Source organism: Lampris incognitus, chromosome 3 (assembly GCF_029633865.1).
Source record: "Lampris incognitus isolate fLamInc1 chromosome 3, fLamInc1.hap2, whole genome shotgun sequence".
Classification (NCBI taxonomy): Eukaryota; Metazoa; Chordata; class Actinopteri; order Lampriformes; family Lampridae; genus Lampris; species Lampris incognitus.
The window spans coordinates 97,772,345-97,887,702 of NC_079213.1; the positions used below are offsets into that span (position 1 = coordinate 97,772,345).

The window sequence follows — 115,358 nt, forward strand, 5'->3', positions numbered from 1 at the left end:
TTTGACACTCTGGAGATGAAGCTGCACCACTGGCATTTTGTTTTTGTTTTTTGTTTTTTATTATCATTTTTTTATGCAGGAGAGCATGGAAATTACTTTGTTTGAGTGTCTCTTGCTAAACAAGTGTGATGGGTCCTTATGGAAATGAACTCACCGGACAACACAAAATTCCATTTTGGGGTTTTTATTCTGAATGCTGCCTCACTTCAATAGGAGGACAGCGGTCGATAGGAGAATAGAAAGAAATAGATCACGACTGCCTGAAAATAAAATATACAAATTAAAATGTACCCAAATGAAATATATACAAATGAAATACAGTAGTGGGCTTCTGTAAATAAAACCACAATACAAAAGAAAACATTCAATGTTAATTACATTAACATTAAACAACAGTAGCATTAATGCATTTATGTGAAATAAAGTGCATACCGCCACTCACTTGCAGCCACGTTTCAAGATGGCCTCCTCAGCATGGCTGGCCAAGAACAGCTACAGCAAAACTGTCTACCCCGATGCAGACTGCTATGCATCTCTGTCCACCATGCTTCACCCTGTCCTCGCTCTGACTGACACTAGGCGTCGCGCGTGTGACGTTATAACCCTGCGTCGAGCTTAATCTCTTAAAGGGGCAGTACAGAATTACATTTCACTGCAGGAAGAAAGATCGGTTCTTTACCACCTGGCTACACTCTCCCCTGCTGAATGTCAACGCCCTCGGTGACTTAGTTTGAGTTCCTCACTTCCTTAACTGCTTCCTGGCAGAATACCTTCCCAAGGCTTGAAATGAGCTGTGTTAACACCTCAGGACTAAGTGACATTGCGTTGCAAGTTGACCTAGGTTCATTAAATGGGTTTGAGTGGATACCAGCAGTAGCTCTTTGGCTTCTTCTAGGAGCTGGGAAAGGTACCCTAACCTCTGATTCGGGCCCTCTAGGATGTATTCCCGCATCCACCATCTCTGGTTCACCTTCTGGCTCAGGAGAGTTGAACTCCTTCTGAACAGGCACCAGAACCACTTCTGACTCATTCCCCACGGGGTTATTATTTAACACTTTTACACCTTCAGATAGCAAGTCTGTGGGCTGTCTCAACTGGGGATAAGTTACCTCCTCAAGTACTACACCCTCTGGTTCAGCAAGCTCGGGATCAACTGGGTCAGAAACCAACTCCTTCACAGATTAAACACCAAGTGGGGAAGTTATTCATTTGTCTTCAGACAGAGGACCAGAATTAACACAACTGCACAAATCAACATGATTAACTCTCTTAGTAGGACCACTCTCTACTGGCCCCACGGTGTAGGTAGTCCCGTGCACCTCGATCACTTTATAACCAGTAGGGCCCCAAGAGTCCTGAATTTTGTTCCTCCCTAGAGGTCTGGAGCGCAAATAAACCAACTGACCCACATCAATGGACGGACAGTACACTTTTTCATTCAGAGGAGCAATCCTCTCAGCTGCTTTGCGCTCTCTCTCTCTATCCCAAAACTTCCCGAACTCACTGATTGTAGGGTCATTGGCTTGAAAGTTACAAAGTTCAACTTTTGTGTAACCAGGAAGAGTAGGCTTGTTTCCTTGAAATGTATTGGCCTCCCTAGCGACACCGGCTTCCATGACACGAATCTGCCTTACATTACAACAATTGACACCGGCCATCATTAATTCCGGGCCTAGAGCAGTCCCCTTGTGAACGAGGTTACAAATGGTCACACAGTTGTCAAACTCTTCATCCTCTGACTGATTAACAGGCTCCCCTGCTAACGGCTGTCGTGAGAGGGCATCGGCCGCTGCATTCCGTCGCCCTGGGCGATATCTCACTTCAAAATCAAAAACCGCCAACTGAGCTACCCATCTCTGCTCAATTGCTCCAAGCTTAGCCGTTTTTAGGTGGCACAGTAGTTCTAACTTCATGCTGCTATAATTTCTGTCATTCCGTTCAGCCTTGCGCAACCTCCTACTGGCATATGCTATGACCCTCTTATGTTCATCTTGCTGCTGGTAAAGGACCGCACCCAATCCCAAACTACTCGCATCTGTCTCCAAGATGAATGGAAGTGTAAAATCTGCGTAGCCTAGGATAGGGGCTGAAGTAAGTTTCTCCTTAAGGGACTCAAAAGACAATTGACACTCAGCTGACCATAATGATTCAAATTCCCGGTTGTTTCTAGCAGGGCTACCATCGTGAAGACACTGATTGACCAGATCATGCAAAGGACCAGCAATCTTTGAGAACCCCTCCATGAACCTTCTGTAATAACTGCAGAAGCCCAGAAAGGATCTCAATTCTTTCACTGTACTGGGGACCTTCCAATTCCTTACAGCTTCAGCTTTACGAGGGTCAGTACCAATTCCCTGTGCAGATATCTGATGACCTAGGAAACAGACCTCATCCTGCAGGAAATGACGCTTTTCAAGTTTTACCTTGAGACCGGTCTCTTTCAACCTTCGCAGGACAACTTCAAGTCTCTGTAGATGTTCCTCATAAGTCGGTGAGTACACCAAAATATCATCTAGATATACTAACATAATCTGGAAAATCAAATCATTCATGGTTGCCTGCATACAGCGTTGGAAGGTGGATGGCCCATTACAAACACCAAACGGCATGCGTGTGTATTGGTAAATTCCAAATGGAGTCGTAAACGCGGTTTTGTGTCGGTCGCTCTCCCGTACTGCCACCTGGTGATACCCACTGGCTAAATCAATAGATGAGAAGTACTTAGCCCCCTGGAGTGCATCAAAGCTCTCATCTATTCTTGGCAATGGGAAAGCGTCACGGTTAGTCTTGGCATTTAGCCTTCTGTAGTCAACACATAGCCTGAGGCTGTTGTCAGATTTCCTGACTACAACAATAGGTGAGGCGTAAGCAGACGTGCTTTCTTCTATCACACCCTTCTGTAGTAGTTTAGTGATATGCTCTCTAACCTCATTGTACTGAGTCAGGGGAATGTGTCTGTATGGCTGGGTCACCGGGATGTCATCTACTAAATTAATCTGGTGTTCAACTACACTCACTGGCCACTTTATTAGGTACACCTTGCTAGTACCGGGTTGGACCCCCTTTTGCCTTCAGAACTGCCTTAATCCTTCGTGGCATAGATTCAACAAGGTACTGGAAACATTCCTCAGAGAGTTTGGTCCATATTGACATGATAGCATCACGCAGTTGCTGCAGATTTGTCGGCTGCACATCCATGATGCGAATCTCCCGGTCCACCACATCCCAAAGGTGCTCTATTGGATTGAGATCTGGTGACTGTGGAGGCCATTTGAGTACGGTGAACTCATTGTCATGTTCAAGAAACCAGTCTGCGATGATTCGAGCTTTATGACATGGCGCGTTATCCTGCTGGAAGTAGCCATCAGAAGATGGGAACACTGTGGTCATAAAGGGATGGACATGGTCAGCAACAATACTCAGGTAGGCTGTGGCGTTGACACGATGCTCAATTGGTACTAAGGGGCCCAAAGTGTGCCAAGAAAATATCCCCCACACCATTACACCACCACCACCAGCCTGAACCGTTGATACAAGGCAGGATGGATCCATGCTTTCATGTTGTTGACGCCAAATTCTGACCCTACCATCCGAATGTCGCAGCAGAAATCGAGACTCATCAGACCAGGCAACGTTTTTCCAATCTTCTATTGTCCAATTTTGGTGAGCCTGTGTGAATTGTAGCCTCAATTTCCTGTTCTTAGCTGACAGGAGTGGCACCCGGTGTGGTCTTCTGCTGCTGTAGCCCATCTGCCTCAAGGTTCGACGTGTTGTGCGTTCAGAGATGCTCTTCTGCATACCTCGGTTGTAATGAGTGGTTATTTGAGTTACTGTTGCCTTTCTATCAGCTCGAACCAGTCTGGCCATTCTCCTCTGACCTCTGGCATCAACAAGGCATTTTCGCCCACAGAACTGCCGCTCACTGGATATTTTCTCTTTTTCGGGACCATTCTCTGTAAACCCTAGAGATAGTTGTGCGTGAAAATCCCAGTAGATCAGCAGTTTCTGAAATACTCAGACCAGCCCGTCTGGCACCAACAACCATGCCACGTTCAAAGTCACTTAAATCACCTTTCTTCCCCATTCTGATGCTCGGTTTGAACTGCAGCAGATCGTCTTGACCATGTCTACATGCCTAAATGCATTGAGTTGCTGCCATGTGATTGGCTGATTAGAAATTTGCGTTAACGAGCAGTTGCACAGGTGTGCCTAATAAAGTGGCCGGTGAGTGTATATCAGTGTAACCAAGGTCATCATCACTCATAGCAAAGATGTCTGAAAACCTCATCAGCAAATCACACAATGGTGCTTTCTGCTCAGGAGTACCATCTATGTCTAATTTATCCAGGATCTGCTGTGACCTGTCCTGAGTTGGCGGACCACTTTTCTCATCAACAGTGATCCGCTCAATGCTAGCAGAGATCCGCTGAAACTTGACCTCACAAGCCTGGTTAGTATGGACACACTCTACCTCTGACAAAGTACCTAACCGGGTTCTTGGTTGTAACCAGATATCTTCTGGTGAGAAATTCACCACCTGCACTGGGAAGGACTGGCCCTGTGACGACACAAGAGCAGGAACAACTATCATCCCATGAGGTAGCGGTGCGTTCATGGGTTCTAACAGCATGCTGCGGGCACCTTTCTCTGATCTAGGTGCTAACCCTTTTGCCATTATTGTAGCTACTGATGAGGCAGGTATGTGTACAGTGTCCTTTCCAGCTACTCTAGCGACGGTCATTTTGCCCACGATGGTAGCCCTTTGCATCTGCTGGAATGCCTCTCTCCAAATCTGACTGTAATTCTCCACCTAAGGTAGTTTCAAACTCACCCTGTACTAGCTGCCGACATCGACTAATAATATTCATTCCTATGAGGCCTGGCATATTTGGAGAATTTGGAGGTCCCTTTATCACCAAAAAACCGCATTCCGGGAGCATCACTCCCAGGGTTTCAACATCTAACTCCAGGTACCCTAGATATGGTATATCTAAACCATTAGCTGCCGTGATTTTAAGCCAACCGGAAGTAGAGAGCATATCCCCATCCTCCCTACACAGGTGTTCTCTAAAGAAACTCTCAGAAATAGTGCTCACTTGGCTTCCTGTATCTAATAAGCATGAGGCCACAACACCTCCAATCTTTAGTTGAACGACAGGGCATTTACCGACTGCGCGTTCAAGTAGTGTGGTGCGTGTAGGGTCATTGATTGAGCCTCTGGGCTGCCCCCACATTGCCTGGCTCACGGCAACCGAGGGCGGGAGTTTCCCTGAATAGCAGGCGTTGTAGGATGATTCACCAGGATGCGCTTTATGGCTCTGCACACACTTTCTAGCAATGTGCCCCACCCCATTGCACTTAAAACAAATTGGCTGGCCATCTTCCGTAAACCTAGGCTGTGTTCTAGGTCTAACAGCTGGTTGCTCGGTTTTACATCTGTCACCAGCGAGTTCCTTCACAGCCTTGGTCAACTCACCTATGGCCTTTCCCTGCTCAGCCACTATTTGAGGCACATCTTCTAAAGTAACAGTGCGCCTGGTTGGAACATTAACAGCAGAGCACTGGGTATCAGCTACAGCTTCCGATGTTACATGTCTATTCTTGACTAGCTTTACCACACCAGTTTTTGGATCCTCCAGTGACCAGTTAATAGCTTCCTCTCTCACCTCGACGAGAGTTGACCGGGGCTTTTCTCTCACAAGTTTACGAAGTTCCCTTCTAAGACTTATATCTCGAACACCTTCAATGAACTGATCTCTGATGACAACCTGTTCATTAGGAATTGCATTTGGTGACAACTTCCTTATACAACTCAGTATCTGTGACAGAGCATGCGAGTAGGTACGAAGGTATTCACCTTCAGCTTGCTTACGGCCATAGAATGTGTGTAATAACTGGGCAATACTTCGCTTTTCTCTAAATGCTTCTCTCAAGTAAGTGAATAAGTCTGCTGGTTGCCTGGGCTCAACCCCCATCCGAAACCTCACCTCTTCCAAGGCTGGCCCTCTTAAAAGAGATATTACATAGTCCAACTGTTCCGCTGGGGTTTGATTTCTAGCCCTTATCACCCTCTCTACCTCCTCCACGAACTCATCAACTTCTCTCCCATCTGTACTCACATGGCCACTAAATGAGTTAATGTGGCGTTCCCTGGGTACATACACATACGACCTAGTTGAATGACTACTCAGATCGGATATGGCTGCCATAGCCTCACTATGCTTCCTACCGAGGTCTTGTAGTTGCTGCCGAATCTCCTCCATACTATCGTCAGCATCACCCTCTCCCATTACAGAAACAGAAATGTCATCACCACCAACAGACATTGTGAATGTTCACGATAGGCACAGTTCAAAAAGTTCAAAGAGTTCAGTCTTTTATCAGTGCGCTATTCGTGCAGGAGGAAGGATACACAGTGGTTCAGCTGGACACAGTCTCTGGACGACAATAACTCAGCGCGGGGTTGACACTGGATGCAGCTGGGCTTGTGACTCTCCAAACCCCCCAAAATGCTGCTGTAGTGTGGTCCTCTGGTCCAGCAGGCTGATCCCCAACACTTCTCGTCAGTCTATCCAATGAACCTCCACGAAGCCAGGCAAACTCTCCGCAGAACCTGTCTTCACCACTACTGTATTTCATTCAAAATAAAAGTGAAACCAAACTCCTAACATTCAGACACCCCACTCCTGGTACCAAAATGTGATGGGTCCTTAGGGAAATGAACTCACCGGACAACACAAAATTCCATTTTGGGGTTTTTATTCTGAATGCTGCCTCACTTCAATAGGAGGACAGCGGTCGATAGGAGAATAGAAAGAAATAGATCACGACTGCCTGAAAATAAAATATACAAATGAAAATGTACCCAAATGAAATATATACAAATGAAATACAGTAGTGGGCTTCTGTAAATAAAACCACAATACAAAAGAAAACATTCAATGTTAATTACATTAACATTAAACAACAGTAGCATTAATGCATTTATGTGAAATAAAGTGCATACCGCCACTCACTTGCAGTCACGTTTCAAGATGGCCTCCTCAGCGTGGCTGGCCAAGAACAGCTACAGCAAAACTGTCTACCCCGATGCAGACTGCTATGCATCTCTGTCCACCATGCTTCACCCTGTCCTCGCTCTGACTGACACTAGGCGTCGCGCGTGTGACGTTATAACCCTGCGTCGAGCTTAATCTCTTAAAAGGGCAGTACAGAATTACATTTCACTGCAGGAAGAAAGATCGGTTCTTTACCACCCGGCTACACAAGAATGAGCTCATGGTCGTTATATAAAATCTGGATGACAAAAGTATCCAAATCTGTGGAAAATACCTCGGTCGATTTACACAGTATCTATACGTTTGGCCTAATCACAGGTAAGGCACCAACCCCAAAATGAGTTGTCTGATAATATCAGAATATTATATAGTCTCTGAATTTCTTTTTTTTTTTGCTTTGGATTTTAAATGGGAATTATACCTTGTGAATTTATATATTCATTGTTTACACAGAACAAACCTTTCAAACCCCCAAAACCCCACTACTTTCAGCAACATGAAGTCATATTTTCAAACACATAGCACAGACTATATTAGACTAGACTAGACAAGACTAGACTAGAAAAGAATAGAATAGAATAAGTCAGGTCAATTTTATTTGCATAACCCAATATCACAAATTATAATTTTTCCTCAGGGGCTTTACAGCACACACATCCTATTCCTTACATCCTCGTATCGGATAAGGAACAACTCCCTGGGAAAAAAAACTTTAACAGGGAGGAAAATAGGAAGAAACCTCAGGGAGAGCAACAGAGGAGGGATCTCTCTCCCAAGACAGACAGATGTGCAATGGATTTTGTGTGTACAGAATAAAGCACAATTTAAAAAATACAACATTGAAAGAGGATAACAGAATAACAATTGATTTATAAGCTGTATGAGGAATGTGATGAGGAAGATGCCAAGCAGTGTCCAGATACCACAGGAAAAGCCCAGGACCTGAGCCACACAACCACCATCATCATGTAGACCTGCCAGGAGAACAGACTTTACATGCACACAGGGGAGACTTGCAATCACACCATTCACATACGTGGGAGAAGAGACAAGAAAAGACATTAGTCACACATCGGAGTGAGAAAATGATACAACATTGAAACAAATCAACAAAATTATAGGGATTTATAAGATATATAAAAAATGTGATGAGGAGGATGCCAAGCAGTGTCCAGGTGGTGACCGCCATCACCATGGAGACCTGGGAGGAGGACAGACTACACGTGCACATGGGCGAGACTCACATCACACCATTCACAACATAGGAGAAGAGAAAGGAGAAGCCATTATTCACAGAGAGAGAAAAGACATGAGAAAAAAACAGAACAGTTGCAATAGTCAATAATCTATACCCCTTAATCCCATCGGCAGAACAGTACTTGATACATTTACTGAGACAGTAACTGACCCGCCATGCAGTACAGGTCATCAAGTACTCAATTTAAAGGCAGCTAATTGTAGATTAAGACAAAAAAGATGAGTTTTAAGTTTGGATTTAAAGGACTCAACAGACTCTTCATTGTCTGACGGCAGCAGGCAGGTTATTCCACAAGAACAGGGCTCAATAGGAAAAGGCCCTGCCACCAGTTGACTTCTTTTTAACTTTGGGTACACACAGGAGCCCTGTATTTTGAGAGTGGAGAGCTCGAGATGGAATGTACGGTTTAAGGAGATCAGACAGGTATGATGAGGCAAGCCCATTTAGGATTTTATAAGTCAGTAGAAGCACCTTGAAGTCTGATCTAACATGGGTAGGAAGCCAATGAAGGGAGGCAAGAATTGGTCTAATATGATCAAATTTTCTATTTTTAGTTAAGATTCTGGCTGCAGCTTTTTGAACCATCTGAGGACTTATAGCACTAGTATGTGGCAGACCTGAAAACAGAACCTTACAGTAATCAAGTCTGGATGAAACAAATGCATGTATTAGAGTCTCTGTGTCAAACATGGACAGGAAAGACTGAACTTTAGCAATGTTATGTAGGTGAAAAAATGCATTCTGGGTGATTTCTTTAATGTGTTTATCAAAGGAAAGGCTGGGATCAAATGTAACACAAAGACTTTTGGCTGCCACACTTTGTGAAATCACAGAGTTGTCTAGCATTACTGTTAATTGATCAAATTGGTGTCTGTGTCTAGCAGGGCCAACGACCAGCATCTCAGTTTTATCCGAATTTAAGAGTAGGAAATTTAGTGACATCCAGTTTTTCACAGCAGCAAAGCAGGCCTCATTTGAGTATGATCATCAGCCCTTATAGGCACAAATAGCCGACTATCATCCACATAGCAATGGAAATTTATTCCATTAGGTGAAATGTAAAGAGAGAAAAGTAGAGGGCCAAGAACCGAGCCCTGAGGTATGCCATTTTTAACATCAGAGAATTTTGATATAATATTATTATGTCACTGGTTTCTTCCAGATAAATAGGACTTAAGCCAAGAGAGAGATAAGCCAGAGAAACCAAAATTATAATTTATTCTGTCTAATAGTGTACAGTGATCATTGGTGTCAAAGACTGCACTGAGATCCAGTAGTAGAAACACAAAGGTGGAATCAGAGTCCATAGCAAGTAGGAGATCATTTACCGCTCTGGTCAGAGCAGTTTCAGTGGAGTGACAGGCCCCGAAAGCCAATTGAAAAGGTTCATATAAATAATTTTCTTCTATATGGGTCAAAAGTTTTTGATACACAACTCTATCTAGTACTTTAGAAAAGAATGGAAGATTAGAGACTGGCTGATAGTTATTAAGAGACCCTGGATCGAGATGCAGTTTCCTAAGCTGAGGTTTGGCCACAGCTGTCTTAAAACTGCTAGGACCAATGCCAGTAGTAAGTGATAAATTAACAATGTCTAGCATTTTAGGTTCCAGGAAAGGCCAGAGGTCTTTAAAACGATTTTCTGGTAAAGGGTAAAGAGGCCAGTTGTTGGTTTAGAAGCTGACACAACTTAGTCCAAAGTATCAAGAGAGATAGTCTCAAAGGCTGTAATAATGGGAACTATCAGTGACTTGTTGTATATATATGAATTTGGCAAGACAGGATCTGCAGGAGTAGCTGGAGTTGAAGAACTAATTTTGTTTATGATCTCATCAACCTTATTGCAGAAAAAGTCTGGAAACTAATGGGCTGTGAATTGTGAGCAGCTAACAGACAGCTGTTTTTTAGTAAATTTAGCTAGTGTCAAAGAGAAATCTGGGATTATGTTTATTAATATTAGGTGAGAGAGATATGCTGCTTTCGCAGCAGATAAAACACGCTTGTATTTCAATAAAGACTCATGCCAAGTTAAGTAAAACAAACTTCCAATTTTGATTTTTGCCATTTACGTTCCAGTCTCTCTGCAGGCCCGCTTAAAAGCACGTGTCTGATTGTTAAACCAGGGTGTAGGCTTCTTTAGTCACCTAGTTCTGGTAGTGAGAGGTGCAACTGAATCGAGGAGACTAGAGAGGGCCACATTTAAGTCACTAGTGAAATTTTCAACAGTCAGTCTCTGCAGTGAAAGGAGCCAAGACCTCAGGCAGCTGCTGGCCAAATGCAGCTACAGTGGATGGACCAATGTGGGGAGTGGCAATTACATCTGTGCCGACATTAACTGGACAGGCCAATGGTGCTTCAGATTTAATGAGAAAATGATCTGATACAGCAGATGTGGTTAGTAAGACAGATCAGAAACAGCTATCCCTTTAGATAAAACCAAATCAAGGGTGTTACCACTGCAAAGAGTCGACTCTTGAACAAACTGAGCGAACCCAAAAGTATCAACAAGTATCAGAATTGGAATCTCATCAGAATGAATAACAAGATCTGAGACAAATTCTCCAAATCCCCCCCCCCTTTTTTCTTCCCAACTGTATCTGACCAATTACCCCACTCTTCCGAGCCATCCCGGTCGCTGCTCCACACCCTCTGCTGATCCAGGAAGGGCTGCAGACTACCACATACCTTCTCCGATACATGTGGAGTCACCAGCTGCTTCTTTTCACCTGACAGTGAGGAGTTTCGCCAGGGGGATGTACAGCTCGGGAGGATCTCGACCAGGGGAGGCGCTAGTACAGCAACCAGGACACATACCCACAACCAGCTTCCCACCCACAGATATGGCCAATTGTGTTTGTAGGGATGCCCGATCAAGCCGGAGGTAACACAGGGATTTGCTCCGCTAATCTCTGTATTGGGAATTTAGATTCAAGTTTAGAAATTGAATTGAAAACAGACTTAAATATTAAGGCGACACTCCCAACTTGTTTCTTTGCCCAGGCTACATGGGCATAAGGAGCTATAGTCGGGTAGGGAAGTTTCATTCAAGGGAAGGAAAACATTTGGTTTCAGCCATGTTTCACATAACCTAATCGTATCGAAACGATGTTGAAGAATCAGATCATGTATTATCAAAGCTTTGGTAGACAGTGATCTGATAGTTATGAAACCAAATTTAAGCATCTCGTTGAAGTGATCAGTGGTAGGTAGAACTTTAGAGCTACCAATAGATGAAACATTAATTGGAATTAAACACCTTTTGTAATTAGATAATTTTGAAGACCCACATTTTGAACGATGTGTGCTCACACTTTGGATAACATTAGATGTTTGGTTCTGTAGATTATTAGGTGGTAGGAATTATCATTAGATTATTATGATTCACACATTTACAAGAGGAGAGCCAGGGAGCAATACAGCAGGGTGGGGGGACGGTCTCAATGCAAACTGTCAGTGTGATCTACACTACGGGAAATTCCCTGATTAGACGTATTAACTAAACTTGTTGACTCCATATCCGCACTAGATTTAAACCTAGCAGGCTCTCCAATCACCTGCGGCCTGCTGAATGACAAGTCCCTAAGTGTCAAACTGGGACAGAACAGAATAGCACGGCATATCTTTGTGTTGGTGACAAAGCCATCATAACATCATCATAAGTGGGTTGGTTATCATAGCAGTGAAATAGTTTGGAGAGGTACCAAGTGTGCTGTGTTTGTTTGTCGTCACAGTCTCTCAACTCATTGTGATTGTATCAGATTGGGGCTCACGCCAGGCCCGTGTAATAGAAACTCTGTGCTGTGTCTTGTTCAAGAGCTGCAATACATTAATGAACCTGGTTTTCCGCGCGTGTGTGTGTGTGTGTGTGTGCGCGCGCGCGTGTGCGTGTGAGTGAGTGCACACATGCAGCAGAGTGTTGGCATGGTTATAATTATAAACCCATTCTGTCATCTGAGTGGCCTTAGAAACCCAAGGGACACCAAATGAGGTAGCTCCAACACACTACTGCCATGCAAGCATCAAAGCCCTGTATGAGTTACTCTGTGTGCACATGCGTGCGTGCGTGCGTGCGCGTGCGTGTGCGTGCGTGTGTCTTCATCCCTCTTGGTGTTGCTCCTCCTCTCCTTTCCTCTCTTCACTTATGTTTTCTGTCTTTCTTCCTCCCTCTCTGCTCTCTTTCCACTCGCCCGCTCTTCCTTCGCCTTTGTCCCCAGCAGCTCTTTGTCCCCGGTATGTTCTGTTCCCCGATCCCTGCATCATCCTCTTTATTCACTCCGCTTGTCAAACTTGTCTCAGCAAATCAGAGGGGCTTTTTTTTCAGAATCCAAGTAAAAGTTGTGCTGTAGTGTAGTCCTTCAAAAATGTTCATGGTCTGTGATGAAAAGCTTTCCCCGCCCCCCACTAGAAATAATGAAAATTAAAACATTAGAAGCTGCCAAGATGACAGTTCAAATTGAAGTTTGGGGATCTCTGTGGGAAGTTGTGTGTCTGTCATCTCCTCTCTCACACACTCTCTCTCTCCCGCGCTCTCTCTCTCTAATGCTCTCTCTCTCTCTCTCTCTGACCCTGACACACACTCTCTCTCTCTGACTCCCTCTCTCTCTCTCGGCTGTTGTCGTGCCGGGTCCAATGGATTTCTGGGAAAAGGCAGAGAGAGAGGCTCAGTGAGTCGGCCGCCTGTCTGGGAAAAGGCACAAACACTGCTGTTTTAATGCTTCCTCCGTCCTCCGCTGCCAGCAGCGCATCTGACTGCTGCGCAGCGCCGCTGTTCTCGCGCTAGCCTACATTTCAGTCCGTGGCGAACCGGAGTAAAAACATACAACCAGTTTTGGCTCCGCGTGCCCGTTGATATGACAACGCAACATATTGCCGGTAATGGTCACACCCTGATGGAAAACTCACATGTGCACTCAACACATCAGGTTCTCTTTAAGCAAAAAAACGATTTTCATGCTCTGAAAATAAAGCTCAGAGCGACTACGGGGCGCACAGCGGGATTTAAACACGGCTAATGTATGTATATGGTTAATGTATGTATATGTGCGCAGGGCCGGGTTTTACTGCGTCAGTATCACGTGCTGTTTACCAGAGAGCGCCGCGCGCGGGGAGCGGGCCAGCTCAACTACCTTCAGGTTTTCTGTCTTCTCCCCTCACAGGGCCTCTCGAGCTCCCGCCCCCTGTTCTCTGAAACAAACACACGGAACCACGCGCGCGCGCGCACACACGCGCGCACACAGGAAGATGCGCGTAGCTTTGTGAGCAACGCGCAAGTGTAGGCAAACGCGCACGCGCGAAGGCACACAAAATAACACAAAAATGTAGACGTTCACATACCGACACACACACACTTACACGCGCACGCAGGAAGATGCGCGTAGCTTTGCGAGCAACGTGCAAGTGTAGGCACACACGGACACACGCGAAGGCACACGAAATAACACAAAAATGTAGACGTTCACATACCGATACGCGCGCGCGCACGCACGCGCACACACACACACACACACACACACACACACATTCCTCACCGCTCGGCTGAGACGGCATGTGGACAAACCGCAGGCAGGGAGAGGTAGAGAGGGCCAGGCCTCCACTCTTACTGATTACTGCAGGAGAAAAGAGGAGAGTCTGCTGCCAGCTTTCCTCACTGCATCCTGTGTACGCACACACTCGTATACGTACATAAAGACACGCACGCACACGCACACACACACACACACACACACACACACACAATAAAACTCATGGCTGCCAGTTACAGTATGTAGAAATGCAGACGTTAAATTAACGCATGATCACAAAACCAGAAGCTCGCTTACTTGCATGTTCCCTTCCTCACTTCCTCCCTTCTTCACTTATTCACTCGCTCTCATGTTCATTCACTCACTCGCTCAATCATGCGTTCTGTTGGAGGGGCACAATTGCCAGAACAGTAAGGAGATCGAGACACTTTCGTGTAGACCACACACACACACACACACACACACATATACACACACTCGCCCGGTCTTTAAACATACAGTGCGAGATACTTAAACGCTTTTATGGTTCCCCCTCTCTGACAAACATTTACACTGGCCGCCCCAACTTCCACACCTCCCCAACCCTTTTAAACTCCTGCTGCAACACCCCAATGTTTATGGAGCCACCTTTTCAGACACACACACGCCCCACTTTGACACGTAAACACACACACACACACACACACACACACACACACACACACGTTACACTCAAACATACATACGGTAAGTCCATTACACTACATCACCCCAGCTGCTGTAGGCTGTATGCTTATGTGTACACATGAGCACATGTACACACATGCACATATATATATATGGATGCATATATGCATGCATACACATAATTTAATATCAAGTTTGTTAATGAACACAAAGACTATGGGCCTGGCAGACTCAGTATGATGCATTTGTATAGCACCCTTGTCGCCCTCCTGTTACAAAACCTGCTGTTCCACTTCAGCCAGCGACCAGTGGAAAGCGTACATGGTCATGTTGGGGTCAGCTTGTTTGCAGGTTAGCACATTGCATGAAATAGGCCGCATCAAAACAATGGCTTTGTGATCGCTGACTCAGAATCTGTTTACTTTTTGGACAAAGGGACAGGAGCCAAGGTACACAGACACACACCCACACACACACACACACACACATCTGTGTTGGTGCTAGCCAAGTTTTCCGGAATAAAATGGACAGTAAAACGTCCTCTCATCTGTTCATATCTCCCAATAAAACATCTGCTCCAGACGGACCCCGCTCCGTCCAGGAGCTCAGTCTGGCTGATTAGCTCAGAACAGAGCTTCTTCTCATGGGGACTCGCATCTCCCCCTGGTTCCCTGGGTCCATTCAGGTGCTTCTCTGCCACCGTAAATACTACACGCCAAAACCACGGCCGGGTTCTGTCCATACCGGCTCGTACCGGTGACCTCTGCCAATTCGTTCCCTTCCCCCTCTTGGCAGCAAAAAAAACCAAAAAACACAAAAACCTGGTGTGTTGTCCATTAGAATAATACTCTGAGTGCATGACACAACATGAATAGAGATTTTTCCCCCTTTTATTTTATTCATTGTGGGGAGTTGTTCAAATTCTTATGCAAACTGGAAAACACTGACCGGGGAATGTTGAATCATGGAGTTTAATGTCCGATGTCAAGTGTGGTTCTCTATCCCACCTAATGATGGCTGCAGGTAGATTGGAGTTGGGTATCCTGCAGAGTAATGTGGCTCTAAAGTATATCTCCCATCGTACCCCGACCTATCATCCACGTATGCTGTTATTTGCATGTATATTGCAGATATATGATAAACAAGTGAGGTGAGGTGAGGGCGGCACGGTTGGCCCAGCGGTTAGCGCTGTTGCGTCACAGCAAGAAGGTCCTGGGTTCGAACCCCAGGCCGTCCCGGGTCCTTTCTGTGTGGATTTTGCACGTTCTCCGCGTGTCTGCGGTGGGTTTTCTGTGGGCGCTCCGGTTTCCTCCCACCATCAGCAAGACATACATGTTAGGCTTAATACTCCTGCCTGTGTCCCTGAGCAAGGCAATGGAAAGACGAACTGGAGTTGGTCCCCGGGCGCTGCAGCTGCCCGCTGCTCCTATACAATAGGATGGGTCAAATGCAGAGAACAAATTCGTTGTAAGAATATGACAAAATAAAGCGACTTAATTAATTACTTAATGAGGTGTCTAAACACTCCACCCTACCCACCTTCTCCTTTCCCCTCTCTTGTAAGCCTGTCTGTCTTTCTCTTTCTCCTCATCTAAACCACTCTCAAATCTTTCCACCATCTCAGAAGCCAGAATCTGGCTGCCAGTTCTTTTGATACTATTTCTTCTGTTTTGTCTGCAACATTTCTGCATCTCCTCTTCTTTCCCTCCCACTTTCCACTCCCCTCCTCTCCTATTTTATTGTGTCTTTTTATCAAATGTTTTCTGTTCTTTTTTATTAGCAGTCCGGCAAGCGTGACATCGACGTGAACTGCTTTTTGATTTTCACCTCCCCCGTTCCCTGTTGCCGAAGCTCACTGGGCCCTTTACCACCAGGGCTCCGCACAGGGTCAGTGCTGGCCCTCTCTCGTCATTCATAATTCTCATATTAGCCGACGATAAAACTTCATATCTGGCAGCGATCCCCGGCTCTCCGTAATATGAGGCGCTAGTCTAGGAAGCTGCATAGAAAGAAAACGTCTAGATCCAGATCAATAGCCTTCATTAAAGGAGCAGAAATAATGAAATATTCAGTTGAGCATTGTCTTGTGAAATATGGAAATGGGAAACTTGTCTTGGGTGAACGTATAAGTAACAGCGATGTTTGTTTGAACAAGTGCGTTTTAATTGGAGTATGAATGCATGCATGCATGGGATCACTCTTTCTCTCCGTCTCGCACACACCCACACCACATGCATACTTGCACACACCACAGTGAGGATGAGCATGCTGGAGCCTTTGTTGACCATAGAATGTTTCTCCCCCCACCGTCAAGTCTCCTCACGAGAGAAACCTGGAAATCTGTAGGTAGTTGCGCGTGCATTTTTCTGTTGTGTGTATGTGTGTGTGTATGTGTGTGTGTGTGTGTGTGTGTGTGTGAGAGAGAGAGGGAGAGAGTATATGCATGCATTAGCAGATGCAGCTTCCGACTGATCTGTTTAAAGGCACACCAGCCACCCTGATTACCGTCTCCATAGCCAGCCATAAATAATGAGATTTAGCTCAATTACGATCCTCTTGAGGTGTAAAACAAGTGGAGGGGCTACAGTTAGCCTCCAGTAATCCACACACCTCCTGCCTGGCCTACCAGTGGATTACAACCCTGGGCCACTGTTTATCCTTTACGTAAAGTCGCGGCTGTGCGCAGCGCTGGGGCTGCCAAGCGGAGCAGACACCTCCTGGACTGATAGCATCTGATCTCCTGGCTGCTTGATGAACAACAGGACACCCGGGCTTCCTCCTCTTGCAGCCGCAGCAGCAACACCGTACTTTTATGTCAGCCGTATTCCTATATGTATGTTTCATGATATCCTCGAGAGTTATCAGCGCTGAAATTTCGATCCGCTAGCGTACAGTAGGAAATGAAATATACCGCACTCTGGCGACGGCGGGTTACATAATGCCGCAGAAGAGAACGAGGCCTGTGAGAATACCATAGCAATGACAAGCATGAAACATGATGGAGATACAGGAGCGGTTTTTAACATTTCTCGGGTGATACGTGCTGAATCATCATCATGCAATTCCACAAATTGCCTGCCACTCAGTAGACCGTGCACTGCTGTCTGTCTCGAATGACTGGCAGCTACAAGTCTCTGCAGGTGAGAGCCCTGTAAACTTCAACCCAGAGGTCTGACAACACTGCCACAACTATGTCGAAGAAACCCCGGTTCGGGAGAGCGGGGAATGGAATGTCTCTCGGAGAGGTGTGGTCTGTCGGCCGGTCTGTCTTTTGGGTTTCCATTTTATGAAGTGTTGGTGAGGCTGACAGAGATACAGTTTCACTCCCCTTGGCACAGCCGGGCCGCGCTGCTGACAGCAGGTTTCATTTGATGTGGACGTCCCGTGTTTGGTTTCAGCGCTGGCTTCAACATATGATCTCCATTATGACCAGAGGAGGAAAGCATGCTGATGGATGGCTGGTGACTCTGGACAGACAGACGGAGGGGTGGGGATGGGGGTTGGGGTAGGTGGTGGTGGTGGTTGGGGTAAGGGACGGATTGATAGAGAGATCGGAGGCAAAAGTGAAGGTATGAGAACTAGTGTGGAGAGCGGGAAAAACACAGATGTAGAGGAAAAAGCGGGATTGTTAGATTAAGAGAAAAAGGAAAGAGGGGATAGCGTGCAGGAGAGGAATGGGATAAGAGAGGAAGGAGGGCGCACAAAGAATGGATGGAGGGGTAAACGAGCGATCAAACAACGTGAATGAGGTGCGGAATGATGGAGAGGTTGACGTCAGTGTTAACATACACTTTGGTTTGAGTGTATCGTCAGGTCCTGATTCCCCCAAACCCACCTATGGAGCAGGAAACCCACATCCTACATTACACATTACACACATGGAGCCAGCAACACTGACTATATGACGTGCCATATTTGCAGTATGGCATAGCAGCATTGCACTGCAGAGACATTTCACATGAGGAAGGACATCTGGCTGGTGTTTCTACAGTGGTCCCTGTTTCATTCATGCACTATGAATCCGTTGCTAATTACATTTAAAATAAATTTTTAAAAAAAGCTTAAGTGGATGTCTGATGTTTTTCCCCCTTAGGACACCAATGATGCACAAAACCACAGACTGGCTAGAAAATCCTACTGCAAGAAAAATCTACATCTCCCAAAACCGACATGCCATTCTGTTTCTATTGCTGTCCGTAACGCCCAAGGTTGTAAATGGTTTTTTTTTTTTGCAGTCATCGTTACGGTTTTGAACAGAATATCTCATCCGATATCACCGACGATGTCGGTGGAAAGACTCCGGCGCTCCAGAGATGTAACGCAGGGTAAAGCCATCTAAAGCTGGTTCACCCTCCTTTTTTGGTTGGGCAGAACTTTCTCACTGTGTTAAGCTAGAAAACCATCCCGGATCATCTCTATGATCCAAAATGATAGCAGATGTATAGTTTGAAGCATTAGGTGGATTTATGTCAAAATAAATAATGCTTTTTTCAAGGGAACTAAATCCTCAGACACATTATTTTGCCGTTTTACTGGTGACGGCCAGTCTTGCTGTGCTCACTAACCGGAGTGAAGACGTTACTCATCGTTGTTTTTGGATTGTGGATTGGGAAAGGAATCTGTGAATAAGTATTTTTCATAGTTTAGTCTGAGTTTTCTTTCGTCAGAATAGAAGGACTTAAACCTGGCCTATGAGCAATTGAAATGTGTAATTCTATGAGTCACATTCTGCATGGTTACATTAAAAATGGCATGAAAACAGCAAAGGCGTAAAGTCCATCCATCCATTATCTGAACTACTTATCCTGCTCTCAGGGTCGTGGAGATACTGGAGCCTATCCCAGCAGTCATTGGGCGGCAGGCGGGGAGACACCCTGGACAGGCTGCCAGGCCATCACACAGGGCCCACACACACACACACACACACACACACACACACACACACCCAGGGGCAATTTAGTACGGCCGATTCACCTGACCTACATGTCTTTGGACTGTGGGAGGAAACCAGAGCACTCGGAGGAAACCCACACAGACATGGGGAGAACATGCAAACTCCACACAGAGGACGACTCGGGATGACCCCCAAGGTTGGACTACCCCGGGGCTCGAACCCAGGACCTTCTTCCTGTGAGGTGACCGCGCTAACCACTGCGCCACCGTGCTGGTAAGGCGTAAAGTCATGAAATGAAATTATTGCTTAAACGTGCACACATCTGCCGACTACTATACAATATTTTGGTGGATAAAAGCTCATTAGACCTCCACGTTGCTCTAAAACCGCTGAACCTAAGGCCCTCAAACAGGATATTTTAAAATGTACAACAAGCTCGATACATAGGGATAGAAGGTCTGGGCAAACATTACGGCAGTGATAGAAACACTTGTTCAAAGTAAACGCTGTAATTCAGGGGGAATATTTCAACTAACATGATCATTTTCATGACGTGCCGGAAAAGGTCAAAAAGATTAGTGACTTAGCTGTGGCGAGGAGAGCAAATGTAGGCTTAAACTTTTTCTAGTCAGTGAGAAGGCTGATAAATGACTTAAGTAATGTGCATGCATTAATAAAGACTGCCAATCACTGTACTGTAAATTTGTTGCATATATAAAAATTAAATCACCATCACCTATCAAATTATTGCCAAACTCTTGGAAGTACAAGTGGAGGCAGCGGTGACGATAACTGTAGAAAAACAAACCAAGATGTTCAATAAAGAATGACAATAAGGTTTGTTGACAATCAGGGATCAAAATGTTACTGATTTTCTGTTTGACCTTCAGTTGGTTAAAAAAAATTTGTTTTTTTACACAAATGACCAAAAATGGTTTTGAATCCCAATGCTTACATTTTTATACCACGTTGGGAGGGGGAGGGGGGTTGGCTGCTGTTAACGTACACATGGAAGATGGTCTTGGTCATGTAATTCTCCAATAACGGGACAGAATTGCATATCTTTCACTGTGTTGATAATAACTTAACTTTAGCACGAATGTGTTCAATAATTTGATGGAGGAGGAAAAATCATATTTATTGGATTTAACTGTTTGGGACTGTTTCTCCGTTAAATTGAGACTGCACACTATTCTATAATTCCTCCTTATCAGCCAGAGGCTTTAGTTATTTACTTTAAAATGGACTAATTTCTTATTCCAGCGGAGGGGGTGACAGCCACTGACTTGAACAGCTGCTTCATGACCCAAAAAACTGTCAGTCTTTCCCTGGAATAAATTGTGGAATGTTCCATTTTCCACAGGAGGGGGAGTCGGCCGAGAGGTACGCGCTATACCGCGCCGAAAATACGCCAAAATATGATTCAGCCGTCTATTTCCACGAAGCGAACGCTTCATTTTTAACGGAAAGAAAACGGGTATCCCTTCGGTCGATGATTTACCGGCGATAAGTGTCGATTCGGATTTGGTATTTATAACGCCGAACCCGCTCCGGAAAGCAAGGATTCGTGTAGGCTCATAGTAGAATCAATTCACAGAGAGGGCAACTTGAAACCGTCCACTCATGCCTGTGCGCCGAGTTTGGAGAGTGGCGTGTCGGGCAGCTCGGAGTTTAATAGTCCGGGTAGCATCCGTGCTATGTACATGTCTGTCTGCCCATGCCCATGTGAATGTGCATGGCCGTACGGCTAAAATGTGCATGGAATTTTAATTCTTTTGAGTTTTCCTTTTTTCTTTTTATTTTTTGTTGAACCAATAGGTTTCATCTCTCTCTCTCTTTTTTTTTAATGCGGAGCGTCAGGGAGCCAGTCGTAGGTGACACTAGAAACTTTTCATAACTGACTCGACAATGATCCCATTCGTGAAGACGGTTGCAGAATTGAAATTGAGATAAAAGTTGCATCCGTTGGTGCAAATTTAGCAGAAAAAAAATCACATCCAGCCACACATCTCAGCTAACCAGAGATTCAACTATCGTGCTGTTGTATTTGGTGGAGGATTTGAATAGGCGGGGGGTTTCACTAGTTTCATGTACTTTTCGTGATGACCAAGTGTTATTCTAAAGATCATTTACACCCCCCCCCCTTTTTTTTGTATGGCAAACTACCGAGCAAGTCAGATTCGCACATATCCCCATTTGTAGGAACCTGGTGGTGTTTGGGCCACTTCAGTTTAACAACGCGTTACGAAGTGTAGATTTCCTACCCCCCCTACCCCCCCCCCCCCCCACTGTAGGTATATTTCCGAATTATATGAATGCAATTTTGACTGATAAATGCTTCTTCAAAAATACATAATATTCAGTTCTATCGAGGAAATCGTCTCTTCTCCCCTCCAACTCTCCATCTCTGACTGTCACTCCTGTCTCATTATTCTGTTCATTTCCACAGTCAGTCACATCCACCGGTGCCCTGTGGTCCATGTGTGTGCGTGTGCGTGTACTTGGGTGTATGTTTGCGCGCGTCCGCGGCGGCGGCTTGTTTAATGCACTGCAGGTTGGCTCCTGCAGCAGGTCTGGCCAGATAAGAGCAGCACAGCTTTCTGCTGGAAGGGAGGGAGGGAGAAAGAGAGAGAGAGAGAGAGAGGGGGGGGGGGAACATTGCCTCTTCAACCCCCAGGAATGATTAAACTATAACGCTTGGGCCACCGGCGCTGAAACCTAGATCCATAGCTCCCCCTATGGATGGTGGGCTGAGTTGCAAGCAAATTGCTGGAGGCGTGTGTGGAATGGGGGGGGGGGGGCTGCACTTGGTGTGTTGTATATCTGCACCCCACTGCCGAACGAGACACTTTTGACAATGATTTAAAGTTTAACTGGCTGAAAAGTTGAACAGTTTTTCCTTTTAAAATCTGATAGATGTCCGAAGAGGATCGTGTTCAAGGACAGTGAGCGAGAGACAGTGAGAGAGACCTCGATTGAGAGACAGAGTGAGAGAGAGAGACAGCGAGAGACAGAGTGAGAGAGAGACAGAGAGAGACAGAGTGAGAGAGAGACAGCGAGAGAGTGAGAGTGAACGAGACAGTGAGAGAAGGAGAGAGAGAGCGACCAAGTGAGAGAGAGAGCGAGAGAGAGACAGAGTGAGAGTGAGAGGCAGAGTGAGAGAGAGATACGACTAGGGTGAAGGTAGAGGTGATTAGTTTGACTCTCCTTGTAACAAAAAGACAAACATCACCTTTAGTATCTAAACGATTCCTCCCAGCAAGATTGCACACACTGGTGTGGGTTGGTTGGTGACCTGGATTTAAATCCCGGTGACTGAAGGCCGATTGTTTAATGTTCACCAATATTGTGTTTAAAACCACCAACAGGTCATAACAGGCGGCTTGTGTGGCATGTTGTGGGAGTCCGAGGCCATAAAGCCCATATAATCACCGTTTATCTTTCTCTGTGTCAACAGAGAGCGGACGATTCCCAGAGGTAGATAAAGAAAGAGGAAGCGCGGGAGAACAAGGTGCATAAAACGAGTGCACATCCCAGTATGAGACACACACTCGTCTCCTATTTCTTTTGTTTTTCCTCCCTTCTCCACATCTACGTAAAAATGGCCCGTCTATTTTTAGCTATATCAGATAGAGACAATGTGGTTTGACGCCTGCAAGACCATCTTTACTGTGAGCCATTGTCTCCTGTACTCTCTCTCTCGCTCTGTCTGCTTCTGCCTCTCTCTCTCTCTTGCTCTGTCTGCTTCTGCCTCTCTCTCTCTTGCTCCGTCTGCTTCTGCCTCTCTCTCTCTCTTTCACACTCTCTTGCTGTCTGCTTTTGCCTCTCTCTCTTGCGTTCTCTCTTGCTGTCTGCTTCTGCCTCTCTCTCTCTCTCTCTCTCTCTCTCTCTCTCTCTCTCTCAGTATGCCCCCCCTGCCCCTCTCTCTCTCCTCCCAAGTCTACTCATTGTTATCAATGGGAGCCCAGCAGCTGCCAACCTCATTCATGGCAGACAGAGAGCAGGCTAGCCTGGTCAAGTTATTGAAGTGGCACTACAGCATAATGTTCAGGCAATTTTTCTCTCCTTACCGAAAGCCTCCAAATGTATGGGAGGCAATCAGAGCTTGCTACTTGTATGGTGGGGTGAAAGGGAATACTGACATCACCCTTGTTCACACCCTCCACCTTTGAAATTTTGCTTGGCATTAGATGAAATAAAAAACACTGAGAATGAATGGATTCTTCCATCGAGATGGCGTGCCAACAATGGCTGCCATTCTGGTTCATCTTAGCTGTTGTTCTGTCTCAGGTTCTGTTCAAACAAGACTGAATTGATAATCCAGCAGGTACACCTAAACTTCCCTTGACTTCAGTTAGCTATGCCAATGTTGTCTGCCATTATCAGTGCTATCAGCCACCACCTACCTATCTGCATTCAATCCACTGTGAAGGGGGATGTCTAGGCTCTGTTAAGGAAAGCACTTTTGTGTGTGCTTTTGCTCTTTTTACCTTCGCAGATCTGTGTTGGCCACTGTTGAAAGCTCTGAAGTTTCTACATTGCTCTTTTAGAACATGCAAATCGTGATCACATATATCTGTGAAGAGATATCCAAAATATTATGAGCACTCACAGATGAAACGAATAATGTTGATCATCTCCAAACAAGGGCACATGTCAAGGTCTGCATAGGTTAGGCAACCAATCAGTTCTAAGTCAATGCGTTGGATGCAGGAGAAATGGGCAGGAGTAAAGACTTGAGCAATTTTGACATGGGCTAAATTGATATGGCCAGATGACTGGGTCAGAGCTTCTCTGAAACAACACGGCTTGTAGGGTGCTCCCGGTCAGCAGTGGTAAGTACCTACTGACAGAGGTCCAAGGAGGGACAAACCATAAACTAGTGACAGGGTGTTGGGTGCCCAAGGCTCATTGATGTGCGAGGGCAACGAAGGCTATCTCATCTGGTCCGAAGGTCTACTGTGGCACAAGTCACAGAAAATCTTAATCATGTTACGGGGAATATGTCACAACACACAGTGCACTGCATCTTGCTGTGTATGGGGCTGCATAGCCGCAGACCGGTCAGAGAGCACATGATGACCCCTGTCCACTGTTGAAAGTGCTTACAATGGGCACACGAGTGTCTGAACTGGACCTTGGAGCAGTGGAAGAAGATTGCCTGGTCCAATGAGTCTCGTTCTCTTTTAGATCACGTGGATGGCCTTGTTACATGTATGTCATTTACCTTGGGAAGTGATGGCACCAAGATGTACTGTGGGATGATCACAAGCCAGTGGAGAGAGTGTGATACTCTGGGTAATGTTGTGCTGGGAACCCTGGGTCCAGTCATACATGTGGAAATCAAATTGACACGTACCACCTACCTAAACATCGTTGTAGACCAGGTACACCCCTTCATGGCAAAGGTACTCTTTGATGGCAGTGGCCTCTCTCATCAGGATAATGGGCCCTGACACGCTGCAAAAATTGTTCAGGAATGGTTTGAGGAACATAACAAAGAGTTCAAGGTGTTGCCTTGGCCTCCAAATTCTCCAGATCGCCATCTGATCAAGCATCTATGGGATATGCTGGAAAAACATGGAGGCCCCACCTTGCAACTTACAGGACTTAAAGGATCTCCTGCTAACATCTTGGTGCCAGATACCAGAGGACACCTTCAGAGGTCTTGAACAGATAGCCTGAGTTTTTTTTTGTTTTTGTTTTTTTGCTTGGATAAAATTGTATTTTAATAAATTGTAAAATCTGCTACATCAATGACGTACAGTGGCTTGCAAAAGTATTCATACCCCTTGAACTTTTCCACATTTTGTCACGTTACGACCACAAACATAAATATATTTTATTGGAATTTTATGTGAAAGACCAACACAAAGTGGCACACAACTGTGAAGTACAAAGAAAATTACACATGATTTAAAAAAAAAAATACAAATAAAAAAATGAAAAGTGCAGTGTGCAAAAGTATTCAGCCCCCTTTTCTCTGAGTGCAACCAATTGCCTTCAGAAGTTGCCTGATGATTGCTGAATGATCGAATGTTGACCTAATGACTAAATAGAGTCAACCTGTGTGTAATCTAATCTCAGTACAAATACAGCTGTTCTGTGACGGCCTCAGAGGTTTGTTAAGAGAATATTGGGGAGCAAACAGCATCATGAAGTCCAAGGAACACACCAGATAGGTCAGGGATAAAGTCGTGGAGAAGTTTAAAGCAGGGTTAGGCTATAAAAAGATTTCCCAAGCTTTGAACATCTCACAGAGCACTGTTCAATCCATCATCCGGAAATGGAAAGAGTATGGCACAACTGCACACCTACCAAGACACGGCCGTCCACCTAAACTTACAGGCCAAACAAGGAGAGCACTGATCAGAGATGCAGCCAAGAAGCCCATGGTGACTCTGGACAAACTGCAGAGATCCACAGCTCAGGTGGGGGAATCTGTCCACAGGACAACTATTGGTCATGCACTGCACAAATCTGGCCTTTATGGAAGAGTGGCAAGAAGAAAGCCATTGTTAAAAGAAAACCATAAGAAGTCCCGTTTGCAGTTTGCCAGAAGCCACGTGGGGGACACAGAAAACATGTGGAAGAAGGTGCTCTGGTCAGATGAGACCAAAATTGAACTTTTTGGCCTAAATGCAAAACGCTATGTGTGGCGGAAAACTAACACTGCACATCACTCTGAACACACCATCATCCCCACTGTCAAACATGGTGGTGGCAGCATCATGCTCTGGGGGTGCTTCTCTTCAGCAAGGACAGGGAAGATCGTCAGAGTTGATGGGAAGGAGGATGGAGCCAAATACAGGGCAATCTTGGAAGAAAACCTGTTGGAGTCTGCAAAAGACTTGAGACTGGGGCGGAGGTTCACCTTCCAGCAGGACAACGACCCTAAACATAAAGCCAGGGCTACAATGGACGGGTTTAAAACAAAACATATTCATGTGTTAGAATGGCCCAGTCAAAGTCCAGACCTAAATCCAATTGAGAATCTGTGGCAAGATCTGAAAACTGCCGTTCACAAACGCTCTCCATCTAATCTGACTGAGCTTGAGCTGTTTTGCAAAGAAGAATGGGCAAAAATTTCAGTCTCTAGATGTGCAAAGCTGGTAGAGACATACCCCAAAAGACTTGCAGCTGTAATTGCGGCAAAAGGCGGTTCCACAAAGTATTGACTCAGGGGGGCTGAATACTTTTGCACACCGCACTTTTCAGTTTTTTATTTGTAAAATTTTTTTTAAATCATGTATAATTTTCTTTGTACTTCACAATTGTGTGCCACTTTGTGTTGGTCTTTTACATAAAATTCTAATAAAATATATTTATGTTTGTGGTCGAAACGTGACTAAATGTGGAAAAGTTCAAGGAGTATGAATACTTTTGCAAGCCACTGTAATAGATGATGAACTTTAGGTCATGTTTATCCCCCATAACAAGAATATTTAGTAGTATTTGTAGATAATGACATGTAGGTTATAGGGTTGGTCATCGTTTGGGTTTTAACAATTCTGATTCTGATACTGATTTTGCTTTTCGATTCCGGTTCTTAACGATTCCGGTTCTTTGAGAGGCGGGGTCAAAACAGGTCACATGCTTATTTCACAGAAGAAAAATTTATTTAAAAAAACTTTATACAAGCCATTCTGTTTTAAGAACGTATCATTCATGTGAATGTCTCATTCTTATATTTACATTTACAACAACTGTCTTCATACATGAAGATGAAGAAATAAAGACACAGTCACACCCTGGTCCGGACTACCAGGCATTAAGCTCCTTAAATTAGAAACAGTTCTTGTTCAGAAAAATGAGCATATCTGCCTTCTCAGGCTGTATACGCGGGCGTTCAGTGTTGTGTCCTGTAATGGTTTATCTTGTAAGGCCACTAGGAGGCATTGCCTGGTAATGAAATGTTTGTTCTATGTTAATATAGTAAGAAGAAGAGAATATAAGATGGTGGCTGGGATGTACCTGTTGAGCTTCTGTAACTATGACGTAGGATGTAGTAAAGTGTACACTGTCGTGCATTCAGTAAACGGAAACATGTTGAACTGCAAGCTAGCTGTATGTCTCGTCCTTACAAAACTATATTACATGGTGTTAGAAGAAACTTGGAATGGCACGGTTACAGCCACCATCGAGTCTTAGTCTAGAGGGGAATCTGGCCGAGAATTGGAAGGTTTGGATCCAAAAACTCGAGTTGTTCTTGGTCGCGAGTGGTATCACAGAAAAAGATGAAAAGGTACAGTGTGCAACATTCCTGCATGTCGCGGGGGAGGAGGCTATCAAGGTCTACAATACTTTTACTTTTGCGCAAGCTGAACGAGGAAAAATAGCTGCACTAAAGATGAAGTTTCAACAGTATTGTGAGCCAAGAAAAAACCTACCTTACATTCGCTGTGTACTTTTCACAAGGGCACAGGGTCAAACAGAAAGCATTGATGCCTACATCACTGATCTCAAGAACAAGGCCAAAGACCGCGAGTTCAGTGCGTTGTATGATTTCTTAGTGAGGGACAGAATAGTGTGCGGCATAAGAGACGATCAGCTGAGAGCTAGGTTGTTGAGAGAGGCGGACCTCACGTTGAGCAGAGCCGTAGAAGTCAGTTGCACCAGTGAAATCTCCTTTAACCAGCTAAAAGTGCTCAGTGAAGAAGTAGAAGTGCACAATATAAATGCAGTGAAAGATAAGAGAAGGTATGACAAGAGTAAAGCAAAAATTTAAGATGAACGAAAAATGGATGTGGACTGCAACAGATGTGGTTACAAACACGAACAAAGAAAATGCCAAGCTTATGGTCAAACATGCAAAGCATGTACAAAAAAAAAAAGAACCACTTTGAAAAAATGCGCAAAAGTACTCAAAGCCGCCCGAAAAAAGTCCACGTAGCTGAACAAGATGAAGAAAATTACAGTATGTTCATAGGCACAGTAGAGGTAGAAATGACTAGAAAACTGAAACAGATTAATGCGTTACTCAAAAAAGAGATGGATAGTGACAAAGAAAAATGGACTGAGAAACTGAAGATAAACAACAAAGATGTGACATTCAAACTAGTCACTGGTGCAGACTGTAACGTCATGTCAGCAAAAATCTTCAAAGCGCTTGAACTGAAAGAAAAGTTAACAAAACAATCCACCTGCAAACTACTTACCTATTCTGGCCACAAGATGTCACCGGTAGGTCAAAAGTCCATCACCTGTGTTTACAAAGGACAAAGACATAAGGTTGAGTTCCAGATCATTGATGAGGATGCTCCAGCAATGCTGGGTCGAACTGCATGTCAAACACTAGGCATGGTCAAGTCTATGAAGTCACAACAAAAGGGGATGAAATTTTGAAGGACTATGATGATCTGTTCAATGGCTTGGGTTGCATTCCAAGACAAAACCACATTAAAGTCGACGACACAGTCTCACCGGTCGTGCATGCTCCAAGGAAAGTTCCAGTTGCACTAAAGGACAAAATAGTCAAGGAACTCCACAGGATGGAACAAATGGGAGTGATAGCGAGACAAGAAAAACCGACAGACTGGGTCAGTAGCATGGTAACAGTGGTCAAGCCAAACAAAATCAGGATATGTATAGATCCACAAGACCTAAACAGAGCGATCAAGCGTGAGCACTATCCACTGCTCACAGTCGAAGACGTTGTACCAAACATGTCAAAAGCAAGGGTATTCTCTGTCCTTGACGCAAACCAAGGGTTCTGGCAGATAGAGCTAGACGACAGAAGCTCCAAGCTCTGCACGTTCAACACACCGGTAGGAAGGTACAGGTTCCTGCGTCTGCCCTTTAGCATCTCGTCTGCATCAGAAGTGTTCCAGACAGCTGTTGCTCAGATGATCAAAGGCCTGGATGGCGTGGTCAACGTCATTGATGATCTCTTGGTCTGGGGAGAAACAGTGGAAGAACATGATCAACGACTCGACAACCTGCTGCAGAGAGTGAGAAAGTACAATCTCAAACTGAAATTGAAGAAATGCAAGATCAGGACAACAGAGATAAAATACGTCGGTCACATATTGAGTGCAGACGGACTGAAACCAGATGAAGAAAACGTGAGAGCTGTGGTGCAGTATCCTCCACCTGAAGACAAAGCAGGACTGTTGAGGTTCATGGGCATGATCCAATACCTCGCCAAGTTCATTCCCAACCTACGAGGTCAGTGCTCCACTCAGAAAGCTACTAGAGGATAACACCGCGTGGCACTGGGAAGACAAACAAAAGGAAAGCTTCGAAAAGCTCAAAGGATTCCTAACAAATGTACCAACACTGAAGTTCTACGACATGAACGAGCCACTGACACTATCAGTAGATGCCAGCTCAGAAGGCATGGGTGCAGTCATACTTCAAGACAAGAGACTTGTGGCATATGGGTCGCGAGCCCTAACAGACTGTCAGCGTAGGTATGCACAAATTGAAAAGGAACTGCTAGCCATCGTCTATGGATGTGAAAAGTTCTATCAGTACATATATGGCAGAGAGGTACACGTCGAGAGTGATCACAAACCACTTGAGAACATATTCAAGAAACCGCTTCACCAAGCCCTGCCGAGGCTTCAGAGGATACTGTTGAGGCTTCAGATGTATAGTCTCACAGTCACATATAAGCCAGGCAAAGAGATGCACATCGCCGATGCACTGAGTCGTGCTTACCTCAACGAACAAAGCAAAGACCTACTGGGAGAGGAGTTGGAGGTCAACTAGATCACATCTCAGCTACCTATCTCAGAGGAAAAACTACAAACTTTCAGGAAAGCAACACTGGAGGATCCAGAAATGCAACTGCTGAGAGAGACCACAATGAAAGGATGGTCCAACGAGAGATCAGCTGTTGCGAAAGAAACCCAGGCATCTTGGTCATTCAATGAAGAGATCAGCTACTCATCAGGCTTACGGTTCAAAGCTGCAAAGCTGATAGTGCCAAGCCAACTGAGGCAAGAAATGTTGGGGAAAATCCACGAATCACACCTGGGACTCATCAAATGCAAAGAAAGAGCCAAGGACATTCTCTATTGGCCAGGTATGTCAACTCAAATAGAGGACATTGTATCTCAGTGTGCTGTCTGCAATGAGAACAAGAACAGCAACCCTAGAGAACCGTTAGTCTCACACTCACTACCAGGAAGACCTTGGGCTAAGATAGGAACGGATCTCTTCCGCTACAACGGCTCAGAGTACTTATGGTGTGTAGACTACTACTCCAAATACCCTGAGATCACAAAGCTGAATGACACTACACGCCGTGGCGTTATCACTGCAATGAAGTCCACATTCGCGAGACATGGCATCCCAGACGTGGTTATTTCTGATAATGGTCCACAATATGCTTGTGCTGAGTTCAAATATTTTGCCGACTGCTGGGAGTTTCAACACACCACGTCCAGTCCTGGGCACACTCAGTCAAATGAAAAGCGGAGAGAACTGTACAAACAATCAAGAGTCTCCTCAAGAAAGCACAAAGTGACCCGTACAACGCTCTTCTTGAGTACCGCAACACTCCGCTAGATGGTGTGGGTTTCCCTCTGGCTCAGCTGCTTATGGGTCGTCGACTGAAGTCAAAGCTGCCTACCCTCACCACACTGCTCACTCCTGAAAGCAAGATCAATGTACACGACAAACTGAAAGAAAGGCAACAACAACAGAAAAGCTACTTCGACAGACAGACAAAACAGCTACCAGAACTACAGACGGGTGAAAACATCAGGATTCAACGAGGAAAGATATGGCAACCAGCAGTTGTGCTGAACAGGCATGAACAGCCCAGATCCTATGTTGTTCGCACGCCCAATGGAGGAATATACAGGAGGAACAGAAAACATCTGCTGAAGACCTCAGAAAGAGCACACACAGCAGAAAGAGCTGACACAGAGACTCATGTTCCAGAGACTGTATTTGAGGCTGAGCAGTCAGCAGACGGGGCTGTTACTCACAGTCCAAAGCAGGTCATACCAGACAGACTTTATCCAAGGTCACAATGTCACGTCACACCACACGTTCTGGAAGGCAGATCAACCTACCTGCTAGGTACAAGGACTGAATATGCAAACATGTTTAGAGGCTGACTATATATATAGAAAAGTGTGTTTGAGAAAGCACTAGTTCATGTTTTTGGTGTTTAAAATGCAAAGCAAAGTGTTAGCCTACGTATCTGGCAAAAGTGTTTAACAGTTAAAATGTTTTATTTGTTTAGTGTTGTGACATAGAGATATAGAGAAAAGAAACACAATATACTGTTACATAGAGAGAGATTTTTTATTTTTATTGAGATATCTAAAGTTGAATGGTTGTTCTATGCAAAAGAAAACATCTTAAGGAGAGGGATGTGATGTATCTGTTGAGATTCCGTAGCTATGACGTAGGAAGTCGTAAAACGTACTGCCGTGCATTCCGTAAACGGACACATGTTGAACTGCAAGCTAGCTGTATGTCTCGTCATTACAGAACTATAAGCCATCTCAGTAAACCTTCTCTTAACATTACCTGCTGTCGTTACTGAAATCTACTACGATACCACAAATTGGCGACGAGGATCCCCAACGTTTTATTGCCGACTTGCCGACAAAATGTCATATTTCAGTATTTGCATACAGTTTATAGCAATTCGCTCATGTATAAGTTATTTGCTGTGTCGCTGTTGCGAATAAGACAAACGTTATTAATTTTCCCCTACCCAATTGCGACGAGGTGCTGCTTGTCCCGGGTTGGCCGAAGAGGACGCCGAGGCAGGGGATGGAGACCGGCGCAACGTGTCAAACACGGTACACTTGTTAATTTGTACGCCGTGTAGGCGAAGTTGTTTGCCCATATTTGCTGTGCATCCTCCCTTGCACGAAATAATTTTGCCACAGGCGTTGTGCCAACACTTTCGACCGCCGCTTGCTCTGGTCCACGATGGCGCGCGTTTAACTTGCGGAGGCGGAAACTACGGAAGCTGCATGCCGCCACCACGGAAACTGAAACGAACTTCAGCACCAGTGAAATTTAGTTAGGAACCGATAGGTAGAATCGGGTTGAACTTCTTAACGATTCCTTTGGAATCGGAATTTTGAAACCGGTCTCGATGCCCAGCCCTTGTAGGTTACATGGTTAGCAGGTTAATGGATGAGTTTGTAGGCAGGTAAGTAGGTAGGTGTGTTGGTGGTTACCTATTTAATAGGTCATTTCATTTTGTGAAACAATGCCCGTTTTGAGAAACGCCGTGATTTAGCAAAATAAATAAATAATAAAAGGAAACGGGCCATAGTTTAAGCAATTGGTTGTCTTTGGTTGGTATTTTCTCAAGCATTGTGAAACTCTTCTCTTTGATTTCTCCATCAAGGTATCATAGTATTAAGTGCAGTGGCCTGATATACGTCTCTACTGAACAGCCGACACTCGTCTTTGTCCCCAACTCAAGAGGACCTTCTCTCCTGAATGACTGTATCGATGTTCAAGTTCACTCAAACTCAAAGCGCCGAGTGCAGGCTACGGCTCAATATCCACGGAGGGTCAATTCCCATCAAGACCGACAACAAAAGCGTGCTCGACGGTACACCGAGTTGGGCAACGGCAGCGGGGGACCGGTCCCACAGCACTGTAACGGTGAGCCTCTACTGCCACCGTGTGGCGAGGCAGCGTTATCACCTTCAGGAAAGGAAGGGATGGGAGTGGGAGAGAAGTCAGTACAGTACACAGGCTGACACATGCCTGCACTGCTGCATAGATGCAAGTCCATGTGTATTTATATGGATATATATGTGTATGTGTTTCTGTCTCTCCCTATCTAGCTACCTGTTTCTGTCTGTCTACCGATCTGTTTGCCTATCCTATGTTTGTCTCTGTCTGTCCGACTGTCCCTATCCAAAATCATCAGTTTACTAAACGATCAATGTGGAGTCTCCCATGTTATTTACCATGAAAACACTTTATTTATCAATGAAGTATTTCACTGAGAATGGAAACAGACCAGTAAAAAGGAAACGGTACAGTTTGAAATTCCCTTTGTATTTCACATGGCATACCCAAATACCTCTCAGTTGAACTAAGCACTGATACCGGATGGCTTTTTTAATTACAACCTTTTGAGTTTTCTTCATTTTAAATCGTGTAAATCGTAAGGATATTAACATTCTTCTTTAATTGTTGCACAATTTATTCAACATTTACAGTAAATAGCAACACACGCGCACACACACACACACACACACACACGCAAAAAAAGAAGAAAAAAGAAAAAAACCACAATTCTACAGCAGATTTCTGTGGTATGGGTGATTAAGATAAACTGGTAGCGCGTCACTAGCATGCACAGTGTATTGTCTACAAAGCCGGGATTAAACGAGAGCATTACTGAACGTCAAAAACACAGAGGAAAAAAAATTATCTAAACTTGTGATAACAAAGGGCTATGCTAAAAGCCTTGCATTACACATCGTTGCATTATCCCCTCCGTATGTGCTCCTATGACATACAAAATAGCTATTGGAAAGCACATGGCACATTTAAGAGCTAAGAACTCTTGAGTGATGTAAGAGTAATAACATGTTCATAATAATACAGTAAAAGCATAACCCCCCCCACATGTCACTTTCCAATCCTGGTAAAAGTGGTGCAATGTATTTTACAAACGGCAATTACATTTGTATGATGACTTTTACTGTACATGGGACTTCAATGACATGGTTTAACAGGTAACTCATGTTGCAGATTCTGAATAAATACAGAAAAAAAAAAGTTTTCATCATCAGACAGAGCTTCAATTCTACTTTACTCCAGCCAAGTTTCATTTTCAGTTGATGAATCTCTTCTGCACAAATGTGCATAAATGCACACGCGCACGCACGCACGCGCGCACACGCACACACACAAAGAACAAGGTGCCCATAGGCATACTGTAGTTTTTCTGAGATGATAACACCTGGTGATGGATTGATTGATCAATCATGATCTTCAATCAATTTTATGGCCAACAGACACAAAAAGCTATAAATACAAAGCTCATCTGCGATTTATCTCATGCGGGGAGAGAAAAGAAAACCATCTATAATTTATAGACTATTCGTTTTTGTAGTGCTTCCGCTGGCAGGTGGAATATTTGAGTGGAAAATATTGCCAACAGTTCAGTTAACTGATGTGAAACATGCCATCAAAGGTGAGTGAGAGTTTCTATCTGCAGCAACCCTCAATAGTACTCTATTCTAGCATTCACTGTAGATATATTCAGTGTATTCTTTTTTTTCTCTCGTTCTACCTTTTTTTCTGCAAGTCACCAATGTCTTCACGCTGCAAAAAATGAACACATTTGAGCTCCTCTTCGAATTAAATCTTATTGTTTGCCCTCTTATCTGGACCGGATATGAAAAAATGGTTTAAAAGCCACTTTAATAGAATGTTCCTCACTCCCAAACAACATGGAGACATTTCAAGTAGTTATATTTAGTAGTCACATTGCCTGAGCAACTTGATTGATGAGCAACTTGATCTCTAATATTTATGTAGAGCTCAACAGCAGGTCTAACAAACATAATAAGAAAGACAAAACGAAAGCTGTTTAATGCAAGGACAACCATGACACGTGTAGCGGACTGGAAAACCCTTTAAATCAACTCAGACATTTGAGTAAGACGTTTAACAAGAGTACCTGTAATGATTAGATGGTTCCATGCTTTTTGCACATATATTCTAAAAAAAAGATCCAGATCTGGCGAGTGTGTGGGTCTTTTCGTGTGTGTTTTCTTGTTCGACCCCTTTTACCAAGGGGGCAGAGGTTTCTGACACGGTTACCATGGGAAACGAAAGAGACGCGCTCCCATTGGTCCCTTTTTTAAATACATGTCTTGTTGAGGTCGACCTTGACCGGCAGTGGTCCCGCCTCCTGGCTCTCTTCTGATTGGTTCACAGCAATGGCAATCACGGGAGTCAGGTACGGGCTGACTTTGTGTGCGTCATCCAGAAATTCTTTGTCTCCATTGATACTCAGCTAAAAAGACATAAAAGATACCAGCATGTAACATACAAAAGTTATTGCTGTACTGTCATAGTTTATAGTTATAGTTGACAGTACTTTTGTAATTTTATGTGAATATATACTTTATCATCCTTGATATCTAAATTGCCCAATGAGGATTAAGTGACAAGTAGAGGCACTGTGAGCAGCAAAAAAAGCTTCACTCAGTTACAAACACACTAAGTGCAACCACAGGCTTCTACTTTTGGCTGCCGATTAGACTTTCCGACCGAAGGATCAGCTGATCGCAAGCCCAGGCCTCCTCCCTGCCCCGCGGGGCCCACTGCTGCCCCGCTGTAACATGTGGGCGTTGAGCACGCACATCTATGCCCACGCGCGTTACCTGCGTCTTGACGTGCTGCTCTGGCGCGGTGACGAGGCTGGCACAGCTTAGCCACAGCATGACCATGATGGAGAGGAAGAGACAGGCCGCCAAAATCCAACGTGGAAGACCTGAACGCCTGAAGGTCACAAAAAAAAAAAGACATGGGATGAGGAGTAAGACAGAGACGGGGTGAGGTTGGAATGAGGAGGAGGTCATTTAGCAGATTTCCCTTGTAAAGGAGACCCTCGGTGACAGAAATGGATAGAATAGGGCATCTGGGTAGTATAGCGGTCTATTCCATTCCCTAGGAAGCCGGATGTGGGAAGCCGGATGTTGGTACGTGTCCTGGTCTCTGCACTAACGCCTACTCTGGTCGGTCAGGGCGCCTGTTTAAGGGGGAGGGGGAATTGGGGGTGAAGAGCATGATCCTCCCACGTGCTACATCCCCCTGGTGAAACTCCTCACTGTTAGGTTAAAAGAAGCAGCTCGCAACTCCACATGTATTGGAGGAGGCATGTGGTAGTCCGCAGCCCTCCCCAGATTGGCAGAGGGGGTGGAGCAGCGACTGGGACGGCTTGGAAGAGTGGGGTAATTGGCCGGATACAACCGGGGAGAAAAGGAGGGGGGGGGGGGGAACTCCACAAAAAAAAAAAAGAAGAGAGAAATGGACAGAATAAAATTTAAAAAGGCCCTGTTTTACTGCCGCTGAGTTTGTCTGGGATGCCACTGGGCATACACCGTCTCTTACTGATTGAAATGCTCCACCTGACTCACCTTGACATGCAGCCTAGGAAGTCGTGCTCAGCAGTAGGATCGTCTGTATGTTGCGCGGGGTGCTTCCCTTTGCCTCCTGACTTGGCCGGTCCTTTTTCCCCATGACCTCTCACACCTGCACATCAGCAGTGCAATAAAAAGTGGATTTTAATTAGTATCGGTACGAGTGACCTGACAGGGCCACGAAAAAAAAAAAAGTGAGAGTGAGAACAGCAGGATATAAATATGCTGTATGTTTGCCCTTGACTGTGTTATGTATGCAGCAGTATGAACTTTCACAAATACATACACACTGTCAAATATATGCCACACATATCTATGTGCCTGTATGTGAGGACATGTGTGTAATTCTGTATGTGTGTGTGTGTATGTGTGCACTTATGTGATTGCACACACACCATGTGTGTGTGTGTATGTGTGCATGAATATGTGCACTTACGTGACGGCACACACTGTGTGTGTGTATGTGTGTGCATGACATGTGCACTTATGTGACTGCAACCACAGTAACATACACTTATTGTATGTTAGTGGATGTTACTGGGTGTGTGTGTGTGTGTGTGTGTGTGTGTGTGTGTGTGTGCTCACCGTGGGGTCTCTGGGTGTGAGAGTGAACCTGTGGCCAGGGTTTGTCCGCCACGTTGGAGCGGGGTGCTTGCAGCTCAGGAAGAGAGTACTCCATCTCTGGCTGGCTCTGGTGGAGCGACAGCAAACATGCTCAGTGACAATTACACAACTATATTAATGATCCATATTAGTCACAGGCACAACTGAGCTGGACAACAGAGGAGCTCCAAAGAGTTAGACGGAAAAATCAAATGGCACAGAGAGAAATACATTTCAAAACATTGTTTTTTTTGGGGGGGGGGGCGATTCATTCCATTGCCGACCCAACACAGGGATCGCCAGTTCGAATCCCCGTGTTACCTCCGGCTTGGTCGGGCGTCCCTACAGACACAATTGGCCGTGTCTGCCGGTGGGAAACCGGGAGGGGTATGTGTCCAGCTCACTGCACTAGCGCCTCCTCTGGTCAGTTGGGGTGCCTGTTCAGGGGGGAGGGGGAACTGGGGGGAGTAGCGTGATCCTCCCACGTGCTACGCACCCCCCGGCGAAACTTCTCACTGTCAGGTGAAAAGAAGCGGCTGGTGACTCCACGTGTATCAGGAGGAGGCATGTGGCAGGCTGCGGCCCTTTCCAGATCGGCAGAGGGGGTGGAGCAGCGACCAGGACGGCCCGAATGAGTGAGGTAATTGGCTGGATACAATTGGGGAGAAAAAGGGGGAACCCCCCCCCCCCAAAAAAAAATGAGGCATCTTCAAACGAGGGTTAGGGTTAGGGACGAGGGAAAATTTTCTGTTCAGCTTAACATATCTTTGTGTCTCTCTCAAATATGATGATTTCATAGGCCAATAAGCCCAAGGTAAATGTGCCAGGACAAGTGGGTAATAATGACTCTCTCTCTCTCTCTCTCTCTCTCTCTCTCTCTCACACACACACACACACACACACACACGCCGTCTTTTTCTCTCTCTCAACCTAAATAAGAGTTAGTGAAAAGCCACTTGACCTGCAAAAAAAAAAAAAAGAAAGAAAAAAAAAAGACTGAAAGACCGCTGAAAAACAGCTATGATGTGCACTGTGTGAGAGAATACATATTAATGAGCATGATGGTGTAATGAGAGTGGGTACATCTCAATGTACACACACCCACACACACAAAGCCCGCTGTCATTTCTCTTTGCTGTTGTGTATTTCATTATGCACACCAGGTTTCTGGTTCCCCTGGAGAACTCATTAAAGTAGGATTTTTGGTTCCTTGCTGCTGACCCTCCTCCCTCTACTGCAACAGCAGCCATAGCCAGTAGTCACAATACTACTGCTAGCCTCAGCAACAGCAGCAGCAGCAGCAGCAGCAGCAGCAACAGCAACAACAACAACACACACACACTCTCTCTCTTCTTTAATATGTCCCACTACGGAGGTGTCAGCCTCTTCGTATCTTGTGATAGATTTTGACGGTGTGCTGGATCAAGAGCCTTTGTGCAGTCTTGCTCATGCTGCAATGCTGAATGAGCTAAATTCATCCATGTTTGGTGTCGTGCAGCTGACACCATTTGACTCCGGTGCATTTCTGAAATCCCCCTCTTTAAAACAAGCTAAGCGTTCTGCAAAAAAGGCTAAGGACGGATTTGAATCTTTAGAGTCGAGAACTGGACTCCATTCGCCACACTTAACATGAGACACCACAACATATGGTGGTCAAACATGGCTGGCTATTTTTTGTGCAACCAAAACATTTCACAACTGGTTTTATTACTGCCAGCTAGCTAGCAATGTTTTCTACAGAGTGCATTGAAACCAGATGCAGCCCTTGAGGGAAGGCCATGGGACAAGGGCACATCTGAGGGGGATAATTCTCATTGGCTGCAAAGTCGAAGAGATCTAGCCATCAGAACAAGTGGGGCCTGATCTACATCTGCCATGCATTATGACAGGGAGCGCCAAAAGTGCTCTGCATTTAGAGAAGGGGGGGGGCAGTGACAGACAGACAGGGAGAGAAGGAAGAATAGAAAGAAAGAGAGCAGCAAGGCACTAGTGAATACAAGTTGACAACATTTTTACTTGACTTATTTTGGTCACTTTGGGGACTGGATGGGCCCTCTTTTTGATTCTTTACTGATTTCTGATTTCGTTATTGCACTGAACCAGTACATAGCGGACTGCTTACTTCACTGACAATGAGATGAGACCCAAGGTAAAAAAAATCAACAACTTTCCAAGCACTCACCCTCCTCCTCCTCACACCAATCACGATTGAGGGCTCTCTCCCTGTGTCTTGACGCAGGCTCAATAATCCAGGTAAGGAAATCCCAGGAGGATGAATCAGTTCATCTGGATACAATGTTCAGTGGGAGAAACGCTTCATCACTCATCTATGTGACTGCAGGTATCCCTTTACCTGATAAACTGTGCAACTGTGCTGTTTATCAGGTAAAGGGATACCTGCAGTCAGTTGAGACTGATGAAGTCACTTAGATGAGTGATGAAACGTTTCTCCCACTAAATGTTGTGTCCAGATGAACTGAATCAACTTTCTGGGACCTCTTCCCTGTGTTTACAAGCTTTGTCCCAAAAGGAAATGGCTTGATTATCCCTGATTGCATCAGGCATTATGGGCCAGCAGTGTGTGAAGCAGCTAACACTTTGCAATCTGTGAGGATCTTATCCTCCAACCTCCAGCATCCTCTTTTCTTGAGCCATTCTGTCTCATCATGCACACGTGGTGTCGGAATAATAGGAAAAATTAGTTTCTGACTGGGAAGATTCACGTGAATGCCCTCTCAAGTCGGAACAACAACTCGGAAAGTCGGCGAAAATTTTGGTATGCGTCTTGCTGACTTTTGACGTCATATTTCGTTGATGGTGAGAAACTTTTTACTAATTCACGTATTGCATATCAATTTTTAGCTCACATATAATTTGTAAGGGGGCGGCACGGTGGCACAGTGGTTAGTGCAGTCGCCTCACAGCAAGAAGGTTCTGGGTTCGAGCCCTGGGGTAGTCCAACCTTGGGGGTCGTCCCGGGTCGTCCTCTGTGTGGAGTTTGCATGTTCTCCCCTTGTCTGCGTGGGTTTCCTCCGGGTGATCCGGTTTCCTCCCACAGTCCAAAGACTGGTGAATCGGCCATACTAAATTGCCCCTAGGTGTGTGTGTGTGTGTGTGTGTGTGTGTGTGGGCCCTGTGTGATGGGCTGGTGATCTGTCCAGGATGTCTCTCCGCCTGCCGGCCAATGACTGCTGGGATAGGCTCCAGTATCCCTGCGACCCTGAGAGCAGGATAAGCAGTTTGGATAATGGATGGATGGATGGACGTATTGCCTATCATTTTTAGCTCACACATAATTTGTAAGGTAAGCCATATGGTAATATGCTGTAACTGCATTGCTGTCCATGTAGAGTGACCTAGATTAGTTAGAAAGGTTATTTATTAGCACTAACCCTGATAACAAGTCAGGTAAAGCAATATTTTAGTGGTTTTAGGGAATGTACTGGTGCAGCAACAAGTCTGAGCAATAAAATACAACACATTGTCTTTATACCGTTCATGTTGTTCTATTTCATATAGGCTTCACCCTCTAAGGTTATCGCTAGTGGGTTTATCCCTTGCGCCCCCGTGCAGCACCGAAAAAAACTTTAGTCCACGCCCACCTAATTATGGACTCCAACTTATGGCGGCCGCAACTTGACTATATGCGAGGCTGTATAATCAGCTCCCATTTTTCTTCAGCTACCGTTACAAGCAGTGGAGAAGACTTCAGAAGAGAAGAAAAAGAAGAAAGCAAAGATGTCTTCAGATAAGTTTAACGGTGGTGTCCAATTGTATCCTGCTTGCAATACAGGATACATTATGGGCTTCGACCTACATTACCATTGCGAGGACTGCCTGGTTTAGAACACACTGGCCTTGTGCTCACTCCGCAAGCTATGTGCCCCTACTGTGCACATCATCTCAGGCAACAAAACAGCGGAGGGCGGACACCTTCACTGTTGTGGCTAAAGAATTTTGGCCGGTGCAAGACTTTTTCAGTGGACGATACCCTGGACCTGCTGGATCCGACAGATGAGCCGGAGTTGGACCACTCCACCCTCTCTACACAAAGATCACCATGCTGATCGCCCCTGGCCCCCCCCCCCCCCCAGGCGGAGAAGCCGAAGTCCGCTGGTGGTCCGCTGAATGAATGCCCAGGGGATCCTGGGGTCTCCTTCTCTGCCTCCACTGCCTGCCAGTGATGGGAGGCCCTGTCTGCGAGCTCCCAGGCATTATTAAGCGAGCGGTGGCCTACAAGGGCCTTGACGTGCCACCGGAGCAGGAGCCCGCTCCCCGGGATGACATGAGCAGGGTTTACCCTTTGGTGCAGGCGGCTAGATGTGAAACTGTCTGGCCTCATTTTCCGGCCATCAGGAGGTATCAGGAAGGGTGGGTGGCAGACCCCAGGAACCTGCAGGCCCCCATCTCCACCTACATACCCATCACCAAGGTGGAGGGCTTTCCCCCCCTTTTTTCTCCCCATGGCAGACCATGATTCATTGCAATATGGTTGCAGCAATCCTCCATCCTAGAGGCGTTGAGAAAAGAACTGATTGAGGCTCCTATCAGTCCCAACGGACTTCTCGGGGCGGGTTTTCAGAAAGTGGTGGACACCATGAAGTCGACTTTGGAGGAAACAGAGACCATCAGACAGCATGTTGCCTGGGCTCAACTGACCTCCTAATCTCTATGCTCTTCCGGTCAATGGCGGGACCGACATGTTCATTGGGAGTTTCGCCAGTGGCAGAGATGTGTCGTGGCATCTGCCGCGGCTCTGTCCTGTGCTACCATTCTTCCTCCACCTCTGCAGCCTCCACTGCAGCTGCTGCTGCCTAAGAAGGACTCCAAGTCCAGATAGGTGGCCTGCGCTTGTACCCCCCCCCCTCCTCGGAAGGAGAGCAAGAGATAATCGGGAGGGGATGTGTGTTTAAATCTTAATATACAGTGCATCCGGAAAGTATTCACACCCCTTCGCTTTCCCTACATTTTGTTATGTTACAGCCTTATTCCAAAATGGATTAAATTCCTTTTTTTCCCTCATCAATCTACACACAATACCCCAAAATGACAAAGTGAAAAAGGTTTTGTAGAAATTTTTGCAAATTTATTAAAACTAAAAAACTGAAATATTGAATGTACATAAGTATTCACACCCTTTGCTATGACACTCAAAATTGATCTCAGGTTCATCCTGTTTCCACTAATCATCCTTGAGATGTTTCCACATCTTGATTGGACTCCACCTGTAGTAAATTCAATCGATTTGACATGATTTGGAAAGGCACACACCTGTCTATATAAGGTCCCACTGTTGACAGTGCATGTTAGAGCAGAAACCAAGCCATGAAGTCAAAGAAATTGTCTGTGGACCGCCGAGACAGGATTGTATTGAGGCACAGATCTGGGGAAGGGTACAAAAAAATTTCTACAGCTTTGAAGGTCCCGAAGAGCACAGTGGTCTCCATCATTCATAAATGGAAGAAAATTGGATCCACCAGGACTCTTCCTAGAGCTGGCCACCCAGCCAAACTGAGCAATCGGGGGAGAAGGGCCTTGGTCGGGGAGGTGACCAAGAACCCAATGGTCACTCTGACAGAACTCCAGCGTTCCTCTGTGGAGATGGGAGAACCTTCCAGAAGGACAACCATCTCTGCAGCAATCCACCAATCAGGCCGTTATGGTAGAGTGGCCAGACGGAAGCCTCTGCTCAGTAAAAAGCACATGACAGCCCGCTTGGAGTTTGCCAGAAAGCACCTAAAGGACTCTAAGACCATGAGAAACAAGATTCTCTGGTCTGATGAAACCAAGATTGAACTCTTTGGCCTGAATGCCAAACGTCATGCCTGGAGGAAACCTGGCACCTCTCATCACCTTGCTAATACAATCCCTACAGTGAAGCATGGTGGTGGCAGCATCATGCTGTGGGGATGTTCTTCAGCGGCAGGAACTGGGAGACTAGTCAGAATCGAGGGAATATGAATGGAGCAAAATACAGAGAGATCCTTGATGAAAACCTGCTCCAGAGCGCTCAGGACCTCAGACTGGGGTTTACCTTACAACACGACAATGACCCTTAGCACACAGCCAATACAATGAAGGAGTGGCTTCGGGACAAGTCTGTGAATGTCCTTGAGTGGCCCAGCCAGAGCCCAGACTTGAACCCCATTGAACATCTCTTGAAAGACCTGAAAATAGCTGTGCAGCGACGCTCCCCATCTAACCTTACAGAGCTCGAGAGGATCTGCAGAGAAGAATGGGAGAAATACCCTAAATATAGGTGTGCCAAGCTTGTAGCTTCATACCCAAGAAGACCTGAGGCTGTAATTGCTGCCAAGGGTGCCTCAACCAAGTACTGAGTAAAGGGTGTGAATACTTATGTACTACATGCTATATTTCAGTTTTTTATTTTTAATAAATTTGCAAAAATTTCTACAAAACCTTTTTCGCTGTCATTATAGGGTATTGTATGTAGATTGATGAGAAAAAAAGGAATTTAATCCATTTTGGAATAAGGCTGTAACATAACAAAATGTGGGGAAAGTGAAGGGGTGTGAATACTTTCCGGATGCACTGTATTTGATTTTTTTTTTGATGTTTTGAATATAACACCTACTATTGTCTCAAAAAGAATTGTTATCCTGTCTAAAACAGTCTGCCTCTGAATTTTCCAACTTAGTGGTAGCTGTTGAATACACTTCCCCCACACCATATGAGCCGGCAGCCCTTAAGCCTTCGGTTGATGGTCAGCGTGGACTCACATCTCCTATGCAGCACATCTCATCCATTTCTCAAACGGAGTTTTCTTCCACACATTTTTCCACTGAAATGTGTGAGGATAAGTCCACAAGTGCAAACTATTCACCTCGTGCTGACAGCTCTCACGCGCTTTCATCTGTCAAGTGTCTCCTCCCAATCCCCTTCTGGATACTAGTATGACTGCTCCATTACATCACGTTTATGAGCAGGGGTGCACATAACTTTTTTGGTCTGGTTCTCAAGGGAGCACCGGGAGATGTTGCTTAGTACTCAGTCTTTACATGACATGGTTATCCTACAAGCTGTCGTCACCACTACCCCCCTGGCTGTTTTCCTCACTGTCTTCCTCTCTTTCAAGCATGGCAGATGAAGATGTAGGCCTACAGTTAGGTCCATAAGTATTTGGACAGTTACACAATATTTGTCATTTTGCCCCTGTACACCACCACATTGGATTTGACATGAAGTATTTGAGATGTGATTGAAGAGTAGACGTTCAGCTTTAATTTAAGGGGTTGGATAAAAATATGGCATTAACTGTTCAGGAATTACAGCCATGGAAATACAGGGTCACCCCATTTTCAGAGGCTCAAATGTAATTGGACAGACAAACATAACTATGATTATAACAATTATATTTAATGTTTGGTGGAAAATGCTTTGCAGTCAGTGACTGTCTGAAGTCTGGAACCCATCGACATCTTCAAATTCTGAGTTTGCTCCTTCGAAATGCGCTGCCAAGACTTAATGGCAGCTGCCTTCAGTTGCTGGTTGTTTGTGGGTCTTTTGGCCATTAGTTTGATCTTCAGCAAGTGAAAAGCATGCTCAATTGGGTTGAGGTCAGGTGACTGACTTGGTCACTGATTAATATTCCACTTTTCTGCCTTGAGAGACTCTTGGGTTGCTTTCTCAGCTGGTTTTGTGTCATTATCCATCTGCACTGTGAAGCGCCGTCCTCTCGGTTTTGTGACATTTAGCTAAATCTGAGTAAATAGTATATCCTTATAAACATCACGATCCATCCTGCTACTTCTGTCAGTAGTCACATCATCAATAAACACCAATGACCAAGTTCCACTGGCAACCATACATGCCCATTTCATAACACTACCTCCACCATGTCTGACAGATGATATGGTATGCTGAGAATCATGAGCTGTTCCTTTTGTTCTCCACACTTTTCCTCTTCCCATCCTTCTGGTACAAGTTAATCATGCTTCATCTGTCCAAAGAACCTTATTCCAGAACTGGGTAGGTTTTTAGATGTTTTTAAACACAGTCTAATCTGGCCTTCCTGTTCTTAAGTGACACCAGTGGTTTTCACCTTGTCATAAACCCTCTGTATTTATTTTCATGCAGGCGTCTCTTGATTGTAGACTTGGGCAATGATACCCCTACCTCTCAAGAGTGTTTCTGACTTCACTAGATGTTGTGAATGTGTTTGTCTTCACTAGGGAAAGAATTCTGCGATCATCCACTGTAGATGTGTTCCATGGTCTTCCATGCCTTTTGGTGTTGCTGAGTTTGCCAGTGCATTCTTTCTTTTTAAGAATGTACCAAAATGTTGGTTTGGCCACTCCTGAAGTGTTAACTATCCATCTGCTAGATTTCCTTTATTTTTTCAGCCTAATGATGGCCTCCATCACTTGTATTGACACCTCTATGGACTTCATGTTGAGAGTTCCGATGAACAGCTACCAAATGCAAATGTAAATACTTGGCATGAACTCCAGACCTTTTATCTGCTTAATTTGTCATGGAATAATGATGGAAAAGGTCTTAATTGCCCATGAAACCACGTGTTAGTCAAGTGTCCAATTACTTTTGAGCCTCTGAAAATGGGGTGACCATATATAAAAGTGGCTGTAATCCTAAACGGTTAATGCAATATTTTTGTCCAACCCCTTAAATTAAAGCTGAAAGTCCACACTTCAGTCACATATTGGTTACCTCATTTCAAATCCACTGTTGTGGTGTACAGGGGCAAAATTAACAAATATTGTGTCACTGTCCAAATAATTATGGACCTAACTGTACTTCTTTCTCCCTGGTTGAGACTGTGATTAGCTGTTTGCATCCATACGTCAACAGTTAGCTTCAGGTCAAACACCTTTGTCGTCTTCTTAGACAAGTGGATGTGCACCAGGGATGAAAGGCAAGAGTCTGACAGGCAGGATCTGTACTTGCTTTTTATTATACTGAGATGTGAAAATCCCCTCTCACATACAGCAATGCTCAATGGCAGTGTAAGGGACAACAGATGGACTTTATCAATGTTGGAGTAACTATCTGGATGACTTATCTTCACTGTGTTGACCAATTCATACACAGAGGAGGCTGCCAAATGTTTTCCTGCTTGCTTTAAATGCATCCATTCTCTTACAGTGAGAGTTTCTGTCAACAGACAAGCTGGCCTTATATTCTCATATTTCTGGAGGATGTTACTAAGTGTTGTGTTGCCAAAACTGTGGAGGTCTTGCATTTCTTGATGTCAAGTTGAAGGATCAAAAAATTAAAAATTGATCACACGATTTTAGGGGATTCATATCTGCTTTCAAACTCATGAATTGGACCTCTCAATACACCGGCCTTATCCGCCAGCATCAGCATTTGAAACAGCCTCTTTCCTGTACTTGCCTCCACTATCAAGCAATAGTGTCAGCTGTCCAGCAGCTACCATGAGCTAATCTTTGCATTCACCAATAGACAGTTTATCTTGCTGGAACCTGAGGGAGGTGAACTGTCAAATGTTTCCAGTGTCAAGCATGCTGGTTAAGAAACACTGAAAACGCTGTGTGCAGATATGTTTTAGGTCACTTGTCATTACTTGTAGTAACCAAGTCCAGAATCAACATCCTGTGCATCAATAGACTACTACCACAGTAATACCATCAGAATCATCACACTGTCATTCATCAAACTGCTCGTTTCTCTCATCATCTGACTCCCCAAGTTCAAAGTCCAGTTCTGGACCATCCTGCTGTTTTTGGTTACTGCAGGTCTGTAACCTGCACATGTCTGTGCATGGAAGTCCATTTGACAGGCACATGCAGCTTGGCATTTTGCATGAATGCACACACTTGCATGTTAGCATTTCCAAGACCACATCTGGTGCAGGTGGGGAGCGCATCCAGTAAATGGCCAGCTTGCCTTCATCGTCTGTCCATCCATACTCAGTAGGGCTTGGCACCACAGGGTTAGCCTGCAGACAGCACTTCCATATTGCTGCCTGATAGTTGGCTCGTTGAACATGCATAAAGAGACAGTCTCTACATGGTGGCAGCTGGCTGGACTCAACCTCTCCCCTTTTGGTGCAGAAGAGCTGGTAACGCAGTTTGTTCACCTCAGCAGTGCTGCTATTAGCAACATACATCCGACAGGTGAACTGCTCAATTTTCTGGAACAGCTCATCACTCACATTCCATGTCTGTCCCAGTTGACTAAAAGTCTCTTGGCAGGAAGTGTGCTTTCTCACTATCTTCAGGGCATTCAGCTTCCCTCGACCAGCGAATGCACTGACAGTGTCGCACGCAGCCTGTGAAGGCATGTAAGCCAATTAGGCTGTCACAGATGCTGTCTCCAAGTGAACTTGCCAGTTTGGTGATGTCGACAAACCGTGTGCGGTTCTGAGTCCCACACTTCTGGTAGATGGGACAGGTGATGTCCTTCTGGAAGCCAAGACAAAGCACCATGACATCAGTGTCCTCAGCTGTGATGATAACTGACTTTGAGCTGACTGCTCCTGCATGCAATGCATGCAGGAGCAGACGGGTGTCAGCTTCTTCATGTGTGGAGTGCAGTTCTGCTGCTTCCTCACACCCATCTTCTGTCAACTTGTAGCAGGTTTCCTCACAGGTCATGTACAACACCTTGCCATGCAGCATAGCTCTGTATCGTGGGAGTTTCCACTCTTCCACCACAAACTTGATGAGACTGGTCTTGTTGGAGGAACTGCACAGAAATTTTCTCCACTGCTGGACGTGGTGTCCCCCTGCAAGATTCTTGTACTGGAGAGTGATGTCTCCACCCCGGTTCAGTCGTTCAGCATCTTTGATCAAAGTCTGGTGATAGACATCAAAAACAACATCAATCCTCCCACTCTGTGCTCCCTCATGGAGGACCTGGGTCAAGGCTGACTCTGCCACCTGTGCAAAGGTTTTGTTGTTGCCATTCATTTTTTGGACCAGGCTCATCCCATCAATGATGGAAGTAGATGGGATTGGGAAGTCTTCTGCAGGAGATACATTCTTTTCAAGCACTCTGGCAAGTGCAGCCTTGTTTGTTTTTCGTAAGGACCCATCAGCATTTGCCAGTGCCCATGGTAGTGGGCCCAATGGGTAGGCAAGGACATCCTTCAGATTCACCTTCCTGCTTTCAGCCACCAGGATCATGTGACTGAAAAGGTTTCTATCTGCCTTCAGAACCACATCCTGTGCTTTCTTTCCATGAGCTTGTTTTGTGCTGACATTGGAGAATGTTTTCAGACTTTGCTTGGTCATCTTGTCGTGGAATTTCACAGGTGGCGGGTCTGCATCTAACCTTGTTTGCTGGAATGCTTGGTAGGCCTCTTCTCCTTTCTCAAGAGCTCTCAAGAGATCTATGGTCACATCAGGTGGAGCCATGTTGCCAGTGGAGAGGCTAACCAAATCAATGTCATCAGGGGACATAGGATTGAGCCAGTTATTCTCCATAAGGTCCATGAGAGACTGGACATCTGCTTCATCTCTCTTGATCCTTGGACTCTGTAGATCTGGATGAGACCATTTGCACCTGCCTTGACCTGTCAGGTCTCTCAGCTGTCTGAGGTACATGCTTCTATACTCAGCTGTGAGATAATATTTGGTCACAGCTCCTGGCTTCAAGCTGAATCCCTTTGTCCCTCCAGCTGTTTGGGTGTCTTTGTTCACCGTTTCTTCTATAGCTTGGTCAACAGGGATTCGGCCAAAGGGATTGGTGGAGCCCAGTTGGACTGAGAAGCCTCCTTCCATGAATTCTGTGTACACATCTGGGTGTGTGATGGGCAGCTCAGACATCTGGGCGTAGTAGTAGGGGAGGTAGCGTGCATAATTCATCCTGTCATAAGCAAAGCACCATGGGATCATTGCTCGAATGCTAGCCAAGTGTAGCATCCAGTCTCCCTCTCTGGATGCTCGGATGAGCCCCAACAAGATTTCAACCATGTCCAAATAGGACATCCAGAAGTTCGAGAGGCTGCCGTTTCCACCTCTAAGGAGCTCACGGTAGACTTCAAATAGATCCATGATGCGTGTACAAGAGCTGTTCTCGAGGACCTCCTTCAAAGCATGTTGTGAGACTTCTTTCCCAAGGCTGTCAATGGTCTTCAGTGTCTCATTCAGGTGAACCATGTCATTCCTGTGAGTTTCTTCCAACCAGGACAGGAAACCATTCAAGGTCAGTCGCATGAGAGCCTCATACAGGAGCTTGTGTAGTCGCACTGCCCTGTTGTACTTGCGGCCATCCATAACACCAGCAATTGAGCCTTCTGCAATCATGCCAGACTCAATGCAGAGGTCTTTGAGTCCAGCATCTTGGAAACGCTTTCCTATTATTGCCAGCAGTGGGCAGATGGTGTGGAATACCCCAAGCCTAGCGATGATATCATGGAACTTGTCATGGTGTTTCCATGTGATCTCGACAGCCTTCGCATACAGGGCTTGGTCAAAGACACAGACAATCTTCCTCAGGCCTAAGCACTGCATGATGCTCAGTGACTGGTTAAGCACCTCGTTGACAGTAGACATTTGTGTCGCTGGAGCATTGATGGTAGGCAGATAGCCTATATTGTCGGGGATGACTGTCATCTCTCCTCGAGTCAGGATGTTGAAGCCTGTCCAGCTGCTGACTGACTGTTCTTCTTGTTGTGACATGCGTGCTAGGACCCAAAGAAGGTTTTTCTCTCTGGCAAGCTTAGTATTGGCTGCAGTATCGGCATCTGACTTTTTGCTTTGTGGTGGCCCTACCCGTTGTCCAGCATTGTAAGTTGGTAACATTGGTGGGGGTCCATCAATGCTTCTCTTCTTTGTTTTGGGAACAGTGGGCATGGGTTGGACAGGAAGTGGGTTGACTGGCTTTGCTTGCACAGCAATCCCATTGACTCTGTGAGATGTTCCCTCACCACTGACAGTTTCTTCAAGACGGTCGATATTGTCCCAGGCTAAAGTTGTGAATATGCCAGGATGGATGTTAGCTGGAAGGGCAATGCCACTCCCTGATGATGAGAGTTTCTGGAGACACAGGGCAGTGTTGATCTCTTCCATCTGTGAATAGGACACACTGTGACCAAGTCGGTTGAGGATGTTTATCAACTCTACATTTCCTGTCAACGATTTGACACTGAATGGCAGAACAATGTGCTTGGAAGGCTTGGTATTTCCACATGTCACTGCATATACTATGTCATGGCCAAATGACTGCAGAAGGCACTGCACTCTCTGGGATGCATGATCAGGATCATTTGAGCCTGTGAGTAGAGAGTACAGGAAGATAATGAGCGACTCTGGAATGGTAGGACATTCTGCTTCTGGTTTGACTTCAGGCGGCCAGGTTTGAGGAACATCTTGACTTTTAATGTCTGCTCTCAATTTGATGGCTGCTTTGGCTATAACATCTTGTGCACTGACACTTTTCAGGGTCTGCAGCTCCCTTTTGAGAGACTAATTTTCTTTGGCAAGTTCCCTCATGGACAAGTTATCGGGATAGAGGAGGAATTTTCCTTTCTCATCAGGGAATATCTGCAAGGCTCCAGCAAACTCACTCTCCAGGTTTCGCCTTATGTGCTTCTTGGTTGATTCCTTGACTTGGGCAATGCCTTGGGAGTTCATTGAAGCTACCAGTCTAGAAGAGAGATCAGTCATTGTCATCACTTGAGGATTGCCAAAAAGCTCCATCCTGATGAAGAGGAACAGCTCATTGTATGCCTTATTCACAGCAGCTTCATACTGGGCTGCAGCATCATCATCTTCATTGCTGGCAACCTCTCCTTTGGAAACCTCTTCTTTGGTGTAAAGTCTATAGCATGACCTGTGGTAGTGCCCTTCAGCTGCTACAAGGTCTCTACTCACAATGGCAAGGATTCTGCTGTCCCTTTTCTTTGTGGCTGCACTCCTGATCTTTGCATCAGCTCGCAGTTCTCGACACTGCACCAGTACTTCTCTCGTATTCTGTCTCTTGGAATATTTGCTGTTTTTCTGACAAAATATGCACTCTGCATCACAAGTCCTAGATGTACTTGTTTCTCTTCAGCAGAGACACAACTTTTCTTTTCTTTTGCAAGGAGGCCATCAAGAATTTGCTTCATAGTGAAGATACTGCGACACTTTCTGTGGTAGTAGATTGCTGGAATCTGTCCCTCAGGAATGTCTTTTGCCAGTTTCAAAACTGGTGCATGATTTCGTATCTGAGCTGCCCTGAGCAGAGTTCTCCATGAGTCGACACTTTGTAGTGAAACCAGCTTATCTGTATCATCAGAACAGTGGATAATGCACTCCACCCGTGGGCGCTTTGGTATTGGGTAAAAACCTGCTTGTTCACCAGTGGCCATATTCAGTCAGTTTTCACCTGCCACATACAAACAAATACATGTAACTTAGGTGTATGAACACTACTAAAACAAAGTTTACTTTGCTTCACCAGCGTCATATTACCATTATTTATCTTACATAGCCACAAATAGATACATTACCTAGTTGCTATGCAACAGCTGTATTTTGTCCACATGAGGCCGCTAAAATCAACACAAGATGAAAGTTCCTCGTAGCCACTTTAACTAATCATATTAACATATACATTAAAAGAACATGCTAACATTATGGGAAATTAGCTTACAATCTTCTCCAGAGTGAGACAAGAAGATAGATACCAGTTTCCTCTATATGTGTTTAGTAGAAAGCTATCTGGCTGCACGTTAGCCTAGCTTAGCACAATGAATGGAAGTACACAGTACTGGTTATCCTTGGTTGTTGGCCAACTAAGAACTGTCCCAGAGTTTAAGCTAGGCTAATCAGTACCAGGGGTGTTGAAATGCTATATTTGTAAAAATCTGGGCAAATACACAATCGTGAGAGGCACAGAAACAGGTTTCCTGAAAGAAAAATGAAATAGCTGCTCATTTGGAAAGGTTATCATGTATTATTTTACTTCTGTTAGTGTACCAAATAAAATGGCACCAGTGAAGTTGTGTCACCTTGGGGGATATCGATATCTGGTCTGACCCATGGACTAACTGGCTTTGGTCTAGTTAGTTTCTTAGTAATAATGCCCTTCTAATTTAAGGTTCACAATCACCTCACACAATGAAATAGTATGGGTATATTATACATTTCCTGAATCTTTACAGTCCTGTGAGTATTCCAGTTTTTGTGTTTTGTGTCCCTGATATTCCTAGATGCCACAGGGCTAAAAGAAAGTATATAGTTTAGGCGAACATTGCAGAAAGATGTGTGTTATTGACAGGTTGAAGAGCTCAAGTGACCTCTATATTTGTGAGAAATATCCACAACAGGGCTTGAATGAAAGCTAAGAAGGTCCCCTTTAAAATGATACCAAAGAAAATATTATAGAACATTGAAAAATGTCCTGACCATGAGGCTAAACCAGGATATGCACCAGCGTCTAAAATGCAATTTACTTTAGGGGGTGGTTAACTTCATGAGCTGATAACTGTGATACAGCTGCCACTCAGGAATGGTTATCATACCAAAATATCATCTACAGACATGGATCCTTTCAAAAATTATAAGTAAGTTTTGCCACCTTGAGTGTACTGAAATAGGAAATTTTGGGCTCTGGCCCATGGACTATTGTAGCCACTTGAATTTGAATGGCAGGTAATAGCCTCCATATTTTCAACAGAGTCTCTTGCCTCCATGCAGACCATCTGATGTTGTGAAACTTTCCTAGTTTCACAAAGGCAATGCCATTCTCATCACATATCTTCTTTAGTTGTTCTGTTCTTTTTGCGCCCCCTCTCTGTTAAGAAAAGCTCAGTAACTTTACAATGGAGCGATTAAATGTCTCACTGTATGGTACCATGCGATCGGCTGACTTTGCGCAGTTTTTGAAAGAGTATGGGCAGTACACAGAATATGCACAAGGGAATCCCCGATCGCCATCATCTGACGCAATTCGGGAACGACCCCACTGTAAACTCCACGTTGACTGCTGCTCTGTCTGTACACACCGAGACCAACTTCGTCTTCCACTGATCCCCTAAACAACAAGTATGGAAGAGCTGCTCCAGTCCGTTCACTGTGTCCTGTGCCACTCAGTTCACACCCAAATTAATTAATCCAAGGAAATCTGAGGTAACCTCTCCGTAGCTAGACACAGACACAATGTAGACAATTTCCTGCTCCACTTATGTTATGTCTTCTGATCCATCAAAGAGCACGCCCCAAAATTCAGCTGCCTTAAAATTTTCACTCAGTTCTAAGCTGACTGTCTGTGAGATGCTCTGCATGATGCAGGTCTCCCCTTCTCGTGAATGATAGGCACTCACGACATGAACTCCAAGCCTTTTGAAAAGCATAATATCCTCCTCATATGAACGCATAAGGCGTCCATGTTTTGCCAACAGAAAAATATTACACTCGACGCTGTTCTTCATTCAGTTTGTCTTGCCACGCCAACGTAACTCATGAAACGGTTCGTGTGATATCGTACGAAAAGTTACGCACAATTTTTCGTGGATAATCCTACGAATGTCCCACGACACGAGCGATTCAGAGCGCCTGCGCAATCCTCTGCAATACAGAACAGCCCCCCCCCCCCACGCGGTTAGGGTTAGGTAGGGCTAGGGCCAGTGCCTAGGTCACGTGATCACAACCTGACCCATGATTACGTGGGTTACATACGAATTTTAGTGCATTACTTTTCGTAAGTTTTGCTACGACCAGGGAATGAGAACAGCCTGTGCCACATGTCAAGAGGGCGAGCGGATTTCTGATTCTGGCTGCACCTGTTATCAATAGTTTGCACTATGTTCATGTGCTCTTTACTCTTCTCGTGCTTTTCAAAAGCTGGATGACTGAATTTTTTTGTTCTTACAAAAAAGGCGTTGCCTTTATCTGCGAGATTGAGATTTTCACGGCATATTTTGCACCACATCTCTGTGCGGTCGTCATCTGTTTGGAGCCAGGCTACTTCCTGCAGCCACTTTTCCGTGACTACACGTTTTTAATGTATAGGCTCAGTCTGGCATTTCTTTGGAGGTGTTGCAACACCAAAGTCATTACTTAATGTAGCTTGCTTCTTGGACATTTTGATGAATGGATGAAAATCCTAAAACCAGAGGGGGGGGGTGTAACGTTAAGCTAGTGTAACGTAAACTATTTGCTGGAGCTCAAGGTTTAACAGTTAACCTTACTAACTTGGAAAAAACCGCATCCACTTAATCAAGAACAAAGGCTAAATGTGGCACGATTAACAACTGATTATTAAAATTGACACATTTGTTATAATGACTTTCTTACCAGTGATATATAGAGAAAATCCTGTTGTTTCAGTAAGTAATCGTTTCCTAAAAATGTTGGTACGCAAAAACGGCTCTTTTCGCATTATCTGCTGCGCATCATTTGTTTTGACCACGCATGCGCACCTGCATCTTCCTCTCCTGAACAGCAATTTGTGATGCTGCGGCCTCTGATCCGCATGCTTCCCAAGGTGACCGCTGGCGGCGAGCTCGTGCGCAACGCAGCTTCTTGAATGTTCCAACCAGCCCTTTAATGGGCTTACTAGGCTTTGGAAATCATGGACATGTGATGCATGTGTAACTCTCTTCACATTTTATAATACTGATGACAACGATATGGTTTCTCTCTCATTTGAGAATGGTAAATACAACAGTCCCTCTTCTGAAAATATGGTTTTCAATCCATCTGAGCTCAACAAGGAGGTGGCCAATACAGCCCTAAGTGATTTAGACCCCAATATAAACTGTAACTCAGTAATGAATGAGCCCTGCAGGTATTACAATGAGAAACAATTTGATGAACTAGTTATAACTCTCCCATCAGAAATCTCACTTGTTTTCTGCTTTCCTTCTCAATAACAGTAGCCTCTCAACAAATTACGATCACCTTTCCCATTTTTTAACATCCTTGAATCATAACTTCTCGATTATTGCATAAACAGAAACATGGCTTTCTGAAAACACAAAATGAGCTCCCACAGTATAACTCAATTAATTCTATCAGAGATATGAAAGCTGGAGGCGGGTTTGTAATTTACATCCGAAGGGATTATGATTACATACAGAGAGCAGACTTGTCACTTCATTCAGAAGGTGAGGATATAGAATCCATCTTCATGGAAATATCTGCCCAGCATTGGCAAAAAACAAAAACAAAAAAAAATCATCGTTCGCTGTGTCTATCGACCACCAGATACTGACAATGACAACTTTAATGACAGTATGGCAAATACACTGGACCAAATAAGCAAAGAAGGCAAAATGTGTTTTATCCTCAGTGATTATAATATCAATCTCTTTAAAAGTGTAACACATCAACTCGGGACTTCCTAAATAATTTCTATGCAAACTATTTTTATCCTATTATCCATAAACCCACAAGAGTGACTGACAAATCTACCACATTAATAGATAATATATTAACAAATTCATTGAATAAAGTGCTTCAATCGGGTCTACTATATACTGATATCTCAGATCATTTTCCAGTCTTCCAATTTACCTTGCTTGAAGATAAAATGAAAAAAACAATCTGATGGCCAAGTAACTTATCGGAAATTTAATGAAAGAAATATGACTAGTTTCAAAAAACTACTTGATGGTGTATCCTGGGAGAATGTGTACACTCAGACTGATGCAAATTGTGCCTACCAAGCCTTTATTCAATCCTTTAATTCTGTTTTCAATAAATGTTTTCCATTTGTCACAGCAAAAAAATCCAAAAGCCAGGACTCTTGTAAGCCATGGTTCACCCCTGGGCTGCAGAAGTCCTCAAGGAAGAAGAAGAAAAAAAAAAAAAAACAGACTATATAAAAAAAATCCTATCAAATCCTATGCCCTCGAACCAAATGAAGTACAAATTATATAAAAATAAATTCAACCACCTCCTTGGAATAGCAAAAAAAAAAAATACTTAAGCGAAAATTTCAAGGAGTCTTCTAGTAATATCAAAGAAACTTGGCCAACTGAAACCAGCTACTAAACAAAAAGAAACCTTCGTTAAAAATTCCATCTTACTTCTCTGATGGAGGGAAATCATTACTGATTCCTATGAGATTGTATGTAAGTTTAATGATTTTTTTGAAATGTGGGTGTCTCTCTTGGGAGAAAAATGACAAGCCCGGGTGGAAGTTCCCTTGATTATATTAATGGTTGTTTTTCTTCATTTAATACCTTTGATTGTCCTGATTCCAATGAGGTACTAAGCATCATTGACAAGCTGAAACTAGAACTACCCTTGTGAAAGAGGTAGGTAAAATCCCCGATCACTGATCCATTAAAATTTATTTGTTTCGATCTCTTTAGAAACTGGTATTGTCCTCAGTGACCTTAAGGTTGCAAAAGTCATCCCCATTTTCAAATCAGATGACCTAAGCTCTTTTATACCGCCCAATTTCAATATTACCCTGTTTTTCAAAAATTCTTGAAAAACTAGCCTATAAAAGAATCCTCTAACATATAGATTCAAATAACATACTATACAACCATCAATATGGCTTCCGCAAAAAACACTCTGCATGCATGGCTCTGTTAGAACTTATTGACAAAGTCTCCACTGCATTAGATAAAAACGAGTATGCGATAGGAATCTTCCTAGACCTCCTGAAAGCTTTCGACACTGTGAACCATGATATATTACTATCAAAATTGTCTAGATATGGTTTTCAAGGAAATATCTTCAAATGGTTTTCATTTGAAGACATTTCAAGGAAATGTCTGCTCATTGACTACAGTTCAGCGTTTAATACTATAGTCCCCCTCAATCTGGTCACGAAGATGAGGTCTGTACAACATCTACACACATGACTGCAAAGCCACGTACAGTTCCACCTCCATCACCAAATTTGCAGACGACACAGTGGTAATAGGCCTGATTTCCAACAACAACAAACAGGCCTATCTGAACCAAGTAGATGACCTGGCATCGAACAACCTGACCCTGAACGTCAGCAAGACCAAAGAAATGGTGGTGGACTTCAGGAGACAGCAGGGGAAATGATACAACCCACTAAAGATCAACGGGGAACCTGTGGAGAGGGTCTCCAGCTTTAAATACCTTGGGGTACACATCGCTGAGGACCTCACCTGGACTCTTCACACTCTAAAGAAGCCCAGACAGAGACTCTACTTCCTCCGAAGGCTGAGTAAATTCAAGGTCTCACCCTCCATCCACATGACATTCTATTCCTCGGCTGTGGAGAGCGTCCTAATAGGTTGCATCACCGCCTGGTATGGAAACTGTTCTGCCCGTGACCGAGTTGACTTGCAGAGAGTGGTACGTTCAGCTGAATGCACCACCAGAACATCCCTCTCCATCCTGCAGGACACTTACACCAGAAGGGTGAGGACGAGAGCCAAGAAGATCATGAGCGACACTTCTCACTCTAACAACGGACTGTTCAGGCTATTGGGGTCTGGTAGATGCCTCTGTAGTCTTAGGGCCAAAACAGAGAGACTAAAGAGAAGCTTCTATCCACAGGCCATAAGAACTCTCAATATATACGACCTTTCACATACTTGAGACAGCTAGGTTTTTTTTTTGACTTATAAAAAAAAGAAGAAAAAATGCACTGATCTTTTGTCTTTTATCTAGGTCTATGTCTTTTTTCACAAAATGACAGGCGGAGTACCCCTCTTCATTTCACTGCATGTTTTACTTTGTATTTCTGTGCATGTGACATATAAAGTACTTGAACTTGAAATAGATAAAAAATTATGTAACTGACAGACAACAATTTGTCTGTTAAAAACTGTGAGTCTAATAGAGTCGTACTCTCTTGTGGAGTGGCTCAAGGATCGATTCTTGGTCCATAACTATTTTTGATTTATATCAATGATCTTGCTGCCGTATCCAGTTCCATTTTCTCCATTTTATTTGCAGACGACACAAATCTTGTACTTTCCCCACAACATTTTAAAACCCTCATTGATGAGGCTAACCTTGGTCTCCTTGCCTTTTCCAAATGGTTCCAGAAGAAACCATCACTAAATATATATAAAAAAACTAATTTCATAATATTCTCAAGAAAAAAAAAACAAAACATAGATGAAGCCAACCTCTTTATCGCGGGCAACAAAATCAACAGAGTTCCTTCCGCTCGCTTCTTGGGTGTGATAGTGGATGAAAAATGTTGTTGGAAAGAACGAATTGATTTTGTGACCAAAAAGGTGTCAGTGGGAATTATTAGGAAAATCAGCCCATATCTCAATAGATCATGCCTGTTAACTTTATATTATAGCCTAGTATATTCTTACCTTAGTTATTGCAATGTTGTATGGGCCAGTACCTACCCAAACGTATCTATATTAACTTCATATAATTCAAAAACGGTTCGTTAGAATAGCTACAAGTTCAAAGCCCAGGGATCCGTCCTCACCTCTATTCTTTAAACTTAAAATACTAACTATCTTCGATATTAACATCCTGCTAACATGCATCTTCATTTACAAGGTGAAATATCAAGGCTACATTCTACCCTACCACTTCCAACAATATTTTTGCAAAAATTCCAATTTTCATTCTTATTCACCGAGACAAGATCTTTTTGTAATACACGTGTGAATAAGTCAATCGTGGTAAATCACATTTCGGTGGCCTTATGCATACGAAATAGGTAGCGATTGTACAGAAAATGGCTTGTGTTCTATTGTAACAGGTGTCTGAAATTCAGATTTGACGAGAAATGCAAAGCGCGTTGAGTGGCTGTTGCAGCTTTAAAAGAGCTATATTAAATGCACCTTGATTGATTGATTGATTGATTGATTGACAAGCAAACCATCTGCATGTTTCCCGTTGTCACACCACCAGAGGGCAGTATTCTATGAAATACAGAGGCGTTTTATTGTGGTGTGCCCATTTGCATGTATCCCTACCGATCTTTAAAATGAAATAAAAAGAGAAATGGTGTGCTCGGTTGGCTAATAAGTTGCATGGCATCTGCACTGTAACTATGCGTATGCTTTTTTTCTTCTTTTACTTTATCTTAATTTTTACTTTTAGGTAACAGGTTTGTGTGTTTGTTTTTCCTATTTTTTTAATTTATTTATTTTGGGTCATGTTTAAAATTTACTGATATGGTGAGGCTTCATTATAAGCCATCCTCGGGTTTCTTACCTCATCAGCACATCCTTTTTTTCTCTGTCTTTCCTTGTGAAATATGTATTTATGTACTTGATTGTTGCGTTTTTGTGCAAACCAAAAAAAAAATTTTTTTTTTCGGTATGAGCCTCCCATGGGTTGCACAGGAGAGCTCTCCGGTCCACAATGGAGGCTCTGGCTCTGGCTTGGCTTGCTCACATGGCAACCGCGGAGCAACAGACTCATGCACCCCCGCTCTCCGATTACTTTTCTTAGTGGCGGCGCGTATGTACAATGAACTGCTGGATGAGAGGGCTAATCAGCAGCGGTTACACATTTCTCCCCCTCCGTGGATCACTGGGATACTAGATGTTATATCTTGTAGTTAGTCCGCCGCCCACTAGGGGAGCAGTAGTAGGGCGAAGTAAGAAAATGACGTGTAAAAAAAGCAGTGAGGAAAATAAACAGAGCTGATGTAGACGGTTATTCAATAGTCGTGACGTTTCTGCTGTCTGATATGTGGATAAATATCACTAGAGACAACCCTGTCATCTCAGGAACATTGATTCGCTCTCCATTCGAAGCTGCAAGAGTTCCTGATGAAAGACAATTTCCAGGGTTCCCCAGGGTGAGGAGAATCAAGATTTGTACTATCGCTATTTCCTGGTCCCAAAAAAGACGAAGGGAATGAGGCCCATTCTCGATCTGTCTCTGTTCAATAGATCAATAACAGACCGTTTGCCATGCCGACGATCAAACAGGTGTTGGAAGACGTTAACCAGGGTGACTAGTTCACTTCCATAGAACTGAAAGACACGTATTTTCATTCAAAACACAGCAAATTCCTGCGTTTTTCGTTCCAGGGAGTACAGTATCAGTACAGCCGTTTGCCATTCGGCTACTCCCTGGCTCCATGCACCTTTTCCAAATGTGGGAGACGGCTCTGGAGCTATTACACAGGAAATGGATGGGAGTATTATTTAATCTGGACAACCTGCTTTTGCTGGCCTGCTCCAGGGACGAAGTCGCCTTACAGACGACAATATTAGTGTCACATCTGTCAAGTCTGGGCTTCACAATAAATTGGGAGAAAAACTCTCCAATTACCTCTCAGCATGTCATTTATCTGGGAGTGGAGTTTGAACTCAGTCAACACGAGGGCAACTCAGTGGAGGCGCTGGTGGCTCTTCTTCATCACGTCACACCTTACAAGGTGCTGACAGCTCTCTCTGTCATGTGACTGCTGGGCATGATGGCAGGGGGGCACGTTGTGATAGCCTTGGGCCTCCTCCACATGACGGGGCTACGGGGATGGTTCATTAACCAGCGCATCAACCTCATGCTTCAGCGGAGACGCGTGATTTGCATTCCTTCCCTCCGTAGGTTCAGATTCAGCCTTCTGGAGAAATCCTCATATCCTATCAGTGGGGGTGCTTGTGGGCAGAGCCACGTCATACCTCTCTCAGGGTGCCTACCTCAGGTATTTGGGAACAGTGGCTGGCCCACATGTTTCTCCATATCAACACACTGGAGCTACTTACAGCGGAGAAAGTAGTTAAGCATTTCATCCCGCTGCTGCAGAATCAATATGTGTTCATTCGCACAGATAACAAGGCTACAGCAGCCTAAATAAATCGTCAGGAGGGGGGTGCGTTCAGCACAGCTTCTCAGCATAGCCAGACAGCTGTTGTGCTGGGCTCACACACACCTACTCTCAATTAGAGTGGTGTATATTCCCGGTGAGTTGAATAGAAGGGCGGACATTATGTCCAGAGGGGGCCCTTGACAAAGAGACTGGAGCCTTCACCCCAAACTGGTCTCCCAGATTTCGCCGCATGTGAAAACGCGCAGTGCGCTCTCCGGTTTTAACTAGGTGCGAAGGATAATCCCCCGCTGGGGGTGGATGTGTTTTTGCGCATCAGCCATGGCCCAAGATGCTCCTTTACCCGTTTCCACTAGTTCCACTAATCCCTCGGTTCTTGGACCGGAAACGGGAAGAGCGGCTTCGGGCAATATTAATAGCTCCGAAATGCACGGGCACTGCTTCCATGCCTGCAGCAGCTTTTGTCAGGCTTGCCGTGGGAACTCCCGTGGTGGGGGGATGCTCTCTCCCAGGTGGAGGGAGCAATTAGGGTTTACCCGATAACAGGCCAGTGTTTATGGGCTTGGCTGCTAAACGCACTTAGAAAGGCTGGGCCTCTCACATGACCTTATGTGCACTGATCAGAGTGCCAGAAACGCGTCTACCAGAGCATGTTATGCAGCCAAATGGACGGCTTTTCAGCATTGGTGTGTAATTATAAACTTATGTAGCACTTTTCTAACACTCAAAGTCGCTTTACAATAAACGGGGTGAAACAAGATAACAGATAAAAATAGCACAGATATACAGGGGTGGATGGGAAGGGGGGTTACAAGAGGGAGAAGCGGCAGCCACACATGACGCCAGCAGTACTCTCCGACTTAGACAGATACAAAAGTGGAAGAAAAACAAACATCATAAATCACATAAATCACAGATGAAAGCAAGTCTGAAGAGGTGTCCTAATTAATGACACAAGGTCTGTCACTGGTCTGCTTAATGTCAAGTCTCAAACGGCCCATGTCAAATCTTTTTGTAATACACGTGTAAATAAGTTAATCGTTGTAAATCACATTTTGGCGGCCTTACGTATACGAAATAGGTAATGAATGTACAGAAAACAGCTTGTGTTCCATTGTAACAGGTGTCTGAAATTCAGATTTGACCAGAAATTTAAAGCGCTTTGAGTGGCTGTTGTAGCTAGAAATGCGCTATATAAAATGCAACTTGATTGATTGATTGATTGACTGATTAATGACTTGAATGTGGGCAGATCGCAGCAGTGTCTGATGTGCTTGGGGAGGAAGTTCCAAGAGGAGGGGGCAGCAGGTCGAGTGCTCGGTCCTTAGTCTGCCTCAGATTAAGGCTGGATGAGAGGACGGGGGGGGGGGGGCGGGGGGCACGAGAAGGCAGTGGAGAAGAGGTGTGACTTGAGATGGGATTTGAAGAGTGGGAGGGATTCTGAGTCTCTAATGATTTGGGGGAGTGAGTTCCAGAGCCTGGAAGCTGTCCTGGAGTAGGCTCGGTCACCAAAGCCATGGAGGTTGGACCTTGGGGTAGAGAGAAGGGAGGCTGAGGTGGATCTGAGGGACCGAGAGGGTTGGTAGGGGGACAGGAGGTCGGTGAGGTATGGGGGAGCCAGTTTGTGAGGGCTTTATATGTAAGAACCACGATTTTGTAATTGATCCGATGGGAGATGGGTAGCCAGTGGAGATCTTTTAGGACTGGGGTCATGTGGTGCCAGGATTTGGTGAAAGTTAAAAGTCAGGCAGATGCGTTCTAGACCAATTGGAGTCTCTTGATAGAGCTAGCATTGATGCCATAGAGGAGTGAGTTGCAGTAATCAAGGTGGGAGGAGATGATGGCATGGATCAGTGTCTCGGCAGCAGGGCAAGTGAGAGAGCGTCTTACTTTCGCAATGTTGCGAAGGTGTTAGAAGGAGGATTTGACCATTTGGCGGATATGTGGCTCAAGGGAAAGGGTGGAATCAAGGGTCACACTGAGGTTGTGTGCCTGGGAAGAAGGGGAGACAGTAGTGCCATCGATGGTGAGTGCAAGGTTGTTGATTTGGCCGAGAGTGGACTTAGACCCAATGAAGAGGAGTCAAGTTTTGTCACTGTTGAGTATGAGGAGGTTTTGCTGCATCCAGACTTTAATTGCAGATAGACATAAGTCGATGGGAGAGAGGGGTGGATTGTGAGGGGATTTGGTGCTGAGTTATATCTGGGTGTCATCAGCATAACAGTGGAAGTCCAGGTTGAAATGGCAGCGAATCTGACCAAGAGGGAGGATGTAGATGATGAAAAGGAGTGGGCCGAGTACAGAACCTTGGGGAACACCTCGTGTGACTGTGGATGGAACAGAGGAGTGTTTGTGAAGTGAGATGAAGTGTGACCTGTTGGAGAGGTAGGACTGGAGCCAGCTGAGTACAGTGCCTTCAATGCCAACATCTTTCAAACTGGTGAGCAGAATGTTGTGGCTAACAGTATCAAAGGTTGCACTCAGGTCGAGGAGGATGAGGATGTTAAGGGCTCCTGTATCAGCAGAGGTGAGGAGGTCATTGAGTACTTTAAGGAGTGCAATTTTAGTGCTGTGAGTGGGCAAAAACCGGACTGGAGGGGTTCGAGTAAGTTGTTGGAGTATAGGTAGGTTTGGAGTTGTGTGGGGACAATGCGTTCCAGGGTTTTTGAGAGGAAAGGGAGATTGGAGATTGGCCAGTAGTGGTTGAGGCAGGATGGATCAAGACCGGGTTGCTTGAGAATTGGGGTGACAGTGGCAGTTTTGAAGGCAGAGGGCACAATTCCATGGGACAGTGAGGAATTGAAAAGGTTGGTGAGGTAGGGGCATAGGGCAGGGAGGCATTTCTTCAGTAGGGGATCAAGGGAGCAGGTTGTGGATTTTGATGAGGTGATGATTTCAGAGATAGTGGTAGGGGCAACTGGAACAAACCGGGAGAGGTGGCGATCAGGGGGAGGGGTAGGGAGGTCGAGAGGAATGGGGGGAAGAGGGGCCAGAGTAGGGGCTGCCGAGTCAGATGCAGGGGACAGTGATTGGTTGATAGCGGCGATTTTGTCTGCAAAAAATTGGAGAAATGAGTTGCATTGTTCAGGAGTAAAGTTGGAGAGGGCATCGGCACGGGGTTTGAGGAGGTTGTTCACAGTGGAGAAGAGGGTGCAGGGGCTACGGTTGGAATTATTAATGATGGTGGAAAAATAGACAGATTTGGCGGCGGTGAGGGCATCTTTGTAGGCGGAGAGGTGGAGTTTGTGGACTTTTTGATGTACAGTGAGAAATGTTTTCTTGATGAGTCGTTCCAGTTGGCGGGCAGTTTGTTTAATTGTGCAGAGCTCAGGTGTGAACCAGGGTATAGAGGTGTTGAAGGAGACTGTTTTTGTTTTGAGAGGGGCCAGTGTGTTGAGGGAGGCAGACAGAGTGGCGTTGAGGTGATTGGTGAGATCAACAGGTGAGGTAGAGGCTGGTTCCAGGGGGAGAGCAGTGGAGAGCAGATCAGAGAGTTGGAGGGGGTCGATAGATTTAGTATTGCAGAATGTTATTTCTCTGAGGAGGTGTGGCCGAGGGGTTGGGGATGGAATAGTGAACTGGATGAGATTATGGTCTGACAGAGGAAATGGGGATGAATGGATGTTGTGTACCGGTAGACTGACCAAGCAAGACCAGGTTAAGGATATGGCATTTTACATAGGTGGGGAAAGTGACGTGCTGGATGAGGTTGAAATTCTCCAATAGCAAACTTACAGTCGGGTAAATCAATGTGGATATTAAATCAACCAGCACTAAGTATTAAGTGTGAGTAGAGAGATGAGGTTATTGTGAGGAGTTCAGAGAGGTCAGACAGGAAAGATGGATTTGGTGTGGGTGGCTGGTAGATGAGAATGACAGTCATTGAGCAGGTTTTAAAGGCAAGGAATTCAAATGATGAGACGGTGGGGAGTGAGAGCTCAGTGGTCCTGAAATTCCGATTAAATACAACAGCAAGGCCACCTCCACGACGGGAGGGACGGGGTCTGCAGATGTAGCCAAAACCGGGGGGGGGGGTGCTTCGTTGAGGGAGAAAAAGTCGTCAGGTTGTTGCCAGGTTTCAGTGAGCAGGAAAAAGTCAAATGAATTATCAAGGATTATCATGTAGGATCAGGGCTTTGTTATTTAGTGATCGGGTGTTAAGGAGGGCAAGGTTGATCGAATGAGAGGGCAATGTAGTGGGGGCATGCTGGAGAGGTCTGAGGTTCTCCAGGTTAACAATGCGGAGAGTGCAGTGGAGGGGGGGGGGTGGAACATAGGGTTTGGATGTGGGATACCGTTTGGATATTGGGGTTAGTGGAAGGCTGTAGATGGCGGGAGTGTCTGGGGCCGCGACGAAGATAACGGTGGCAGCAGAGGATGCCAGCGGAGGTGCGTGCAATAGAGGATAGCCGGTAGTTTTTGTTGAGGGACAGTTCATCGGGAGAACAGTGTAAGGGAGCAGAAGGGAAGCTAATCAGGGGAGAAAATAAAAAGGGAAACCAGGGTATTCTATGTAGTCATAATAAGGGGGGTAATGTAAGTGAAAACAGAAGAGGGCAGAGTATTGGTTCCATGAGACAGATGGGTTAATAACGATGGACGCATAGGAGGGATAACACAGAGCACGGATGGGATGGAGCTAGCTACTCACAATATGATGTCCAGATTATGCTAGTCCCAATTGATGAGGGTCCAAAGAAGGACCCTCCGTCCCTCAGCCCTCTGTCCATGAAGCCAGATCCGCAAACTAGCGTGTAGAACCAGGAGGTTAGAGCTCACGTAAAGCTAACGTTAGCCGAGTGGTGGTTACAGAGAGTAATCTCAGGGGCTTCCTCTGTCTGCACAGCGCCTGTCTCATTGCGAGGTGGTGTCACAGTCATATCTTACTTCTTGGTTGGATCCGCCGGAGGGCATCAGAGTGCACTCCACCAGGGGGATTGCATCCTCCACAGCTTTGCACGAAGGAATCGTGGTGGAAGACATTCGCACTGCATCTTCGTGGTCGTCCCCTTGCTCTTTCATTCCCTTTTATTTACGAGATGTCTCCTAATTTTTTATGACTCATTCTGGACTGCGTATACTGACTTAATGATTGATTTCATGGATTCAGCTGTGTACTCTCCATTTTGCACAGGTGTATGGAGAGTAGTTTCGTTTACCCCTACTCTGCTCCTCGCTGAACTGTTAGTGTGTAACCGTCGTCTCTACTTCCTTACAGCAGTAGGCGTTATTGTGTCAGCCTTCTTCCCCACAAGAATGTTAGATATTATTCTATGTTGTGTCACTGGGCACGTATGGGGCTTTGTGGGGCGCCATTACGCACTAGGCAATGGCAAGGCTTGAGGAGTTTTTTTTGTATTGTGGTGAAATAGGTGTATATTTGTGCTTGCATTACCAGACCCAGTGACATAGACCATATCCTGCTTCACCCCTAACCCACTAACAAAGCCTTAAAAGCTCATAAACACACCATAGTCAGAAGAATGACTTCCCAACTTGAGAAATGGGACCACCCGAGGAGCACGTGAATACATTATTATTAATTATGATGTACAGTTGTCCTGAAAGCACTGTTGAGCACTTTAGCACTGTCTTTTGGTAAGATATTTAAGAACCAAGAGGGATCATATATATGGAAGGTGTTTTTAGAGGAGGCAATTTATAAATGTGGTGGGTGTTGGGGAAGTGGAGTGTATATATAGCTGGAGTAAGGTATGTTGAGTGGAGTGTCTGAGTTTTACAAGGAGGTGCTGGGAGCGTGGGGAGAGTTTTTGAAATGTGTGCAGTACGAATGTAAGAATGTGAAACATAGGGGGGAACAACCAGTATTTCTAAATCCAAAAATTACAGTTGAGGGGAACACAATTTATTACAGGGTGACTTAGAGAGCAGGGTTTAGGAAGATAAGGGATCTAGTTAATGAGTATGTACAAGGGTTTATGAGGGCACAAGTAGTGGTAGATGAAGTGAGGGGAAGGGGTGATAAAATGTGGTTGGGAACAGCGAAGAGGATGATGGGGAAGATCAAGAAGGGATGCCGAGAGAATGGGTCAGTATGATTCAGAGAGAGACTGTGTTGGATGAGGAAGGGGAGACAGAAATGTATGTGGGAGAAGGAGAGAGGGAAGTGAGTCTGATGACTGTGAAAACGAGAGTGATCTATAGTTGTTTAAGCGGGGAAGAAGTGAGAAGACCGGCTGTGGAGAAAGTGGTGGGAGAGGGTTATGAATGAGATGGATGTAGGGAGGATATGGAGGAATCTGAGAGTGAAATGGAACAGTGTTGAATGTGAGAATTTTGGCTTCTTATTAAGGCAAAATAAGGTGTTCAGTAATTTAATAATTAGTGAGTCTGGTGTGAATGTGAAGAAAGAATGTGATGCGTGTGGTGTGGGAGTGGAAACATTTATGCATGAGTTTGTTGAATGTTGTAAGCTGGAGGTATACATGTTGAAAATGAAGGAATTAAGTAGATGTTGGAGAGGTGGATTCGTTGACAGAATGGAATGGAGAGAATTGTGGTTGTTTGGGGTGACTAGCAAAGTGAAAGGATGTAATGTTAATTTATTAAATTGTGTTTTAAGCCATGCAAGGTTTGCTATCAAGCTAAGGAGGAATATAGCCCATTATCAAAAGAGGAAACCCGAGGTTTGGAATATTTTTAAAAGTATAATGGAAAGAGATGTTAACATGTTATATGTTAGTGAAGAAGAGTTTATTTTTGTGGAGATTTGTGGAGGGAAGCACTTTTATTGTGATTGGGGGAGGAGGGAGGGTGATGTTGAATTCTGGTTAAATAGTGTAGTGTGTATGGTATGTATTCTTTGTTTGATTTCTTTGATTTGGTGGGGGTCTGTAGGCTGGAAGCCATGCCAAAGCCTACGGGTTACCTCACTATTTTCTGTCTTGTTTCTGTGTTTTAATTTTTAATTCTTATCCCCTTTGATTCTGTAGAGTTCGATGGGTTTGTGAAACATTTTAATATATGTATGTTGGATTCTGAATGTTGCACTGACCTTTTTATTTTTATTGCACACATGCAAATTATCTTGAGTAATTGATGAGGTCTGCTTTAAAGCTAGAATGCGGGACTTATACATATAAATGAACGTCCGTTTCATTCAAGCTCTTGCCAAAGGGGTTCAGACAATGCTGATTAAGCCTATAACCACCAGGTGAATCTCTCTATTTTGCAGTATACTTGAGTTTTGAAATCTGTTCTCTGTGGTGACTTTCCCACGTTGGAGCACCAGTAATGATGCATTTTCCGTCAGCCAGTAATGATTGCTTTGCCAAATCCAGATGTTGAAACAAATTTACACTGATTTTATGAATGTATGTGTGACGTTTTTGGCTCAATGTTGAACATATGTTTGAAAGAATATGTGTTATTAAAGTTTATTTGAATAAAGAGGATTTTTTTATTAAAAGAAAAACAAGGACAGAGAAATTTTTTTGTCAAATGTAGATGGTCAACTAAAAGACCACATATTGTTCAATTTAAGATGAAACTTAATTATTATTTTGAATCTCTGCGAAATGTTAAAAACAGAAAAGCCATTAAGACTGAAAATATACGATGCCTTTAATGTATTTAATCCCCCCCATTGTCCCCTGCTGTATTGTTTATAGTTTTTTATTTATATGTTTATGTTCTCTTTGTAATATTTCAAATTGGATTTAAATAAAGTTTTCTTAAAAAAAAAAAGCTTTGCCAAACCCAAATTCCGTGTGACGAAAGCATTTGCATTGCCTCTGACTGGCTAACCCTAACCGTACCCTAACCTTAACCGATCAGAGGCAGAATTCCCGGAGTGCAGTTGAAAAAAACAAAACAAAACAAGAACTGGTAGGCCACAGAACATCAACGAGAAGTCCATCACAAATTTGTTGATTTTAAGAAAGTCTTCGACAGAGTGTGGCAACAGGCTCTATGGAAAATCATGATAAAACATAACACCAATTAACACCTTGTCCAAGTTATCGAAGCTCTTTATAAAGATTTGAAAAGCGCAGCGCTAGTGGACAGCACACTCAGTAACTGGTTCATTACAACAGTAGGAGTGAGATAAGGTTGTTTACTGTTACCATGCCTTTTCAATGTATACCTTGAAGAGATCGTCACCAACACTATGGAGGGTTTTGAACCAACTCTCAAAATCGGTGGAAGAAGAATCACAAACCTTCGCTTTGCAGATGAAATAGATCTAACTGCCAGCAACAGGGAAGAACCAGCTGAAATAACCAGAAGACTGAACAAGACGGCCAAGGACATGGGTATGTTGATCAGTACTCAAAAAAGCCAAATCATGAAATTGGTATGAATAGACCGCACACAGAGCACTCACATTACTCGAAGAACGAAACCCGGTACACTGCAGTACACACCAGCAAAACACCAGCCACCAATAGCCAAGTAGCTATCAGCTAACAAGCCAAACCAACCTGTTATCAACCTGTAGACCTATATCCCCGTTTTTAACCTCAACACACACCATAAATGCATTCACTAACTTCCCTTCTAGCTAGCTTAGTTTTACATACATACGCAACCATCTGTTTTAAGTGAGAAGTTAGCACCGTGCAGCTATTCTGCACGTAGCTGTATGTCCGTGGCCTACTTCTAAACCCAGCAACAAGCGGCTTTTCCCGAGCAGAATTCAACTCAATTGTGCCTCTTCTCACAAACGTTATGCTTGGATGTAACTCGCTACTGACGTCTAATCGCTAACCGGTTTTATCAAACATGAATATGCATTTAATCTTCAAATAAATTGCAGACGAGCACCCCAAATTATGTTACGGACTGGTCGGGTCTAGGGGTTAAGGGTTAAACATGCAATACCAGTCCTAACCTGGAGTGTATAGAAAAGATGGAAACGAGGGAAGAAACAAGAAGAAGGACTGATTTCCAAGATGAGAGAAATAGCGGAGGTGGGCTAGCTTACCGAGGTAGCAGGCTAGCAGTTAGCAGGTCCCTCTGAAAAGGTCTCGGCCGCGTGGGTCCCCGCTTCCGTAAGCGGCGGACACCGTCTTGGTATTTTAGTTCAGTTTCGGTTGATGGCTGATGGCTCCTCAAAAATTAACGAAAATTGGTTTTCTTCAAAGTCCTTCAAAGCTGGAATGGTGTGAACCTGTATCACGTTCTCAACGTGGCGCATCCTGAAGCGTTCACGCAACCTCCCGCCATTAACTAACTCCAGGAGACGCACGCGCGCCTCACAGTGACGTCCTCTTATAAAACCTGCTTAACCACACCTCCAACCGTTTCTCAACGAAAACGAGTCCAAGTATGTAAGTGTAACCTGCACGACAGGGGAATGGGCCTATGCTTGCGCAGGGCCAGTTTACAGTCTAATGTCTAAGTTCAGTGGAGATTGGTGTAGGTTTTTTTCTAGACCTGATTCTAGTACTCACCCCAAAGACAACACACACACTCGTGGGTATAGTTTACAATAAAAAAACCAATTTATTTCAACAGTTCAAAGTAAAGTTATTTCAATATCAATACTAAATTAGATGTGTTATATATATTTATTTTTTTTTACTCTATTATACTTTTTAAAAGTTCTTCCTAATATTCTATTTATTGTCTATATCTATCAATATTCTATTTTATACCCTTCTAATATATTACTTATGCAGCCATATTCTACACTAACAAATTAAAGAAAATAATCCAAAATAAAGTATGAGTGCACTCAAAGAAAATAATAAAGAAAAGAAAAGGGGGAATGATTCAGTCTTCCAATCTGTGCAAGGTGCAATGTCCAGATCCTACCACAATCACAGGGGCAAGTTAATGTAGAGGCGATGATGATGAATCCAAATCCAGGGCGATGATGGGGGCAATCCAAAGGGGGTATCCAAGGGTTCCAAAAGGGTGTAGGAAGGGGGGTTGTTCGGGGTACTAAAAAACCAGTCTGCACAAAATTGTACAGATTCCTTATTAATTGCAATCTCTATCAAACAATTACAAACAAAATAAAAATACCCAAATCTAGAGTCAATTCTCAGAATTAAATCATTTCCTACATATAACTAATATGCGGCTGAATGACAACAGCCTATTGCTGTAAGAACAGTTAAAAACAATGTCATCGCAGCCAGGCTGCGGCACTATCAACGTGAATTCACGTCTAGCTGGCTGCTATGGGTTCCATGCATGCCATGTAGCCCGAGTTGGCTCGGTGGCTAGTGGCAACTGGAGCTTACAGTTTTTTTTAACAACAAGCATATTATTATATTAAAATGTCTAACATTCCTACATCAAATAAACCCTATGGACCGGGTGTCCTGACTGGTTTTAAAGCTCTGAATCATATGGGAACTGCTAAGGATCATAGATATACGTTTTAGCTGGGTTAGCTTAGCTTAGCAACCAATGGAAAATGTCAGTCTTTAGATTTCAAGATTTTAAACTCTTATCTCACCAGGATTCCAGCAGCGTACAAAACACAAGAGAAAAGAGTCTTCCTTCTTCCTTCAACGGGAGATCATCTGTCTTTGGATAAAATCAAGATATCCTACGTAAATGGCTATGATTACATGGAACACAGAAAGCTGTTTACTTTTTAGCTTTGGCTAGCGGCTCACCAAGGAAGCTTCGTGGGAGGGATCTTATTTGTCGTAGTTCAAATGTCCTGTAGCTCAAATATCCGTAGTTCAAATATCAATAATTCAGGTATCCATAGTCAAAGTTGTCCGTATTTCTAAATATCCGTATTTCTCTTCTCTATTGTCGACGGTTGTTTGCATGGTTTAAACTCTGTAGCTCGTGTGCCTCCTAGAGGCTACTCGTGGAACTTACATACGTCACAGGGTACATGTAATCATGTGGGTTACATTCTCCCCCTCTAAACCGCATCAGTCTCTGCATGCGTCTAAACACTGTATGGTCTTGCAGAGGGCACTCTAGAAGAATCAGGGACATTTCTGCCCACACTTTCGAAAAATGAGGCCATGGCTAGGACTAAAGGTCTTCCTAGTTCACCATAACAGAGTCTCTCAGGGGGATGTCTTTCTCTGATAGATCTTCTGATCGGTTCGCTCTCAGACGGGTTTCCGTCAGACAGGTCAGCCTGGCCTGTCACACCAGTGGGCGGTGCACTCTCGGGTTCAAGTGGGTTGTTTTCAGGTGAACGTCCTTCAATAGGTCCAAATTGAGGTACAACAGTAGTAGATGATGCGGGGTCTCCCTCAGGTAAGTGTCTTCGAACAGGTTGAGAGAATTCCTCTGTGACTACTTCTGTCTCACGCCCAATTGGTTTCTTTTCAAGTAACTGATTGTGAACAGACTCAGGGGTATGGGGTACTTCACTAAGGAGTGGACTATCAGATTGGGAGAACTCCGACGGACTTGGATTCAACCCGACTGGGTTCAACAGTTCCGTGGCACGTGCTAGAGGGGTGGCCTGTGTGGTTGTCCTAATGCTTTGGGGAAACCTTGTGGAGATCTGTGGATAGCAATCCTCATCCTCGTCACTGCTGGGCATATCTGGGTCAACAATATTGTCTTGCCTGGTCTGCTGCGAGACTGTTTCCCTGCGTCTCAGCCTCCTTGTTGGTAAGTTTGTGTCAGGTTCTGAGACTTTATCTGTAACAGGTAGAAAGCCGCAGGGCAGAAGAAGGTCTCTGTGAAGGGTACGGTGTGGACCTTCACCCTGTTCTTGCTTGACGACATACACTGGGCCATCTCCCATCCTCTTCACCACAGTATGGACTTCCTTTTCCCATCTGTCCGCAAGTTTATGTTTTCCTCTTAAATTGACATTCTTCACCAGGACTCTATCTCCGGTAACAAGTTCTGCGGCTCTGATCTTTTTATCAAACCTGGCTTTATTCTTCTCTCCCATCTTCTTAGAGCTTTCAGAAGCAAGTGCATAGCTGTCTTGGAGGCGCTGTCGAAGATGTTTAACATACTCTGAATGCGACTTGAATCCAATTTGGTCTGGTGTAAGGCCTTGGCTGTCTACCAAACAACAATTCATATGGAGAGTAGCCTGTGGTGTCATTTTTCGTGCAATTGTATGCATGGACTAGCGGTTTGACAAAGTCCCTCCAATGATATTTATCCTTGTCTTCTAGCGCTCAGTGCGGTCAGGCTGAATCTGAGAAAGCACACCACCTGGACCGTAATCAGAAGTGTCGGTCGACACCACAGTAAGAAGTTCAGGGTCGAAGAAAGCGAGAGCTGGACTGTCCACTAACAGTTTTTTTCATAGCATGGAAACTGCGCCACGCTTCTTTTGACCAAGTGAACTCGTTGTCTTGGCGAATGCAAGCCCGTGGCGGCTCCACCACCGTAGCAAAGTTGGGGATGAATTTGTTATGCCACGACAAAAGTCCCGAAAAAGGGGTCAGCGGTGGTGTGGCGGACTAAGCATCGGCTTTGTGTCGATGCAGTTGCCCACTGGGGACCGGGGTTCGCGCGCCCCGGTCTCGTCGGATCCGACTATGGCCGGATTCGATGAAGCAACAATCATTGGCAGCGCTGTCTTCGGGAGGCGGGCGGAGTCGGTTTGTGTTCGTCACATGAATGCGTCTCTGTGTGTGTCGGAAAAAGCAGTGGTTCGGCCTGGATTGGTGGTGTGGCGTCTCCTTCCAGACTGTCGGCCGGAGAGATGCAGTTGGCGAACGCATGCAGTACGAGGGTGGGTGTCTGAACTAGAATAGGGAGCGATTGGCCACTAAATCGGGAGAAAAAGGGAAAAATCAGAAATAAATTTAGAGGAAAAAGTCCCAAGAAAGATCTCAGCTTGCCTGCATCAGTAGGAGCTGGAGCATGTAGAACGGCAGCGATGTGGTCCTCGACTGGTTGAATCCCATCCTCGTCGCCAATTTGTTATGTTTGGATGTGTGTTGTGTAAGCAGTGTATTTATAAGCAAGTATAAGTAAGTAAGTAAAGCACGGAGCACATTACTGGCGATCAATCGTTTCTTCTTCTCTTCTGACTTACTTTACACGCAACAGGGCATTCATAACATTGGTGTCGCCTACTGGCGTATGCATAGAACACAACATGGACATACACGACTAACCAACCTTTTGGTGTAGCTTTTCCTCGTTGGAGCGCACTGAAAGAAGACAAGGGATTGAGGGCAGACATGGATGTCACGTTACTGCTCTTGGACAGGTTGGTATTTGTAAAATATTTGGAGCAGGCTGTGTAGCTATTACATTTACTCTACTTAACTAATGGATAGTTGTCTTGGAACTGTGGAAATGTCTTTGTATTTTTTGCAACTACTTTGGCAATTATTTCTGAACACGAGCCAACAGTGTTTGTGTAATTACTCTCACTGCCAGAAGGGGCGAGACAACAGTTTCGCACTGCAGGTTTAACCAGCAGCCTTAAATGAATGAAAGCATGTAACCCATCCTATTGTATATAGTCCATGGGCCAGACGATATTTCGGTACACTCAAGGTGGCAAAACTTACTTATAATTTTTGAAAGGATCCATGTCTGTAGATGATATTTTGGTATGATAACCATTCCTGAGTGGCAGCTGTATCACAGTTATCAGCTCATGAAGTTAACCACCCGCTAAACTAAATTGCATTTTAGACGCTGGTGCATATCCTGGTTTAGCCTCATGGTCAGGACATTTTTCAATGTTCTATAATATTCATTCAAGCCCTGTTGTGGATATTTCTCACAAATATAGAGGTCACTTGAGCTCTTCAACCCGTCAATAACACACATCTTTCTGCAATTTTCGCCTAAACTATATACTTTCTTTTAGCCCTGTGGCATCTAGGAATATCAGGGACACAAAACACAAACACTGGAATACTCACAGGACTGTAAAGATTCAGGAAATGTATAATATACCCATACTATTTCATTGTGTGAGGTGATTGTGAGCCTTAAATGAGAACTAGACCAAAGCCAGTTAGGTCACAAACTGGTCTCTATACATTTGTTTAAATACACAATCAAAATACATGATAAAAAGGAATACCATAGTGAGGTAATGAACTATTTTAATATTTTAAACAACATTGACATTTACATATACTTAGTCAATGATACATGTAATCCCATATCATTAGTGGGTATATGTAATGGTAATGGGTAGGGTAATGGGTATATGTGAATATGGTTACATTATTGTTATCAAGCTCTGGGTAACCAAGTCCAGAATCAACATCCTGTGCATCAATAGACTACTACCACAGTAATACCATCAGAATCATCACACTGTCATTCATCAAACTGCTCGTTTCTCTCATCATCTGACTCCCCAAGTTCAAAGTCCAGTTCTGGACCATCCTGCTGTGTTTGGTTACTGCAGGTCTGTAACCTGCACATGTCTGTGCATGGAAGTCCATTTGACAGGCACATGCAGCTTGGCATTTTGCATGAATGCACACACTTGCATGTTAGCATTTCCAAGACCACATCTGGTGCAGGTGGGGAGCGCATCCAGTAAATGGCCAGCTTGCCTTCATCGTCTGTCCATCCATACTCAGTAGGGCTTGGCACCACAGGGTTAGCCTGCAGACAGCACTTCCATATTGCTGCCTGATAGTTGGCTCGTTGAACATGCATAAAGAGACAGTCTCTACATGGTGGCAGCTGGCTGGACTCAACCTCTCCCCTTTTGGTGCAGAAGAGCTGGTAACGCAGTTTGTTCACCTCAGCAGTGCTGCTATTAGCAACATACATCCGACAGGTGAACTGCTCAATTTTCTGGAACAGCTCATCACTCACATTCCATGTCTGTCCCAGTTGACTAAAAGTCTCTTGGCAGGAAGTGTGCTTTCTCACTATCTTCAGGGCATTCAGCTTCCCTCGACCAGCGAATGCACTGACAGTGTCGCACGCAGCCTGTGAAGGCATGTAAGCCAATTAGGCTGTCACAGATGCTGTCTCCAAGTGAACTTGCCAGTTTGGTGATGTCGACAAACCGTGTGCGGTTCTGAGTCCCACACTTCTGGTAGATGGGACAGGTGATGTCCTTCTGGAAGCCAAGACAAAGCCCCATGACATCAGTGTCCTCAGCTGTGATGATAACTGACTTTGAGCTGACTGCTCCTGCATGCAATGCATGCAGGAGCAGACGGGTGTCAGCTTCTTCATGTGTGGAGTGCAGTTCTGCTGCTTCCTCACACCCATCTTCTGTCAACTTGTAGCAGGTTTCCTCACAGGTCATGTACAACACCTTGCCATGCAGCATAGCTCTGTATCGTGGGAGTTTCCACTCTTCCACCACAAACTTGATGAGACTGGTCTTGTTGGAGGAACTGCACAGAAATATTCTCCACTGCTGGACGTGGTGTCCCCCTGCAAGATTCTTGTACTGGAGAGTGATGTCTCCACCCCGGTTCAGTCGTTCAGCATCTTTGATCGAAGTCTGGTGATAGACATCAAAAACAACATCAATCCTCCCACTCTGTGCTCCCTCATGGAGGACCTGGGTCAAGGCTGACTCTGCCACCTGTGCAAAGGTTTTGTTGTTGCCATTCATTTTTTGGACCAGGCTCATCCCATCAATGATGGAAGTAGATGGGATTGGGATGTCTTCTGCAGGAGATACATTCTTTTCAAGCTCTCTGGCAAGTGCAGCCTTGTTTGTTTTTCGTAAGGAGCCATCAGCATTTGCCAGTGCCCATGGTAGTGGGCCCAATGGGTAGGCAAGGACATCCTTCAGATTCACCTTCCTGCTTTCAGCCACCAGGATCATGTGACTGAAAAGGTTTCTATCTGCCTTCAGAACCACATCCTGTGCTTTCTTTCCATGAGCTTGTTTTGTGCTGACATTGGAGAATATTTTCAGACTTTGCTTGGTCATCTTGTCGTGGAATTTCACAGGTGGTGGGTCTGCATCTAACCTTGTTTGCTGGAATGCTTGGTAGGCCTCTTCTCCTTTCTCAAGAGCTCTCAAGAGATCTATGGTCACATCAGGTGGAGCCATGTTGCCAGTGGAGAGGCTAACCAAATCAATGTCATCAGGGGACATAGGATTGAGCCAGTTATTCTCCATAAGGTCCATGAGAGACTGGACATCTGCTTCATCTCTCTTGATCCTTGGACTCTGTAGATCTGGATGAGACCATTTGCACCTGCCTTGACCTGTCAGGTCTCTCAGCTGTCTGAGGTACATGCTTCTATACTCAGCTGTGAGATAATATTTGGTCACAGCTCCTGGCTTCAAGCTGAATCCCTTTGTCCCTCCAGCTGTTTGGGTGTCTTTGTTCACCGTTTCTTCTATAGCTTGGTCAACAGGGATTCGGCCAAAGGGATTGGTGGAGCCCAGTTGGACTGAGAAGCCTCCTTCCATGAATTCTGTGTACACATCTGGGTGTGTGATGGGCAGCTCAGACATCTGGGCGTAGTAGTAGGGGAGGTAGCGTGCATAATTCATCCTGTCATAAGCAAAGCACCATGAGATCATTGCTCGAATGCTAGCCAAGTGTAGCATCCAGTCTCCCTCTCTGGATGCTCGGATGAGCCCCAACAAGATTTCAACCATGTCCAAATAGGACATCCAGAAGTTCGAGAGGCTGCCGTTTCCGACTCTAAGGGACTCACGGTAGACTTCAAATAGATCCATGATGCGTGTACAAGAGCTGTTCTCGAGGACCTCCTTCAAAGCATGTTGTGAGACTTCTTTCCCAAGGCTGTCAATGGTCTTCAGTGTCTCATTCAGGTGAACCATGTCATTCCTGTGAGTTTCTTCCAACCAGGACAGGAAACCATTCAAGGTCAGTCGCATGAGAGCCTCATACAGGAGCTTGTGTAGTCGCACTGCCCTGTTGTACTTGCGGCCATCCATAACACCAGCAATTGAGCCTTCTGCAATCATGCCAGACTCAATGCAGAGGTCTTTGAGTCCAGCATCTTGGAAACGCTTTCCTATTATTGCCAGCAGTGTGCAGATGGTGTGGAATACCCCAAGCCTAATGATGATATCATGGAACTTGTCATGGTGTTTCCATGTGATCTCGACAGCCTTCGCATACAGGGCTTGGTCAAAGACACAGACAATCTTCCTCAGGCCTAAGCACTGCATGATGCTCAGTGACTGGTTAAGCACCTCGTTGACAGTAGACATTTGTGTCACTGGAGCATTGATGGTAGGCAGATAGCCTATATTGTCGGGGATGACCGTCATCTCTCCTCGAGTCAGGATGTTGAAGCCTGTCCAGCTGCTGACTGACTGTTCTTCTTGTTGTGACATGCGTGCTAGGACCCAAAGAAGGTTTTTCTCTCTGGCAAGCTTAGTATTGGCTGCAGTATCGGCATCTGACTTTTTGCTTTGTGGTGGCCCTACCCGTTGTCCAGCATTGTAAGTTGGTAACATTGGTGGGGGTCCATCAATGCTTCTCTTCTTTGTTTTGGGAACAGTGGGCATGGGTTGGACAGGAAGTGGGTTGACTGGCTTTGCTTGCACAGCAATCCCATTGACTCTGTGAGATGTTCCCTCACCATTGACAGTTTCTTCAAGACGGTCGATATTGTCCCAGGCTAAAGTTGTGAATATGCCAGGATGGATGTTAGCTGGAAGGGCAATGCCACTCCCTGATGATGAGAGTTTCTGGAGACACAGGGCAGTGTTGATCTCTTCCATCTGTGAATAGGACACACTGTGACCAAGTCGGTTGAGGATGTTTATCAACTCTACATTTCCTGTCAACGATTTGACACTGAATGGCAGAACAATGTGCTTGGAAGGCTTGGTATTTCCACATGTCACTGCATATACTATGTCATGGCCAAATGACTGCAGAAGGCACTGCACTCTCTGGGATGCATGATCAGGATCATTTGAGCCTGTGAGTAGAGAGTACAGGAAGATAATGAGCGACTCTGGAATGGTAGGACATTCTGCTTCTGGTTTGACTTCAGGCGGCCAGGTTTGAGGAACATCTTGACTTTTAATGTCTGCTCTCAATTTGATGGCTGCTTTGGCTATAACATCTTGTGCACTGACACTTTTCAGGGTCTGCAGCTCCCTTTTGAGAGACTGATTTTCTTTGGCAAGTTCCCTCATGGACAAGTTATCGGGATAGAGGAGGAATTTTCCTTTCTCATCAGGGAATATCTGCAAGGCTCCAGCAAACTCACTCTCCAGGTTTCGCCTTATGTGCTTCTTGGTTGATTCCTTGACTTGGGCAATGCCTTGGGAGTTCATTGAAGCTACCAGTCTAGAAGAGAGATCAGTCATTGTCATCACTTGAGGATTGCCAAAAAGCTCCATCCTGATGAAGAGGAACAGCTCATTGTATGCCTTATTCACATCAGCTTCATACTGGGCTGCAGCATCATCATCTTCATTGCTGGCAACCTCTCCTTTGGAAACCTCTTCTTTGGTGTAAAGTCTATAGCATGACCTGTGGTAGTGCCCTTCAGCTGCTACAAGGTCTCTTCTCACAATGGCAAGGATTCTGCTGTCCCTTTTCTTTGTGGCTGCACTCCTGATCTTTGCATCAGCTCGCAGTTCTAGACACTGCACCAGTACTTCTCTCGTATTCTGTCTCTTGGAATATTTGCTGTTTTTCTGACAAAATATGCACTCTGCATCATAAGTCCTAGATGTACTTGGAGCATGTCGAGCTACTCTCTTAGATTGTTTCTTTTCAGCAGAGACACAACTTTTCTTTTCTTTTGCAAGGAGGCCATCAAGAATTTGCTTCATAGTGAAGATACTGCGACACTTTCTGTGGTAGTAGATTGCTGGAATCTGTCCCTCAGGAATGTCTTTTGCCAGTTTCAAAACTGGTGCATGATTTCGTATCTGAGCTGCCCTGAGCAGAGTTCTCCATGAGTCGACACTTTGTAGTGAAACCAGCTTATCTGTATCATCAGAACAGTGGATAATGCACTCCACCCGTGGGCGCTTTGGTATTGGGTAAAAACCTGCTTGTTCACCAGTGGCCATATTCAGTCAGTTTTCACCTGCCACATACAAACAAATACATGTAACTTAGGTGTATGAACACTACTAAAACAAAGTTTACTTTGCTTCACCAGCGTCATATTACCATTATTTATCTTACATAGCCACAAATAGATACATTACCTAGTTGTTATGCAACAGCTGTATTTTGTCCACATGAGGCCGCTAAAATCAACACAAGATGAAAGTTCCTCGTAGCCACTTTAACTAATCATATTAACATATACATTAAAAGAACATGCTAACATTATGGGAAATTAGCTTACAATCGTCTCCAGAGTGAGACAAGAAGATAGATACCAGTTTCCTCTATATATGTTTAGTAGAAAGCTATCTGGCTGTTAGCCTAGCTTAGCACAATGAATGGAAGTACACAGTACTGGTTATCCTTGGTTGTTGGCCAACTAAGAACTGTCCCAGAGTTTAAGCTAGGCTAATCAGTACCAGGGGTGTTGAAATGCTATATTTGTAAAAATCTGGGCAAATACACAATCGTGAGAGGCACAGAAACAGGTTTCCTGAAAGAAAAATGAAATAGCTGCTCATTTGGAAAGGTTATCATGTATTATTTTACTTCTGTTAGTGTACCAAATAAAATGGCACCAGTGAAGTTGTGTCACCTTGGGGGATATCGATATCTGGTCTGACCCATGGACTAACTGGCTTTGGTCTAGTTAGTTTCTTAGTAATAATGCCCTTCTAATTTAAGGTTCACAATCACCTCACACAATGAAATAGTATGGGTATATTATACATTTCCTGAATCTTTACAGTCCTGTGAGTATTCCAGTTTTTGTGTTTTGTGTCCCTGATATTCCTAGATGCCACAGGGCTAAAAGAAAGTATATAGTTTAGGCGAACACTGCAGAAAGATGTGTGTTATTGACGGGTTGAAGAGCTCAAGTGACCTCTATATTTGTGAGAAATATCCACAACAGGGCTTGAATGAAAGCTAAGAAGGTCCCCTTTAAAATGATACCAAAGACAATATTATAGAACATTGAAAAATGTCCTGACCATGAGGCTAAACCAGGATATGCACCAGCGTCTAAAATGCAATTTACTTTAGGGGGTGGTTAACTTCATGAGCTGATAACTGTGATACAGCTGCCACTCAGGAATGGTTATCATACCAAAATATCATCTACAGACATGGATCCTTACAAAAATTATAAGTAAGTTTTGCCACCTTGAGTGTACCGAAATAGGAAATTTTGGGCTCTGGCCCATGGACTAATAGGAGCAGTGGGCAGTTGCAGCGCCCAGGGACCAACTCCAGTTCTTCTTTCCATTGTCTTGGTCAGCAGCACAGACAGGAGTATTTTTTTTATAACTTTGTTCATTGGATTTTCAACATCATCGGTATTTACAAAATAATCGAACTGGAAATTTATGTTTGGAATACAAAACAACAAAAAACGAAAACAGAACATGGGACAAAATCATAACAATGATAAAAAAGAAAACAAAAAACAAAATACCATTGTCGTTGTCCTAGTTCAATAAATTCAGACAGTATATTTCACTATGGGTGTCCTATACACATACCAGGTCCTTTGCATTACCGGAATGTGTCGTGTCCTCAACCTCATCCAGTGAGGATAAGAATACAGGCTACATATAGAACTGGTTATACATCACTCTGGAACTGCAGGGAGATGTAATTGCTTAACATGAGAAAAGAAGGGAGTCCACATTACACAAAATGTGTTTATGGATCCTCTAAGAGTCTAAGTGGATGTCTAATTTTTTCCAGCTTGATGCAATTTAAAACAGCTTTAATCCGGACAGCATGGAAAGGGGGTGCCGGAGATTTCCATCTAAGCAAGATCAATCGCCTCGCCAACAGGGTGACAAAGGCAATTATGTCCTTATTCATTTTGGTCAGTCGTAATGTGGGTGAGGTAACCCCAAATAGGGCAATGAGTGGGTCTGGTTCAATCTGTGTGCCGCTTATTTCAGAGAGTGTGTTAAATATATCTTCCCAAAAACTAACAAGAGATGGGCAACCCCCAAAACATATGAACATGATTTGCAGGGGATTGGTTACACCTTACACAGTTAGGGCTAACATCTTTGTAAATTTTGGATAATCTCTCTTTGGTCCAGTGAGCCCTGTGAATGAGTTTGCATTGGATGAGGCCGTGTCGGGCACAAACAGAGGAGGTGTGTACCCTTTTGAGTGCCTCTACCCATAATTTGTCAGGTATTTCCTCACCCAGTTCCACCTCCCATGAAGATTTAACATCGTTGAATGAGGTGGCCTGTAGAGACCAAATTTGTCTATAGGCTATTGTCAGGGTACTTTTCAGAGTAGGAAGGGGGGTAAGAAAAGTGTCAAACTGTGTCACTAGGAAGAGTGGGGAATTGAGGATCTATGCTGCAGATATAACTCTGGATCTGTAACTACCTAAAAAAAAAAATGTCTGGGAAGCCCAAATTTGGTTGAGAGCTGCTCAAATGTAGGAAATGTATTATTAATATAGAGATCTCTGAACCTTTTAATACCAAAACCAGACCACATTGAGAAAGCACTGTCCACCATAGATGGGGGAAAGCCGGATTTGAGGCCACCGGGGCATAAAAAGAAGTTGTCTGAAACCCAAAATGGCATCTAAATTGGTTCCAGATCCTCAATGTTGTTTTGACACACATTTTTAGTGAAGAAGTGATGAGGGCCTGTAATGGAAAAGTGAGTGAGGGAAGACAATGATGCATATGAGGCGGCCTCCATCTCTAGCCAAATTGGGGGTGTGGATATTTCTTTGCTCTGCAACCAGTACTGAATGGTCCTGAGATTAGCAGCCCAGTAGTAGGACCTGAAATCTGGTAGCGCTAGGCCTCCGTCTGACTTGGGCCTCTGCCAGAGCTGCTTTCGCATCCTAGGAGACTTTTCATCCCATATAAAAGGTAAAATTAGGCCATCAATCTTTTTAAAAAAGTTATTGGGAAGAGAAATCGGCAAGCATTGAAAGAGATATAGGAATTTAGGGAGGGTGTTCATTTTAATAGAATTAATTCTTGCGACTAAAGAGAGGTGCAGCAATGACCAGCATTCTAAATCGTCCTTAGTATGGGTTAAAATGGAAACAAAGTTGGCCTGAAAGAGGTTTTCAAGTCTGTTTGTGACATGTACACCGAGAAAGGTCAAAGTATTATGAACCGTTTTAAATGGAAAGTTATGTAGAGAGAAACTTTTTGCGGCCACATTAAGTGGCATCACTTCACTTTTACTAAAATTCAGTTTATACCCTGATAAGTGACCAAAGGATGTGAAAGTGGCAAGAGCCGGAGGGACAGAAACAGAAAGGTCGGATATATATAACAATAAATCATCTGCATATAGACAGATTGTGTTCGTTTCCGTGTCTAATTATACCTTTAATGAGAGGACTGGAACGAAGTTTTATTGTCAGGGGTTCTATGGCAAGGGCAAATAGCAAGGGACTTAAAGGGCAATCCTGGCGTGTTGACCGTTGCAGGAGAAAATACCCCAATTGAGTGTTATTGTCCCTGACAGAAGCTTGGGGGGGATGAGTACAAAAGTCCTCTCGAAGTAATGAATTTGGAGCCAAAGCCGAATTTGTTTAGGGTGTAAAAAAAGGTATTTCCACTCCACCCGGTCGAATGCTATCTCTGTGTCTAGGGATATGATGGCCTCGGAAGTGGTTGTGATAGAGGGATTATATATATATAATATTAAACAACCTTCATAGATTAAAGAATGAGTGTCTGTTCTTAATAAATCCTGTTTGATCAGGGGAGATAATTGTTGGGAGAACTGTTTTGAGACGTGCTGCCAGAAGTTTGGCTAGAATTTTATAGTCAACATTTAACAAACTAATTGGATGGTTTGATGCGCAGTCAAGAGGGCCTTTGTTTTTTTTTTAAGGATAAGACAGATAGTTGCCTGGGTGAGAGTCTGTGGGCGAGTGCCATTTACAAATGCTTCATTGTACATTTCAATTAGAATAGGGACTATTTTGGAAAACAACTTTTTGTAAAACTCTGCTGAATAGCAGTCAGGTCCAGGACTTCTCCCAGATTGAAGGGAACTGACAGCGTTAGACAATTCTTCGACGGTGATCGGTTGTTCCAATTTTTTACCATATTCTGGCTGCCCAAGGGCACATTAAGAGAGTGGACGAAAATCATTTAGTTCTGATGCATCTGCCTCATGTTCAGAAGTGTATAAAGACTGGTAGAATCTCTTGAATTCATCATTGATACCCCTAGGGTCTAATAATATCCCAGATGATGTGCAAATTTTAGGAATCTGATGTGATGATGTTACTTGGCGTAATTGGTGGGCTAATAATTTACCAGCTTTGTCCTCTTGTTCATAATAAGTGCTCCTAGACTTTGCAAGCAGTTATGTGACCTCATCTGTTAATAATGTATAAAGCTCTGCTTGCAAAGTTAAACGCGCCTTATATATATGTCTGGAGATGGTGAGACGGCATAAATGTCCTCCAATTGGGCAATACAGCATGTCAGCACAAGTTGCCTATCCTTTTTAAGTTTATTCACGTGTGCAATGTAGGAGATAATTTCGCCTCTGATATAGGCTTTCAAAGTTTCCCAGAGAGTAGATGCAGATATACGTATCTGGGGTTCTATTTGTAGCAGTAAAAAAGTCAATTTGGTCCGAAGCAAATTTGATAAAATTTTCATCACTGAACAACTGAGTGTTTAATCGCCAAGGTGGTCGCATGTTATCAACAGTTTGAAAGACTACTTCCATAATAACAGGGGCATGGTTAGATATAACAATTGGGTTGTATGAACATGAGGATATGGAGTTCAGAATTCTATCATCTACAAGGAAATGGTCTATTCGTGTAAAAGAGTGGTGATTCGGTGAGAAAAAAGAATATGCTTTGCCAAAGATCCGAGACTGCAAATTCAGACATAAAGGATCGAACATCCCTACCTGAGGTTGACAATGTGGTAGACTTAGTGGAGGATCGGTCTAACTGTGGGTCTAGCCAACAATTAAAGTCACCGCCTAAGATCAGCATATGGAAGGACATATCAGAGAGTGTAGAGAAAACCAATTTAAAAAAAATCACCATTGTCCCAGTTGGGAGCGTAAATGTTGACGAAAAGTACATTTGTATTGAACAGCTTACCGCTGACAATTACGTACCTACCACTGAGATCAGCAGTCACATTGGAACAGGTAAAAGGTACTGATTTGTGAAATAAAATAGCCACTGCTCTTGCCCTACTCTGAAATGAGGAATGAAACACCTGGCCCATCCATCTACACCTAAGACTCAAGTGTTGTGATACCTTGAGGTGAGTTTCTTGGAGGAACATGATGTGAGCTCTCAATTGGTGAAGATGGTGGAGTACTTTACTGTGTTTAAATGGGTTGTTGATGCCTCTGCAGTTCCAGGTAATGAAATTAAAGCCATTTCCTCCTGTTGGATGAGCTACACCAGGCTGAACCATGTCTTAAAAGAGAGAGGACGTGTAAAGAACAAAGCGCAATATAAACTAAAGAACTTCATCGACCATGGTAGTACAAATTTAAGATACAAAAACAAGTAACAAAATACAAGAGACATATAGATAAAAGCTACATACAAACAAAGAGGAAAGTGCCCCTTCCCCCCCAAACCTCCCTTGCCAAAGCATCTCCCCAACTGAGATGCAAACAAAACCCTGAAGACAGGAGTATTAATCCTAACATGCATGTCTTTTGGATGGTTGGAGGAAACCGGAGCACCCGGAGGAAACCCACGCAGACACAGGTAGAACATGCAAACTCCACACAGAAAGGACCCGGGACGGCTTGGGGTTCGAATCCAGGACCTTCTTGCTGTGAGGCAACAATGCTAATCACTGGGCCACCTAGCCACAAAAGCTATGTTAAAATCTATTTTCAGTAGTCCGTGGGAGTGTAGCGGTCTAAGCATCGGCTTTGTGTCGATGCAGTTACCCACTGGGGACTGGGGTTGGCGCCTCGGTCTCGTCAGATCCGACTATGGCCGGACTCGACAAAGCAGTAATAATTGGCAATGCTGTCTTCGAGAGGGGGGCAGAGTCGGCTTGTGTTCGTCACATGAATGTGTCTCTGGGAGTTTCGGAAAAAGCAGTAGTTCGGCCTGGAGTCGCCTTGTCACGAAAGTGGCGAGGCGTCTCCTTCGAGACTGCCGGCCAGAGAGATGCAGTTGGCAAACGCATGCAGTACGAGGGTGGGTGTTTGAACTAAAAGAGGGAGCGATTGGCCACTAAATTGGGAGAAAAAGGGAAAAATCAGAAATAAAATTAAAAAAAAATGTATTTTCAAAGAATGAAACAAAACCACTCATGCTGCCTGATAATGTTACTATTGTGACCCCACAATATTAATATTTTCATGTCCACAGCATGACTAAATCCAATGCACTCTAAATTAAATTCCCTCCAAACTGACAGGCCTGTTGCTGTATTGGTCTTGTTTTCTTTTTTAGCTAACTTCATCATCACTCAGTGCTGTTTGCCCTCATGGGTATATATGGGTTTTGCACATATTTACATTTGTACACACAGATACAAATTTGCTATATATATATATATATATATATATATATATATATATATATATATATATATATATTAATCTATATAAATATTTTTATATAGTGTTAGGTGCTAGATTGTTTGTTCTGTATATCAATGACTTATGTAAGGTATCAAGTCTATTGAAATTAATTTTATTTGCGGGTGACACAACCATTTTTTGTTCCGAGGAGAATTTGCAGGAGCTTTTGGAGTTGATCACAGCTGAAATGAAAAAGTTAAAAATGTGGTTTGACAGAAATAAATTATCATTAAATCTGAACAAAACTAAGTTTATGTTATTTGGAAATCGTAAAATAGACACACAAGCAGAAATAATGATCAACAATATTAACATTGAAAGAGTATATGAAAATATATTTCTGGGTGTGATACGTGACCATAAAATCTGCTGGAAATCTCATATATAAGATTAGTGAGAACAAAAATGGCAAGGAGCATTGGAGTTCTGGGAAAGGCAAGGCACATTCTGGATCATAAAGCATTGTACATTCTGTATTGTTCACTTGTATTGCCTTATTTTAATTACGACGTGGAGGTATGGGGGAACACCTACAAAAGCAACCTAGAATTGTTATGTGTACTACAATAAAGAGCAATAAGGATAGCAAACAATGTAGGATATGGGAACCACGCTAACAAACTGTTTTTAAATTCACGGGCTATGAAGTTCATGGACCTAGTAGAATTTAAGACTGCACAAATGTTGTACAAAGCAAGATATGATCTATTTCCTGGCAACATACTATAACAACTGTTCTCAGATGGAGAGAGGGTGTTCAATTTAAGGGGAAAATTAAATTTTAAGAAACATTGTGTTCGTACCACTGGCAAAAGTAGGTGTATTTCAAATTGTGGGGTAAGTTTGTGGAATGGTTTAGATGAAGAACTTGAGGAAAGCACAAGTTTAAATCAATTCAAAAAGAGGTACAAAAAATTTGTTTTAAAGAGATACAAGGATGAAGAGGAGGTTTCGCTCCTCTCATGACTGTGACACCCATGGGGGATTCTGTTATTGTTGTTTTTTGGAAATTATTGTTATTGTTTTCTTTGTTTTTGTTGTTTTATTGTTTTTTTATTGCTTTAATTGAGTCATTGTGAGATAGATATTGAGAATGACATACTCTGATGTGTAAAAAACCCCTAAATTTATTATTTAGGTTTATTAATTGAGCATTAGAGAGGGGCAGGAAATTATAAGTAGTAACTTCTTCTTGCTCCTTTTCGAACATATATTTGTTGGATTTTCTATTGAACGTTTTTTTGTTGAATTCTTCTGGTTTTATTTTTATCATTTGTTGCTGTTTTTTGTTTTATTTATATTTGGTCATTTTTTCTTTTATTTTGGCATGTTCGAGATAAAGACATTTGACGTATCAATCTATCTATCTGTGTGTGTGTTAGTATGTGTATTTGTGTTGTCAGTGTTTTAATTGGCATGTCCATGTTGAAATCACCTTTAAACGAAGTTGAGGAAATATACCAACATCTTCCATCTTCCTGCATTAAGACTGTCATTTCCATCTAGTGCTTTTAAATCCCTGATACTCTTTTCTCTGCAGGACTGGAATGAACGAATTCTTCATTCTGGCAGAATGATGACCACAACTGGCATGAAAATATGTGGTTGGGTTTTCTTTTTTCTTTCTTTTCAATTTTTTTTTTATTCATCCTCTCACTTCATGTGCAAAGACGCAGGGTCCAATTTTTCCCCCCACGAATTTGCACAGGCAAGCGATGGCCTTTTAAATGATTAATTTTTGCCCCACACATTTCCAAACTCTAATCTTAACTTAATTTTACAAGCTCTTTTATTTACATAAAGAGGGGTTTTTGTGGGGAGGGAGTGGGTGAGGTAGAGGGGCATTTTAAAAACAATATTTCATCAAAAACAAGACATTTCTTCAATGGGAAACCATTTTCCTTCCCTAGCCCACATCAAATAAATAAAACTGCTTTTTTTTCCAGTGAGGTTTTGGTTAAGAGTTGCCTGTGAACATCTATATAAACTGAACTAATGGCTACCGCAAAATTGGTTGCTGTATGGCTTCCTGTTTGTACTGTCTGCCGCACACAATTTATATTAAGTTCACGTCATGTGCTGGGATTCTCCCTCGCCTGTTACCTACCTACACACACACACACACACACACACACACACACACACACACACACACACACACACACACACACACACACACACACAGAGTCACCAGCAAAGACATACAGACTGATGGGTGTATATAGGCAGTCCACTCATTATAGATGCCCACATAGCATGATTTGTATTGCAGGCAGTCATGGTTCAGTTTTTCCCCTCTCTGCTCTCCTGTCAATTTAGCTGGACTTCTTTTTCTGTTGTTTCTGTCCTCAGAGAGTCAATCTGTCAAGTGTGCGGCAGTACGCTGGCTGCCCACTAAACACAGGCCTGCTAGCCATCTCACAGCCCCGTGAGTCTGGCTTTCAATCCCCGCTACAGCTTGCAAGGCCACTGCCATAAATCAAGCGTATCCATCACCATGACCTAAAGAAAGTTTGATAATTTCATGTTATGGAGCCACTGTGTCTCTATTCAAGGTGTGGCAGCACAGGGCTTTTTTTTTTTGTCCATGTCTCTGGACTCAGCCAGTGTGTCTTCATCTCCTCGCTGTTAATCGATATGCACAGAGACATCTGTTAAGTGAAAGCTCTTGTCTGTATGGGTTGGGCTGCATCAACATTACCACGCTTTCCTGCAGACTCACTGCACGACATAGAAGTTGATGTCCAAGCACAGTCTTCTGATCTCTGGGAAAGATAAGCCTCTGAGAAGAATGATGAGCTAGGTTTCTCATGTCTGAAGTTTGCAGAGGATGGAAGCGTGGCCTGGTGGTTAGAGAGACTGGTTCCCATAATGGCCTCAACTTACGGCTCGAGTGCAGCAGTGTCAATTAAGGGACATCAATCTATCAAATGAGCCAAAAACACCGAGTTTGTTTTTGGTCTACTCGGTCTGTTTTTTCATCAAGTTGGAAAGGGTGCAGGGTCTTGCTTCCTATTCACCGCAGCCAGAACTTAATTCGCTTTCTCCTTTAAAGTAAATCTCTTTCAAATCCAATAATGCTTTTGTATCCCAAAGTGAATTTCATACAGCTTGGCCAGCAGGTTATGAAACACACATGATATCGGGGGCAATGACGCAGTAAAACAGGACATTTTGAACATGTCCTATTAGATTTGATCTGGGCTGCTTTCATTCAATAACCTTTTTCCCACACTGCTGTGTGCCCTCGTCCTTCGACACCCGTGGATGCATTGGATAAAACCCAAACTCCACGGGACCTTGTTGGGCAGCAGAGCTGAGCTGAATCAGTATTATTGAAATTTTCACCCATCCATTCAATCCACTATCCAAACTGCTTATCCTGCTCTCAGGGTCACAGGGATGCTGGAGCCTATCCCAGCAGTTATTGGGCGGCAGGGGGGGAGACATCCTGGACAGGCCGCCAGGCAATCACAGGGCCCACACACACACATACACACACAGATTCATACCTAGGGACAATTTAGTACAGCCGATTCACCTAACCTACATGTCTTTGGACTGTGGGAGGAAACCGGAGCCCCCGGGGGAAACCCACGCAGACACGGGAGAACATGCAAACTCCAAAGAGGACAACGCCCCAAGGTTCGAGTACCCCAGGGTGCGAACCCAGGACCTTCTTGCTGTGAGGCGACCGCACTAACCGCTGCGCCACCACTTAATCAGAAATTATAAAATTATAAAATTAAAATGTTTACATATTTTACTATTTTATTCTATCATTATTACTACTTCTACCTCTTTTAAAACACAAAAATGACAAGTGTGTTTGTGTAAAGACTAACATTGTATAACATTTAAAGCCATAGTTTTTCTCCATCATAACACACATAGGAAGACAGTAATCAATGAATTTACAGCATTTACGGGGTTCATTAGGTGATGGCCATCAGGACAGAGCCGCCACATGGTCATATTTACCAAGCACGCCATGTCAAATGCATGTAACTTTGATTTAACGAGACCCTTAAGCCTCTCAGCCAAGGACCTTTCCTATGAGTTATGAAGGTTCGAGCGAAAAGGAAAAAAGATAAATCAACACTCACACCCAAGACTGCTAATCTTTATCTCCACACTATTTAATTGCAAAATGCTGTGATGGTGCAAGATGATGTTTGGCATCCGTGTTGCACTATTATTCAAAGTCCAGCCGTCTGTTTTTTCTCCAGCTGTTGTTCTCCTGCCGTCCCATGTGTTTTGTGACCCCCCCCCTTTTTTCTCCCCAATTGTACCCAGCCAATTACCCCACTCTTCCGAGCCGCCCCGGTCATTGCTCCACCCCCTCTGCTGATCCGGGGGGCTGCAGACTATCACATGCCTCCTCCAATACATGTGGAGTCACCAGCCGCTTCTTTTCACCTGACAGTGAGGAGTTTCGCTAGGGGGACGTAGTGTGTGGGAGGATCACGCTACTCCCCCCAGTTCCCCCTCCTCCCCCAAACAGGCGCCCTGACTGACCAGAGGAGGCGCTAGCGCAGCAACCAGGACACATACCCAACATCCGGCTTCCCATCCACACACGGCCAACTGTGTCTGTAGGGACGCCCGACCAAGCCGGAGGTAACACGGGGATTTGAACCGGCGATCCCTGTGTTGGTAGGCAACAGAATAGACTGTCATGCTACCTGGACACCCCAAAACTGCTCATTTGTATCTCCACACTATTTAATTGCAAAATGCTGTGATGGTGCAAGATGCCGTTTGGCATCCGTGTTGCACTATTATTCAAAGTCCAGCAGTCTGTTTTTTCTCCAGCTGTTGTTCTCCTGTTAGTCTCCTGCCGTCCCATGTGTTTTGTGACTTTACTGGTACAGTAGTGCTACTGGGACCTGTAGACTGCATAGGAGACTGTTCCCTTCAGTGAAATAAACACACAATTTATCGCATTACAATTTGAAAGAAGTCTGCAGCAATGGCAAGGATGTCTAAATGCAAAAGAAGCCATGCTTCGGGATATGGAGGAGGAGGAAGAATCTGATGGGTGTTCATTCATTCAGGGATAATGCACAAAATAACTTTATCGAGTAAGTTTATAAGTTCATCTGTCAACTCTACTAACAATTATAAAAGCTGAAAGGCCTGTTGTGGTGGTGTGTGCGTGAATTCCTTAGGCCTTTTAAAATGATTGAATGGTGATGTGCACATGTAATAAAATTGTGTTTCCTTGTTCAAACAAGAAACAGAATATGTTTGTTTCCTCGTACCTTTTTTTCTCTTTTTTTTGTGGATTTTTTGCCCCTTTTTCCGGGGAGGGCTGCAGAACTACCACATGTCTCCTCTGATACATGTGGAGGAGGAGACAAGCCCACCTGATAGACGCAAGAAGCCAGCCGCTTCTTTTCACCTGACAGTGAGGAGTTTCGCCAGGGGGACATAGTGCGTGAGAGGATCACGCTATTCCCCCAGTTCCCCCTCCCCCCGGACAGGCACCCCGATCAACCAGAGGAGGCGCATACTCACATCTGGCTTCCCACTCGCAGACATGGCCAATTGTGTCTGTAGGGATGCCTGACCAAGCCGGAGGTAACATGGGGATTCGAACCGGTGAGCCCCATGTTGGTAGGCAACGGAATAGACCGACTCATGTCATTTTTAACTTTTTGAACAATTGTGACTGACACGTTTTTTGCACTTTATGAATCGACTGTGAAGCACGTCTCGTTTCCGTGTTGTTTACTTTACTTGCAGTAACTGTCATCAGATTGAGTGACTCTCAGTTTAACTGGTTGGGCTATTCCGGCAGACATGTAATAGTTGCAATTAACAGCCTCTTTGTCTTGAAGCTCCATGCTGGCTAAGAGACCTTTTGTAAGTGAATCAGGCCCATTTCCTAATGTGAGCCTACAAGGTACACACTGTATCAATACTTACAATGAATTACAGACATGACAATATTGATAGCTTTTCATTGTAATCGTAAAATGTAATTAGCAAAACGACCAATTATTTCTCAACATCCTTTGTTAATTGTGATGAGACGCTGCTAATTACACAATAGTTTTAGGACATACATCACAGTGAGCGGTTCTTGTGTTAAACAGAAAACTCCATAATCACTCACTTAAAGCCACACTTGACTCTGTTGCTGATATAATGTAGATAATGAGAGTCCAAAGATCAACAAAACTAAGCTGTACAGTTTAAACTTGGGTATGGTGTATGAATCAACGCCTAATGCTACGTTCAGACCAAAGGCGGCGCGAATTTTTTGGGCGGCGCGAATGCATGCAAAGTCAATGGGAGGAGGCGAATGGGCGGAATAATTCGCGGCGAAATTACGGGCGGCGCGAATTGGGCGAATCGAGCGACGAACGCGCCTTCGCGGGAGTTCAAAAATGTCCAACTCGGGCGAATATCTCGCCAGGCGATAGCCAATCACCTTCAAGTAGGGTTAGAACCCGCCTTCATGTTGGGAAAGAATACACGCCCCCTACCCAGAATTCTTTTCGGACGCCGTCCAAACGCAACTCCTAAACGAGCCGGTGAAATTCGCCAAGCTGGGCACGTCTCCGGTTTATGCTCTGAACCCAAACAGAACACTGACGCCGGTTTCGGCGGCGCAAGTTGATATAAAGCAGAGCCACCGCAACTGATCTCTGTCGCTCATCCATGATGATCACAAGTAAACACAAACTGCTCGTGTGTGGTATTTGTTGTGTGCGGTCTAGCAAACTTGCTAGCAGCGTTGGTGTAACTAGACTGCTTGTTGTGACGTCAACACAGCGAATTCGCGTTCCGTTCGAACACACCTGGCGGAGCTGGCGGCCAAACACGGGCGAAAAAAGCGGCGCGAACTCTCTCGCCGCCTTTGGTCTGAACGTAGCATAACACAAATGCAGTCCATAATCCACACAAAATCCTGTTTTGATCCAAAGCTGCCCGAACCACGACAACATACCTTGGGAGCAATGAATTTACCAAGCAATAAAATGTAACAGCCAGACTGATGAGGAAATCTTTTTATCAGGTAAAATGATGACAATGAACACGCCACATGACATATAAGACCTGCCTGTCTAGCACATAGAGTAAAAGGTTCTCCTTACCTGGAAGACCACCACCTTGCCATCGTCAGCCTGCAGGTAGAAAGTCCAGGTGGAGGAGATGAAGCTCTGGGCAGAGCTGACGATGTCATTGCACCAGCTGGACACAGCCTCCATGACAGTGGGGGGTTTGGGACGGTGGGTCAGGGCCTTCAGCTGCAAAGAGGACATGATACCATCATAAGGGTACAGATCTGTTGGCACACCGCTCTGTGTGTGTGTGTGTGTGTGTGTGTGTGTGTGTGTGTGTGTGTGTGTGTGTGTGTGTGTGTGTGTGTGTGTGTGTGTGTGTTTGGCATCTCTTCAAAAAAAATCCTGAATCGTTCTGAACCTGATACACACAGTCATTGATATGTGAAGTCACAGAGTGCTGAGTGACCATTCTCACCTTCCTCCTCTTGATCTCAGGTTCAGACGGTTGGCTAGCACAGCCGGTGCTGCAGGCCTCCTGCTCCAACAGCTTAATATATGCCTCCTGGCAGGCTATGCAGAGAGAGGGGAGAGAGAGAGAGCGATAGAGAGAGAGCACGCAATGGTCACAATAATTCAGCAGCAATACCTTTTAAGCCAACTAATGAATATGAAGAAAAAAAATCAAAAATAAAGATGAAGATGAACAAAAAAAGAGAAAAAGACAGGGACGGGTAGAGAGAGAGAGAAACTGAGAGAAAGGAGTATTGTTGGTGAGTGAATGCATGAGAGAAGGAGCATGAAAGAAGAGCGTAAAAGCCAAATGGGGTGAAGAAGTCAAATGGAAAATTCAGAGGAACAAATGAGAAAGCCAGTGGGAATAGATTTCATAAGAGGGAAAGGAGAAGGAGGAGGATAGCCTGTTGAGAAGTACTGAGAGAGACAGAGGGTGGTTTCCATACCATAAATTTGTGTATATATCTGTGTGTCCATATATGTATGTGTATGTGTGTACATCTAAGCGTGTGCCAAGTGTATGTGCATGAAAGTGTGTGAGTCCAAGTGTGTTTGTGTGTATCAGATGGGGGATTATCTGCACATCCGCTGTCTAGATTGCAAATCACACCATTGATTTCCAATACAGCAGCCCAAACAGGACGATGAGTCTAATGCAACCAGACGCTACCCACCAAATCTGCCAATTTTCTCTAACACCAAGTAGGGAAAAGAAAGGGATGCAATCTTTGGAACGGAGGCAGTGTTTGACGTTAAATGAGGGCCACAGCTAGAGTCACCATTATTTCATCAAAAACATTATTTGCACTGATTTTGTTGTACCTCCAGCTAAGAACTGGAGTATTTATGAGCTACAAGGCTTTGTTACCCAGCCAAAGAAAGATAAGAGTGATGGAGTGAGTGGAGACATTCTGGATCTCTGCAGGTTTGGGTATGGCATTAGCATTAGACACACTTACTACAGCCCCTCAGTTACCCCCCGACCCTGTAAATCAGAAAGACGGTCAAACTAGTTCCATAGGAGAGGCAGCCGGAGTGTCTCACCTCCCTGACACTCCTCCCTGCTGGTGTTAAAGCCAGCATTGCCATTGACAAACTGGCAGATGGAGTAGAGACGGCAGCCACGGTGACAGGCGTTCATTATAGACTCCTACGGACCAGACCAGAGAAGGACAGGGAGTCAGAGAGAGAGAATAAAAAGTGCAAAAGAAAGAGAGAGAGAGAGAACAATATACAAGGTTAAACATCCTGTCTGCACTCTTGCATTCACTTTAACCTATGATATTTGGGTTGCGGAGCAGCCGTTGTATTATAGCTTGCCATTTTTAGAAGTGTCGCCACTGAGATGATAGGTAGCTTTCAGTGTTGGCCAGAAGAAACACATAAAAGTGTGGCCAGCTGCAAAAACTTGTGCCGGGCAATGGTGTGGCGAGCAGGGGGTGATTTACTTCCACTTACCCCTCTGCCTTCTCTCTGCGAAAGAGCACAACAGCGCCCACCTGTGACCTCTGAGGGGAAAAGCAAGGAGATGCCTTGCCCGTGACTATGAATGGTTCACGGGCCTTTATTGCAGTGTCAGGGCATGTCGTCGCCATCCTTTACCGCGTGTCGCTGCGAAAAAAAGGGACTTTATCCGACCTGTGGTAACGGTGTCTTATTTTGTGGGCATTTGCTTGTTCAACCCAAAAGCCCAATTGTGCAATAACTGTCAAAACTCAACATCTGTGCAGACACGCACAAAGTGCTACAAGTTTCTTATCTTTTTTTTTTTGCATAACGACTGCATGCTTGAAAGCGGGTAGTTCTGCAGAGTTTTTGCCACCGTGATCAATTTCGCAGCTCTTCTCTGCCCTGCGTGATGTCTGAACCACACCTGAGGCGAGCAGAAGATGAGGAGGTGGGAGAGGGGGGAGAAAAAAAACACATCCAGCACAAGAAATCTGGGCAACGTTTTGAGCTACACGAAACTCCCTGAGCTACAATTCATCGCCACGGACGGTCCTATTTAGTCAGGCTCCGCGTGACCTTTACCGTATAGTCTCGCACACTGCAGACGCTGCATAAACCAACAATAAGAAATGATGCTTGATTTAGCCTACAATGCCTTTCAAGCGCATGCATGCTGCTGCTATCACTGCTTCTCCGTCGCATAGCCTACCAAGCGGGGGGGGGGCACGGATAGACAACTAATTATAATTTAAACAAAAAACAAAGAGTGAGCCTAGTTGATTCCTAAAATCCTTTCAGAAGCAAGGGGATTTTTGTGCGCCAAGTGTTTGACGAGGTAGTGGTGCACAAGGCAATGAACTGCCTCTATATTTTCGGCCTACAGCTGTGCAGCATATTTGTCCGTCAGGACGCAGCGGAAAATCCGAGCCAGTCTTGCTGGCTGGCACACGGCTACAGCCCGTTGTTTTTCAGCGTTTATCCGGAGATATCTGTGATTATCCATTCAATCACAAAATAACTGTCTGGTGTTTCCTACACCGCATCGCATCCTCGTCGCAGACGCTGCCATGTCGGGCGGCCGCGGCTCTATTGAGGTGTCAGCTCGGCTGCTGATGTCTGTGCAGTTTAGGCGGCCTATACAACGTAAATCCGGCAGGACGACTTACTTTAGCGGGGCTTTTGTTTCTGATGGCGAGCTGGCATTGCTTTTTGCAGTAATTGATGTCACCCAGTTGGTTGTCAAACAGATCCGAGGACGCCGCCGCCAGCCCCGCAAGAAACATCGAGACGAGAGCGAAGAAGGCGCACATCCTGCCGCCGGACCAGAGCATCTCGACGCCGTCGCACCGCTTCAGATTCGGGCAGTAAAAGGTCCCTCTGTGGCCGCCGCCGTTCCGCCGCTTGTCTTGATGTTACTGACTCAGCCTTGACTCTATCTGCTCCTGTGATCTTCTCCTCGGCTCCGTCCGTGCTCTTCGTGTCGTCACTCAGACCATCGTCATCATCATCATCATCATCATCATCATCATCATCACCACCAACGCGCACACGCAGCGCCCCGCCACCCAACCCGCGTTTATTTAGTAGTGCGGACTATTGTACACTGCAATGCATAACCCGGCAACGATGACATTCATAAAAACACAGCAAAGGTGGTTGATCCTCCGGCCGGGGTTCGGCTTCGAGTGAGCAGATGCGCGATTTTAAGTGTTTATTGCATTATCGATCTTCCACACAAATCAATGTGACGATTATCGGATAAAGTTAAAGACCCTCTACGTCCGGCGGCCGCGGTTGTTCCGAAATGAGTGACACGTCAGAATGTGTGACCCTGCCGCTGGCTGTTAGACACAGTGAAATTGGCTGGATCCAGGCACTGGGTTGTAGACGGCTAAGTTTAGTTATGGTTCAGCGTTATTAAAATTGGTATTATTGGTATCCGCCGAAATAGGGTCACGTGCTCTGACGGGTCACATACTTTGGCGCCACACCGGTATTTAAAAAAATCATTATCGTCTCACCTGAGGAAACGATTACACGCAAAATCACAAATATATCTTTTATGTCAAACTAAACCCAGTTTAGTGGCCATCCATTACAGCCAATAGTTATAAAAGTTAATTATGAATAGTTAATGCAAACAAAAAACACAAAAAATGTGATTACGCTTCGTGTTCTATTGAAATATGTAATTCGTACTTTCTGTGTGTGTGTGTGTGTGTGCGTGTGTGTGTTTGCGTGCGTGTGTGTGTGTGTGTGTGTTGGGGGGGTGACGTTGTGCTGGGAGGGGACAAATTTGGAAGCAATCATAACTTATGACTGTGTAGGAAGACAAGGGAGGAGCGTAAAGTATCAACTTGAATGTGTTGGCTGTTTGAGGCGTGCACCGCGCAAAGCCACACCGGAGCCAGAACAAACCTTGTGTTTGTGTTCCTCTGCAGTGAACTTGCTGTTTTAGACCTTCCGCGGGGACTTCAGATCACACCGGATCTGCGAGTAGTCCTGGAAGAGAGACTGAGCAGCCCTCGGTGTGGACTGACTGTGCTTGCCGCCGCGCGCGTTTGTCCCCTCCAACTTTTGCCTCTTCTCTTGTCACGTCTTGGAAATCGACCTGGAGGAGAAGGACAGAAGAAAGGAGCAGGAAAGAGAGCAAGAGACCCGGGACTTTGAACCATGATCTCCTTGTTGTTCCTCATCCTCCTCGCACCGCGTGCGTTCTTCTCCGCGACACGTAAGTAACCAAACTTGGACATTAGTCATGAAGGAGGGGGAGCCCGACGTGCACTCAGCCAGGTCTATCACCACGTTTCTGCCCCACCATCGATATTTCCCCCAACACTTATTGATGCCATCACGCTGATACTCGTAGACGAACGTGGCAAATCGGTGAGATACAAGTTTAGACAGATACTTAAATTATCTCCTAATACATCAACTCCGAATTTAACGAGTTCAGATATTAGCGACTATCATCTGCGTAATGGTGGGTTACACTAACAACAGGGCCACTCAGGGGTGGAAACCGAACGATTGTTGTAGTAAACGGACTGAACAGAGTTTATCGTTGTTGCATGACTGAAATGGACAAAGCACTAACTGTCCTAGGCATCCTCAAGCACAGGTAACATTTATATTAAACTCAGTTGGATCCACACTCCTCATCCCCACTCTGAAAAAAAAGTGAACATCCAGATTCTGAGCAACCCCCCCCCCACATAACTTTTTATCTTAGCCTTATTTTATCACTTTACGCTTGGTGGAAACGAGTAAACCACTTTTCTAATACACTGCATGACTTCATGTGGATATATATAGTGTAATGGACTCATTTTCACACGATGCCGTTTGCTTTGTGGCCTGACTTCCTCATCGGGGCCAACAGTTCCTCGTCACCCAACCTGCGGTGCAACAACAGTGGATTTTCATCTTCACTACAAATTCCTTCAGATCCGAGTCCACCTTAGCACGCTGAATCTGGAAGCTGCACATTGGCACATATGTTAGAAAGCTTGTTCGCCGCCCACCTAGAGCCACAGTCAGTAAACCCCCTCACATTAACCCTTGTGGCTCTCCGAAGGAATCCAGTGGTAACATTTGGCCACACAGCACCGCTCCTCCGAGCGTTTCTCATAGGCATAAATCATAAGACAGACCGGGGAACACGTGGAAGAGGGGTAGTAGTATGGAAAAGCATTCAAGTGTTTCACCAACAACCCAGGGTGACCTTTTTAAGTGGTCTCACCCAGGGACCATAAATTCAGTTCATTACTGGGTCAGAAGGATGTTACCGAGCGCTCTGTATCTGTGGCACAGACTTACGAGACGTCTCTTCAGATGCAAAAACAAAATACTCGGAGGGTCGCGTAGAAATTCTTTGGTGCAGCTGGACTCAGTTTTTATGGGGGAAAAAAATGACAATTTTTTTTATCTCATCCTTCCAGACACATGTTGGTTTCCAAAATAAATCGACCCTAATAACTCCTAGACTAAATACATTTTGCTGTTTAGAAAGAACCCACTTTTGGCCTCTTGGTTTTTATCAACACATATGTGTGTGTGTGTGTGTGTGTGTGTGTGTGTGTGTGTGTGTGTGTGTGTGTGAAACCGGGTTTGTATCTCCGCTTCCCAGAGGTGGCAGTGATCTTCCCACAAGACCCGGCTTTACGGATCGGCTCCAGTCTGACAGCCACGTGCACGGTGAGCTCGGAGACGGGCCTCCACGCCAGCACGTTGTACTGGACCCTGAACGGGAAGCGCTTGGCCGGTAGCACCTACGCAGTAGTCAACTCCAACGCCCTGAGCGTCACCCTCCACCGCCTCAACGGCTCCCAGCAGCAGTCTGGAGATAACCTGGTCTGCCACGGAGGAGACGGTCACGTCCTGGCTGGCTCTTGTCTCTATGTGGGCAGTAAGTCATGCATGAACACGAAGAATCGTTCATGCCAGGCAATATGCATAAGCAAGCTCTCTATAGGTCATGAATGCCTTGCAGGGCTTCATCCGTGAGTCATGGAGAGAGGAGGCTTTACATAAGCCGCCATAGGATGGTCATAAACCTTTATGAGTGGTATAGTGAGGGATTTAAAGCGTGAATAGATTTAAGGATTTCATAACTATACCCTGACTCTAACCAGCAACCCCTTACTACCAAATGCACACATACGCACACACACACACACACACACACACACACACACACCAAAGTGTGTTATTACAAAAACAACAAGCTGGGGCTGTGGAGTAAGAAACGGAGCTAATTATTTTCTTTGTTTGCATTACAAAACCTCACAAAAGGTCAGCAGAGACAATATTTGCTCAGAAATTAGTTTTCCATACACAAAAGCCTTTTTGATAATAACAGTCTGCTTGTTTGTTATGCTTTTAAAGCCTGTCATATGAACGCTCTTGTTTACTCGATCTCACGGCTCGACAAAGACCTTGATGAGATGAACGTTTAGCTCTGCTCCCCGCTTTACGTCCCCGAAGCCGAGCTCAGCAGTTGTTGATTAAACTACGGCTTTCCCATGTCACAGGATGACATGGGAAAGCTTCAAACAGAGGCAAACGGAGTACAGAAATGAAAGAGAATAATAGTAAGTGAATAATTTCAAGATATTAATTGCATAGTTTTCAGTCTTCTTGTTCTATCTTTGTTTTTACAGGCTGTAAGTCAGGACAGCAACTCGCCGTTCTCTCCTGAGGAGAAAACAACCATAGCTTGTCTTCCCCTGACATTGTTTTTAATGCTCTCTCTCCCCTCGCTCTCTCTCTCCCTCTCTCTCCCTTGCTCTCTCTCCCTCTCTCTCCTTCCCTCACTCTCTCTCTCCTTTGCTTTCTCTCTCCCTCTCTCTCACACTCTCTCCCTCTCGCTCTCTCTCCCTCGCTCTCTCTCTCCTTCCCTCGCTCTCTCTCTCCCTCTCTCTCTTTCCCTCTCTCGCTCTCTCTCTCCTTCCCTCACTCTCTCTCTCCTTTGCTTTCTCTCTCCCTCTCTCTCACACTCTCTCCCTCTCGCTCTCTCTCCCTCGCTCTCTCTCTCCTTCCCTCGCTCTCTCTCTCCCTCTCCCTCTCTCCCTCTCACGCTCTCTCTCTCCGTCTCTCTCGCGCTTTCTCTCTCTCACTCTCTCTCACTCTCTCTCTTGCCCCCCCCCCTTTCCTCTATTGTGCAGTGCCTCCAGAGAAGCCGATCAACTTAACCTGTTGGTCCCGAAACACCAAGGACTTGAGTTGCAAGTGGACCCCCGGGGGGCAGGGGGAAACCTTCATCCGAACCAAGTACACCCTCAAGTACAAATTGAGGTGAGAGCCCCAGACCTGCTGCCGCCCACAGGTGATCACCTAACCCCACAACCTCCTCCTCTTCCACCACTCAGGTAGATTAGGGACACACATGTAGGGCCTGCAGACACTATATTACCTTCAACGCTGTACTCGCATCACAGAAACCTGGACTAGTGTGTTCACTGCTTTGTTTTTGTTGGTGTATATGTTAAACACGTCAGCAATTTCTGAAGAACTTTGACAAAGTGTGTTTTTTCTTTTCATGTTTTTCGTCATTTTGCTTGGTTATAGACTCTGTCATGTCTTCGTCCAGGTGGTATGGTAAAGAGAAAAAGTGTGAGGATTACACCACGGTGCAGCAGCGCTACTCCTGCTACATCCCACGTGACCTCGCCCTCTTTACCCCCTATGAGATCTGGGTGGAGGCAGCCAACCAACTGGGCTCAGACACCTCGGACGTCATCACCCTCGACATCCTCGATGTGGGTGAGTCAGTCGGCTTGATAACACCCAGAAAATAACACGTTGTAAGATGTTTCTTTCACATTGCTCTCACTCTCTCCTCTGCACTCATTTCCTCTTCTCCCTTGCAACATCCTTTCTTGTCCTCTGTCTGGTACGGTTCAGACACTTTTAGCAGAAGGACACACTCGAGACAATATCAAAGTTGTGAGGTCCTTTTAAATACAACAGTTCTTTCGAAACCCGGCACTCAGTCAATTCGATTCCCTTTTCGGGGGCAGTCCACCGACTTTAATAATCACCTTTGCAGAAGCTGCGGCATGCTTCAAACAAAGTGCTGCTCTGAACATCGGATAGCATCAGAAAGTGCCGGAAAGCATGTTGCAGACATTCGAATTGGGGCGGTTGGTGTCCGAAATTTTAAAAAAAAAATAAAACTTTCCAAAGTCTGCACCCACTTTCCGCAGCGACTGGCCAGGTGTGCTCCAGTGTGAAAATGAGTGGGGTTTCAAGTGGTCTGCAAATTATATCTGCTCATTCTTCACGCAACTTTTTTCCATCGCTGTGAAGACGGCCCACTTCTCACCCTGAACAGCTTTGAGGAAAAACTCTTGAGTGTTCATCTTTAGCTGCATTTGTTTGAATCTCAACGTTGTGATTACATAGGCTTCTCTTTTTGGGGGGGGGGACCCCCCTTTTCTCCCCAATTGTATATAGCCAATTACCCAACTCTTCCGATCCGTCCCGGTCGCTGCTGCGCCTCCTCTGCCGATCCGGGGAGGGCTGCAGACTACCACATGCCTCCTCTGATACATGTGGAGTCGCCAGCCGCTTCCTTTCACCTGACAGTGAGGAGTTTCGCCAGGGGGACGTAGTGCGTGAGAGGATCACGCTATTCCCCCAGTTTCCCCCTCCCCCCTGAACAGGCACCCTGACCGACTAGAGCAGGCACTAGTGCAGCGACCAGGACACATACCCACATCTGGCTTCCCACCCACAGACATGACCAATTGTGTCTGTAGGGACACCCGACCAAGCCGGAGGTAACAAGGAGATTCGAACCGGCAATCTCCATGTTGGTAGGCAACGGAATAGAGTGCCACACTACCCAGACGCCCACAAAGACTTCTTATGTACAATCCCAGCCCCTCACTATGATGGAGAGCTTCTCATCCCACCTTTTGGCTTTAGTCAAACGGAAAAGGTTTGAACGACTTTTCGGCCCATTACAGTCAAACGATGAGTCATGCAAACTAGTTTGTATGAAGCATGTAGAATGCTAAAGCCATTAATAGTTCTCTGAAACAGTCATACATAGTCCAGAGAGTCAGTTTAGTGGCATACGTGGGTTTCTCTCCCTCCATTTGATGAGGCACACACATATTACTTATACACAAGTGACCAATTAAAGGAAAAACCTGAATGCCTGACCCCTACAGTGAGGGGGCCCGGGGGCTCTGTTATGTTGTGTGTGTGTGTGTGTGTGTGGGGGGGGGGGGGGGGGTTCATGGCATGGTGGTTTGGGTCCACTTGTCCGCTTAGAGGGAAGGGTCACTGCAAATCAATATAAAATTATTCTGAGTGATCACCTTTATCCTATGATGAGACATTTCTATCCTGATGGGAGTGGTCTCTTCCAGTATGACAATGCCCCCATCCACAGGGCACAAGGGGTCACTGAATGGTTTGATGAGGATGAAAAGGATGTAAATCATATGCTATGGCCTTCCCGGTCACCAGATCTAAACCCAGTTGAACACCTATGGGAGGTTTTGGACCGACGTGTTAAGACAGCACTCTCCACCACCATCATCAAAACAACTTTTATTTGTCACCTGTCTGTTATGCCCAAACTACACTCACTAAACTCACTAATTACACTACTATGGCTTTAAGTACACTCACTAACTACACTACTAATGCCTAAAGTAGACTCCTAACACAGACTAAATTCTTCCTGTCTTTCGTCTCAGGATCTCCTGCATATGGCCAACACACTTTCCTCAGGGTGAAAAGGGATTTTTATGGTGTTTTCCATCAACTCATCCCCATGACGGTGTAATCAGTTCTGGATGGAGCCCTAAATAAGTTTTGTTTTCACAACAAGAGATGTAGGTGATGACGTATGAGACACAAAAAGTGCTTTCTATGCCCAGCCCTAGATCTGTAATGCACGTGTCAGTACCTCCGCAGAATGCCATATTTTAGTAAGACCATGTTTATGGAGAGAAAGGGAGGGAGCGAGAGCCTTGCAGTCCACCGCTTCCTATTTGCCACATCAGGTAATTTGACTGTAAGGTGAAGCAGGCTATGACTTGGCCTGGAGGGAAAGAGTGAAAAATGCATTGCGCGGTAGGCGTTGCAAACCTCTCGTGTCCTCATATCCTCAATAATAGATATGATAAGCTGTGAGGTTTCTCCGTCTCCACTGGGCTGAACTTGACAGTGCCAATAAAGTGCAGCAGCACACAAACAGCAATGCATGCTGGAAATGAAGGTAGTGATGGGATTTCTCTTGCAGAGAGTGACAAATGGGACCAACACTTTAATATGATGGCCTCTCTCCCCTCTCTTTGTCTCTCAAGCCACCCTCTCCTTTCTCTCTCGCACTGTCAGCTCCATTTAAAAGCATGTGATTTCGTTGCTAGCTTTACTGCAGTGGGGAAACAAGTTTTACTCATGCAGTGAGAGGGGACAACGGCGCTCTCAGCAGAAAATTTATTGCAGGAAACAGACTGACCCGGTATATCCCAGTTTCTGCAGAAGCAAGCTAAGTCAGATTGGGTGGTGAGGGATCAGGTTAATTAAGAAAAGGGAGGCAGGAATGCAGTGGAGGGTAAAGCCATCCAAATTCAGTTTACCCATAAATTTACTTATGAAATGGAGCACACAGGAAGTAACAAGATTGTGATGCTAATGAGATAAATCTTAAATATTTCATGCTTAACTTGCTAATCACATTCAGACTGTATGTATGTAGGTTATGTATGTATGTAGGTTACATAATAATCTTTTCAGTATAATAATACATGAATAATATTTGCCAAAGCCTCACAGAAATGAAGATCCATCGCCTTGGTGTTTCAATGCACACATCAAGGCCATATTGTATGGGTCTCCTAATGCAGCGCTCCCCTCCATCCTTTGGTCGTTAAAAAAGTTGAAATTAAAAGTGCTTTGCTGAGCACTCTCAGTTATATGAGTAAATATGTACATGTTAAAGCAAATCAAGGGAGAGGACTGGTCATAAACACTGAGCTTGTATTTTTTTCTTTTAAAACAGGGGTTATCATTTATTGATTTATTTGATGGGAAGGGATGGTGCCAAGTGCACACAGTCACTGCAGCTGCTGGCTCGGTGTGCTGCCTCCTCCTCACCACGTTTTATTTAAAGAGAACCACAATCATGTCTGCATACAGGACTTGTGTGGTCTTAGCTGTGTTGTACAATCAATATCCATAGGGACCTCTCTCTCTCTCTCTCTCTCTCTCTCTCTCTCTCTCTCCATCTGTCGCTCTGTCTGTCTGTCTCTCTCTACCTGTCTCTCTCTCTCCATCTGTCTGTCTGTCTTTCCCTCCCTCTCTCTCTCTGGGTCTGTCTCTGCCTCTCTTTCTCACTCTCACCCCATCTGTCTCTCTGTCTGTCTGTCTGTCTCTCCATCTGTCTCTTTCTCTCACTCTCCATCTGTCTGTCTCTCCCTCCCTCTCTCTCTGTCTGTCTGTCTCTCTCTCCATCTGTGTGTCTCTCCCTCTGTGTCTGTCTCTCTCTATCCATCTGTCTTGCTGTCTCTCCCTCCCTCTCTCTCTCTCTCTCTCTCTCTCTCTCTCTCTCTCTTTCTCTCTGTCTGTCTCTTTCTCCCTCCGTCTGTCTCTGTCTGTCTGTCTCTCTCCATCTTTCTGTCTCACTCCCTTTTCCATCTGTCTCTCCCTCCCTCTCTCCCTCTCTCCCTCTCTGTCTCTCTCTCTCTAGCCCCCGTAGAGGTAATTCGAGGGATGCTAGTGTGTGTTATATCCTGCTTTGCCCTGTGAACAGCTAAAACCCTTTATCCTCCAGTTGTCCGCTTTCACCTGCACCGGCTCTCTTAGTTCAATGCTTGTTCTTCCAATTTTTCCTCTCTGTTGTTTTTTTTATCAGTTTTTTTAGAACTCTGGGATTTTCTTTTAATTGCAACATGTGTAATTAATTAAACACCCTATTATCATTATTACTATACCCTCAGCAAGTTTAATTGCATAAACTGTGCGAAGCTGGGTTTGTATTCCTGCCCTGCAAAGTCAAATGGCAGCAACGACTGTTTGTGTGTTTTAATGGGCCAACGTTATGGCATGGCTTAGATTTAATAAGCACCTCTTGTGTAACCTCTTGTGATTAAACAAGAGGTTACGTTGTTTACGATGGAGCGAGACCCAGGAAATAAATTGTGAAGTCAGTTTTGTTTCTCACACAGGTTGCTGCTCTTTGGCCCTTTATCATGGTTTATGGTAAATAAGCTCATGAAAGACTTTTTTTCCATCATCAGTTGTGTGCTTGTTTCTCCAGTGACCACCGACCCCCCCGACAACGTGCTGGTGAGTCGGGTCGGAGAGCTGGAGGACCAGCTGACTGTCCGCTGGGCCAGCCCGCCTGCACTGAAGGACTTCCTTTTCCAGGCCAAATATCAGATACGCTACAGACTGGAGGACAGCGCAGAATGGAAGGTAGACGAGCCAGCCACACACAACACACACACACACACACACACACACACACACACACACACACACACACACACACACACACACACACACACACACACACACACACACACACACACACACAGAAGTTTGTTTCTCTATACTTGTGGGGACCCTCACTGACTACGTTAATTCCCTAGCCCTTAATTCTAACCTTAACCATCATAACTACATGCCCAACCTTAATCCTTAACCTAACCTTAGCCTAATGCTAATTCTAACCTTAACCCTAAAATATACCCTTTTCCTCATGGGGCCCCATAAAATGTCCCCACAAGGTAGGTGGTTTCAGGTTTTGCTATCTTAATGGGGACATTTGGTCTCCACTGAGATAGAAAAACAAGCACACACACACACCATGTCACCCTATACTTGTGAGGACCCCTCATTGACTACATTAATTCCCTAGCTTTTAACTCTAAACTTAACCATCATTACTAATGCCTAAAGTTAACCCTTACCCTAACCTTAACCTAATCCTAATTCTAACCTTAACCCTAAAACCAAGTCCTAACCCTAAAATAGACCCTTTTCCTCATGGGGACCCATAAAATGTCCCCACAAGGTAGGTGGTTTCATGTTTTGCTATCTTAATGGGGCCATTTGGTCCCCATTGGGATAGAAAAACAAGCACACACACACACATACCATGTCACCCTATACTTGTGGGGACTCATAATTGACTACATTAATTCCCCAGCTTTTAACTCTAACCTTAATCATCATAACTACATGGCTAACCTTAACCCTTACCCTAAACTTAACCTAATCCTAATTCTAACCTCAACCCAAGTCCTAACCCTAAAATATACCCTTTTCCTCATGGGGATCCATAAAATGTTCCCATGAGGTAGGTGGTTTCACCTGATACACACACACACCTTGCTCTCTAACAAGATGCCGTCCCTTGTGTGTAAGCATCTGAGATACAAGCGACTGGTCCTCTCAGCGATGAACAGAAAAGCTGAGCGTGTCTCCAGCCTCTCAGTCCTGGTATCACCGGATGGCAAGTTTTACCTATACGTGAAGACCTCAACTGCTGGCAGTTTATTGGCATTGCTGTATTTGAAACTTGGCTTTGGTCTGACTCGCAATAGCAGCGCTTCACACAGAATCATTTTTATACGACCTCTTTGATGTTGCCTGGCTGCGGCTGAACGGAGGAATATACCTTTTTTTCCATCGCTGTTTATTGAAAATGTATTTTCCTAGTGTGTCTTTCTGTGCATGTGTCGAGATATCGTAATCCCTCGTGGATGAGAGGATAAGGCAATTTGTATTCCAAACTAAATGTGATTCAAAACCCTCGGCGCAAACCAGCATTTCCCGGCTTACAGCTAAAATGAAAGCAAACAAATTGAGCAAATTTAAAGAACATATCCAAAATACTTTTTTTCCCCAGCGGCCTATTGATTAAATGTAGTATACCCGTAGGCTAGATGCCTCACAGATCTCCATTCAGGTGTTAAAACGTGTGAAAGATTTCAGAGCCCGTGTTACTTTATCTGCCCTCTCCTACAGCTCTTGCATATGCTGATCCACCCTTCGTGTTTTTATTTTACTTTCCCTAGGTGGTGGATGACGTTGGAAACCAGACGTCTTGTCGACTGGCGGGACTCCGGGCCGGGACCGTTTATTTTGTCCAGGTGAGATGTAACCCGGTGGGCATCTACGGGTCCAGGAAGGCTGGCATCTGGAGCGACTGGAGCCACCCGACTGCAGCCTCCACGCCCATCAGTGGTGGGTATAGTGTAGAGCAGTGGTTCTCAACCTTTTTGGGGTCCTGGACCCCCTGCGTATTTTTGATCTACCCCGAGGACCCCTCCACCTGATCTTGGGGGAGGGGGGTTGCAATTTGATAGAAACAGTAGAAACTGCATTTTAAATTGCATTATAGCATTTATTCACTCTTTGGGGCAAAAATAAGAGCTTTCAGTTGTAACTTAGATATAGTTAACAAAACAGAATTCTTATGCAGTAACTTTCAGATATATGTAACAAAACAGAATATGTATTCAGTAACTTTCAGATATATGTAACAACAGAATTTTTATGCAGTAACTTTTAACAATGCAAACGGGAGCGAGATCTCTTATTAAAATACAATAAATTACACTTGTGAAACAGATGTAATTAGAGAAAAAAGTCCTATTACCCTTTATAGTTTAGGTAGATAAAGGTCTCAGTCACATTTGAGTAAAATAATCCTATTTCTATAAATGTCATAGGATCTTTTTTTTAAAGATATTTTATTTTCACGGACCCCTTGCAATTACACCACGGACCACTAGGGGTCCGCGGACCCCCGGTTGAGAAACACTGGTGTAGAGAGAACGGAGGAGATACAGTTTATACATCTGACTGATGACCTTTCCTGATGGGACAAAACACAATGTTACTAAAAATGAAATATTAGTGGAGATGGATAGGCCTCAGCCTGTACGTTAAAATACAAGTCCACCTGGGTGTCCGGGTAGCGTAGCAGTCTATGCCGTTGCCTGCCAACACGGAGATCGCCGGATCGAATCCCCGTGTTACCTCTGGCTTGGTCGGGCACCCCTACAGACAAAATTGGCCGTGTCTGCGGGTGGGCAGCTGGATGTGGGTATGCGTCCTGGTTGCTGCACTAGCGCCTCCTCTGGTTGGTCAGGGCACCTGTTCGGGGGGAGCTTGGGGGGAAACCGTGATCTTCCCACGCGCTACATCCCCCTGGTCAAACTCCTCACTGTCGGGTGAAAAGAAGCGGCTGGCAACTCCACATGCATCAGAAGAGGCATGTGGTGGTCTGCAGCCCTCCCTGGATTGGCGGGGTGGAGCAGCGACCAGGACGGCTCAGAAGAGTGGGGTAATTGGCCAAATACAATTGGAGAGAAAGAAGGGGGGGGGGTCCAATAAATAAATACAAGTCCACCTTTGAAAAACCGATATCTCAATGGTATGATCAAATGGGACGTTGGTTTGACATACTGTGTATTCAAAGCACTTCCCAGGCTTCCTCTATGTTCATGAGTCTCACACATTCTTTCCCTTCTAATAATCAACCTTTCATCGCTCATTAAAGCCCCCCCCCCCAAAAAAAAGAGTCGACCTAATCCCAGATTCAACATCCTGAAGCAACCGGATCCAAATCGCATTGGACCCCCAGAGCAACCGAACATCAATGGGACCAGCTGCCATGATAGGGATCTCTGAACAGGGGATGTTAAATAAATGGTGGTGGGGGGGGGGGTTGGGGGGGATTCTGATGGATTTTTGCTGTTAGCCTTCAAAGATTGAGCAAGTTAAAATGCTGTTTGTCTGTCAGTGGCATACACAGGGCTCATAAACCCCTGAGTAGAAGCAGGTTTGGGACCAGGAGGAGAAGATAATGACTTGCATAGCTTTCTTTGCGTGGTATTTGCTCCAGAGGCAGAGGAAGTTGTTATCGGCCTCTGGTGTTCACCATAAAGGATTGATTGTGGCAGGCTTTTGGCTTTCAGTAGCCGTCTCCCCACAAAAAGCCCAGATAGGTTTTGGCAGGTCCACAGTCAGCTCCTAGCATTTTAATTGAACACTGAGTTGAAAAAACGTTATCTTTCATTCAAAACCAAAGCTGAGCATGTCTTCTGCCAACCAAATAGGTTAAATTTCCCCAAAACTGATGTTTTGGGGAAATTAAATTACATAAATCGTCATAAGTGTTCCCTGGCCTACTAGAAACTAGGCTTTGATATCGGAGATGGGCAGACTTATTCTGAAATATTCCTGAGAGCAACAGCGATTTTATTTATGGCAGAAATCACATAACTAGGAAACAAATCTTATTTCCATAGTATACAGTATATACCAATGTGGAGTTGAACAATAGTGTTGATATACAGTGCTGCTTGAAAGTTTGTGAACCCTCCAGACATGGTCACTGTTTTTGTAAAAAGCATTAAAATAAGCTTATTACACATACATCCAAATCCCAATTTGTAAAGCACACCTTCCAAATAATGGACACACACACAAAAAGAGATATATTTTCATTATTTAATTCAACAAAGGTAGTTTATATCACAAAAACTGAAAATTTAACATGTGCAAAAGTATGTGAACCCTTGTATTAGTAGCTTGTGGCTCCTCCTTTTGCAGCCATTACTTCAACCAAACGTCTTCTGTAACCACTAACCAGTCTCTTGCATCTGCTTATGGGGATTTTTGCCCAATCCTCCTTGCAGAACTCAGCCAGTTGAGAGAGGTTGGAGGGACATCTGGTATGTACCAACTTCTTCAGGTCTCGCCACAACATTTCAATTGGATTAAGGTCCGGACTTTGACTGGGCCTATCCAGAGTACGAATCCTCTTTCTCTGAAGCCATTCCTTTGTAGTTTTGCTGGAATGCTTTGGGTCATTGTCTTGTTGCATAATCCATTTTCGTCCCAGCTTCAACTCTCTGACTGATGGCAGGAGATTCTGGTCAAGAATTTGTTGATATGCCGGAGAATTCATGGTTCCTTGGATAATATGGAGTCGTCCAGGTCCAGAGGCAGAAAAGCAGCCCCAGACCTTCACATTTCCACCACCATGCTTCACTGTTGGGAGGAGGTTCTTTTCTTCATATGCAGTGTTGGCTTTTCTCCAAACATGTTGGTTTTGATTGTGACCAAATAATTCTATTTTGGACTCGTCTGTCCAGAGAATGGACTTCCAGAAGGCCTCTGGTTTGTCCAAGTGCTCTCTGGCAAAGTTGAAACAGGCAGCTTTGTTCTTTTTTGAGAGCAGAGGCTTCCTTCTAGCAACCCTCCCATGAATGTCATGGCTATTCAATTTCTGTCTAATTGTAGACGCATGCACATTTGTCCCAGATGCTACCAGAGAGGTCTGCAACTCTCTAGAGGTGATGTGTGGGTTGGTCTTTACCTGATTTATTATTTTTCTGGTGCTTCTGGGTGATATTTTTGATGGGGGTCCACTTCTAGGCAGAGTTGCTGTCATGTTGAAGGCCCTCCATTTGTAAATTATTTGTCTTACAGTGGATGGATGGAGCTGGAATCTTTTGGAGATGGTCTTATAGCCCTCCCCAGACTGATGGGCTGTCACTACCCTCTTCTTCATGTCCTCGGATATCTTCTTTGCTCTCGGCATTGTTGATTTGTATGGGACCACAGTGGTTTGGTTGGTTTCCTCTGTCTTTTAATTAGTGCAGGCCAAACCCTTTCCCAAGGATGTCTCATTTCATTGGTCAGCTTAAATGATTAATTAAGCACCCAAATGTGTTTCACCTCAGTCTGTTACCTGCTTGACTTAACCAATGCAGCTGGGGGTTCACTTACTTTTGCACATACACTAATTCCATGTTTCATGTAGTTTTTGGGCTACTTAAACAAGTTCCACTAAACAAATACATGCAATTGATAAACATATATCTGGCATTTCATACATAAAAACTGGTGAAGATAAAATAAGAAAATCATGGTAAAACAACAGAAACATCTAAACTGCTCAAGGGGTTCACATACTTTCAAGCAGCACTGTATAAGATTGAAATAAATAATTGAAGGGGAAGAAGTTATCCCACCAGTAAATTATGCAGCCACTTCTGCAATGTTATGAGAACCCAGGTGTAATTATGATCCAGTGAAACTTGAAATGCGTAGGGCGTTATATTCCTGTTTTAGGGGAGGTCTAGTCTATAGCTCGTCCCAAGGTTTTCCTCTGGTAGCCCGACCCTAAATAAAGCCAGGCTGAAGGAAATTCATGATCAAAATTGCTCAGCTTTCGAATCACGCAGCATGTTCGGTATGAATAATAATAACAGTATAATAATAATAATAACTTTATTTATATAGCACTTTTCTAAAACAATGTTATAAAGTGCTTTACAAAGAAATAAAACCAGACAAGGCAAAAATAAGAACAAGACCAAATACGTAAGAGTAAAAATAAAAACAGTATAAACAAATAAAAACAAATATCAAACATTTGTAAAAGCTTTCACGAAAAGAAAAGTTTTAAGATGAGAGTTAAAAGGGACTTGGTTAGTCTTAGTTTGACAGGCAGAGAGGTCCATCGTGTGGGGGCTCTAACAACAAAAGCCCCATCACCCTTTGTGACAAACCGAGACCTGAGAATAACCAGCAGGGCTCCATCTGCGGATCTTAATGGTTGAGAGGGTGTATACCAGGTCAGTAAATCACAAATGTATGTAGGAGCAAGACCGTTTAAGGCCTTAAAAGTGAACGGTAAAATTGTAAAATCAATTCGAAATATAACAGGGAGCCAGTGTAGGGAGGCAAACACAGGAGTGATATGGTCATGCCTCTTTGTCCCGGTAATGAGCACAGCAGCAGTGTTTTGTACCAACTGCAGACGGTGGAGGGAGCCCTTGCTGGTACCAGAGTAAAGTGCATTACAATAGTCAAGCTGAGAATAGGAAAAAGCACGTAAAACTTTTTGCAGATCGGCAATTGATAAAAATGACCTAATTTTGGAGATAAGCTTGAGCTGGGGAAAGCATGATTGAACAACATGTTTGATTTGATTATCAAAACTGAGGTTAGCATCAAATATTACCCCAAGATTCCTAGCAACCTGCTTAAGACTACTTGACAGACCACCAAGATTAGTAACAACATTAGTAACAAAAGTGCTGATGGAATTTTCAGGACCGAACAGAATGACCTCAGACTTAATTCTAATTGGGGAAAATTTTCAGACATCCAGGATTTAATGTCAGAGAGGCAAGTTGTGAGATTTGCTAGGGTGCTAGGATCTGTGGGTTTTAGTGGCATGTATAACTGAGTGTCGTCAGCATAAAAATGGTAAAATAAATGGTGATTTTGAATGACCACGCTAAGGGCCAGCATGTATATAGAAAAGAGAAGGGGGCCAAGAACTGAGCATACCACAACTCAACTGAGCCATCGAGGAAGTAGTTACTCAGAACAACAGAAAAAGTTCTGTTGGGCATCCAGGTGGTGTGGCAGCCTATTCCGTTGCCTAACAACATGGGGATTGCCGGTTCGAATCCCCGTTACCTCCAGCTTGGTTGGGCGTCCCTACAGACACAATTAGCCGTGTCTGTGGGTGGGAAGCCAGATGTAGGTATGTGCCCTGGTCACTGCAATAGTGCCTCCTCTGGTCGGTCGGGGTGCCTGTTTGGGGGGGGGGACTGGGGGGAATAGCATGATCCTCCCACATGCTACGTCCCTCTGGTGAAACTCATCACTGTCAGGTGAAAAGAAGCAGCTGGCGGCTCCACGTGTATCAGAGGAAGCATGTGGTAGTCTGCAACCCTTCCCGGCTCAGCAGACGGGGGTACTTGGCCAGGTACAATTGGGGAGAAAAAAGGGGAAACATCCACACACACACACACAAAAAGAGAAAGTTCTGTTGAATCAGGGAACACATACCGGTGAAGGTGTTAGAAGTGGACAGGTGTGTGAGCATTATGGTTGACAGTTTTCTGGGCTCCCTGCTTTGCCTGTTTTTGCTCAACTAACATCAGGCTTTATTCATCAATCGTTTGTATGTACGTAGAAATTTGTTCTTACACATTCATATAATATTTTAGCTCTCAAGCTTGTCTGACAGTCAGAAGCAAAGCCTGATGGTTATTTGTTATTCCTTCCCCCTAAAATCTATTGTCTACCTCTTGCAACGAGCAATCACCCAGACTTGCAAAGACATCAGTGTTAGCCAACTGGTGTCTAAATTCAAGGGTTACCCCAGGTTCTACACTGGCCTCTGAGACAAAGTTCATGGCTAAGAAATCCCATGCGTATGTAAGAACAAATTTGCACGTACGACTTATTGATGAATGAGGCCCAATCTTTCATTTACATTCACATATGTATTCATATATTTACAAAATTGGATTTTTTTTACAAGATTGCCTGTTTAACTGATGCTGTGTCAGAAACATCTCTATACTCTGATTCATGAATTGAGGGACTCCCCCCCCCCCAACACACACTAGCTGTACATAATCTATACCGTCGAACAAATCTTAAACCGTGACCTTGACATTGCTCTCCCTGCCTCCAGTTCTTCTTACCGCTTCCTCTCTTTCATCCATTTCTCCCTTCTCTTCCAACCCCCCCCCCCCTTCCTTGCTGCTCCAAGAGCGACTGCAGAGCGGCTCATGTGAGCCCAAGTCCAGCGAGCAGAACTCCACCCTGCGGCGCGAGCTCAAGCAGTTCTTTGGCTGGGTGCGCAAGCACGCGTACGGCTGCAGTGGCATGTCAATCAAACTGTATGACCAGTGGAGGGTGTGGCTGCAGAAATCGCATAAAACGCGCAACCAGGTAGGTAAGGAGGATCTTTCTCTCTTCTCATTACCGTTCATGTCTGTGTCTCTGAGTCTGCCCACCACAGAACTCATTCTCTCACATGCACACATTCTGTATCACTCGCTCTCTATGTTAATACATGCAAACACACAAATATAGCACGAGAGCCACTGCCCGGTGTCTAGCGCTCCTGCATCAATGTCCTGAACTGTGTGTACACCCTGAATTTTTGACTCTCCTATTGTCCTTAAAATGTTCTTAAGTCATGCCATGCGGTCAGCGTCTTAAACGGCAAAAAGAAGACAGATTTCCGTTGAACTGGTTGGCTCTGTGGAGCCTCAGTTCATGTTTTATGATCAGGTGAAAACGCGGTTTTGATTTTACTGGCCCAGAAGTAAGAGCATAAAGTTGATATCCTCTCATTTCTGCTCCGAGTCATGCACTCTTACTTTATTATGTATTTTAACGATGTAGACTTCTGATCTTTGTTTGATGACCACAACAAAGTGAAACGAACATGTAAATGTAATTAACAGCCCACTGTAATGTGTTCCTTTTGTGTTTTCTTTCCCCTTTGACGTAGGGAGGCTTTTTTTCACAACATAACTCAGGCCAAATGGCATGCAGAACCACTGCGCCGTGTGTGTGTGTGTGTGTGTGTGTGTGTGTGTGTGTGTGTGTGTGTGTGTGTGTGTGTGTGTGTGTGTGTGTGTGTGTGTGTGTGTGTGTGTGTGTGTGTGGAGAGTTCACATCCCGAAGCCACATCCTCTTAACATCCTCAGTTCAGTGCTCAAACTGAGGGAGGCTTTCACTCTACCTGACCAAATTATTTTAGTAGTCTCTGCACTTCACGTTCCGTGGCACCCACTTAAATTGTCACTTGAGTAATGTCTTTGTTCAGCTGCCTCGACAGGTTTCCATTGATC

The 115,358-nt window shown here is 44.6% G+C and overlaps 2 protein-coding genes across 2 annotated transcripts; one reads left to right on the top strand and one right to left on the bottom strand.

Moving 5' to 3' along the window:
- Window positions 1-35,209: 35,209 nt before the first annotated feature.
- Window positions 35,210-96,551, bottom strand: tmem59l (transmembrane protein 59-like). The gene is made up of 8 exons (XM_056277924.1): window positions 96,369-96,551; window positions 94,798-94,903; window positions 93,716-93,810; window positions 93,331-93,483; window positions 37,080-37,185; window positions 36,492-36,606; window positions 35,736-35,853; window positions 35,210-35,365 (listed from the first exon to the last, which is right to left on the bottom strand). The coding sequence occupies exons 1-8, from the start codon at window positions 96,531-96,533 to the stop codon at window positions 35,210-35,212; spliced, it is 1,014 nt and encodes a 337-aa protein (XP_056133899.1). The 5' UTR covers window positions 96,534-96,551.
- Window positions 96,552-97,580: 1,029 nt separating this feature from the next.
- crlf1b (cytokine receptor-like factor 1b) lies at window positions 97,581-114,749 on the top strand. Its single transcript, XM_056276882.1, has 8 exons — window positions 97,581-97,933; window positions 99,332-99,610; window positions 100,869-100,998; window positions 101,294-101,466; window positions 105,983-106,140; window positions 107,748-107,916; window positions 114,266-114,492; window positions 114,696-114,749. The coding sequence occupies exons 1-8, from the start codon at window positions 97,876-97,878 to the stop codon at window positions 114,747-114,749; spliced, it is 1,248 nt and encodes a 415-aa protein (XP_056132857.1). The 5' UTR covers window positions 97,581-97,875.
- The last annotated feature ends 609 nt before the right edge of the window (window positions 114,750-115,358 follow it).

Excerpts from the sequence above, each read along its gene's own strand:
- crlf1b (XM_056276882.1), top strand. The coding sequence starts at position 97,876 with ATGATCTCCTTGTTGTTCCTCATCCTCCTCGCACCGCGTGCGTTCTTC. Across the intron at positions 99,611-100,868 it reads CTCTTGTCTCTATGTGGGCA|TGCCTCCAGAGAAGCCGATC; the intron begins GTAAGTCATGCA and ends TCTATTGTGCAG. Across the intron at positions 101,467-105,982 it reads CCTCGACATCCTCGATGTGG|TGACCACCGACCCCCCCGAC; the intron begins GTGAGTCAGTCG and ends TTGTTTCTCCAG.
- tmem59l (XM_056277924.1), bottom strand. The coding sequence starts at position 96,533 with ATGCTCTGGTCCGGCGGCAGGATGTGCGCCTTCTTCGCTCTCGTCTCG. Across the intron at positions 36,607-37,079 it reads TCACACCCAGAGACCCCACG|GTGTGAGAGGTCATGGGGAA; the intron begins GTGAGCACACAC and ends GCTGATGTGCAG. Across the intron at positions 35,854-36,491 it reads TTCCTAGGCTGCATGTCAAG|GCGTTCAGGTCTTCCACGTT; the intron begins GTGAGTCAGGTG and ends TGTGACCTTCAG.